Raw genomic sequence first — 130,966 nt, 5'->3', positions numbered from 1 at the left:
CCCATTGTGGCTCAGTGGTTAAGGAACCCGACTAGTACCCATTAGGACACAGGTTCAATCCTTGGCCTGACTAGCACTCATTAGGACACGGGTTCAATCCTTGGCCTTGCTCAGTGGGTTAAGGATCCAGCGTTGCTGTGAGCTGTGGTGTAGGCCAGTAGCTGTAGCTCCGATTGGACCCCTAGCCTAGGAACCTCCATATGCCACAGGTGTGGCCCTAAAAGACAAAGCAAACAAACAAAAACACTGTGAAAAATCGCCTGCAGTTTCTTAAAAAAACTAAACATTCACCCACCCCACAACCCAAAAACTCCATATATGTCCAAAAAAAAGACTTGTTCATATCAGCTTCATAACCATCAAAAACAAAAGCAGCATGTATCCATCACCAACAGAATAAACTGCGATGTATACAATAGGATGCTCCGGAGTCATCAAATGAAACTAACTACAGATAAATGCAAACAACATAGGTAAATCTCAAAACCTACACTGAGCTGAGTGAAAAAGCTTTAGACGAAAGAATGTTTGGTGTATCATTTCATTCATATAGAGTTCTAGAAAAAGCAGAGTTACTGGAGTTCCCCCGCCCCCCGTCGTGGCGCAGTGGTTAACGAATCCAACTAGGAACCATGAGGTTGCGGGTTCGATCCCTGCCCTTGCTCAGTGGGTTAAAGATCCAGTGTTGCCGTGATCTGTGATGTAGGTTGCAGACATGGCTCGGATCCTGCGTTGCTGTGGCTGTGGTGTAGGCTGGCAGCTACAGCTCCAATTAGACCCCTAACCTGGGAGCCTCCATATGCCAAGGGAGCAGCCCAAGAAACGGCAAAAAGACAGGAAAAAAAAAAAAAGGCAGAGTTACTATGTAAAAAGGAAATCAGAACAGTGTCTCTCAAGGTGGATACAGGGTGTCCCCTGGGAAGGGGCATAATGAAACTTTCTGGAATGATAGCAACATTCTCTATCTTGATGAAAGTGTGGGTTATGCAAGTATATTATTTGTCACAACTTATGAAATGATACATTTGAATTTTATGCACAGTACATTTTTTAATTTCAAAAAATAAGCTCTAAACACATATTAAACCAAGCTAATTATATTCAGGTAAGTGTTTAGGAGTAAAATCTATGGATGTTTATAACTTATTTTGAAATGCATCAAAAAATAAGATGGATAGGAGTTCCCATTGTGCTTCAGCAGTTAACGAACCCGACTAGTATCCATAAGGATGCGGTTCGATCCCTGGCCCCACTCAGTGGGTTAAGGATCCAGCGTTGCCGTGAGCTGTGGTGTAGGTTGCAGATGTGGCTCGGATCTCGAGTTGCTGTGGCTGTGGCATAGGCCAGCAGCTACAGCTCTGATTAGACCCCTAGCCTGGGAACCTCCATATGCCACCAGTGCAGCCCTTAAAAAAGGAGGGGGGGAGATAAATAGACATATGATGAAACAAAACTACCACAATGTTAATGATTGTGGAATCTGGGTGGTTGCTGTGTAAGTTGATATATAAGTGCTCACTGTACAATTCTTCCAAATTTTCTGTTCATTTGAATTTTTTCATATCCATCTGAACTACTATTTAAAAGAAAAATGAAATAAAGGCATTTTCAGAGACAGGCTAAAACTAAAGACATTTGCTAAAAGAACTAATTCCTACAGTAGGAAAAAGTGAATTCAGAAAAGTGGGTTACACAGTGCAACCATGAAGAGGGAAACTGCTAGAAACATAGTTGTAAACATAAATAAATATTGACTCTGTGAACTGGAGTTTGGCACTTGCCATCTGCCTCTACATCGATTAAATCATGAGCCACTGCACCTGCCAACCCGCAACACCCCCGAGCCAAGCTCAGGTCAGGAGGGAGGCACTCTGTGCCCTGAGAAAACTGGCAGAACACGTCTTCAGATAGTGAAATATTTTTAGGAGAAGATTTTATGAACCCAATTCTTGCATCTCCTGGTATCTAGAAAAACACTAAAATCCTTCATGGTGACATCTGCTCCTCGTGATTAGCAATCTTCACGAGACCGGAAGCAAACTTCTGTAAAATGTGTGCATGGCTGGAGTTCCCCTCATGGCTGAGTGGAAACGAATCTGACTACTAACCATGAGGACGCAGGTTCGATCCCTGGCCTGCTCAGCTAGTTAAAGATCTGGCATTGCCGTGGGCTGTGGCATAGGCCAGTGGCTATAGCCCAGATTTGACCTCTAGCCTGGGAACTTCCATATGCTGCAGGTGCAGCCCTAAAAAGACAAAAAAAAAAAAAAAAAAAAAGTGTGCATGGCTGCACGCACCTCCCCTTTCACCTTTATCACCTACACAGATATTATATCCCCCTGCCTCTTTGGTGCTACTCCAAATACTGCTGTCCAGGCCAATTTTTTTAAAAAACAAAGGATGTCACAGTCATCAGTGAGTGCAGCCACTTCCAAGAGTGAGCCAGTGAGCTCCAAGGGAGCTCAGGAAGGAAACAAAGAATGCCTGCCATCTAGCAGCCATCAGACGGCAGCCAATCCTAACAGCAAGCCCTGAGGAACCTCGGGCAGTGAGAACAGTGAGAATACGGGCCCCAGAGAGCTCAGGGGCACATTTAAGGCATGATCTCAGCAAGCCCAGCCCTTTGCATCTGCCCATAGAGAAGCACTAAATTCCTCGACTTGAGATCTCTGGTTTTCTGTTATTCGCAGTCATCTTTTGTTCCTGCTACCTGCCTTCTGTTGCAAAACTCCTACGGTGCTAACTCCCTCCTCGCTCCTCAGAGCAATTTTCTCAGGGTTACTTGAGATGTCACCTCCCAGGCTTAAGGCCTAATTTTTCCCTAAACAAAACTTAACTCTCAACTCCTAGGTTGTGCATTTTTTTTAAGTCCACACTCCTAGAAATAATGAGGATAATAACAGATAAATTGGAGGAATGTGGAGTTCCCGTTGTGACTCAGTGGGTTAAGGACCGGACATGAGCTCCACGAGGATATGGGTCAATCCTTGGCCTTGCTCAGGGGTTCATGGTCTGAATGGCCCACACCCACCATTTCCATTACCTCCTATTCTTTCCTCCAGCCAGTCTATTCCCTGGCCCTCCCCTCACTCTGCTGAAATGATGCTTATTAAGGCCACCACTGACTTCCTTATCACCACACTCAGTGAACAATTCTCAGTCTTCATAGTCCTGGGCCTCTTGGGGGCATTTGAAACCCATTTTTCCCTTGGCTTCTGTGATGCCCTATAACTGAATTTCCTTGGAGTCTCTGTAGGGGCATTATTCAGATTCGTGGTTTCCTGGCATCTTTGAAACACATTCTATATCGTGTTCACTTCCTTTTTTATGAGCACCAACTCCCAAGGCAAAGACCTGCGCTTGCCCCGCCAGCCTCCCCTGCAACCCCGTGTAAGCATGTGACATAAACCCCACTACTTACTGCATTCACAGGAGACTTGGAATTAGAAGAAAATGAAAGAAAACAAGTCAAACTCCCTCTGCTTACATAGGCTGTTGGGAGGATTAAGTTCGGTAATGGACATACGGCAATTAGAACAGTGCCTGGCACAGCGCAAGTGCTATGAAAGTGTCAGCTACTATTATTCTTAAGGGAACAGTTTTTGGAGGTACAGTAAACATCCTTAGTTATCTTTAAAAAAAAAAAAAAAAAAAAAAAAAAAACAGAGCTAGAGCCCAGTACCCTATTGTATGCAATTTCAAATAACCCAACAAGTAAAGGAGTCCTGGAGTTCCCATCGTGGCGCAGCAGAAACGAATCTGACTAGGAACTATGAGGCTGAGGGTCCGATCCCTGGCCTTGCTCAGCGGGTTCAGGATCCAGCATTGCCATGAGCTGTGGTATCGGTCGTAGATGAGGCTCGGATCCCAAGTTGCTGTGGCTGTGGTGTAGGCCAGTAGCTATAGTTCTGATTCAACCCCTAGCCTGGGAACCTCCACATGCCGTGGGTACCACCCTGAAAAGACAAAAAAACAAAAAACAAAAAACAAAAAAACAGTCCTAATATCAACCTAATCAGTCAAAACTCTTCATCAAATTTAAGACATACAAAAGCCGTCTGAGGGTCTGTAGGTGCCTCAGTAGCGCCAGAGATCTCAGCTGAGGATCCGCTACTGTGGGTCTATTGCTGGTGAAGATAACGGATAGGTCAGCGAATAAACAGATCAGGATGTTGACGTGATCTCTGGGAAGCTGGAAGATTCAACATGATTTCAAACTTGGTATCAAATGCTAAATCAACATTTTGGGTACGGCCAGCTGCAGAGAAACAGGGCCAACCTTCACACATGGCCCATTTCCCTCAGGAATTAAAAAAGGGGAGTAGGGAGGGATGTTTCAGACTAGAGGGTGGACATTAACCTAGTTACCCAGAAACGAGGACTCCCCTCCTCCACACCCCCATAAACTCACCAATGTTTGGGGTTCGCCCTGCCTGTCAATTATAAATTCTTTTTCTGGCCACGCTCATGGTATGCAGAAGTTCCTGGGCCAGGAACTGAACCCACACCACAGCAGTGACAACACTGGATCCTTAACCCCTAGGCCACCAGGGAAGTCCTATAAATTCCTATGTTAGCCATGACTATAAATTAAAATTGTGATTTTAATGCATTACTACTTTGCAATGCTAAACAACTGAGTAATAGCGGATAACGCGTAATCGTATACGCCCTTCGCTTCTCCAAAATGGACATAAGTGTCACCTCCTTCACTTGGTTATGATGAGGACTAAATGAATTAACAAATGCAAAGCACTGAGAACAAGGCCTGGCACACCACTGCTCACTTGTTTGTTGATCTGGATTTGGTCACATGCTTTATGCCCTGCCGTTCCCTTTTACCTTTCTAAACATAGTTTATGCATCTAAACTGCTGTCATTCGGGGACTTGTGGAGAGGGGCACTGCAGAAGAAGAGAAAGAGGAAAAAGCATGAATTCTAGGAGTTTATCTTTGAAGCTAGTCTTCCGCTCCTCCATCTTCTGGGAAGCTGCAGAAGAGGTCTCCAAAGAAGCCGTGGGCAGAGGCCTTGAGGGTGCTTATGGATGACAACATGCGTAAGGCAAGATCTGCCCACTCAGCCTGGCTTTCCACCCGCCCTAGTGTCTGCTCAGGCAGTGCCTTCCTCTCCCAGCCCAGACCAGGGATCCTCAATCTCTCCAGCCTTGTGAGCTGCAGTTTTTACAGCCTGAACCCCAAAATGATTGTCTAGGTGCACCCAGAACATCCCGGAGGGAAAAATAAGACCTTCCTCTCTGTGCTTAGCACAGCGCTCGATTCAGAACTGAAAACCCAACTGAGTGGTAACTTCTACTTATGCTTTGAAGTCGCTGGAGCATCACAGTGAACCTCTTTAGATAGCTTTGGTTTGTTTACATAAAACATGTTCTCGTCATCACAAGATTTCCCTCTCACCAGCGTGGGGTCTACTCACGTCTGCTCTTCAAATGCCACTTTGTTTACGCACCGTGCCATCCTTTTCCAAAAATACCATCTCAGTATTAACAGGCCCCCTCTGTGGCTACTTAATCATTCTCTTCGTAAATTACCTTCCGGTAAGAACTACATAGAATAAATTATTGGTAGCCTTAATTCAATGGACCCTCTGTAAAATAACTATTGACTATTGCAACACAGTTCTAAAAGTACTATCACAAATCACCCCAATAAGGGAGAAAGTTAAGAGGAAACATGAGGAAACCAGAGCATCTACAGCTGGCACATAATTCATATTTTGGACATAAATACAGAAATGATAAAAGATAAATGCCAGAGAATTGTACCAACCTGTGAACCAATTGCCAGGGAGTGACTTTTTAATCTTCTGAGGATTGTGGAAAATGCTGTAGGCAAGCAAAATCGTATTCTTAGAGCAAGTAAATGAATCCCTAAGGCGGAAGAACATCATTCTGGAGACTATGCATATGCATTAAATATAATAAAAGACAGAGCAAATGGGATTCCTCATGATCCCGTTCGCCCTTGCCTTCTTTGTTAAAGAGAATAATATTTAAACTGTACTCAACTTTCCAAAGTCATGAAAAAGAAACTGAATTCTAAGATATGGAAAAAACTATATTAAGAAACTGGACAAAGTAGTTAAAGTTAGCTCAAGTCTCCAAGCCCAGTTAAATGAAACATTAGAGGCACCAGAATCCTAAGCACAAGAAAATATCTTTCCGATTTTGTTCCAAAGGAGGAAGAAATGAATTACTGGTGAGCTTGACCATGATTCTGAACAAACTGCAGATAGGTTATTACAAAGGTGCATCGGAAGGATCTAAAAAGAGAAGCATTAATTTCTGGGAACCAGCTGGGCAAACCGAATGGGGGAAAAGAGCAGCAGAAATTGGCAGAAAGAGAGAAAAAGAATATAAAGAAAAATTGTGAAAGTCTTGGAAATGGACCAAAAAGATTGCACCGAATGTCTTCCGTGAAAACCAGGCAGTGTCTAACAAATCCTTCCAAGGTGTCTGGTTTATGAGGTCTTTGTGCCTTTCACGATCTTTGAGCACCTGTAACTTGTGGCCAACTTATAGCAGTGCAAATGATTCTTGCCCAGAGATGTAAAAAAAGAATTTTTTCTGATGTAAGTTTGATTCTTCTCCCCCAATGTGGAATAAGCCAGTTGAGCATTTTTGAAGCAAATTCATGTAAATATTCCTGATGGTCTAGATGTTTCTACTCTTTGGATGTCCTTTCGAACTAGTTGCAGCATCTTCCTAGCTCCCTCATTAATTGTGTTAAGTAAAATCTTTAATGTGGTTTTATTTACGCTTGTACAAGAGGCATGCTTTTCACATACACAATGGGAGGATAAAGGGGGCTCCAGAAGTAGTGGCATGTTTTTTAGAATATATGGAAATGAGGAAGAACGTGATGTACTGATAACAGAAAAAGCACACGGAGTAGCGGGGAGATAAGGCTGGAAGGATAAGCAAAATTAGGTCAGAAGGGCTCTGTGATGTAATGGAAGTGAAAAAAAAATGTATTGTCTTAACAGGTGGCACCAGCATTCTTCTTAGGGGGGTTATTATCATTTTTTGAGTCAATCCTTGGTCTGCTGCTTGGTGATAGACCATAGGGCATGGATGTCAACAGGAACCAAGGTAAACATTTTAGGATGGCTAGCCTGATTTTCCTAAAGCAAAGAAAGAAATGAGTTTTAGCTACTGAAAAGGGGGGGGTGGTTAAGCAGAGAATCAGAAATATGAAATGCACTTGGAGCCCATGTAGCATGAAAGGACAGTAATAATTCTTTGTGTTGGAGTAGCTAAAAGGCATGTCCAAAAAAGGGGGGAGGGGTTTACTGTTTGATTTGAAGTAATTTGCATTAATGCAATATAAACCTTTCCAAAATAAGCTTTGTGTCTGCTAATTTTACGGACAAATTTCTTAAGTGTTTATAGAACTTAAAAAGAAGCAGAGTTACATAGCTGAGTTGCTGCAGAAAGACTACCCACTAAACTGCAAGCCCTGAAGTAGGAGTATTCAGGCAAAAGATGCAGAGACACATAAATCATGAATAGGAACTTGGACTTCCTGGGACTCGACGCGAACTTATTTAGGTGTCAATGGGTGATAGACAGACAACTGACTTGGGAGCGACGTAAACCAAGAGTAAAGTTTCTGCTGGATCTTGGAGATGACAGAGAGCCACTGAGGTTTCTGGCGTGGCAAGATGGACATGCCTACAGGTTAGGAAATGATGTGAAAATAGGCAATCAAGTGCTCTTTGAGGGCTGGGATGCAACAGGAGAAGCGGTACAAATTACAGCGTGTCTTAGTTTGTGAGTGCGGAAAATTATTTCACAGGTGAACTTTAAAAATAAACGCATAAAACCCAGGACAGAGAGCAATGCAGCGATGACTAAGCAATGGGGAGAAGGTAAGACAGCTGTTCAAATCAGCAATTCGTTGTTATATACTTCTGGTTCCTAACAGAGAGGGAAAGTCTACAACTAGCTTCTCACGTATTGTCAGAACTTAAGAAATCTTATTGGCGTTAGTGCAAGGGAAAATGGGAAGTGATGTATGAATAGTTTGCCAGGGAGTATCATTTTCCAGAAGTGGTTCATGGAAAGACTACCCTTCTTATTAACCACATTTTTTGAGGATCAGCTTATACTAAGACACTCTGACAGATCCAGTTGATTTAGAGCTAGCTTAGTACTGAACAGCAAAGGAGTAAAAATAATCTCCTGTTAGAGTCAAGTCAGCATTGTGGTTGAAAATACAAGCTTTAGAGTCAAGCAGAACAAATCTGAGACCTGACTCTACCTCTTACTGGCCGAGGGATCCTGGGCAAGTTATGCAAACTCTGTGCCTCCTTTTCATCTATAAACTAAGGTTAATAATGGTAACTGTCTTATGGGTACAAAGATTCAACAACAACAACAGCTAAGCACCTAATATTTTTCACCCTGGACAAATCACTTCATACGTACTTTTTGATCCCCATTAAACTCTATGAGGCAGGCACTATTAACGTCCCCATCTGACCGATGAAATAATATATTTATGTACTTATATGATGACAGGTACATAGTGCAGGATAAATAAATGTTAGCCCTCTTTACTCTTTACTCGTGTGTGTGTGTGTGTGTGTGCGCATGTCTTTTTAGGGGCTGCAGGTAGGGGGTGAATTGGAGCTACAGCTACAGGGCTACACCACAGCCACAGCAACACCAGATCCAAGCCGCATTTGCAACCTACAACCTACACCGTAGCTTGTGGCACCTTGTGATCCTTAACCCACTGAGCAAGGCCAGGGATCAACCTGTATCCACATGGATACTGGTCGGGTTCATAACCCACTCAGCCACAACAGGAACTCCCAGGCCTCCTTATTTTCATGTTATTACAGGAGAGCTTGATGGCAGAGTGTAGGGGTTGGATAGTCAGGGTCAGAGGTCACTTCATGACATGTTCTATGTCAGAGAAAAGCACGGCAATGGCTTATCATCCTTGAACCCTGCGTAGTGGTCTAGTAAGAGAGAATTTTCCTCAATATAATATTCCCCGCAGTAGCTGTATCTATTTAGTATGCGGTAGGGAGCTACTGGAGATGTTTCCAGCAAGCAATGGCATGATCAAAACATGTTCAAGGAAAATTCATCTAAAGGTATACAGAATGAATAAGAATGAGAAGAGGAAGGCAGGAAACTCTAATATGACTACAGACAAGACCTATCACAACAGAATAGGATTAAGAGCCCCATGAGAGATGTTCGAGATTTTGCTATATACAAGGGATAATGGTGTACAGTTTTCTTGTAACGTGTTTGTCTGATTCTGGTATCAGACTAATGCTGTCCTCATAAAATGATTTGGGAGGAGTTCCCATGTGGCTTGGGGGTTGAGGATCCAGCATTGTCACTGCAGTGGCTTGGGTCACTGCTATGGCTCAGGTTGGATCCCAGGTCCAGGAATTTCTGCACATCCAAAAAAAAAAAAAAAAAGGGTTGAGAAATATTCCCTCCTCTGCAGTTTTCTAGAATAGTTCATGTAGAATCAGTATGAATTCCTCCTATGTCATACATTTTACTTACACGTTGCAAATCTCACATTGTTATTTTTGACAAAAGAGGCAATGATCACTTAACGTATTTAATTTTAAATCTCATATATTTACCAATTTATAGTGCTCTGAATTCCTTTGTGTAAAACTGTCTGTATTTCCATCTGGTCTCATTTTCTTTCCACAAGAAAAAAAATGTTCTTTGACACTTCTTGTAGTACAGGTCTGCTGGTGATGAATTTTTTGAAGTTTCTGTTTATCTGATGAGGTATTTATTTTGCCATCATTTTGAACGATATTTTCACTGGAATAAAATTCTCCATAACAATTTTTTTCTTTCGGTGCCTTACAGATATTACTTCAGACTTCTTATTTCCATTGTTTCCAATGAGAAATCTTTGTAATATAATATTTATCTTGGTTTCTCTGTATGGAATGTGTCTTTTTCCTCTGCTTTTATTTATTTATTTATTTATTTTGCTTTTTTTTTTTTTTTAGGGCCACACCTACGGCATATGGAAGTTCCCAGGCTAGGGGTCTAATCAGAGCTACAGCTGCTGGCCTACACCACAGCCACAGCAAAGCCAGATCCGAGCTGCGTCTGCAACCTACACCACAGTTCACGGCAACGCCAGATCCTGAACCCACCGAGCGAGGCCAAGGATTGAACCCGCCACCTCGTGGTTCCTAGTCGGATTCATTTCCACTGTGCCATGACAGGAACTCCCCTCTGCTGCTTTTGAAGATTTTCTATCACTAGTGTTGAGAAAGTTTTGATGTATTTTCCTTCATGTTTCTTGAGCTTGGGGTTCACGGAGCTTCTCAGAGCTGTAGATTTATAAGTGTCATCAAATTTGGGAAATATTTAGCCATTACTTCTTCAAATATGCTTTCTGTCCCACATCCCTAATTCAGGGAATCCAATTACATGTACATTAGAGCAAGTGAAATTGCCACACAGCCCACTACTCTTTTAATTTAAAAAAGTTCTTTTTCTCTTTGTTTCACTTTGAATACCTTCTGTTGCTCTGTCTTCATCTTCTCTGACATAATGCATAATCTTATTATGCCTATTTGGGCTTTTTTTCATCTCAGACATTGTAGGTTTCATCTCTAGAAGTTTTGGTCTCATCTTCCACATCGCTACTTAAATTCTGAATCTATGGGAATAGATTTATAATAACTTTCAATATCCTTGTCTGCTAATTCCAAAATCTGTGTGATTTTGTGTCTAACATCTGGGTTATTTTGACTTATTGATTTTTTTCTTTCACTGTGGGGGTACCTCTCCTGTTTCTTTGCCAGCAATCTGTAACTGGATGGTATGTGTTGTTAATTTTACCTCCTTGGGTGTTGGATATTTTTTATGTTACTATAAATATTCTTGAAATTTGTTTTAGGCTGCATGAATTTGAAAATGATTTGATCTGCCTAGGGACCCTTTGGGGTCTCCTTTTAAGATTTGTTAGGCAGGATAAAAGCAGTGTTTAGTCTAAGAATAATCATTCCATGGAGTTCCCATCGTGGCGCAGTGGTTAACGAATCCGACTAGGAACCATGAGGTTGCGGGTTCAGTCCCTGCCCTTGCTCAGTGGGTTCACGATCCGGCGTTGCCGTGAGCTGTGGTGTAGGTTGCAGACGCGGCTCAGATCCTGCGTTGCTGTGGCTCTGGCGTAGGCCGGTGGCTATAGCTCAGATTCAACCCCTAGCCTGGGAACCTCCATATGCCGCGGGAGCGGCCCAAGAAATAGCAACAACAACAGCAGCAACAAAAGACCAAAAGACAAAAAAAAAAAAAAAAAAAAAAAAAAGAATAATCATTCCCTGCTACTGAGGCAAGACTTTTCTGAGCGTGCTACCATGAATTAGGTGATTTTCTGGATTGTCAGAATAGGCACTGTTCTTGGCCCTGGTAGTGATGGGCACTACTCTCTTTAATCAATCTGGATGACTTCCTCATACACGTGTGCCACTCAGTACTTTGCTGAATAGTCAAGGGGACCTTTCTCAGGCACTAGCCACAAAATCAAGTGCTCAATAGCCACAGGCAGTTAATGGGTAGTGTTTTAAAGAGCACAGACATGGAATATTTCTATCATCACAGAAAGTTCTACTGGAAAGTATTATTCTAGAGACAAACTTGTCTAAATTCAAGTATAACCTTAGTCTGTCAGTGCTTCTCAAAAAAAATTTTTTTTTGCTTTTTTAGGGCCACACACACGACATACGTAAGTTCCCAGGCTAGGGGTTGAATCAGAGCCACATCTGCGACCTACACCAAAGCTCACAACAACACCAGATCCTTAACCCACTGAGCAAGGCCAGGGATCGAACCCATATCCTCATGGATACTAGTCGGATTTGTTTCCACTGCACCACAACGGAACTCCCAGCTCCTCAAAATTTATTGTGTGTGTTTAGATTAGCTGGGAATCTTGTCAAAATGCAAATTCGGATTCAGGAGTTCTGGATATACCTAAGATTCTTCATTTCCAACAAGATCTCCGGTGATAATAATGCCATGGTTTAGCAGACAACAGTTGAGTAATATTGTAAACCATTAGATAAAAGCTTCCATATGTTATTAAGTTGGTGTCTGTTTCTTGTTCATGGAAAAACATATTGAAACAAAGAAAAAATAGCCAGCCATGAGGAAAGAATGTACATCACTTAACCTTTCTTACTTGCGATGGCCTTCGGGCCTGACTGACCTCGACTTTACACACAAATTCATCCCCTAAAGGGAATTAGGAGGGTGTGTTTCATGACTGCCGAATCTCAATGTGAGCAGAACTTTCATGGTAAAGGGGAGAAAATGGTGTCCAGCGCTATGCTTGAACTGGCTCCCACCAGCCTATGAGAACTGACTGGCAGATTTTCAGGAATTCTGCAAGCCAGATGCTAAATACAGCCATTTTTCAACAGTAAATTAAATTAGAACACAATTAAATTATAATTAAATAAATTATATTAAAAATTAAGATAATAGGAGTTCCCGTTGTGGCTCCGTGGGTTAAGGACCTAACGTTGTTCCTATGAAGATGCGGGTTCAATCCCTGACCTTACTCAGTGGGTTAAGGATGCAGCATTGCCACAAGCTGTGGCATAGGCTGCATATGCGACTCCAGTCTGGTGTTGCTGTGGCTAGGGGGTAGGCTGCAGTTGCAGCTCCAATGCAATCCCTAGTCTGGTAACTTCCATATGCCACAGGCGAGGCCATAAAGGAAAAAAAAACAATACAGAGAGCAAACACTCAAACTCATCAGTTCTTTATTTTATTACTTTACTATTCACTGTTTTATGACTTTATCCGCCTCTTTCAAGTTATTCGCACTTATTTTATCTGTCCAGTGGAAAAGCTACCTAGTGTGTGCTATAGCATGCTGGGACCTTGAAAGTGGTCATGGTGGGAATAGATCACCAGAGAAAGAAGCAAATACTGCAAGTATGGGCTTCCCTCTAGTCCCTAGAAGGCTGATTGTTACGCATTTACCAGTACATGTCTGACAGTGCTGACTTAAGAATGATAATAAATTCCCAGAGGGCAGTAATTCAGCTGCCTCTTCAACCACATTGATATTTCTCATTATTTTTTCTAAGACCAACCCGGCAGCATATAGAAGTTCCCGGACCTGGGACTGAATCCAAGCCACAGCTGTCCCCTGTACCACAGCTGCAGCAACGCCAGATCCTTAGCCCACCACACCATGCTGGATATCTAACCTGAGCCCCCACAGGGACCCGAAGGCTGCAGTCAAATTCTTAACCCACGGTGCCACAGCAGGAACTCCAATTCTTATAGTTACCTTGGATCAGACAGAAAGATAGCTTATCCAGAAGAAAGGCTAGATTCTTAGACCCTGAGAGTCTCGCATGCCACACGGTCCAGCTTTTTACCCACTGCAGGAACCACGAAGCTACACAAGATCTCGAGGAAGAGAAGCAAACGGCTTTGTTTTTAACCGGAACAGAGATCTCAGTCATTTAGGTGATGGAGACAAAACTTACCAATGCAGGTCCGTTCCTTCCACATTGCTTCCAGTCTCTCCACGTTCTCGCATCCCCAGAAAGATCCAAAGAGTGGACGTGCTTCACCACCACAGTTCCCAGATATTCTGTGATGCAGAACTGAGAAAATGGGTAAGGGGATAATAAGAGGCATGTAGAGCACGGGGGGAGAAAATGAGATCTAAATTGAGTCCTGAATTCAAAACAGATGTGGAGTAAAAACCTGGCAGAAAATAATGGCGCCACAGTGAGGGCAGCTGGAGGAAGGGAACGGGCTGGTGGTCACGAAGACCTTCAGCAGGGAGTGGCTCAGGGTCCAGGCAGCCAGTGAGCCCTGGTTCATTCTCTGTAGGGCCCTCCTGATGTTGGTCCCTCACCCTCCTTGCCCTGGGAACAGAGGTCCGCTTGCCCCCTGCCGCCCAGCTCTGCTCTACCTACTCCCATTACCTGTGCACCCAACTCAGTCCCAGAAGTTGCCTGAATGCCAGCCCTGCAGCATTTAGGGCTGATAAGTGCTGAGCCTCCCACACTGTAAGATGCCAGCTTGGGAGACCATCAGAAGTACAAAGGCGGACCAGTGACCCACCTTCATGGGCCACAGCAGCTACCCTAGGTCACCTTGGAGAACATTCCAAAGAGTGAGTGGACACAACACAGAAATCTCTCCCATGAATATAATTTTGTATGGAGCATTCATGACAATGAAAACCTAATTGAAATAACGTGAAAACAGAATAAACATTTGGACCCACAGGGGTGTGGGCATGGCTGGTGAGCAAGTTGGCCTTTCTTTAGAATGTCATGTGGCTGAAATCACACAATGTGTAGGTAGCCTTTTCATAGTGGCTTCTTTCACCCAGGAGTATTCATTTAAAGTTCTTCCCTGGCTTCATGGCTTGAGAGCTCATTTTCATACTGATGAATAATATTCCATTGTATGGATGTCCCAGTTTGTTTACCCATTTATCCACTGAAGGACATCCTGGTTGCTTCCAAGCTTTGTCAATTATAAATAAAGCTGCCATAAACATTCATGGGCAGGTTTTTGTGTATGTGTAAGTTTTCACCTCATTGGAGTAAGTGTCAAAGAGTATGACTGCTGGATCAGAGGATAACAGTATGTGTAGCTTTGTAAGAAACTGCCAAACTGTCTCCCAAAGTGGCTGTACCGATTTGCATGTCCCCAGCAATGAATGAGCGTCCTTGTTGCTCTGCTTCCTGTCAGCATTTGGAATTGTCAGTGTTCTAGATTTTGGCCATTCTAATAGGTGTGTAGCGGCATCTCATTGTTGTTTTGATTTGCAATTCCCTAATGACTCGTGATCTTGAGCATCTTTTTATATACTTATTTGGCATCTGTCCAGATACTTTACCCATTTATTACCTGGCTTAAGAACCCTGTTTTCAGATAGGGAACTGAGGCACAGAAGAAGTCCACAAACTGCCCGAGGTTACACAGCCAGGGCTGAGCGCACCCAGGCAAGTGGGCTCAAACCCCACAATCCCAAACCCCAAGTCTGTGAGTCCTTCATGATACAGGTCTTAGAGCTAAAAAAAAACCCCCCTGGGTCTCAATACTAGTGATGCAATTTATGTGGTAGCTAAACTTTGGTAAGTGATTTCCTCTCTCCGAGCCTCAGTTTCTTTTTATGTAATAAAAGGATAAGAGGTCCCAGCGTTGTCATGAGAATTAAATGAGACAAAGCAGAGAAACTGCCTAACTTGTTCTCAGAATATAGCAGCTGCCAATAAATGCTATTACTGTCTAAGGCCACAGGAGAGAGTGAGAAAGGCCTGCAGTAGCCACAAGAATTAGCACCTGCCTGGAAACTAAAATAGTTCAGTCTGGGGCTTTACATTCTGTAGAAACCCAGACACTTCTCGGTGAGGTTTTCATAATCATTTGTCAGCTGACACCTCAGCTCCTTACATCTCATGCACATGAATGAATAAAGGGGGTTACAGTTCTTAAAAGAACAGAGTTTTACCGTATTCAATTTCCTTTTCCTCTTCACCATCCCCTCCTGCTGTCCCTGCGAAAAAGAAGTCACTCACCGTTGTATTATCCTTGCAGCTAACGAAGCATATGCCTGTAACCAGATGAGCCCTGCTTGCTGCCACTGAAGGCGGATGCCGGTGGCAGAGAAAACACATCCAAGCAATTGTACCTGATGTGTGTGACTGACTCTCAGAGGACGCTGGGCTCCTCTGAAACCACAGGAGTCCTGGGTTGCGAGTGCCCTCAACACCTTAATCTGCAAAGGGTGGTTCCCAAACCTGCTTGATCACCAGTATCTCCCGAGGCGCTTTTCAAAACAACAGATTCCTAAATGTTTGGTTTAGATATAACTGAATCACAATCTCCTAGGGATTGGTGAGGAGAAATGGCATTCCGATATGTGTACCTTTAAAAGTTCTAAAAAAAAAAAAAAAAAAAAGAACAAAAACAAAACCAAAAAGGTGTTCCCGTCATGGCTCAGTGCTTAAGGAGCCCATCTAGTATCCATGAGGGATGTGTGTTCGATCCCTGGCCTTGCTCAGTGGGTTAAGGATCTGGCGTTGCCGTGAGCTGTGGTGTAGGTCACAGACCTGGCTCGGATCCAGTGTTGCGGTGGCTGTGGTGTAGGTCAGCAGCTACAGCTCCAGATTGGACCTTTAGCCTGGGAACCTCCATATGCCACAGGTAAGAACCTAAAAAGACAATTTAAAAAATGCATTATGGGAAGTAAGAGCCTTTATCAATAAAAGCAGATGCAAACTGAATGAGCAGTTACTGAAATTGTTTTGTAATGAGAGTGATCGAAAAATAAGACCATGAGTCCAAAGAGGGGAAAAAAACTCTAAAGAAAGAACCTGATCTTCAGACCTCCTACTTTATTCTGATGCTGTAGCATGTTTAGAATATCTTTAAATAATGACTCAAATAATTTGGATGATTTTTTTCTCCCTAAGTGTTAACGAAGTAAAATAATTTACCTAGACATTTGGGATCGAAATCTAAGTGTTTTCCCTTAGGTTTCCAGACGTTTAATAAGTTAATGAGAAAACTGCATTTGCTTAGGAAAAAATCAAGTTTCATGGGCTTAAGCTGGTATCGAAACTCGGCAAAGTACTTTGTTTTTGATTTTTTTAATTTTATCTTTTGATTTTCATTTTCTCATTCAACCAACTGTTTTGAGTACTAATAATACTATGGTATACCACTGATTTAAATGTTATTCATATGAAGATGAGATCCCCAAATAAGTGGAGGTGGAAAGGTTGGGGAGCAGCTGGGAGTGGAAGAGGAAAAAAACCTAACATTTTAATGAGTACTTAATGCCAACCTCATTTACATACAATACTCTATTTAACTCTTTTTTTCCTTTTAGGGCCACACCTGAGGCATATCGAAGTTCCCAAGCCAGGGGCCAAATCAGAGCTGCAGCTGCCAGCCTATGCCATAGCCATGACAACAACAGATCTGAACCACATCTGCAACCTACCGGGTCCCCCACCCACTGCACCAAAATGGGAACTCCCAATATCTCTTTAATACTCACAACAATCCTATGATATAATTTGATCACTGAGAACAGAAAATAGCATATTCCCTAACCTATGTTAAACAGCCCTGGATACCTTCCTTTCCCCGAGTTGGTCAGTGTTGAAAAGAAGCGAACATGACCTAACCACTTGCTTTAGGAAAATAGGACTATAAATCGACAACTAGGGAGTTCCCGTCGTGGCGCAGTGGTTAACGAATCCGACTAGGAACCACGAGGTTGCGGGTTCGGTCCCTGCCCTTGCTCAGTGGGTTAAGGATCCGGCGTTGCCGTGAGCTGTGGTGTAGGTCACAGACGAGGCTCGGATCTCTCGTTGCTGTGGCTCTGGCGTAGGCCGGTGGCTACAGCTCCAATTCGACCCCTAGCCTGGGAACCTCCATATGCCGTGGGAGCGGCCCAAGAAATAGCAAAAAGACAAAAAAAAAAAAAAAATCGACAACTAAAATGGGCTAGTTCCAAGATTAACAACATGCTTGCCCCACTGGACCCCATAATCCAAAGATATTATATCATAATTTCTGCCCAATCTCAACCAACTCTCCATCTTAAAAATTATCCAGCCTACGAGTTCCCGTCGTGGCTCAGTGGTTAACGAATTCGACTAGGAACCATGAGGTTGCGGGTTCAATCTCTGGCTTTGCTCAGTGGGTTAAGGATTCAGCATTGCCATGAGCTGTGGTGTAGGTCGCAGACGCAGCTCAGATCTGGCGTTGCTGTGGCTCTGGCGTAGGCCGGTGGCTACAGCTCTGATTAGACCCCTAGCCTGGAAACCTCCATATGCCGTGGGTGTGGCCCCAGAAAATACAAAAATACAAAAAAAAAAAAAATTATCCAGCCTAATCCTAACCTACAAATATTCTCCCTTGACCTCTAACTTCTGAGATACTCCTAAGCCTCTGCCAAGGTGATGTTCCATCCTTACTATGGTAAATCCAACACATATAGTTTTTGTTTGATCAATAGCTAGTTTTTAGTTTTTTGGGGGTTTTTGTTTGTTTGTTTTCTGGTAGTCTTTTGGAGAGTCAACAGTCAATGTCACTGTTCTTTGAGGAAGACATTTGCCCAAACTTATGCAGCTATTATAAAGTACTTTCTTGAACAGCCAGGTGGTAAACACAGCTGTGACTGACTGAAGTTCATATTCTAACCACGGGTATACACATTTAGGCATAACTACTAGAGGAGATAAAGGACACACAGATTTTCTCTGTATATTCTCAGATGTTTACAAGCAAGCAACTTTAAAAGAGAAAGCAGCAGTAAAAATGGCAATCTGTGAATTCGAGGGACTTCAAGTCCTTAAATCAAGACCAAATGTATTTACTGCCATCTGCTCTTGACAGTGACACAGCAATAAATGCATACATAAGTGACTCACGCAGCAGAAAAAAGTTGCCTAAATGAGTCCCATAAACAGAGGCAAACAAGAACTGAAATCTATTGATTGATGACAATAATTAAAGCTCCAAATTTTGCACATTTTCCTAAGAAAATGATAAAAGCTCTCCTCTGTCAGTGGTCCATGTTCTCATCATCCCAGACTTTTGAGGCCTACATCTTTGGTTACTGGAAATACAAAACATCAAATAAAAATGCAAAAGTATCTGAGTTACAAATGCATTGAAGATACTGTGTTGACTTCAAAACAGAACAAGTGAGCTGCTGAGCTTTTGGTCAGTGGTCCCAGAGAGTTTGATTAGCTCTAAAAGCAGGTAAAGAAAAGACCGGCATCCTAAAGGCAGAGTCAAAGGAAGGAAAACAATGAACTATTTGCCAGAAAATATACTATACATCCTAGATATGCTGGCGAAGGGCTCGCAGCTCAGCCAGTAGGGTCCTAGGATCCGGATGAAAAGGTGGGGTCAGGCCACCCTGGGTACTGACAGTCTGCCATTAAGGAGGGTCTAGGGGGACCCAGGCTGGGGGAAGGTATAAGCAGTTTCCACAACAGGAAAGTGTCTGTCACCTCCTAATAGAGAGGTGCACCATGGAGTTACTGTTGTTAATATTGAAGAAGGCCTATTTCACTGTCGAATGAGCTCCTAACAACAACAACAACAGCTAATACTTTTATGCAGCACTTGTTTTGCACCAGGCAGCGTCCTAAGCATTGCACACATACTAACTCATTTAAGGTTCATTCTGTGAATACCTCCGAGGCAGGTACTGTTATTATCCTTTTTTAAACATGAGGAAATTGAGACACAGAGAAATCAAGTGACGTGTCCAGGCCTTACAGCTGGTAATAAGCGGTGCCAGGATGAATCAATCAAGTGATTAATTAATTAATTGACAGTGCAGGCACTTGTGATGCTCAGTCTTAGTAGACAGATACACATGCTATTTTTTGCTCCAATAATGTAGACCCCAGTACTGAGTGTTCAGTATTTTTACAGGATGTAGGTGTCTCTCCTTGCTATGTGGCATTCTGTGATTATTTAAAAAAAATTTTTTTTGGCTGCACTCCCAGCATGTGGAAGTTCCTAGGCCACGGATGGAACCTGTGCCACAGCAGTGACAACACAGAATCCTTAACCTGCTGAGCCAGGTTTTTTGATCAGTCCTCTGTTTGTAACCCGTCTCCCATTACTGCTGCCACATCCCCCTCGCCTAAAGCCCTCTTTATTCTGCTCAGGCTCTGGAACCTCTAGGCTCCCACACCCCCCACCAGGGCGCCCCTCCGCGTGAACGCCCTCCTTACCCACATCGCTGTGACGCCCACACTGCCCCAAAACATAAAGGGCGTCCTCCTCCCAGTGGGATTCTTCCGTCCCGCCGCATCGGAGGAGACAGGGAGAGCCCAGCCGAAGGCTCCTCGCTGTTGGGTGGGCTCTGGTCCCACCCCACCCCCGGCCCCTCCCCCCACCCCACCCCCACTTGGGTCTGATCTTTTCAGAGAGAGGAAGGGAAACCAATTGAACCAACTGATGCATTTTCAAATGCTGTTTAACTACATGGAAATTGTTCACAAGAAAAGGAAATCTCCAGAGACATTCCTTTCAATACGCTGGAGAAAGATATTCAGCAATTCAAAGCAATTTGTTTTTTAAGATGAAAACAATGATAACCATAAAGAGAATGCTTATAGTCCATGAAGATCTTATATCAACCAATAAGCAAAATTGTATTTATCATATACAACTTTGTGGAAATTCCCCTAATTTTTGCATGGGCTCTAGCAGGCGTTCAAAGGGAGATTCACATGCCAGGAGAGGTAATACTTGAAAGTTATAAATCACATTAATAGGGACTTCCCTTTGTGGCTTGAGCCGGACTAGTATCCAGAAGAATGTGTCTTGGATCCCTGGCCTCGCCCAGTGGGTTAAGGATGGAGCATTGCTATGGCTGTGCCATAGGCCAGCAGTTGTAGCTCCCATTTGATCCCTAGCCAAGGCAACTTACATATGCAGCAGCTGCAGCCCTAAAAAGCAAATTAAAGAAAAAAAAAATCAAAGCTTTTAAGTAAAATATGTTCTATCTTCTTACCTTCACAAATTACCTTTCATAACAACAAAAACTTTCTGATGTCTAAAAGTATGTTTTCATTTGGTCAAAAATCAGCTAAATATCAAAGGCACCTGGAATTTACTACTGCACATGTCTGAGTGTTGATTTGTTGATGAGCCAGTGATTATCGATGAAACAAAACAAAGGCATACACAATTCATTAATTAAATTTATTCTATGAAATTTACTTTTCTAGTTTTCATTCTAGCAAAATCACTAATTATGTGGTCGTAATCAAGATTTTCACATAATTTACTTCTACTCTAAGTTATCTCAAATAATCTTTCTTGAATAACACAAGTTCTTACATATGTTTGGTTTTTTGTTTGTTTTAATAATTTCAATTTGGAGAAACATTGCTGAGATAACAAACAGCACCCGAGGTAAAATCTCTAAGTATTAATTAGATTCACAAAAAACCATGAACTTCATGTATCATATTCAGACATGATAAATTTGTTAATATAAATATAAATAAACTTGTAGTAGTATAATAACAAAGTATTGTACTTGCTAAATATTGCAAAGCACTTTAACTTCATTATATGACAATATTTTACCATCCCTTAAATCAATATTTATATCCAAGCTTATAGTACATATTCAATATCTTCCTATGATAAACTATAATGGAAAGGAATATTTTTTAAAAAGTGTGTGTGTATGTGTGTGTGTGTGTGTGTATGAATCACTTTGCTGTACAGCAGAAATTAACACATTGTAAATCAACTACACCTCAATTTAAAAAAAAGAATCAAAAAATAAAAAAATACATAATTTTGCACTCTTCAGAACTAAACAAACAAATAAACAAAAGAATCAGTGTCACAGTGCTGTCCAAAGTAAAAGATGAAATTCTAAGACATGGTATGTTTCTTCATTGGAGTGTGAAATCTGAGGAGGGCAGAACACTAGATCCATAACTGCGCAAACTCAGTAAGACAGAAGTTGCAGAGTGTCCAGAAAGATGAGGCACTTTGTACATACACACCGGCAGCATCCCCACAAATCCCAGGCTGCTCCAAGGGCAGGGGCTGTCTCAACAGTCGTGGAGCCTTGCAGAGCACCTGGTTACAAATCAATGTGCAAGAAATACTGAGAATGAAAGAAAGGAGCATATGGCCCCTGAAAAAAAGGAGTTCCAGCTTCTGAGGCCTTAAAAATAAGTCCTTCTCACCCCAGTTTTTCCTCCACTTCTTTCTCCTTCTCCCATCTGCCCTCTTAATTCATTCTGTCCCCCCAAAGTCATTCTCTTAGAGGTTAACCTTATCCACACTATTAGATTTGACTGCTGATTCTGCGATCTACACCACAGCTCACGGCAATGCCAGATCCTTAACCCACTGAGCAAGGCCAGGGATCAAACACACAACATTATGGTTCCTTGTCGCATTCGTTTCCACTGCGCCACGACAGGAACTCCCATCTTTTGTTCATTTAATTAATGTTTACCAAGAAAGTGTTGTATATACTTGTATACATATTGAACTATTTAACTGACATTAGGGAATTTTTTCCTATGGATTCTGTGTGATTTCTTTTTGTGATTTTATTTCTGTTCATGAAGCTTCTGACAAGGAAGTAGGTCATAGCAATATTTAACTTTGTTAAAGATTTGTTATAATATAACAAAGTAACATTTCTGAGGTGACTCTGCAGACCTGTGAAAAGATGGGAAGTTTCAATCATACCCCTAAGAAAGAGAAAAGAAATAGCTAATGTGAAATGAAACCAAATTCTTGTTCATCTGTTTTGGAACAGAGAGCTCTATGTGCACAAACACTCACATAAACACTTGTAGCCATGCTCTAATTCGCCTTCTTAAATGCCTGATATTTGACTCTGTCTTGGTTTATCTCTGCTTAGCTCTCAATAGCTGAGAGTCAAGAAGTAACCCAGGTATCTGTCAAGCACCCACAGAGTTCATGGTACCACATGAGATCCTCGGAACACGGTGTACAGAGGAGGCAGTCTTTTCTTAAAGAGCTTATAATCTAGGAAGAAAGGAAATAAGAACATATAATTACAGTAACTACAAAATGAATAGGTCAAAGACTGCATTTGCAAGTTAGAGAATGTTGAATAAATTCCAGTCTTACTAAACCTGGTTTTGCACAAAAAGTGTACACAAAAAAGGAAGAAAGAAGCCAACTGAGAGTATGATACATTCTGTTTAGTGTTTGCGGGGTTTTTTTGTTTTGTTTTTTGTTTGTTTGTTTTTTTCAGGTCCGATGGTGTGGCATATGGAAGTTCCCAGGCTAGGGGTCAAATTGGAGCTGCTATGCCACAGCCACAGCAATGCCAAGTCATTGAAATGCTGGATCCTAAACCCACTGAGCAGGGCCAGAGATCGAACCCACATCCTCCTGGATACTAGTCGGGTTTGTTTCCACTGAGCCACAATGGGAACTCCCTAGTTTTTTTTTAATTAAGGCAAAACACTTTCAGTGAAATGCATAGATCTGTAGTGTACAATTCCATGAATTTTAACAAATGTACACACTGTGTAACAAAATAACAATTATGATATAGATTATTTCTATTACCCACATATTTCATTAACATTTGTAGAATCTATTTAGTGATATGCCCTCTTTTGTTCCTGCTTTTAAAAATTTGTGTTTTCTTTTTTGTCAATTTCATTACTTCTTTCAAAAAGGGAAACTTCAACTGTTACTTATTTTCTATTGCTTATACTTTTTTCTATTTTATTGATTTCTACTCATAATTTTTTCTTGCACTTTTTTGGCTTTAATTTGTCCCTGATTTTCCAGCTTCTTACAGTAGAAATTGAGATCACTGATTTGAGAATTTTGACATTTTCTAGCAAAAACATTAAAAAATAAGCATTTTCCATAACTTTAATGTGTTATTCTTTATTATCGTTCAGTTTAAAGTGTTTTTATTCCCCTATGATTGCCTTTTTTTTTGATGTATGGATTATAGAAAAATTTATTAATTTCCACATATCTGAAGTTTATTTAGACATCTTATTTGTAATTAATTTCTAATTTAATTCCATCATATTCTGAGAATATATTCTGTAAGGTTTCAACCTTTTGAAATACATTGATAATTATTTTTTTTGTGATCCAGAATATGGGAATACTTGGCAACCATTCTATATTCACTTTAAAATAATTCATATCCTGCAGTTATTGGGTGAAACAATCTATAAATTTTATTTATTTTTTATTTATTCATTTATTTTTGTCTTTTTGCCTTTTCTGGGGCTGCTCCCATGGCATATGGAGGTTCCCAGGCTAGGAGTCCAATCAGAGCTGTAGCTGCTGGCCTACACCACAGCCACAGCAACTCGGGATCCAAGCCGCGTTTGCAACCTACACCACAGCTCACAGCAATGCCGGATCCTTTAACCCACTGAACAAGGCCAGGGTCCGAACCCGCAAGCTCATGGTTCCTAGTTGGATTCGTTAACCACTGCGCCATGAAGGGAACTCCTTTATAAATTTTAATCAAATCAAGTTGGTTGACCTGTCTTCATCATCTTATTGATTTTTGTCTGTTTGTTTTATCCACTTAAGTACTGAGACAAGGATGTTAAAAATTATGGATTCACTTATTTCTCCCTTCTGCTCTGCCAGTTTTGCTTCTCACATTTTGAAGTTCTGTTATTAGGTTTATAGATACTTAGGACTTTTCTGTCTTACTAATTAATTGATATTTTATCATTATAAAATGTTCCAGCTGGATCATATGGTAAAAGAGGAACATTTTACCATTAAAAACTCTAATAGATGAAAATTCTAATTCAAACAGATACATGCACCCCAATGCTCATAGCGGCACTATTTTCAGTAGCTAAGACATGGAAGAAACCTGAGTGTCCACTGGCAGAAGAATGGATAAAGATGACATGGTATATAGCCACACACACAGTGGAATATTACTCAGCCATAAAAAAGAATGGAACAATGCTATCTGTACCAACATGGATGGACCTAGAGTTTATCATATGACGTGAAGTAAGTCAGGCAGAGAAAGACAAATATCATATGATATCGCTTATATGTGGCATCTTAAAAAACAATACAAATGAAATTATTTACAAAACAGAAAGAGAGTCACAGGCATAGGAAACAAACTTATGGTTACCAAAGCATAAAGTGGGTAGAGGAGGGATAAATTAAGATCTTGGTATTAGCATATACACACTACTATATATAAAATAGATAAACAGTAAGGTCCTACTGTATAGCACAGGGAGCTATATTAAATATCTTGTAATAACCTATAATGGAAAAGAATCTGAATAGATATATATATCTGAATTACTATCTGAATTACTTTGCTGTGCACTAGAAACTAACACAATATTGTAAATCAACTATACTTCAGTTAAAGAAAAATGTTCTCTTTATCTCTGGTAACATTTCTTATCTTTAAGTCTACTTTGATATCAATATAATAACAACTATTTTCTTATATTTACTGTTTCCATGGTGTATCTTTTCTCATCCTTTTACTTTGAATTTTTCTGTGTGTTTATATTTAAATTACATCCTCTTGTACACAATAGGGTCTTTTTTTAATCCATTGTGGCAATATTTTCCTTTTAATTGAAGTGTTTAATCCATTTACAGTGAATATAATTATTAATATGATAGTTGGGATTGAATTTATCATCTTGCTTTTAGTTTTCTATATGCCCCATCTGTTATTCCACATCTTCATCCTTTTTCTTTTGGATTACTCAAATATTTTTACTACATTTCAATTCTATTGTTTCTGTTTGTTTTTAGCTGCAAATCTTTGAATTATTTTCAGTGGTCGTTCTAGGAATTACACTGTGTACCTTTAACTCACTACAACCTAATTAGGTTAATAATATACAACGTAAGAGAACATACAGTATGATTCCATTCCTATCCCTCCAGATTTTGTGCCATTTTTGTAATATATTTTATTGTCGAATATGTTATAAATCCCACTTTGCAATGTTACTATTTTTTGCTTTAAATAATATGCTTTTTAAAAGAAAGTAGCAGTCTAATGTGTATAATTGGAATCCCAGAAGGAAAACAGTGAATGAAGCAGAAAATATGTTTGAAAAAATAATGGCTAAAAATTCCCTAAATTTTGTGAAAAACATATATTTAGAAACATAAATCCCAAAGACATGGGGAAATGATTTTTAAAGAACAAATAGAGGAGTTCCTGTTGTTGTGCAATGGAAACAAATCTGACTGGGAACCATGAGGTTGTGGGTTCGACCCCTGGCCTCCCTCAGTGGGTTAAGGATCCAATGTTGCTGTGAGCTGTGGTGTAGGTCGCAGACATGGCTCGGATCCCATGTTGCTGTGGCTCTGGTGTAGGCCGGCAGCAACAGCTCTGATTAGACCCCTAGCCTAGGAACCTCCATATGCTGTGGGTGTGGCCCTAGAAAAGACAAAAAAAAAGAGAGAGAGAGAGAACAAATAGAAATAAAGAGTGAAGAGCAGAATGATAAAAATGGACAGTTCACATCTGAGATGGCAGAAGAAAGACTCAAGGAACTCTAAAAAGATCAAAAGAAATGATCCAATATGAAGAGCAAAGAAAAAAATATTGACCCATTTCAAAAACCTATAGAGCCAATGTAATTGGAGTCCCAGAATAAAAGAAGAGAGAGGATGGGTTAGGAAAACTATTTTATGAATAATAGCTGAAATTTCCTCATATTTGGTGGAAAATATTAATTTGCAGATCCAGTCAGCTCAACAAACCCCAAGCAGCATAAATACAATGAAAACCACAGCTAGTTAGCATGTTAGAGTCAAACTGTTGAAAACCAAAAATAAAGAAAAATCTTAAAAACATGTTTTGTCTGATTTTCTTATTGTAGGTAGGAGAGGAAATTCAATTATTCCAGTAATGACCGGAAGTAGAAGTCTCATACATTCCTTTTACTTTTGGATCTCACACGACCAGCTGATTCACTTGTACTCATTTTACTTTTATTTCTGACTACATGCTCCATCACATCTTTCTAGGATTACGTCCCATGACTACTTCTCTCTTGAACCTATCTGTATGAATCAGCTCAGACTCATAACAAAATACCACAGACTTAAGACTTTTATTTCTCAGCGTTCAGTAGGCCAGGAAGTCCAAGGTCAAGGTGCTAGTAGATTCAGCTTCTGGTGAGGACCCTCTTGCTGCTTGTCAATGGCTATCTTCTTGCTCTTATGCTGGAGAGAAAAGAACTCTATTATATCTTTCTCTTCTTATGAAGACACCAATCTCGGGAGTTCCCGTCGTGGCGCAGTGGTTAACGAATCTGACTAGGAACCATGAAGTTGTGGGTTTGGTCCCTGCCCTTGCTCAGTGGGTTAACGATCCGGCGTTGCCGTGAGCTGTGGTGTAGGTCGCAGACGTGGCTCGGATCCCAAGTTGCTGTGGCTCTGGCGTAGGCTGGTGGCTACAGCTCCGATTAGACCCCTAGCCTCGGAACCTCCCATATGCCGCGGGAGCGGCCCAAGAAATGGCAAAAAGACAAAAAAAAATAAAAATAAATAAATAAAGACACCAATCTCACCATGCAGGTCCCATTTCCATGATTTCATCTGTATCCAGTTATTTCTACCATCACATGAGGTATTTTGGAGGGAGAATCATTCAGTCCCCAATACTCTCATTGGTCCCCTTAAAACAATGAAAATAATCTGAGTTGCTCTGCTTCTTTTCCTGGAATTTTGGTTAAGTCTGCAGCATTTAAAAGATAAACTCCTTGGACTTCCTTAAGGCAAAATAAAATTTTGTCTGTATGTTTGTTTGTTTGTTTGAGAAACAAGATGCATTCAAGGGCTTGAATTAGGAAGAGCAATGGGAGGGATGCTGCCATGGAACCCAGCTGTCAAACATTTCAAAATGGTTCTTTGGCTGAATCTTTCTTTTCCTTCTTTTATCCCTTTCTGGGTCACTGTCTTGGAAACTGGAACAAGAGTATGGCTTAACATATTGTTAAAATAATCACCTAAAGCATTCTGCTTTCCCTCCCCAGATGATAGGCTGTGTTAACATCTTTTTAACCCATAAGCATCACTGATGTGGTTCTTCCCAAACTGCCCTTCCTTTATCAGAAGAAAAAGCTCTTTTTTCAGTGAGACTGAATATAACACAAAAATACTTATGTAAATGGACTCATCTTTTTATTTCTAGGACTGTGTTAATTGTGGTAGTCTCACCTGACACTGGAACAAAACTGAAACCATCAAAATCTGAAGACATATTGCACACATTCACTGAATTAGCAGACTACATTTAGCCGCACTTCACATAAATTTACTAGCACCACGTGCTAACCAACTCAGCTAACTGGCCACCTGGTTCACATAAATGTAAAGGATTTTATTTTTTTTATCTAAGGAATTTTTATTTTTTCCATTATAGGTGGTTTACAGTGTTCTGTCAGTTTTCTACTGCACAGCAAAGGGACCTAGTCACACATACTACATACATACCTTCATCTTCTGACATGATCCTCCGTCATGTTCCGTCATAGTGACTAGATATAGTTCCCAAGGCTAGACAGCAGGATCTCATTGTTTATCAGATTTAAAGGATTTTAAAGCACTTCACTAGTTCAAGTTGGAAGTGAATGTGTAGCTGTTTTCATAAAACTTCTGAGTAAATTTGGTCCACAAAAATAGTCTCCAAAACAACCTAAAGAGAAGTGAAATTCATGTGGTTAGGTTTCTGCTGCTCGAGAGGGAAAGCAGCTTTGAGCTTGAGTATTTCATGGACTCTCTCCGGGAGAACTGGAAGTTTTGTTTTGTTTTCAAAGACATCACCACTTTAATATAGTGGTGAGTGGCAAGCCGTGAGGAAAGAATAATGGATGGAAAAGTTGAGGGAGGGAAAGGGACATGCTCGAAGTCCCCGGGTCCAGCCGCAGTGCAGTGGCACTCCCCCAGACCAGAGTCAGCACATTTCAATAGAACCAGACACTAGTCTGAGTTTGGTGACTTCTGTTTTCATTTGCAATTCTAATCACATTTTTATTTGTTCTGTACTTTCTTCTTGGCACTCCTAAATATTGACACAAGGGACAAATTGGTCAAATCTGTGGCTAAAAATTGGGATGTACCTGACAGGATTTTGTTTATCTTTTATAGCTTGGAGTGTAAGACTCCATCCAAAATTGAGCAAGTGAGATCTTTAAGAGGCAATGGATGGAGATGGAATTTTCCAGCCCATGACAAGAGCAAGAGGATAAGAAATATGTACTCTTGTACTTTCGATTTAGGTTTACTTTTCTCAGCCCATTTTACCCATGTGAAACACGAGGAGGAAATTACTTTACCTTGGATTGGTGTAAATTTCAACTTCCTTTGGCTGTAAGAGAGAGATCTTGAAAATTGGTCCAGATTGTTAAGAATCTGTCAGTTTGGTTTTGCTTCTCCACATTGAGACAAACTTGACAAGCTTGTTGGAGGGCCTGTGTCTGCTTTGGTTTACCTCCACTTATTGCTTTGAAATCTACACAATTTGAAAAGCTCCCTGAGGGATTAGAGATCAGTTAGGTTCTGGGGATCCACTGCTTTGTTTTCTTATGGATTATAAGATAATTATTAAATTAGGATGATCAAATTAAGTGAGGATGATAACATGGCAAGTTATAGCTCAGTACCGACATGACTCAACTTAATGCGGTTTTGCACGACAACAGAAAATATTTTGCTTAAGTTATTTTTAGATTCATGGCTCTGGGTAAAGCTGACCTGACTCTGGAGGGCTTCCTCTGCTTAGACAGCTCTTTCTTCTCCCCAGAAGCCCCTCTTCTGAAAGAATTACTTTAATTCCGCAATAAAATGTCTTTATTGTTGTTATAAGATTACACCAAGCAGGGTACGTATGGCAAAAATTTAAAGAAAAAATAAAAATGATTTTAAAATCTACCATGTTCACAAAACTCCCATTAATTTGTGGTCTATCCTTTTTTAAAACTCTTTATATACACATAGAAATGAATATCTCTAAATATATAGACAGATAAATAGATGTAGATAGACAGATATATGTAGATGGATAGATAGATAAGTGTAAATATATGCCTGTATGTAGATGTAGAGACAGACAGATGTATATAGATGTAGATGGATAGATAGATAGATGTAGAGATAAATAGGTAATGTATATACATGTAGCTGTGGAGATAGATGTATATAGATGGATAAATGTAGATACATACATGTACACAGATGTAGAGAGAGAGAGATTAGATCAGAGCTATGAATCCCCTCTCCTATCACCATGTCCATGTATAGAGTGCACGTCCCCATTTCTTGTCTTTGTCACTCTCTTAGGCCAACAAGGGACAATGTGCCAGTGTCAAGCATAGGCCCGAAGATGCTTCTCACGCCTCCACTTGACCTCTTGACCCTTCTGTGAGAAGAGCTGCTCCAGCCTTTCTGCTGACCCCAGGAGGAGGGTAAGAGCCACGAGGAGTGATGCCTTCCCTGCTGGCCCAGCCAAACCACAGATATAGAAGAGAAAGAAATGTTTATGGCCCACTGTCACTCAGAGTTGGTCATTCTTTGTCCATACAGCAATAGGCAGGAAATGAAAAAAACTTTTTTTTTTTGTCTTTTTAAGGCCACACCCACAGCATATGGAGATTCTCAGGCTAGGAGTTGAATCAGAGCTGTAGCCACCAGCCTATGCCACAGCCACAGCCACACCAGATCCGAGCTGTGTCTGAGACCTATACCACAGCTCACAGCAACGCCGGATCCTTAACCCACTGAGCAAGGCCAGGGATCGAACCTGCAACCTCATGGTTCCTAGTCAGATTCGTTAACCACTGTGCCACGACGGGAACTCATTGGGGTATTTTTTTCTGTTCGCTTGTTTACTGTCTCTCTCCCACTCTTCTTACTATATCCTCCCCTCCAAACCCCATGTAACCAATGTGATCAGTTGAGATTGTATCTTTTTATGCCCTTCTCCATTTTTTTATTATACACAAATATACAAACATTTACATGAAGGAGGATCATCACAGTTTGTTTTACAAAAATGAGATAATATTACAACTATGTCATGAAGAAGTGCAGGAATATATGTATAACAGGGTCAGGAACTGCTTCCCTGAGAAAGTGATATTAAAGCTGAAACATAGAGGGTGGTATTATGGGCTGAACTGTGTCCCATCCCTAAAATTCATATGTTGAAGTCCTAACCCTCAGTACCTCAGAACATGACTGTATTTGGAGATAAGGTCTTTATTCAAGAGGTCATTTAGTTAAAATGAGGTCATTGGTTGTGGGCCTTTATCCAGGATGGCTGGTATTGTTATATAAAGAGGAAATTCGGACATAAAACACACAGAGTAAAGACCCTATGAAGACACAGGGGGAGGACAGCCACCCATGAGCCAAGGAGAGAGGCCTCAGAAGAGATCAAGCCTATCAAAAAATTTGGTCTCGGACTTCCAGCCTCCAGAAATGTGAGAAAATAAATTTCAGTTGTTTAAGCCATCCAGTCTCTGGTACCTTGTTACGGCAGCCCCAGCAAACTAAAACAGATGGATAAGAGTAATCCATTACAGGGACATTGGAAACAATGGCACGCATACATTCTCGGTGGAAATGTGACATAATAGCCTTTTTGAAGAATAATCTGTCAATAGCTATTAAAAATTTCTATAGACAAATTCCCAAGAGTGGAATTTCTGGCACCAGATCATTAAAAAAATGCTTTTCTTATGGGTTCCCTAGAGTCCTATTGTTCCTGCAATTATTCTACAAAATTGCTGCTCTCAAAATATTTCATTTTCAAAACTCAAGCAGATATTAAATATGAACATCAGTTACGAAACTCCACATCAACAAAATAAAAGGTAGTAAAATTCGGCAAGAATGCAGATGATATTCCTTTTCTATTGCTGCATAAGGATCACCACAAATTTAGTGGTTTAAGAAAACACACATTATTATTTCAGAGTTCTGTGGGGCATGAGTCTAGGAATGGCTCAGCTTTGTCCTCTGCAAGGCTGCAATCAAGGTGTTAGCTGGGCTATGTTCTCATCTGGAAGCTCAACCGAAGGAAAATCATTCAAACAGTTGGAAGAATTTAGTGCTTTGTGGTCATAAGACTGAGAGCCCAGTGAGAGGCTGGAGGCCACCTGTAGTTTCTTGCCATGTAGGTTTCCCCAGTGTGGTCATTTACTTCACCAAGCCGGTAAAGAGAACCTGTAAAGTGAGCCTGCTGGCGAGATGGAGCCTTACTTAACACAACTTAGTCAGGGGAGCAACACCCCATGACTTTTGTCATTCTTCATTGGTTACCAGCAAGTCTTCAGTCCTGTCTACACTCAAGAGGAGGGGACTGCACAAAGGTGTGAACACCAGGAGACAGAGGTCATGGAGCAACTTTATAGTCTGCCTACCACATAGATTTAAAAGCTTCCTGGTCTGCGAGTTCAGGCAGACACTCCTGGAGTTCCTGGCGTGGCACAGTGGAAACAAATCCGACTAGGAACCATGCGGTTCCAGGTTCAATCCATGGCCCTGCTCAGTGGGTTAAGGATCCGGTGTTGCCATGAGCTGTGGTGTAGGTCGCAGACGTGGCCCGGATCTGGCGTTGCTGTGGCTGTGGTGTAGGCCGGCAGCAACAGCTCTGATTCGATCCCTAGCCTGGGAACCTCCATATGCCTTGGGTGTGGCCCTAAAAAGAAAGAAAAAAAAAGACATACACGCCTACTTCGTACTCCAGCAATCAAACTTATCAGTGTTCCTGACTTCCCAACACAAGTCAGTGATGACACCTTGTGTTTCCTGCTTCCTTCCTGGGCTTCCTACAGTTGGGTATTGCTTTCACTTGCTTTGTTACAATTAAATTCAAATCAGCAAACATTTGTTGAATATCTTCTAAGCAGCTGCCTTTCCAGAGGTTATGGGAGGTCTGACCACTTCCATTTTTTCAGCCTATGACTGTATTAAAAAAATTTAAGAGGAATGCCTAAGAAAGGCTGCAGTATCACTGCATACTTTCAAAAGGAGCTGAAAAATACAGTATCTGAAATAAAAAATTCACTGGGTGGACCTAATAGCACAACAAAGATGAAAATAGAAAGAGTCAGTTAATTTCAAGTTAAATGAATATAAATTACCCCATCAGAAAACAGAAGAAAAAACATCATAAAAAAATTAACAGACCTTTAGGAATCTGAGGGATAATTCCAAAAGTTCTGGCAACTGGAATTTCAAAAAGAGAGAAGCGTGAGAATGGGGTAGTGAAAAAAATGTGAGGGAATGATGACAAACTTCCAAACTTGGTAAAAGACATACATTTACAGATTCAAGAAGCTTATCAAACCCCAATCAGGATAATACAAAGAAAATCATGTCTAGATATATTATAGCTCAATTGGTTGTGACAGACAGTTTCTGACGTGTTTCCAAATGACTGCAACCTCCAGAGATTTAGTCCCTTGTGTAATCCCTCCCCTTGAGTGTGACCTGAATCTTGTGACTTATGTTTGAGGAATGAAATACAGATATCACTTCTATGATTAGGTAACAAAAATTCTGACTTTTCATAGTGCTCTCTGCTCTGTCTCTCTCTCAACCCTTGCGCCTTGCTTGCTTTCATGAGACAACCTGCTGTGCTGTGAGATGCTCTGTGGAGAGGACCGTGTGGCAAGGAACCGAGGGAAGCCTCTGGCTAACAGGTCATGAGAAACCCAGACGTCTTGCCAACAGCCCACAAGGAACTGAATGTTGGCATCAATCATAGGACAGAATTCCGTGCAGACTCCTCACAGTCAAACCTGAGAAGACTGGAAGGTGTGAGAAAGTCAGAAAGCTGTGCCCCAATTCTGGATTCCTGACCCATAAAAACTGTGAGATAATAAATGCATTTTGTTTTTTGGGGGTTTTTTTTGTCTTTTTTTTGCTATTTCTTTGGGCCACTCCCACGGCATATGGAGGTTCCCGGGCTAGGGGTCGAATCGGAGCTGTAGTCACCAGCCTACACCAGAGACACAGCAACGGTGGATCCGAGCCGCGTCTGCAACCTACACCAAAGCTCACGGCAACGCCGGATCGTTAACCCACTGAGCAAGGGCAGGGACCGAACCCACAACCTCATGGTCCCTAGTCGGATTCGTTAACCACTGCGCCACAACGGGAACTCCAATAAATGCATTTTGTTTTAGCTGGTAAGTTTTGAAATAATGTATTAAACAGCAAAAGATAACCGATACACTGCTGAAACCAAAAATAAAGGGGAAATTGTGAAAGCAGCCAGAAAAACAAAAACAAAAAAACCCGAATACATCACATACCAGAGGAAAGAGTATGTAATGACTTCCAACTTTTCCAGAAAGGATGAGGGTCATAAAATAGTGAGCAATATTTTTCAAGCGCTTAAAGAATGACACTATCAACGTGACATGCTGGACGTAGCCAAAATCTCCTACGAGAATTAAAGAAAACTGAAAATGTTCTCAAATAAAGTTAAATTAGGATATTTCGCCACCACCGGACACACATTATTAACAAATGGTAAAGGGAGCGCATCAAACTGCAGAGAAACGACATCAAAGGGAAGCTTAGATCCTCAGGAATGGATTAGAGCCATCAGGAATGGTAAATATCTGATAAATATATATTTCACTTTATTTTTTTGTCTTTTGTCCTTTTAGGCCACACCCGTGGCATATGGAGGTTCCCAGGCTAGGGGTCTAATTGGAGTTGTAGCTGCTGGCCTATGCCAGAGCCACAGCAACTCAGGATCCAAACTGCATCTGCGACCTACACCACAACCCACAGCAACACCGGATCCTTAACCCACTGAGCAAGGCCAGGAATGGAACCCACAACCTCATGGTTCCTAGCCGGATTTGTTTCTGCTGTGCCACAACAGAAACTCCTATTTGGCTATTTTTAAATGTAATCTATTTAAAATAAAAAGCAAGGAGTTCCCATCGTAGTGCAGTGGAAACGAATTTGACTAAGAACCACGCGGTTGCAGGTTCAATCCCTGGCTTTGCTCAGTGGGTTAGGGATCTGGTGAGCTGTGGTGTAGGTTGCAGACGCAGCTCGGATCCTGCCTGGCTGTGGCTGTGGTGGAGGCCAGCAGCTGTAGCTCCAATTGGACCCTTAGCCTAGGAACCTCCATATGCCACGGGTTTGGCCCTAAAAAAAAAAGCAAAAACAAAAAAAAGGGCAAAAATTATAACATCATCTTCCAGAGTTTATAATGTGTACTACACAAATGGAGATTTATACATTTTTTGTGACATGGCATATTAAATCCAAACAGACTGTGAAAAGCTAATGATATGTATTATAATATTTGGAGTGAACAGCTAGTAATTAATGCAAAAAAAAAGTATACTTAAAAAGCCAGGAGATTCCAGAGTTCCCATCGTGGCGCAGTGGTTAACGAATCTGACTAGGAACCATGAGATTGCGGGTTCAATCCCTGCCCTTGCTCAGTGGGTTAGGGATCCGGCGTTGCCGTGAGCTGTGGTGTAGGTCGCAGACATGGCTCGGATCCTGTGTTGCCATGGCTCTGGCATAGGCTGGCGGCTACAGCTCCGATTAGACCCCTAGCCTGGGAATCTCCATATGCCGCAGGAGCGGCCCAAGAAATGGCAAAAAGATAGGATATTCCATCATGGCTCAGCACTAACGAACCTGGCTAATATCCATGAGGATATGCGTTCAATCCCTGGCCTTGCTCAGCAGGTTAAGGATCCGGAGTTGCTGTGAGCTGTGGGATAGGTCACAGACATGGCTTGAATTCTGCGTTGCTGTGCCTGTGGTATAGGCTGGCAGCTACAGTTTTGATTCAACCCCTAGCCTGGGAACCTCCATGAGGGTGGCCCTAAAAAGACAAAAAAAAAAAAAGAAAAAAGAAAAAAGAAAAAGAAATGAAAAGAAAGAAAGAAAAGAAAGAAAAAAGACGGGAGATAAATAAAAATAAAACTAAAAAAAAAATTCAAATAATCCAGGGAGTTTCCACTGTGGCACAGCAGGTTAAGGACCTGGAGTGCAGGTTTGAGCCCCAGCCAGGCACAGTGGGTTAGGGATCCAGCATTGCTGCAGCTGTTGCATAGGTCTCAGCTGCATCTTGGATTAGATCCCTGGCCTGGGAACTTCTGTATTCCATGCATGCAGCCCCCCAAATTTTTTTTTCAAATAGTCCAAAGAGGGTTGAAAGTGAAGAAATAGCAAAAAAAACAAACAAAACAGAGGAGACAAACAGAAAAATAAATACTAAAATACCAGACTTAAATCAAACACTATCCATCACTGCATTTAATGTTAATGGGCTAAACACTCCAAAAAGGGAGAAGGTGTAAGAATTATCAAAATAGATTAAAAAAATCAAGGCCCAACTCAGAAATGTATTTACAACAATGCTTATTAATTTTTACCCAGCATTTCTAGGTGTTTTTGGCAGAAAGCTTTTCGGGCCTACTATGTCCTATTTTATATAAGGTTACTAGGAAGTTGATACAGACCAACTTGCCCCCTAACTTCTATCCCTGGGTGGTGGAGAGCCTTAAATAGAAGAGGGTGTGTAGAGAAAAATGATGTCCTGGGCATCCAGACCAGCTGATGACTCTCAAGGAGGGACATATTATACAATACGTTCCTTGTGCTCTTTAGGCTGTAAATTACCTTTTTTCCTCCTGTTTCTCACTTGACAAATATTTTTTGACTACCTTTCTGCCAGCCACTGTGCTATGAATTTGAAATAGGGAAAGGAACAAAACAGACGTAGTCTCTTCCCTTAAGAAGCACTGCGGTTGGGTAACCAAACACTTTAAAATTACTCAAATAATTATTTAATAATACATTATGACAAGTGCTAAGCATTAGTTATAATGAAAGCCTGAGCTGCATGTGACTTCAACTGAGTTCCAAGCCTTGTCCAATTGGAGCATTCTATTATCTTCAAGAATCAGGAGCTCCTGCCATGGCTCAGTGGGTTATGAATCCAAGTAGTATCCATGAGGATGCAGGTTTGATCCCTGGTCTCACTCAGTGGGCTAAGTATTTAGCATTGCCATGAGCTGTGGTGTAGGTCACAGATCTGGCTCAGATCCTGAGTCGCTGCGGCTGTGGTGTAGGCCTGCAGTTGCAGCTCCCATTCAACCCCTGGTCTGGGAACCTCCATTTGTAGCCGTTAAAAAAAAAACAAAAGAAAGCTCAGTGTGTTTAACAAATCTCCTTCCCCATGCTATCATTAGTTTCCTGCACTGGGGCTTTATTTATGACTAGAAATTTCCATGCCTTAGAAATCAGTGATTACATACGACCTTGTACAAAGACTTACGCGAGAGCGCATGCTCCTCACCTGGAATCCAGGAGCTACGGGCCCATTGATACGAGTGTTGACAATCCTCTGGACACTTGGACTGTGCCAGAAACCTACGGTCCTTCTCATGGAAGACGTAAGGTGGCATGTCTGCTTCAGTCAGAGTCCAGCTCGAAAGAGAGAAACCACACAAATTATCCAACAGAGAGAATTTAACGTAAAGAGTTAGCTGTTTGCAGGGAAGTGAAAAGGCAAACATGGAAGCTAAGGTATCACAAAGATGGTAACTAAGGGAAGTAAGTGCTGCTCTTCGGGATGAGGGAGAAAATGGAAAACACTGAAATCCAGAGGCTTGGAGGAAGAGCTCCACAGAGCTGGGACTTAGTCCCTTGACGAAGGACACTGTCAGTTGGTGTTAGTACCTCTGACTTGGCAGTAAGGCTAGTACTGGTAATACGGAAAAACTGCAAACAGAAACCAAATGGTGCTACAGCAAATAAACTGTTGATCATGCCTTGATGATCAACGAGGTCAAATGGGAAGGAGCAAGTTCCCTTTTCCTCCGGACTTCTAGCTTCCCTCTACCATCCCCTATTTTCAAAGCAAAAACTGGTTTACGGGGTCCAGCAACGCAAAGCAGAGAAGAGAATGGGGAGTCTGGAGAAGAAATTAGTTAATAATTATCACAATGTGAAAGAGTCAACCAAACTCATCTCCTAGAGTAATGGAAACAAAAGCAAAAATAAACAAATAAGATCCAATTAAATGTAAAAGATTTTGTGCAGCAAGGGAAACCATAAACAAGATGAAAAGACAACCTAAGGAAGGGGAGAAAACATTTGCAAGTGAAGGGACTGATAAGGAATTAATTTCCAAAGTATACAAACAGCTCATACAGCTCGAATATTTTAAAAAACCATACAACTCAATAAAGAAAAATGGGCAGAAGATCCAAATAGACACTTCTGAAAGAAGATAGACAGATGGCCAATAGGCACATGAAAAGATGCTAAACATTTGCTATTTATTAGAGAAATGCAAATCAGAACTACAGCAAGGTACCACCGGACACTGGTAAGAATGGCCATCATCCCAAAAAACATGACCTGAGAGGAATTCCTGTTGTGGCGCAGTGGTTAACGAAACTGACTAGGAACCATGAGGTTGCAGGTTCGGTCCCTGCCCTTGTTCATCGGGTTAATGATCTAGCATTGCTGTGAGCTGTGGTGTAGGTTGCAGACACGGCTCGGATCCTGCGTTGCTGTGGCTCTGGCATAGGCCGGAGGCTACAGCTCTGAATCAGCCCCTAGCTTGGGAACTACATATGCCGTGGGAGTGGCCCAAGAAATGGCAAAAAGACCAAAAAAAAAAAAAAAAAAAAAAAAAAAAGATCTATGAGGTGCAGACATATGACTTGAAAAAGGTGGTCAAAAAATTGATTCCAGGTAGCATTGGAAAAGACAAAGAAAAGGCTTGTCAATCTATTTATCTATTCCATGATGCCTTTGTTAAAAAAATAAAAATGTTTAAGAAACCCAAATTTGAACTGGACTTCCTGGTGAAGGAAGCAGTTTTGCAAAGCTACTGGGGATGAGACAGGTGCTAAAGTTGAATGAACTGATGGATATGAGCTGCCAGGCCAAGAATCTGTTTGAAATTCAGACTTTTAATGGTGACAAATAAAAGATCTTATTTGTGATGTTTATGAAAAAAGATAAAGAACTAGATACACTCTAGAATCTAAAACTGCACTGTCTAATACAGTAGTCACTGCTACATGTGGCTATTTAACAACTGAAATGTGCCTAGTTTGAATTGAGATGTAAGTGTAAAATGCACACCGTATTTTGAAGAGAATAAAAATCAAAGAGAATCTACACTATCTCATTAATAATTTTTATATAGATTACATGTTGAAATAGTATTTTTACATATTTGGTTAAATATATTAGTAATTAAAAAAAAAAGAATGGCTGCCACCAAAAAGTCTAAAAATACATGCTGGAGAGGGGAGAAAAGGGAACTCTCCTACACTGTTGGTGGTGAGAGAAATTGGTGTAGCCACTATGGAGAGCAGCATGTAGGTTCCTTTAAAAAATAAAAGAGAGTTACCCCATGATCCTGTAATTCCACTCCTTGACATATATCCTGAGAAAACTATAATTCAAAAAAGATACATGAACCCCTGTGTTCATAGCAGCACTATTTACAAGAGCCAAGACAAGGGATAAACTTAAATGTCTATTGACAGATGTGGATAAAGAAGACACACATAATGGAATATTACTCAGCCATTAGAAAGAATGAAATAATGCCATTGGCAGCAGCATGGATGGACCTAGAGATTACCACAATAAGTAAATTAAGTCAGATTGAGAAAGACAAATATCATATGATATCATTTATATGCATAATCTAAAAAAATGATACAAATGAACTTATTTACAAAGCAGAAAGACTCACAGACGTAGAAAACAAACTTATGGTTATCAAAGGGGAAAGAAGGGGAGAGATAAATTAGGAATTTGGGATTAACAGATACACACTACTATATATACAATAGACAAACAATAAGGACTTATGGGATAGCACAGGGAACTATATCAATATCATGTAATAACATATAACAGCAAAGAATCTGAAAAAAGAATATATGTATAACTGAATTGCTTTGCATATACCTAAAACACTATAAATCAACAATACTTAATTTTTTAAGGGTCAAAAGAAAGAAAAAAAGAAAGAGCCAATCAAAACCAAAGAACTAAAGTCAGTGAAGATTTAGGAAGCTGAGAATAGACCGACTGGCTCATTGAAGGGGAAAGCTGAGCAGGATGGAATTAGCGGACTTTATCCAGTGAGTGACCTTTCTTTACAAACACTAGTTCTTTACCACCTGGGAACCAAGAGCAAAAGCCACTAAGAATGAGGTAAAGGTCTGTCCTTACTCATTTTACAGTACATTTTTCAATTAGAACCATCTGAAATATGCCATAGTGCTTGTCCTCCCCCAAACCTCGCCAACAACATTGCCTGGACTTTCTCCTCTTGGATGTCATCCTATCTGGTGATATTCTGGACGTGTAGACTTCCAGGAACCCCCACTCTGGAAAACCTGGGATCCCAATAAAAGGCCTAAAGTGAGTGTAGCAAGAGCCTGAAGATAGTTTGAAATACCTGTCAAAAAGTCATGGACTTTATCTCTATTCAAACACAGAATATTTAAATTAATATTACACTTAATACTTACTTATCTGGTTTCCATTGGCAACCGTGCAGAAGTAGCTGAGCAAAAAAGAAGAGAAAAAAAAAGTCACATCATTCTGGCAGCTTCAAGAAGTTACCATGGAGAAGAGAGATGTAACGCGACAGGAAAAACATTATCAACACTTAAAACAGAATAACAGCATGCAATGTGGAAACTGCCGTACAAAGCACACAATTTCAGAAGCAGTGAGGGAGAAGACCATAAATCAGGACAGGGCAGCCTGGCAGTATTTAGGAAAAAGAATGGTTAAGTTCTACCTGCCTCCTCCCCCTGAGGCATGTCATTTTTTATTACAGACTAGAACAGCCATATGTCTGTCTGTTTACCATTGCATGCTCAGTGCCTGAAACAAGACAGGCATTTAATCAGTGAATCATGGACAACCACACTGATGCCAAAACACAGAAAAGTTAGAAATCATGATGACCCTATTCTCGCGGCCAATGCAAAAATGTATCAATTGCATTTTGAAAAGTCACTATTACAATAAGCCACTATCTAAGAACTATAGAAAGTAGGGCCAGAGAAAGTTAAGAACAAAAACGCACTACTATAGGCCACTCCCCTGATTCTAAATGGGCAAAAGGCAAGGATTTGACTCAGCATTATTTACTTAAGAAGAAACTGTATTTCTCCCTCTCAACTAACTGATTGGGCAGCTTTTATTTTGCTGCTACTCGAAGACTCTTGTGTTAAGATAGATGTCATAGAAGAAACAGATACACAGTGAACACTCACATGATTATCTCACAAGTGGAGAACAATTTTGAAAGCCATCCACTACTTAATATAACAAGATACTGAAAATCTAAGAGACTCTAATAAATAGCAATTGGAAATGGCATGGTTCTTTTAACATGAAAAGGCTGCATAGGCTTTATTTAGACTTTTAGGTTTTAAGACTAAAATTAAGCTTTTTAGAGAATCTCATAAAATTAACACTCCAATCAAGAACAATTATAAACATAGGTAAAATACAAAAATAAGTCAGTAATTTGAAGATACTGAAGAGTATTGAAAATGGCTAGGCCAAGGAAGGCAAGATACTACAGGAAAGGGAAAGAAATTGAAATAAATAGAAAATTCTCCACCAATTTTTCTTCTGAGGGCATTTTCCATCTTATAGCTAGGAGATAGAGGTACAGCAAAGAGCAGTGGCCAAGAGCTATGGAGGGATAAAAAGACAAAAGTTGGAATTTAGGAGGAGCAGCCAACACTTGAGTGGCCAGGATCCCAGAGGGAAGGTAATCACAGAGAGAAACAAATATGACATTCCGCAAGGATTTTGCCTCAAGGAATATTCTGAATCCTAAGTCTCTAGAGAATGGGGGATGAAAAAGGAACAATTGCAGTAAAAACAAAGAACAGTTGTTAAGATGTTGGAAGAATAAACAGAGATTTGTGCAGTCTCTTGAAGCTCAACAGACAAAAATCAGGAGTCCAGACTCTGAAATGGAGAAGGAGTTCTCGACAATACGCCAGTTTTCAAGCCAAGACCTCTGAATGACTATTTCCTAGGTTAAAGTTTACCATGGTAAGTTTACAAAAGCTTTAAACCCAGCCTTCAATCATTTCAAAGCCTGATGGGAATCAACATAAAGTATCTACGTAAATGAGCTCAAAAAGAAAATATGATCCTCATTGGAGGAAGATAACATCATCCAGTGTCTCTAAATAGTTTCATATACAATGTCCAGCATTCAACCAAAAACGTACTGGGTAGAATGACTGGAAAAAACAAAATAAAAACAGACAGTAGAAATAGATAACTCAGAAGATCCACATCCTGGAGTTATCAGATATATAATTTAAAATAGCTCAGTATGTTCAAGAATATCAAGGGAATAATATAGAAACTAGATGAAAATGTGGAGAATTTTATTAGAGAACTGGGATGTATAAAAATAAATCAAACAGCAATCCTAGAAATTAAAGATTTAAGAAATTTAGATTTTTCCAAAATAAAGTCTTGACTATATAGGATTAACAAAAAATTAGACACAATAGAAGAGATAAATTAGTGAACGGGAAAACAGATAAGAAGAAATCATGTAGATTAAAACAGGGATAAGTGATGGAAACAAAGAAAATCATAAAACAGACTTTAAAGCCATAAAAATATCAATATATGTAGTTAATAACAAAAGGAGAGAAGAAAGAGAATGAGGAGTTCCCGTCGTGGCGCAGTGGTTAACGAATCCGACTGGGAACCATGAGGTTGCGGGTTCGGTCCCTGCCCTTGCTCAGTGGGTTAACGATCCGGCGTTGCCGTGAGCTGTGGTGTAGGTTGCAGACGTGGCTCGGATCCCGCGTTGCTGTGGCTCTGGCGTAGGCCGGTGGCTACAGCTCCGATTCAACCCCTAGCCTGGGAACCTCCATATGCCGCGGGAGCGGCCCAAGAAATAGCAACAACAAAAACAACAAAAGACAAAAGACAAAAAAAAAAAAAAAAAAAAAAAAAAAAAAAAGAAAGAGAATGAGCAAAAATTGTTCTTGAAGAGATACTGTTGGCGTATGTTCCAAAATTGGTCAAAAACATTGTGCTGCAGACTTGAAAAGCTCTAAAAACCTCAAGCAAAACAAATATAAAGAAAGCTATAATTTAGACACATCACAGTAAAACTATTAAAAGTTAAAAAGAAAAAAGTCTTAAAAGAAGAAGAAGAGGAGGAGATGAATGATTTGAAAGGAGTAACAACAAAATTGATGGCTGACTCTTCAGAAGAAAATGTGGAAGTCAGAAAACAATGGAATATAATCTGAAGGACAGTAACAGCAACCTAGGAAGTTATATCTAGTTAAAATATCCTTTAAAAATGAAGGTAAAATAAAGCCATTTTCAGATAACACAAAGACTTGTGGGAATTTAATGTCAGTTGACCAACACCAAAAGAAATACCATGAGAGTTCCCCAGGCAAAGGAAAATCATCCCTGACTGAAGCTCAATAACACAAGATATAAAAACCAATGAGAAGTTCTTATTGTGGCTCAGTGGGTTAAGAACCTGACATAGTGTTCATAAGGATGTGGGTTTGATCCCTGGCCTTGCTCAGTGGGTTAAGGATCCTGCGTTGCCACAAGGTATGTAGTTTGCTGATGCAGATCAGATCCAGCATTGCTGTGGCTGTGGTACAGGCTGGGAGCTGCAGCTGATTTGAGACCCCTAGCCTGGGAACTTCCATATGCCACAGGTACAGCCCTAAAACTACACAAATAAATAAATTGAAAAAACAAAAACCAATGAAATGGCAGATATATGGTTAAAACTAAATGAAGATTGATAATTTAAACAATGGTAATATCTTGTGGAGGTTAAAATATATGTAGAATTAAAATACATGGTATTGATGACAAAAACAGATGTGAGGGAGAAATGGTGTTTATGACACTATCTTTTGACAAGTGTAAAATGAAAGCATTTTCAGCCATAAAAGGATTATGAAAGTTTAGTAGTCATAAGTTCTTGATGAAGAGTTCCCTAGTGATGCAGTGGTTAATGATCAGGCATTGTCACTGCTGGGGTTTGGTTATTGCTCTGGCTTGGGTTCATTCCCTGCTCCAGGAACTTCTGCAGGCCATGGACACAGCCAAAAAGTTAAAATTAAAATAAGTTTTTGATGAAAAAAAAAACAAAACTAAAGGATCTTTTTTGCAAACTGAAAATGAGCCCAGAAAGAAGTAGTGGAAGCAAGTATATTAATAAACATTTTGGTGACTCTAATACTTTCTGTTAAGAAAAAAGGAAGGATGGATGGAGAGAGGGTAGGAAGGAGGGAGGGAAGGAAGGGAAAAATACAAACTCTGCATTAGAAAACACTGGAATAAAATACCCTAAGTACAAAGATTGTCTTGGAAACAGCCAGAGGTGGCTGAGCTTAAGCTTTCTGTCCAGCCCCTTTTTCCATCTCTAGACTAGGGAAATCCAGAGATGGAGTCTGTGGGGCGGCTTTGTAGGGATGTGGGAGGGAAAAGGAGAGGCCAAACTGAGCCAGGTCTCCCTGCCAGGGAAGATGCAGTAGGGTGGGGTGTGGAGCTCTTCCTCTGAGCCCCGTGAATAAATCACTTGTGCTCCATGAAACAGGCAGCTTTGGACACCCGCGCAAAGAAAGGGCATGAAACACGGCCAGTTCACATCACAAGGGAAGCAGCAACAACAAAGGGAGGGCTGCAGGCTCACTCAGTGGAGAACCCTCTTCCTTACCCAAGGAAGGGGCGGTTATATAATGCAGTTGGGGGATTTCTAGGAAAAATTATATTGTCATCTTTAGAATAAGAACTATTGGAGTTCCCGTCATGGCACAGTGGTTAACAAATCTGACGAGGAACCATGAGGTTGCGGGTTTGATCCCTGGCCTCGCTCAGTGGGTTAAGGATCCGGTGTTGCCGTGAGCTGTGGTGTATGTCGCAGACGCAGCTCTGATCCCGCGTTGCTGTGGTTCTGGCGTAGGCCGGCAGCAACAGCTCCGATTAGACCCCTAGCCTGGGAACCTCCATATGACGCAGGAGCCGCCCTAGAAAAGGCAAAAAACCAAAAGAATAAGAATTATTTTGGTTATCTATTATTGCATAACAAACCACCCCAACTTAGTAGCTTAAAATAATAATGATTAATGATTAATTATTTCTCATGTTTCTATAGGTCACTTGAGCTGGTGACTCCACAGAGTGTCAACTGAAGTCCCATATTGTTGCATTCAGCACGGCCTCTGCTTGGTGCCTCAGTTTTCCTCCATGTGGGGTTTCATCCTACAGCATCTGTTCAGGCGGCCTCTCTCTCCAGCAAGACCTTCCTTACAGAATAGCAGCTGTGGGAAACCCAAGAAGTCAAGGATGCAAGTTGGCAACATGCTTGCAAGTTTCTCATTGGCACAAGCAAGTCACATGGCCAAGCAGGTTCAGTGTGGGAGGAGGTTATAGAAGGACTCACATAACCAGAGGTATGATTAATGAGGGGCTACTGCTGTAAATGTCTGCCACAAAAACTAACATTTGTCCAGCACGTTCCAAATGATAGGCACTGTACTAAGCATTTTACATATATTAACTCATTTAAATGTCACAATAGCCCGCATGAGGCAATAGTCCCTTTTTAAGAAAAAGAAGTTGAGGCCCAGGGAATTTAAGCAATTTGACTTAGTCACTCAGCTAGTAAATAGTGAAACCATTAAATCTGATCTCAGAGCCCACAAGCTTAACCACCTCATTCGACTGTCCCGAGTTCAGAGTCCTTAATAAACTCATTATGTTTATCATGTTTTCTGATTGTTTTCCTCCCTGCCCCTTTCCTTTATTTTGCTGAATTGCCTGTTTTCATTGTTCTCATTACTCTTGGTAATATGGATCTTCACAAAGAATTCTCTAATAGTTTTGTTTACATTTTAATAAGCGTTTTTATTTCCATTTCTCTGTTAACCAAAATTCAAGCCATTCATCTGTTTGCTGAAATCATACCTTCAGTACATCTTTATGGTTTAATTTTACTGTACAGCAGAAATTGGCACAATGTTGTAAATCAACTATAACTTAAAAAGCAAAAACATAAAAATAAACATATTTTATATTAATAATTGATGAACCTAGGTAAAAGATAATCAAGAATAGTTTTTTTCCCTATTTAAAGACTTCTTTCTTACCCGTTGTGTTATACTTTGAACTAGCATATTTTGGCTTATACATGTTTTATTGAATTAAATACTAGACTTTATTTCTTGTGTTTTATGTCTTCCCCAACTTGAGGTTTTACTCTGATTGAAATTCCATTTGGCTAGAATACTTTCTTAAATACTTTTGTTTCCACAAAGGATACTTGTGGTAGAAAAAAACCCCACAGCTCCACAGCTTTCTCCCCTTTTTTTCTGTAATAATAAGACCTCAAAATTTTAACCAGAAGTTAAAATGGCTTCTTGGAAGGAGTCACTTATCCCATCCGTTTTTAGAGCTAGGTACGGCCGCGTGACATCCTGACCAAAGGGATGGAAATGGAAAGAACGTGCCGGACATGAAAAGGGGCAGCCCTCCACTTCCTCGCCGTCCTTTCTGCTGGTCCAAATGCACACGTGATCAAAGGAGCTGGAGGAGTCAGCTTGGACCACAGCATGGAAGTTTAGTGATAATGCTCAAGGGCCCTGTGACCAGGTATGGCAGGTATGATCCTAGAGGCAGCTACCTGGCGATGCCTTGTTCCAGTCTTTTTAGCCTAGAGGTGTCGTGAACCACGTGACATACTTTCAATATATTCCTTCTCTTCTGAGAACTGCCAGTTTCTGAAACTTGCAATTGAGAATGATGATACGGACGTTGGTTAAGACATGGTTGTAGGCAATAGAACCTCAGGGAAATGGAGAGGGGATTCATAGGTTAGTTACATGATGTAACTGGAGCTGAAGGTACAGAAAATCCAGTGAGTATTGAGTGATGTGACCTGGTAATCCACGGGACTTAGTCGCCAAAGAGTTAACTAAATTGCCACCTGTGGTGACTGACCTGAAATAAAGTGCCATTATAGGCAGTGGCAACTAAGTGGCTATAGCCATAGAGCACTCTGAAGGTTCTGAGGAACTCAAGGACAGTGGCGTGGGGTAGCTTTTCTAATTGTCCTGGAAAGCTTAAAGTAGAAGAATGACTGCTTAGATTCCTAAATTTATGGCTTCTGTCACTGTGAAATCCATGCTAACATATCTGCTTTTCTGAAACCACAGGATTAAGAAAGCTGGAAAATAAATGCAAAATCAGACCCCTAAACTTACTGAATTCTGACACTAGTAAGCCTAAGGCCTTGCTCTCTTTCGGGTATGCAAAATAGGGCACTGATCAAGAAAAACTGAAGCTGGAGTTTCCTGGTGGCTCAGCAGGTTAAGGATCCAGTGTTGTCGCTGCTGTGGCTTGGATTACTGCTGTGGTGCGGGTTCACTCCCTGGCATGGGAACCTCCACATATCATGTGGGTGGCCAAAAAAAAAAAAGAAAAAAAAAAAAAAAGAGAGAGAGAGAGAAAAGAAAAACTGAAACCCTGTAATTGAAATTGGAGAACTATATTAGATCTGGAACACTTTCAATCCCCACTCCCACTGCATCTCTTTTATCAGCTGAAATGTGTTTAGTTTTGTTTTTCTCAACACCAAGCAAGTCTCCAATTCTCGGCAGACACTAACCAGGTGTCCCACAAATTTAACTCAATTCTTAACATTATCTACCTGGAGATGGTATCGGATCCCACAGGTTGAGCTCAGTTGCACAAGACTGCCCCCACTTCAAATGCCAATAGAAAGTCTAAATTGTACCTGTGCTTTTGACCAACCAGCTCTAGATCAGCACTTCCCACAACCCCCTCTTTGGGCTTGACTGATTTATTAGAACAGCTCATAGAACTCAGAGAACCATTTCACTTACCAGATTACAAGTTTGTTATAAAAGGATCTAATTCAGTAACAGCCAGATGAAAGAGATGCCAAAGGCAGGGTCTGTGGCTGCCATGCTCTCCCCATCTCCAAATGTTTATAAGCCATCAGCTGGAACTATCAGTGAAGCTGGACTGGTTGCTCATACCTGGAATCTATATTGATTAGCTTAGCATCTGCTCTGATTGGTGACTATACCTCAACAGTTGTCAGTAGCTAGAGTCAGATCATATTCTATCAGTCTGTAGTCAGGAATCAGAAACCACTCTAGGCATTTAAGGAAAGTATTAACAAAAGGAATTAAGTGTTTACAAAACTTTTTTTGGAAGGGTGGGGGCACACCTGTAGCACATGGAAGTTCCCAGGCCAGGGACTGAATTCCAGCTGCAGCTGTGACCTATGCTGCAGCTGCGGCAACGCCAGATCCTTTAACCCACTGCACCAGACTGGGGATTGAACCCGCACCTCTGCAGTGATCTGAGCCACTGTGGTCAGATTCTTAACCCACTGTGCCACAGTGGGAACTCCTACAAAACTTTTGAAAGCACTGAAGAGGGCAGTGGACAGGGAAGGCCATCAGTTGCCTCTGGACATCAGAAAACTGCAGGAATCACAGGAAACTGCTACCAGTGATCTCAACAGCCTAGTGCACAAAGCAGATGGAGCTCAGCAGAGAGCCTAGAAGCCACTGCAAAATCTCACATCTGAGGCCTGCTGAAGACCACATGCCTGCTTGCTGAAGTTGAACAATAATGATTTCTGCTGTCTTCCACCTTTCCAAAATCTATCATAAATCACTCTTATTAGAAGAATCAAAACCATCACTCTGCTGGCAAGGAAACGTAGTTTGTAGATTCTGGGAAACGTAGTTTGTAGATTCTGGGTATTGTAACACAAGGGAGCTCTTAGAAGGGCAGGGATGATGCTGAGTTAGAATCAGACAATATCTGGCAATGCCAGAAATTCCCTGAGAGATAATTACAAATTTAAGCAAGAAGAAAAGGAATTTAGCTCCTAATAATTGCAAGACGTTGCGAATTTATGCTGGCAAAAATCTGGAGTAAATGTGAAAATGAATTCTGAAGACGTTAGAAAAAGACAGGAAGAGAATAATCTTAGATGCTCATTGAATTTACTTGTCAACCTAAATAGAGAGGTAAACGCACAGAGACGAGATTATTTGGGAATAGCAGAGGAACTGCAATCCGGGACACATGAGCAAGCTACAGATGAGTCTGAGAGGGTCTGGGGCAGGCCCTATTTCCAGGAAGGGAATGTAGAGAAGAGAGAGTTCTGGAGTTCCTGTCGTGGCGCAGTGGTTAACAAATCCGACTAGGAACCATGAGGTTGTGGGTTTGATCCCTGGCCTTGCTCAGGGGGTTAAGGATCCAGCGTTGCCGTGAGCTGTGGTGTAGGTCACAGACACAGCTCTGATCCTGTGTTGCTGTGGCTCTGGCGTAGGCCAGCAGCAACAGCTCCAATTAGACCCCTAGCCTGGGAACCTCCATATGCCGTGGGAGCGGCCCAAGAAATGGCCAAAAAAGACAAAAAAAAAAAAAAAAAGAATATTAGAAATAATATTACATGTCTTTGCTGCATAAGGAAAGAGAATACTTTTACCAGATTTCAGAGAAAGCATCGATCAGAATCCCTCCAAGGACTCGGGAATGCTCTGGAACTGTCACATTAGCATGGTAGTGTGGCAACTCAAGGGGTTCAAGATTGATTTAGGGAGCAAAATTTAGTAAAGATAGATAGTCCAAATCTACCAAAAAATACATTTGGATAGAAAGTAGTCAAGTACCTCCAAGTGAATAATATAGACCCCCCCCCCAAATCCATAGGATGGTTGATTAACATACCAAAAGGCAAATGTTTTAATTGGTCACTTTCTCCTATATACTCAAAAACTTGAATATACATTAGAAATTTATATTATCAAAAATGAAAGGTGATGTAGAGATCAAAACATGACCTTTCACAATTAAACTCACTATAAACTTTACCTATTAAACATGCCCACCAAGAACTGCATGCCTCTTGATAGCCAGAAAAAAAGAGAACACCCCCTCTGGCAGGGTGGCTGAGCCCGAAGGATGGTGCCGAGCAGAGTCGGGCTCTGCATGCTAAGAGAATCCGAAAAGCAAGAGGCGGTCTGTGCGCCCTGCAAGAAGGTGCAGAGCCCACCTATGGGCCGATAAAATGTCCTCCTTCCTCCGCAGCTGAGTGTAAGAATAGCCACTAGTGGAAATGTCCACAGAAGAGGGGAGAGCCAGGCTTTGGTTACACAAGACCTGGAGATAAGTTCCCAGTCTAAGACAATGCTAGTGCAATTTGCGGACTAGGAGCTCCTAAGGATGCAGTGAAATGATGTGGAGAGAGAAAGAAGGTAACGTCTTCACATCGAGGATAATAAAGTTAGGTGTGGATTAGTGAAACAGGGATGAGCGGCAAGGTGAACTGAATCCCGACAGCCTCTTTGAGGACGGCAGGCACCGGGCTTACCTGGCACCATCTAGCACCCTGGGCTTTGAGCCCCTCTCACACAGCTTGAGCTCCCAACACTCCCTGAAGCAGCTCCCATCTGCTTACTCAGTTTTGTTCATCCCGACGACCACAGCCTCTGCTCTTCAGAAAAAGATATTTTAGACATAATAATCTACAGTTCGTGTATTCTAGACTGCTCATCTCTAAAAGTTAATCATGCATTCCTCCTCGTGCTTCAAATGTCCACAGAGAAGAATTTATCTGACGATCCAGGATAACTGGCAGAGACGTCACTGAAGATGATAGACTGGATAAGCCGGGTCTGGATGTGGCAGAAGAGTCCTTTGCAGAATTTCCTTTGCTTTTTGAAATATAAATGTATTCTATCTGTAAAGGCAAATCCTATTTTCAGTGCAAAAATAGAATTATTTTCTAGGTGCACACAACCATCTCTTTGATGCCTGCTACTGAGGTATACTGTTAACCACAGAAATAGATCAAAACCCGGAAGCAGTCATCAAAGCTTTAGGTTTCTGGAAGAATACTTTTCAAAGACCAGCTCATCATTCAAAATAAAACAAACACAAACTACCACTGTAAATCAACTATAGTAAAAATTTTTTAATAAAAATTTAAAAAGTCTCCATACAAAAACAATTAAAAAATACAGAAATTAACAAAAAAAATGGTAAATCAACTATAATGGAAAAAATAAAAACCTTAAAAACAAATAAATAAATAAATAAATAAAAACAATAAAACAAAAACAAAAACGGTCTTACTTAACTCCCTGGGTTACAGAATGTTTTTATGAAAAACCCTACAAAAGAGTTTTAATCAAAAGTCAGAAGCTTGTTAAAACTTTTTAGTCTTAGCATACAATGTATTAAATGCATAAGAACCTGTAACAGGTAAAGCTTTGTTCTTGAATAGCTCCCTGGATGCCTGCAGATTTGATACATAAAGTTATCTTAAGTCCAAGGTTGGGAAGACTTTTCTTCTTGTTTCAAAGCCCTTCCATAAACAGCCTCTTACCAATATTTTTTGAGATAATATGATGACAAATGCAACAGAAACTAAGAAAGGGGGATAATTAGTATTTAAAATTTCTTTTTTTAATATTTGATTGACTTTTAAAATTTTTGTTACAGTACAGTTGATTTCTGTTACAATGTTCCTTCAGTTTCTGTTGTACAGCAGAGTGACCCAGCCACCTACGCCTGTTTTTTTTTTTTTTCCCCATAAGGTTCTTACCTGAGACAGGGTCCAGTTCCCTGTGCTCTACCAGCACCCCATCACCCACCCATTCCAAAGGTAACAGTCTGCATCCACCAACCCCAAACTCCCTGTCAGTTCCCCTGTCTCCCCCTCCCCCTGGCAAACACAAGTCTGTCCTCCATGTCCATGATCTGAGGAATTCAAAAATTTTAATAAAATGTTGTTTTCAGATAAGGTTTTCGGGGGACCTTATAAATACCTGATATTGGCCAAGAAACTTACTCTCCCCCTAAAACTGGGAAAGCTTCAGGAAATCCTCTTCTGACCTCATTTAAAACATATTATTACTTTATATGCCCAAAATCTACCAAAATAATTTACTCACATAATGGTGACTTACTGGAATGGGCTCTATTTCAGGGGAGGTTTTATAAATGTAGAATATAGGCCATGTCTATTGCCACGTAGTATCAAAAAATTATTTTCAATAATTACATTGTGTGGTTCCTAATACTCTCAGTAGTTTTGCCCAGCTTCTTATTAAAATATTCCAATGTATTGTTGCTGAAAGTTTAGCCATTGCTAGAGCCAGTGGGTGGTTCCCTGTCCTCACGTTAACAGCCCAGCAGCATTCGATGAAGCTGGTGGTCCTCCCCGCCTCCACCTTCTCTCTTGGCTTCCAGGACAGGGCATGTCCTGGTTTTCCTCCCACCTTTCATTTTATTGGGCGGGCTTCTCCTCTTCTCCTCCATCTCTTCATCCCAGGGCGCCCCAGAGGTCAGTACCTGGTCCTCTTCTCCATCCTTTGATGATCTCATTCCTTTGATGATCTCATCCAATCTCATGGCTTTAAATATCATGCATATGTCCATGACTCCCAAACAAGGTCAGTTTCATGGGTGCACAACCACGTCTCCCTAAGGAGAACCCCATACTTTGTTAATGCTCTGCTGTCGCAATCTTGAAAATTCTTAATAGTTTAACAAGGGGCTCTCCTTTTCATGTTGCACTGGGCCCTGCAAATTACATGTCTCAAATTTATAGACCAAGACTAGGCATCTCTCCAGACTTGTATACCTGTCTGCTCCACATCTCAACTTGAATATCTCACAGGTATTTAATAGGAATCTCAAACTCAACAAGACCATAACTTCCCCAAACCTACTCCACCTCTAGCCTCCCCCACCTCAGTTGATAACATTTTCATGTTTTCACTTGCTCAGATAAACACTTTGGAATTATTTTTGATTCACTGACTCCATCATATCTCATAACAATCACAATGGCTGTATCTTCAAAACTTATTCAGGAGTTCCCACTGTGGCTTGGCAGTAAGGAACCCAACCAGTATCCATGAGGATGCAGGTTCGATGCCTGGCCTCGTTCAGTGGGTTAAAGATCTGGTGTTGCCATCTATAGGTCACAGATGCAGCTCAGATCCCATGTTGCTGTGGTTATGGCCAGCTGCAGCTCTGATTCAAGCCCTAGCATGAGAACCTCCATATGTCAAAGGTGCAGCCCTAAAAAAACAAACAAAAAAACCCCAACCAAACCAAACGCAAAACAAAACAAAACAAAAGCTTATTCAGCATCCAACTGCTAACTCCACTGCTGTCATCCTGGTCGGAGGCACCATCAGCTCTGCCCTGATCTCTGCAGGAGCTTCCTACAGCCTTGCGATGTTTATCCTTGCTCTGTACAGGGTTCTCAACATGGACGCCACTGTGGCCCCTTTAAAATATAAAACCAGAGTTCTGTCGTGGTTCAGCAGAAACGAACCTGACTAGTATCCATGAGGACACAGGTTGGATCCCTGGACTCGTCCAGTGGGTTGGGGATCTGGTGTGGCCATGAGCTGTGGCGTAGGTCGCAGACATGGCTTGGATGTGGCATAGGCCAGCGGCTACAGCTCTGATTCCACCCCTAGCCTGGGACGTCCATATGCCGTGGGTACGGCCCTAAAATGAAAAAAATAAAACATAAAACTGATCACATCACTCCTCCAATCAAAACCCTCCAATGTTTCCCCATTTTACTAGGAGTAAAAAAGACAAAGTCCTTATGAAAAAAACCCCATGATTCTCCAGGATCTTGTTCCACTACCACCCTCCACCCTATTCTCTGAGCTCCTCTCCTGCTCTCTTCCTCTCATCCTCCACTCAAGCCGTCCTGGCTCTTCCCTGAAAATGCCAGGCTTGCCATCCTCTTGAGGCCTTTGCACAGCCGTTTCCTCTGCCAGGAATGTTCTTTCCCTGGTATCTTCATGACTCACTTCTTTGAATCTTCTCAAATTCAACTAGCTTGCTAGACTCACATTGAACATCCTACATAAAATTGAAAACTATACACTTTTAGAATTCTCAAAGACCCTTATCATGCCCTACTTAAAATTTGTTTTCTGGAGTTCCAGTTGTGGAGCAGTGGAAACAAATCCCACTAGGAACCATGAAGTTGCCGGTTCGATCCCTGGCCTCACTCAGTGGGTTAAGGATCTGGCGTTGCCATGAGCTGTGCAGTAGGTCACAGACGAGGCTCAGATCCTGCATTGCTGTGGTGTGGTGTAGGCCGACAGCTGTATCTCTGATTAGACCCCTAGCCTCAGGGCAACTTCTAAAGGCCATGGGTGTGACCCTAAAAAAGCAAAAAAAGAAAAATTAAAAATAAAAAAATAAATTTTTTTCTACAGCATAAATCACATTCTAATAATCATGTATATTATGCATCCTAATATGTATACATATAAATATACATACACTATATATAATATTTTGTGTATATATATTTTACATTTGTTTATTATTCATTGTCCTCCCGTTTCTAAAATGTAACCTCGACAAGAACAGGGATATCTACTAAGAGTGGTACTTGGCACACAGTATGCATTCAACAAATGTTTGCTATTCAGTGAACAATGTATAGTACAATTCATATTTATTATGGGATAACTTTAAGCAGGGATTTAATCAATATGTACTTGAATTTTCCAGTCATTTATGCAGAGCTCAAGTGATTGGCTTAAACTCCCCAATTCTTAGTATGATGCAAGGTGAAAAAGTTTCCTTCAACTGTTCTTTCTTCAATTATTAGTCACATAAATGCTATTCCCCTCAACTGTTCATTATCCAGCTAAACGGCCTTATGCTCAAAGATGGTGTAGTGAGAGTGAGTGGATCAAGAACAAGTCACTGTTAAGTGGGATGCTCCAAGATTCGATGCTGTAATAATGCTAATTTAGTAGCCTCTGCTATAGAAAAGGAGTTTTGAAGTAACTAAGTATAACATAACCTCTTAAAGTTCTTACTACAAATAAGCTACTTAGAAGTCTGCAGATAGTGGGTTTCTGACAAGTGTAAATAATTTCTGTCCATGAGTACTAAGGAAATGAAGCTTCTCCCAACATTAAAACTTGGCATATTTTCCTCGGTGGTGAAAGGGAAGAGGGCTAAGTAGTCCCTATTATTTAAAATAATTGTGAAGCTAACTCTGTTGGTGCTTTCAAAGAAAAGTTACAGAGAAAGATCGCATGCCTGACCTAATGCTACAATGAGAAAAAAGGAAATGAGCCAAGAATACACCCGCTCTCTAAAAACTAGACTCGTAAGGCAGGCCTAGGAGGTGTGTCCAGCCTGGAATGAGGACATGTTTGATCTAAAGGGTCAGTGTAGGGCTATATTTCTGCCTGCAATTTAATGGTGTTTCAAAAAACAGCATCCAGGAGCTCCCGCTGCAGCTCAGCAGGTTAATAACCCAACTAGTATCCATGAGGATGCCATTTCGATCCCTGGCCCTACTCGGTGGGTTAAGGATCCACTGTGGCCATGAGCTGTGGTGTAGGTCATGGACCAGGCTCAGATCTGGTGTTGCTGTTTGCTGTGGCTGTGGCATAGGCCAGCAGCTGCAGCTCTGATTCAATCACTAGCCTGGGAACTTTCATATGCTGCAGCTATGGCCTCCAAAACAAACAAAACAACAACAAAAAAAGTTTATGTGGTTAGAAATGAAAACCTACTAAGTCAGGTTAGCAGATTTAGGGTGCTTCCCTCTGGGGAAGAGAAGAAGAGGATATTTCATGTCTTTAACCGTAGCTCTTGGATTCTTTTGTGTAGCATTTTAAGTTTACATGTTGCTTCCATATACATGACCTTATTTTGATCATGAGTAAGCTGCTTGAGTTAGATGCTAAGAAAATAATCAAATGGAGTTTTTCCATTTTAAATGAGATTTAAACAATTTTAAAGTGATTTTTATAAGTAGAGACTTTATATTAAATTTCAAAATTATTATTATAGCAGAAGGACTATACTTTTTTTCTTACGTAGCACAGATGGTTCTCAATTTTAGACACGGTGGAAGTTAATGGAAAATGAGGCAGCGCTAGCTGACTGGCTGGACCTTTGGGAAAAACAGTCTGTCCCTGGGAATGTCCACAACTCAATTTTGTTGTAATATCCAGAGTTGGTGCAGCTTTAAGGTCCTTCCTCATACTAAACAAACACTCAACAAACCTGAAAGGAATATTTCTTACATCGACATGGACAACACAACTAGAGATTCTCACACTGAGTTATTGAGATACTTCCTGAGTTCCTGTTGTGGCTCAGCAGGTTAAGGAACTGACATTGTCTCTGTGAGGATGCAAGGTTCAATCCCTGGCCTCGCTTGGTGGGTTAAGGATCCAGCATTGCCACAAGCTGCTTTGGTCAGAGCTGCAGCTCAGACCCTGTGTTGCCATGGCTGTGGTGTAGGCCTGCAGCTGCAGCTCTGATTCAACCCCCAACATGGGAAGTCCCATATGCCATAGGAGCAGCCATTAAAAAAAAAAAAAAAAAGAAAGAAAATTACTTGCTGTTTTATAAATATTCAAGGCGTTGTGACACAATAGAGGGAGTCAAATACATAATTTTAATTGTGGTTATTATCACCAGGTCTGCCCAATCTACTTGAATAAACCCATAGTTTCTCAGGTGTAATCAGAGATGATATTATGAGAGAACTGCATCTTTAAAAAAAATTATTGCAGGAGTTCCCGTTGTGGTGCAGTGGCTAATGAATCCGACTAGCAACCATGAGGTTGCGGGTTCAATCCCTGGCCTTGCTCAGTGGGTTGACGATCTGGCATTGCCGTGAGCTGTGGTGTAGGTCGCAGACTCAGCTCAGATCCTGCGTCGCTGTGGCTGTGGTGTAGGCCGGCAGCTACAGGTCCAACTGGACCCCTAGCCTGGGAACCTCCATATGCTGCGGAGCGGCTGTAGAAAAGGCAAAATAAAGATAAAAAAAAAAAAATCATTTCAATACCAAAGGATATGACTAATAGTAGAACTGAGATATTGAATTCAAATAACTAAAATACTAGTATTTTTTGAAGTTTTTAACTCATAAAAGTAAAATGTAAGACTAAGTAATGCATTAAATTTTTAAATAATCTATTAAATAAAATGAAAAATTATGAAAATTTAAACATTAAATATAAATCATTAGTCTAATATGAGTCGTTTGCAGGTAAAACAAAGTGTTACAAACAAACATAAACACTACATGAAATAAAGAAATATTATATATATACATTTTTTAAAAAAGATGTTTCTCAACCTAAATGTCCATCGACAGTGACAGAAGAATGGATTAATAAGATGTGAAACATACACACAATGGAATACTACTCAGCCATGGAAAAGAATGAAATAATGCCATTTACATCAACATGGATGCAACTAGAGATTCTCATACTAAGTGAAGTAAGCCAGAAAGAAAAGATAAATGCAAACATCTATATGCACAGGCACTGTACCCAATGCTGAGAATATAAATCAAGACACTATTTCTGCCCTTAAAGAGAAATTTCATTTATCACAGGTATGAATGCCCACAGCCAAGTCACATGGATATATTAGGTAAGAAAGTTAGAATTCGAAAAGTTCTGAAACACTTCAGAGAAGCTAAAACAAGCCAGGTGAAATTAAATGGCAATCCTTTATATTAGTTTACTGAGGAGGAAGTGTGGGGGAAGAAAATTAAAAAAAATCTAAGGGAGTCTAAATGGGGAGAGACCAGGATACAGCATAACGAATGTAAAAGCCCAGAGGATGCAGCTGATTCCAGATTCAGGAACCATGTGACACTGTTGTCATGAAAGCTAATTTTAGGATGGATTAATAAAAAAAAAATACGGTGTAAAGAAAAAGGGTCAAAAGATTTCCAATAGATTTTGCCCCAATCAGATCTCAGAGTTGGGTGTGGGGGGGTGTCTCATTTTAGGTACAAACTAGAGCATGTTAATAGGACAGTCGAAAAGGTGAAGGATCTGAAAACAGTATCACTGGATTTGCCAGAGAATGATGTTTATCTTAAGAGAGAAGCTGTTTCCCTAACTGCTGTCAGCAGTGTGACGGAGCTTGCGAGCTGCCTCAGACCTCATTCTTCCCTTCATCCTTAGCTACAAGGCCTGATTTTTAGCAGAGCACTTGGACATTTCCCAGCCTCCTTTGAGGGTACTGGGCCATATGACTAAGGTCTGAACATTGATATGCCAGCATAAATAGTGTGCAGTACTCCTAGAAAAGCTCCTTAAAAAGAATGGGTGTGCCCTTCTTCCTCTGTCCTGCTGTGAGCAGTGTGGTTGTGATGACTGGCCCTCCAACAGCCATTCTGGATCATGAGGGCCAAAGTGACACTCTAGGAATGGCAGAGGGGTGGGACAAAAGACAGACCTTCATGGCAGTTGTCATTTCAGCCCAGGATTGCCTACTTCTGGATATCTTTAACATGAAAAGAAATACATTTTCACTTTAAGAGAGTGGTATTAGAGGTTTTCTTATGTGGTTGAATTTGGGGGTACAAAAAAGATATTTTCTAAACCTTAGACATTTATAAAGTAGTCTACTTTGTGTTGCAGTTACCTATCTCTGTACATGTTTAAATGGAGGCTCTAAGACTAGCTTCAGAAATGGTATATATTCCAGGGGGTAAAGGAAAAGTGGGTTATCAGCCCTTGAAAGTTCCTTTCAGCTCTTAAGAGTACATGATTCCTTCCACTCCTCACTGGGGATCAGTGGCTCTAAAAAAAAAATGAAAAAACAAAAACAGGAGTTCTCATTGTGGCTCAGTGGAAATGAACCCAGCTAGGATCCACGAGGATGAAGTTTCCATCCCTGGCCTTGCTGAGTGGGTTAAGGATCCAGTGTTGCCGTGAGCTGTGATGTGGGTCGCAGACGTGGCTTGGATTCCACGTTGCTACGGCCGTGGTGTAGGCCGGCAGCTGTAGCTCTGATTAGACCCCTAGCCTGGGAACATCCATGTGCTGCAGGTGCGGCGTAAGAAAAAAACCACCACGCACGGCTCCTTCTCCCTATTGAAAAAGTTTGGACTGCTCCCCCCCCACCACCAGATTTAGCCCAACAGGAGTGTCTCAGTAGTGGACAGTCTCCTGGCCATGCTGTCCGACTCTGTCTCAGAGTGACACTTATTTCAAGACAGGCACTTCTAAAATAAAAATAAAGGAGGAAAAAGAGCAAATCAACAAACTCTTCAGCAAACTGGTGTCCTAAAGACAATCATTACGAGCCTGGAATGAATAAACAGGTCCCTCCTGTGTGCCGGCTGTAGTGGTGGATTAACATGTAGTCTACAATCACCCCCTTGCTTATATTTCTTTTCTTTTGTAAAATGAGGATAATACCATATCCTCTTCCATCTTTCCTCTTCCATTAACTGTAACTTTACTTCTACATTGTCTTAATATTATTATTTCAAACTATAATTATCTGTGTTTTGTCTATTAAGTGATTCTTTCAACGTTTCCTCAAAACAATAATATGCATATGGCAAAAGAATCCGACCATGAACAGAATACTCAAGAGATAAGGTCCCCCTTTCATCCCAAAGTCTGACACCTCATCTCCTGAGGTAGACAGTTTTTATGTACTGAGAAATGCACGGAGCACGTATAGACAGCTGCGTGCGTGCGTGCGTGTGTGTGTGTGTTAGGAAATACACACATACTGCTATGGTCTGAATGTTTATGTCCCCTGCCCCAAATTCAGGTTGAAATCCTAACCCCCAGAGGTGATGGTAAATTCACTGCCCTAGTTCTCTTCTTATTGCTCTGCTTTTTCCCAGTCTCTTTTATGGGTTTCTTTTCCTCTTTGCGGCCCTTCGAGGTTTTTTTGTGTTCTTTAATCCTGCACCTGTGGCATATAGAAGTTTCCAGGCCAGGCTCTGAATCAGTTACGGCTGGCAGCCTACGCCAGAGCCACAGCAACACAGGACGTGAGCCCATGTCCGCGACTTCACCACAGCTCACGGCAGTGCTAGATCCTTTAACCCCACTGAAGCTAGGGATTGAACCCATATCCTCATGGATCTTAGTCGGGTTCATTACCCTGAGCCACATCTTTCATTAGGATTTATTTCTAAGTGCAGTGGGCTGGGTGGTACCCCCAAAGGAGAGGCCAGGGATCGAACCCGAAACCTCATGGTTCCTAGTCAGATTCATTTACGTTGTGTCACAAAGCGAACTCCAGCATGAGATCTTTACATGATAGAGAAAGAAGAAATTCAAGACTCACCCAGAGAAGGCAATTGAAGATGAACTGATTGTGCCTTCAAGCCCAGGAATGCCAGCAGACACCAGAAATTGGAAAAGCCAAGGAACAGATTCTCTCCTAAAGCTTCTGGGAGCATAGCCCTGTTGACACTTTGATTTCAGATTCTGGCCTCCAGAACTGTGAGAGAATGAATTTATTTCAAGCTACAAAGTTTGTGGTAATTTGTTACAGCTGCCATAGGAAACTAATACAGTAGGTATTTCAAATTTTTGGTGCATTTGTATCTGGTATTACTTTAAAAATTCATTTTTGGAGTTCCCGTCATGGTACAGCGGAAACGAATCCGACTGGGAACCATGAGGTTGTGGGTTCCATCCCTGGCCTTGGTCAGTAGGTAGCAGGCAAGGCTTAGATCTGATGTTGCTGAGGCTGTGGCATGGGCCGGCAGCTGTAGCTCCAACTAGACCCCCGGACTGGGAACCTCCATATGCCGAGGGTGTGGCCCTCAAAACAAAACAAAACAAAAAATCCTTTTCTAATTGTTAAGTGCTGGTGTGAAAAAATAACTGATCTTTATATACTGACAGTATCCAGCCACTTTTTAAATTCATTATAACACTAATAGTTCATAAACTACAATTTTATTTAGAAACTATCATGCTTTCTCCAAATAACAGATTTATATTTTTTTTCCTAATCTTTATACATTTTTCTCTTCACTTTTTGTTCACTGGGATATTCAGTACAATAGTGAACTATATCTTCTTGTATCGTTTGATTTTGGAACTATGAAAATACATTAGCCACTCCAAATTTAAAATACAATGAAAATAATATTAAAACATTTTAATACAGGAAAAAAAGCAACCATACAAAATAATCCACATTTTCTAGTTAAAAAATCCAAAGGCCTTTTCTTAAACCCTTCTCATGACTCTGCATCACTAGACATTTATTAACCCTTTAAAACTTTTTTCTTCCTTGTCCAGATTCATCTTTTCTTCCTCTAACCCCTTATAGACCTTCCCCTTAGGCTTTTCCTTTTCAATACTGTCCTTGCTAACTGTGGGATACCATTTTAAGGCCTATTATTCTTCATGTTTCTCCTCAGGGGCAAAACAGAAACTTGCTTTCTTCTTTTAAAATGCCATACCCCAAACCTCTTCTTCTCCCAAGTGAAATGCAGTCTTTCCTGCTCTGCCTTCTATGCTGTACTCAAGCAAAGTGTGGAGTAGTCTCACTTTAAGTTTTACTGATAAACAGAAGTTACAGACGTCCCCAGATCTTCACAGTGTTTTGGTCCTTGGTCTATTATGCAGAAATTCCTTTCTGTAAATAAGTGGCTGGAAGGTGTTGCAAAGTTGGGATGTGAAAAAGCTGGCTGATGTAGATCAATTATACTTCAATAAAACTTTAAAAAATGGGAAAAAAAAAAAGCTGGCTGATCAACTGGCCTCAGACGAATATTTTTCTTTGTGAATTCACTCAGTTCAGGTCTGGTCTTTGTGTTACAAAACCATGAATCATGATCCTTAGAACTTCTGTACAGGAGTTCCCTTCCTGGTGCAGCAGAAACGAATCTAACTAGGGACCATGAGGTTGCGGGTTCGATCGCTGGCCTGGCTCAGTGGGTTAAGGCTCTGGCATTGCCCAGAGCTGTTGTGTAGGTTGCAGACCGCTCTGATTCGACCCCTAGCCTGGGAACCTCCATATGCCGCGGGTGCCTGCACCGCCCCCCGCCAAAAAAGAACTTATGTAAAAAAACCAAAACACTGATGTATTCACTCACAAAGAAAATATAACTATCAAGGGAAATGACTATTCATTTCATTTGGCTAAGATGTTCTCTCCTTGTTAAAAAAAAAAAACCGAAAACCTATATGGAAATTAATGTTCAGAACTGTATTTGTTAAGAAAAGGGATCATTAAAAAGTTTAATTGTATGATTCAGCATTTAATGGAATCATATCAGGCTTTGATAGAGATGAAACTACCTCCACTACCAGATCCAGATAGGTTTTGTACCTGCTCGGGAGACTTTCCCCTTCAGACTGGGACCCTGCCAAATATTTACTTCGCAGGCTTTTCTTGGCTCAATTCCTGACTTATACGTTCCTTCCTTAAGCACGTTATTTCTTTCAGTGAAGGCTTTTTCTGGACAGAGAGCCTTATTTCTGGTTTGATCCAATCTGCATGGCCCTGTAAAAGAAACAATCTCTAAGTGTTTGAAGACTACCTTACTGTGGACCCCAAATACCGCTCTGCAGACATCTGCACATTAGATGTTCACACCACGTCCTCCCTTCTACTTACTGGTGAGCAAAAACAAAACCCTCCAAAAACAGAAAACGAAAAAAACTCTAAGAAGCCCCCAGGGCCAGGCAGCCTGGCACAGAGCGGACGTCCTCAACTCTGGTGAATGAAAGATGCGGGTCCTAGTCCTCCGCCTAATGTAATTCACAAAAGCATCGCCGAGCACAGCTCCTGCCAGGCTGGAAACCCTGCCAGCCTGCAGCTCCGGCCTCACCTCCACTTGCGGCCTCCGCCCTCCGCCGAGCTCTGCCCCAAGCCTCGCCCGCAGGTCAGCGCGCAGAGAAGGCGCCAGCCGGGCAAGGGCCCCTTCCTAATTTTACTTCGCCACTGACAGCATTCACTCCCCCAACGAATAAAAGGGCAAAGACCAAAAAAAATCTTTTTTAAAGAAAAAAAGTGTAAAAAGGAAAATGGGGGAGAAAGGATTTTTAAAAACCCCAAACACCACCACCATTCAGCAAAATGCAGCCGCCTTCTCGTCTCTTCGCCCCCAGGCTCTTGAAGGACTCAGGCCCCCGTTTCGAGGTCAGAACCTGCAGCGTCCAGCTCGGACCGAGCCTACTTCTCGGGCCGGCTGGGCCTCGGACGCCCGACCCCACAGCGGGCCGGCGCGCGACTCCAGCTCGACGCTGGCGGAGGAGCCCGACACCGAGCAGCCGGCCGGCCGCAGCATCGCCAAAGGGCCGCGCTCCCGCCTCGGCCGGGCCGGCCGCCGGCCGCGCGGCTCCCTCGGAGAGAGGGGGGCTGCTCCCCGGCGCTGGCGCTTCAGGCCGCGCCAGCCCTGTCTCAGGCCCGCCGCGTTCCTTCCGCCCCGAGAGGGCAAAGAGTCCCGGCTCCGTCGCCTCCGCCCGCGCGCCGCAGCGCCCCCTAGGAAGGAAGCCCGGAGGCGGCCGCGCCTCTGCGGCGCTTCTCTCAGCGCTCGGCGGGGGTGGCCCGGCCCGGCGGCGAGCGGGGCTTCCCCGCCCCTCCCCCTCCCGGCGCGCCCCCCCGCCCCCGCCCCCGCCTCGCCCCCCGCCGGGCGGCCGGAACCTCCCTGCGGGGCGGAGTGATACCGGCGGCGGCGTAGAGCGCGGCGCTGCCGAGAGGGGCGCCGGGGACTGCGCGGGACAGGCGGCGGGCGGAGGGGGAGGGGGAGGCGGGGAGGCGGGGCCGGGGCGGGTTGTTGTGAGGCGTCTGCGCTACTGCCGGACCGGAGCGGTTATGGCGGCTCCATATTAACACCCTCCTCCTCCGCCGCTGCCGCCGCGGCCGTCTCCTCCTCCTCCTTTCCCTCCCGCCCGCGCTCGTGAGCCGTCTCCCCCTTCACCCTGACGCCAACCTCTTCCCCTCACCTTTCCCCCTCCCCTCTTCTACCATGCCCGGCATGATGGAGAAAGGGCCTGAGTTACTGGGGAAGAACCGATCGGCCAACGGCAGCGCCAAGAGCCCGGCGGGCGGCGGTGGCAGTGGCGCCTCGTCCACCAACGGCGGGCTGCACTTCTCGGAGCCCGAGAGCGGCTGCAGCAGCGACGACGAGCACGGTGGTAGCCTCGAACTCCTCCCCGCCAGCCCGCCTGCCCCCCTCCTCCTCCCCTCCCCCAGCCCCTCCCCTCCCCTCCTCCCCTCCCCTCGCCGCGCTCCCGCCCTCCCTCCCCTCGGAGCCCGGGCGCTGCGGTAGCCTCGAACTCCCGGTGCAGTGCAGCAGCACCCCCCGCGACCCCCGTCCCTCCGCCCTCAACCAATCCTCCGCCCTCGTCCCCCCCCCCCGCTCCCCGCCCCCATCCGCTGCCATCTCCCGGAGTGCCCGGAGTTAATATCTTCCCATCCACCCGCCGCTTCTTTGCTCCCTCCAGCAATTTTCATATTTTATTAAGTGTCTCTTCCTTTTTCTTTTTCTTCTTTCTTTTCTCTTTCTCCCCCCCCCCTTTTTCTTTTTTGGCATTGCTTTGCAGATGTTGGGATGAGAGTCGGAGCCGAATACCAAGCTCGGATCCCTGAATTTGATCCAGGTAGATCTGTTTGCTTAAGCAAAATCCTGTCTCCCCTTTTCTGGGATTGGTTTAGGGTGGAAGGGGTGGCGGGCGGGCGGGGTTGGGGGTCCGGGTGTGCGGTTGGGAGGAGATGCGGGGCTGGGATGGGCAGGCATCTCTGGCGGGGAGGCTGTCACGCTTGGCAGGGCTGTGACACAGGGCGTGTGGGCAGATGTGTGCATTGCAAGGTTAACATGGTTCCTTTGGAGGCCACTTGCCCGCTGATGGCATCACCTTTCCGCCCCTGAGCCCGAGGTGAACAGAGGAAGACAGTCCTGGGCGGATTCGGGGGTCGGAGGCCGGGGGTGGAGCGGCTTCGGGGCCGAGAGCGGGAGGCGAGGGTGTGCGGGCTGTGCAGGGAAGAACCATGCAAATGTCAATTGCCACACCGCCGGCCCCCAGGGGCGGAGGGCCGCGCTCCGCAGGGGCGACGATCCCTGGGCTGCTGTCACCGGCCAAAAGCCGTGGGCGAGCCCGGCCCGCCCGGCGCGCACCGGGATTTTCTTTTTTCTTTCTTTTTGGCTAGGTGGTGTAGCTTTGGTGGCGACAGCTCTGCGGAGTGTAGGAGCCGCGGAGCGAAAGGGATTGGGGGAAGGGGGTGGGGGGAAGCCAGAGGCACACCTCGCTGCGGAGCCAGCCCTGGGAAGTCAGACCACAGGACAGTGACTGCAGCTGCCAAGGAGACATTTTCTCCCCGAGCAGCCAGGTTCCAGCGTCCTCTGCCAGCCCAGCTTGCGGGCTCCCTGTCTACTTTTCTCCAAACAGGCTCCCTGGCGGTCACGGGATTTCAGCCTGGACGGGGATTGGGCGAGAGTTCCGCATATGGAGGCGCCCTTGTTGGAGCCTCTCGGAGTGGAGCGTGGTTCCTTCTCCCCACCCCAGCCCAGCCCCTCTTCAGTTCAGCCTTTGGGCAGACTTTGTAGGGGCTTTCTCTCTCTGTGTCTCTCTGTCTCTGTCTGTCTCTGTCTCTCTCTCTTCTTGCACTTGGCAGGTTTTTTTTTTTATTGCCCACTCATAATAATGTTATGTCTTTATCGACTCTTAAATTCCCTATTAGATACTAATAGGGTTTACTTGTATTTTATTGAGGGGAAGAGCATGTTTATTTGGCCGTGGAGTATCAAGATGGGTATTTTCCTGTCCTGCCCACACGGCAATGCAACATGCTATTTACTAAGCATTTAAAGATATTAGGGTTCAGACAGCTTCTGTTGTCCCAAGGGAGAGGTCACACGGCAATGCAACATGCTATTTACTAAGCATTTAAAGATATTAGGGTTCAGACAGCTTCTGTTGTCCCAAGGGAGAGGGTAAAATAACGAGTGTTAAAAGGATTGTCAGTGCAGACGACTTCTCAGTGGATACATACAATTGATACAAGATGGCTCACTAAAACTCTGTTGCCTCCTAAATGACTTGGCTGTTAATACATTTTATTCAAAAACTAACCGTGTGTACTGGAGGGCTTCACGTAATTTTAAACGTTGTGAAACTAGTTTTCTTTATTAACGTAGCTAGTAGGTGAATGGCACTTTTACATTACTGAGCTGCCTCAGGTTTTAGCTTGACATTTGGAAAGAGCTTGCTTTAGCCAAAGATAGACTCAGTTAATTTCTTGGCTGGTATTGTGCTCTGAGCAAGTCACTGGCCCTCCCTGAGCCTCAGTTTCCCTAGCTGTAAAAATAGAAATAAAAATACTTTGTGAAAGTCTTGCCAAGATTGTTTGAGTGGGCAAATGGCAGTCAGTAGGATTAAATTTCATAATTTTGTGAAGAATGATTGTGTGTACGTTTATACCTTTCTAATTTGGGGCTTTCTTTGATGTACTGCTTTTTGGGAATTATTTCCAGATTAGAACTCAGCAGCATAATAAACATACCTATCTTTTTGCCCTGTTAGGCACATTTATATTTTATAGACAACTGTTCACAAGTTGATTAGGGGTTTTGTGTTTAAGAGCCAGACTTCATGCTAATGCCTGATCACTGTAGCAGTTTTTGGAATAAACTTTAAACAAAAAAGCTTTAAAGTTTGAAAAATAATTCATTAAACGTGCAGAATACTTTTTAGATGGTTTCTCATGGCCATTATTTGGATTATCCAACTTATTGGATATACTTTGCTTATTTTGCCTAAGTAGAATGTTTGAGGGGGAAAAAATCACTGAAATGTTACAATTTTTAAAGTCATATTTTCAATTCATTTACTTATGCTTTTTATTAGAATAAGGACAAGGTCAATTTCTTTAAATTCATCCTCAGGCATACCTCAGATAATTGTGGGTTTGGTTCTAGACTACTGCAATAAAGCAAATATCACAAAGCAAGTTACATGAATTTTTTGTTTTTCCAGTGCATATAAAATTGTGCAATAGCATTAGGTCTAAAAAAACAATGTACTTACCTTACTTTAAAAATACTTTAGGAGTTCCTGTTGTGGCTCAGCAGTAATAAACCCGACTAGTATCCATGAGGACGTGGGTTCATCCCCTTGCCCTGCTTGGTGGGTTAAGGATCCGGCATTGACGTGGCTCAGATCTGGCATTGCTGTGGTTGTTGCTTGGCTGTGGTGGCAGCTGCAGCTCTGATTCGACCCCTAGTCTGAGAACTTCCATATCCCGAGGGTGTGCCCCCACCCCCCCCAAAAAAAAGACCAAAAAAAAAAAAAAACTATTGATAAAAAAATACTAACCATCATCTGAGCCTCTCAAGAGTTGGTGTCTTTTTGCAATAGTGACATCAAAGATCACAGAGCATTGTAAAAAGTAAAATAATGAAAAATTTTGAGCTATTGCGAGAATTACCAAAATGTTCACACAGACAGGAAATGAGCAAAAGCTACTGGAAAAATGGTGCTGATAGACTTGATTAACACAGGCTTGCCATAAACCTTCAATATATAAAACATGCAACATCTGTGAAGCACAGTAAGAGAAGCTCTGCATATATTCATTTTCTGCCTAATAATCTGCAGAATATTGAACCCAAGGACACAACCAAAACCAGTTACTTAGGTGGGCTTTTTCTATAGCTGTTATAGGCAAATGTAAGCAAATGCAGATTATCAATTATTAGACACTTTTTAACAAGGAAATTTTGAGCCTCATGCAATTCAACATAGTACCACAGCTCTATCTAATTCTAAGTATTGTGCTGTTTGAAGTTTTTACTTCACATCAATTCAGTATGATTGGGTGAGAACTTATACTTCTTTGGAAGAGATGAAAGAAGACAAGATGCTTATTAACTAATGATAGAAATTGGGAAATGGTTAGCTCTTCTTTTTTTCATATTATCATCTTTAGTCTCATAAACACTATCTTGTGGAGATTGTTCACCCATTGCCATTTAACTCATTTGGAAGAATTTTTTTTTTTTTTTGTCTTTTTTGTCCTTTTGGGGCCATACCCGCAGCATATGGAGGTTCCCAGGCTAGGGGTCTAATCAGAGCTGTAGCCACTAGCCCATGCCGGAGCCACAACAACGCCAGATCTGAGCAGAGTCTGCTACCTACACCACAGCTCAGGGCAACACTGGATCCTTGGAAGAAAAATTCTTTAGGTGTCAATATTGTTATGAGGAGAATGTAGGAAGATTAAAAGATTTTTCTTGTGAAGGATATTTTTATTGGAAGAGATGCTAGTGATGATGATAGCAATAAGAATAGAAAGAATGAATTATTAAAATGAGTGTTTTAGAAAGTATGAGAAGAACTGAGATTAAATTGGAAATACTGAAGTTAGGAGATTGGGAACTGTTTATGTTAACGGACCATCGCTAAGAATGCTTGTATAAACATTTATTAAGTGGATTTCTTATTCTTTTTTAGGTGCCTCTTTTTCTTTTGATTCTTCACTAGGCCTTCCCAGCTTTTATTTAGTGCCTATTCACTGTGCTTACATCATGAGCAGATTTGTGTGGTGATTAAGAGTCTTACCTCTTATCATATGCTTTTTAGCTCATATGGCACAGTGACCTTGAATGAACTGGACACCTGACGGGTGTATCCCAGCCTTGGTTTTCTCTTCGTAAAAGGAAGATAGTATTAACTATATGATAAGTGAAAATTAATGTATCTAAAACAGTGCTCTTCAAAATATTTTGCTTGCATACTCAAAAGAATTTTGGAAAAAATTTTTAAGTTGACATCTGTTATTTATCACTGGGTTTATTAGTTTAAAAATAGGAGTTCCCGTCGACGCGCAGCAGAAATGAATCTGACTAGGAGCCATGAAGGTGTGGGTTCGATCCCTGGCCTCTCTCAGTGGGTTGAGGATCCAGCATTGCCATGAGCTGTGGTGTAGATCACAGACTCAGCTTGGACCTGGCATTGCTGTGGCTCTGGCGCAGGCCTGCAGCAACAGCTCCGGTTGGACCCTTAGCCTGGGAACCTCCATATGCCTCAGGTTCGGCCCTAAAAAGACAAAATAGAAAAAAATAAACATAAATAACAATATAATCTTCAGTGTATCTCCAGTGTATTGAAAATATCTATACTTTGAAATAAAGTTGTTATATCCTTATTTAAATATATCCAGTTAAATGTAAATACTATGGTAATATGGTAGTATCTATTTTATAAAATATAAATAGGCTTCTAACATTGCTCCCTTTTTTTTTTTTAAATCATTTCCATGCATTTTTCCTAAAGAATTTTATAATACATTTTTTGCTTGAAAGTTGCTTTATTGATCATCTGTCCAGTTTCTCTACCATCGTAGTATGTAGTCTTGTGAACGTAAGGCTCTAAGTGTTAAATCTTTTCTGGCTTGAGTTATTGCAATTAATGCATAATTGATTAAAATTGTAATAGTCATGGTGCCTTGAGTAAAGGAGAGCTTTGCTGACACCCTGTGTTTGGCATCATAGAGGTTTTTCAAATTCAGGATGGGTGAGAGACTTGCCTTTTTTCTTTTTTTTAAGGGAGAGAAGGACATTTGTGAAGAAGAAGGTCAAAAGTAGCATAAGCATATATCCTAGAAGTGAGTTCTCAGGCAGATTGTCTTGGGGAAAAAAAACATAGGGGAGATGAAGTTGAAAAATTGCTTACCTCAGTTGTAAGCACATTGGCACATTAACTATATAACTCAGAGCCTAGTTTATAAATAGCAAAATTTTAAAAAATATTTGGAATGTCTTCCTATTCTCAGTATTTATATAGAATGTTTTTTCCATGATGTCCATCAAAGGCCTTTCTTATTTTGGATGTCAGAAGGGAAATCTTAAAAGAAGTAGAAGGTTTGTATTTTTGTTCTTACTTTGCGATTTGCTGTTGGTGTAGAAGTCCTAATTAAAATTATACTTTTGTTTTTTTGTTGTTGGTTTTCCCCAGTTGGTCTCATAAGTGTACCAGTTACCGTCGAGGAGACCTACAAGATTTCAGAAGGATTCACTGAGGGCTTCATTAATACTTTAAAAAACTGATTGTTCAATCATTTTATTTTCATAACTATTACTTACTGTAGTCTTTTAAAATTGTAGTAGCTTGCTGTTCAGGTTTTGGTTTGCTTGGTTTTTTGTTTGTTTGCTTTTGCTTTTTAGGGCCACACCTGTGGCATATGGAGATTCCCAGGCTAGGGGTCCAGTCAGAGCTACAGCCGCTGGCCTAAGCCACAGCCACAGCAACTCAGGATCCGAGTCGACCTGCACCACAGCTCATGGCAATGTCAGATCCTTAACCCACTGAGCGAGGCCAGGGTTCGAACCCAAAACATGGTTCCTAGTTGGATTCGTTTCCGCTGCGCCATGACAGGAAATCTGGTTTGCTTGTTTTTTAATCTGTTCAGAAGACAGGCTACTTCAAAGCCCTTGGTTATTTTGTTTCTGAGTAAAGTTGGATTCTTAGTATTATTTTTGAGGTATAATCTTAAATATTGTTAGATAAAAGCAAAATAAAAACATTGTGTTTATTTCCTTTAAATATCTTAGTTTACTTCAACCATTATGATAGAAAGGGTAAAGCTTTACTGAGTGCAAGTCATCCTGAGGGATAAATTGTTTTTAATGCAAGTTACTTTCTCCTGTTTTGTAGGAGAGGAATCAGGTCTGAGTTGGCAGTAAAACAGAAAGGTCATTTCAGCTATTCTGTCTCATTTTCAAGGGGTTGATAAAAGAGATCATCAGTCATTTGAATTAGAGCCCCATGAGATTTTATTCATTTCTATTTTCATATGATTGATAAGGTGAGAAGAAGCCTTTCCGCACAGAGAAAGAAGGGAACTGTCTTCAGTAAGCGCATAGTAGTAATAGTAGTAGGTCTTACATAGTACTTGCCTTATGCCGGGTACTGTATGTGTATGAATTCACTTAGTTTTTTTACAGTTCTGTGCAGGAGGTTATTGTTAGCCCTGTTTTTAAAGATGGATTAAACCGAGGCACCGACAGATGAAGTAGACTTGTCCAAGGTGACAAAGCTAGGAAGTGGCAGAGCTAGGATTCAGACCTGGAATCTGGCTCTATAGTGGTTATCCTCCTACCTATTGGATTAAAATCCCTTTCATCCTGTGAACATCAGTCGTCTCTTGGACCTAGCTGGAGATGGAGTTGGTGGAAATGTGGAGCCCAGTTCAAGGTTGGGAAAGAACCTTGTGAAATACCTCATTAGGCGTTCCATTAGCCCCCACACTTGGATGCCAGTTTCTGTCAGAAGATAGGGCCCTTAATTACAGTGCTAGGAGTTTGGGGGAGAAACTTGACTGTTATTCTTCCTGGAAAAGAATACAAAAAATAGTTTATATCTGTTCAAGAAGAGACGTTCAATGAAAATATTTTAATTGAGACTTTCTGTAATACAAGAATTGGATGCAAGGAAATATGTTTAAATATTAAGCATGATGTGCTCTTAAGACTTGAAACTTAATGGAAACCTTTCTTTGCTGCCTTCCATGTTCTGTTAGGTAGGATTTAAATTATTGTCACGATCTGTTGTAAAAAAGAATCAGTCCCATGTTAAAGGGTTGATGTTTAGGATACCCACTAGAAATAGCAGTAGATTATATTAATCAAATAAAGGCTTCTGACAAACTTAGATAGGATGTCTGTCTTATTTCCTCTAAGTGCTTCAGCTGTTTTGCTCTTGTGTTTTATTTTCTGTGGTTAAAAATTAAATATATACCTTAATATTGAAGTTTTAAAAGACAAATTTTATTTTCATTGAATATACATTTTAGATAATATACTTCTAACTTGCATTTTCATAAATTCCCAGCTCCTGTTTTTATCCTCTCTTATTGAAGATATTTATGGCAAAATGCAATAGGTTTTGGAGCTCCTGCTGTGGTGCAATGGGAATGGCAGTCTCTTGGCAACGCTGGGACATGGGTTCGATCCCCGGCCAGGCACAGTGGATTAAGGATCCAGCTTAGTTCGCTGCTGCAGCTCAGATCTGATCCCTGGCCCGGGAGCTCTATGTGCCACAGGACAGCCAAAAAAAAAAAAAAAAAAAAAAGCCATAGGTTTTGCTTTTAGACTTATTTTGTAATTATGCTTTGAAAACCTTGATGATTCTGTCTCATTTCTTTTTTCTCTGCCTCTAATTTTTCCTTGTAATAAAACATACATAATTTAACAATTGTATCTTCATATTTCACAAACAGTGTATCATTCTCTAACTAAAATGTGTTGGTTTAATATACAGTAGTGATGTGTGAGATTCTCCAAAAATTAAAAGCTATTGGATGGTATTAAATTATTGCTCAATAGATAACATTTCTAGATTGAGAAAAGAAGTAGTAGTTTTCTTTACCCCTGAAAGTGAATGGTCTTCATTCTGAATATCTTAAAACTTTATGAATGATTACAGTTTAACCTCAGAATTCTATTAATGTTTTCTGCACATAATTTTGGAATTATAGCTATTAGTTGGTGCTGGCTATCAACAGCTCATAGTTTTAATTAACTTAAATGTGCCTAAGAATTAGGAAGAAACGAGAAAAAAGACCACCAAGTAAAGACAGAAAACAGCAGCACATACTTGGCTCTGAAATAGTGATGTTAGGCCTTTCATTCATTCTGTCTATTCTTTTTTATTTTTATTTTTTATTTTTTTTGTCTTTTTGCCTTTTCTAGGGCCGCTTCCTGTGGCCTATGGAGGTTCCCAGGTTAGGAGTCTGATCGGAGCTGTAGATGCTGGCCTACGCCAGAGCCGCAGCAACGTGGGATCTGAGCCTCGTCTTCGACCTACACCACAGCTCACGGTAATGCCCGATCCTTAACCCACTGAGCAAGGCCAGGGATCAAACCTGAAGCCTCATGGTTCCTAGTTGGAGTCATTAACCACTGTGCCACAACGGGAACTCTCGTTCTGTCTATTCTTAATTTATATGCAGTTTCAACGGAACTTGATTTTTCTGACTTTTTAGATTATAACAGATTAGAAATAAATGAGAAACAGCAATAGTATGCTTCTAGATTAGAAGTAGACTCTCAGATTATGTTAAGAAGTAGCATTATTTTATATTTTTGACTTTGTTTTACATAGCACAAACTTTTATAAATATAAAATTGATAAATGACATTAGCTCTTAAAAAGGAATAGCTGGCAGACTCCTAGCAAGGAATAAGATTAAATAAAAACTATAAAAAGCTGAGGCAAGTATTTAAAAATTATAGAATCTTGGCCCATTTAGATATGGGGAGGAACAGAATTAACTTACCACCTGAGGTATTGGCACTAGTTTTAAAGTCAGAGTTTTTTGTTTTTTGTCTTTTATGGCGGCACCCATGGCATCTGGAGGTTCCCAGGCTAAGGGTCGAATTGGAGCTGTAGTTGCTGGCCTCCGCCACGGCCACAGCAACACCCAGATCCGAGCTGCATCTGTGACCTACACCACAGCTGACAGCAACACGGGATCCTAAACCCACTGAGCAAGGCCAGGGATCAAACCTGCATCCCAGTGGATGCTAGTCAGATTTGTTACCACTGAGCCACACGGGGAACTCCATAAGGTCAGAGTTTTTAATGACTCCTAAGTAATATATTGAAGGTTAGGTCAGGTTTATTACCTGTCAAGAGGTAGAGATATAAAATGTACTTAATAAAGGCATTTTAATTTAAAGAGGATAAGCTTTAGTGTTTGTAAAATTTCCTTCACTTCCATAAATGGTAAATTTACTGTATTTAATGTAAATCTCTTGTTTTCCTGTACTTTGTTTCTTTGTCCTCTTTTGCAGGTACTGTACTAAAATAGAAATAAAGCTTAATTTGTTTATACTTATTTTGATGTAAATAAAGTTCATCATATTCAAAATATAATTTTTTTCTCTAGGTGCTACGAAGTACACAGATAAAGACAATGGAGGAATGCTTGTATGGTCTCCGTATCACAGTATCCCAGATGCCAAATGTAAGTTTTTTTGGAAGTTGAATGTTTATGTCAATAGGGATCTCAACCAATTCAAAAAAATGCACCTTATGTTTGTTTTTGAATCTCTTAGATTCTCATAAGAAATCAGTTTGTCTATGTTTCGTTTTGTTTTTTGATGGAGATTGTCATGTTAGAATGTTTTTCCTTTTGAAAGATAGTGGGTTGATCATTCCAATTTGTGTCAGGCCCAGGAAGACTGAGAAAACCTAGGATCTGATGGCATTGCTGCTTAAATCCTCAAGCAGGGGAGGGAGTTACTATGTAGACATCTGCACAGGCTTTTCCTCAGTATATGAAGCTCTAAAGAAATGCCTTCAAACTTCCAAGAGCCCACTATCATTACCATTTTAAAGAGGAAAGGGGAAAGAACTGACTTCAGCAGCCATCCATCAGGTCATCTTTGTGCTCTCCATTTCTGGACGGAGACCTTCTGGATCATTGACCATGCACTTCTTGAATCATGGTGTGGCTTTAGACTTCAATGTGATGTAGCGGACCTGATCCTTTGCGGCACATCAGATATAGGAAACGTGCAGGTAACAAAACTAAGATCCCCACCCTCCATTCAGTTATCATTTGATTTATTGAAACAAACAAAAACCGCTGAGCAGCTCTTCTAGCAGCTGTAACATAAACTTGTCTCTTAAAAATATTTACTAAATCTTAAAAGATGTCCCGTGGTGGTTTATTTAGTCCCATGAAAATTAATGATGCTATATATCATGTGCATAGTAAGTCTAGTCATACTTAATTGATGCAATAAGAGAACTGAAAATTGAAAACAGTGTCATTCTGCATACCTGATATTTTTTCCTATTTAAGAGCTTTCTATTTATTATTATTATTAATTTTTTTTTTTTTGTCTTTTTGCTGTTTCTAGGGCCAATCCCTCTGCATATGGAGGTTCCCAGGCTAGGGGTCGAATCAGAGCTACAGCTCACGGCAACACCAGATCCTTAACCCACTGAGCAAGGCCAGGGATCGAACCCTCAAGCTCATGGTTCCTAGTTGGATTCGTTAACCACTGAGCCACGACGGGAACTCCTAAGAGCTTTTAGAATATCAGCAAAAAGTCTAGTAAGCAGTCTAGAGATTATAATGCCCTTGAGGAATTCTTAACAGAAAACATGAAATTGTATGTTTTACATACTGAGAAACCTGAAACAGACTCCTGGGTTTTTTGGTTCATTCTCCATTACAAGCAAAGGTTTTCATTCACAAACTGAGCGTCAGGGTGCATTGGCTTTTGCTATTTTAGCACCATTTTATATAATGGTACATTTCTTAGCAGAGTGAAAAACAAAATTCAGAAAGCCAACATGTGCTGCATGTGGAGTATCCAACTAAAGAGCCGGGGCAGTGGTTTTCAGCCCTGGCTGTGCTTTGGAATCACTTCGGGGAACTTTAAAAACTCTACTGATGTCTGGCCTCTGCTCAAACCAGTTAAATCAGAATCTTCAGAGGTAGAGCCAGGACTTACTTTTCTACAGCTCCCCTGCTGATTCTAATGCATAGCCGGGGTTGAGAACCACAGGTTGACTGGTATTGTTTAGACTTCTGTTTATAGGACTATAAGACATTTTTGTTAATGAGCATGTATTTAGACCTGTCGTATGTTTAAGTACTATAGGTTCTAAACAAAATATAATATTTGAATTTTCTTCATCAAAAGTTTACAGTCTTAGGGAGATATGATAATATCCATAAATATTTGTTGTTATTCTAACAGCATTATTGTTAGTAATAATAATGCATAATAGTAATATAATAGCATACTTATATATTAAACTGTACTGTACTATTAATAAGAGCAGGCTCTCATAAAAAAAAAAAGAGCTTAAAATGTGCCATTTGCTATTTCAAACACTTTATGTATATTAGCTCATTTAATCCTAGGAGGAAGCTACTGTTTTTATTCCCATTTAGAGTAATGAGAATAAGGTACAAAAAGGTCAAGTTAATTGCTTAAAGTTCAAAAATAAGTGACAAGCCTGATAACCAAGTCCAGGTAGACTAGCTGTTCTAAGATCAGAATTCTTAACCCCTTAACCACTCCTTCTCAAAAATGTGCTTAAAGAATTTACATATATATATGTCTCATAGGATCATAATGGACTTCGCATAAAATTGTCTTGCTGAATGTGAAATGGCAGACTACTAAGCAGTGGAGCCTTGAAAAAGGCAGTGTGTTTATATATATATATTACTCTATTGGCTTGATTACAATAATTGAGGATGGATGAAAATAGAATATTAAAACATTTTAATATTATTAAATATTTTAAATAATAAAATAGAATATTATACTTTTTGTATAGCTCTCAGGAGGAGCTTAAGAAAGTTTTAGGGATACTGCAGCATATTTAAACTGTTGTTATTAGCTATATCCACCCAAACTCTAGATAAAGCATCCTTCAGAGCTCAGTCAGAAATGGAAAGGTTAAAGCTTTGGGAAAACTCTAAACATGAAATGGAGTCTTAAATAGTGATGTCTCTTCAAATAAAGACTGCAGCAGAAAAACCAAGAAATTATCTAATATTTTACATTGTAATTAGGCACTATTGGTTATTCACAGATTGGTCTGTGTACAAAAGCAATTGTGGTTATGAATTTAATAAGTATATGCTATCTGGTCATAGAGATAAATACTGCTAGGTAAAATTTTAAACCAAATAAGCTTCTGATCCTGTTCATAGAAGTGAAAGTCTTCTTTTTTATAACATTTAATGAAAATGCCTTTGGCTTTTTTTTTTTTTTTAAACCCCTAGAGTACAATTTTAAAAAAAAATTTTGCTTTTGTTTTAAAAAAAAGTACACTGGGGATGATGGAATAAATGAGAATAATTAATTGTATAACTGTTTCATTACAGTGGATGAATATATTGCAATTGCAAAGGAGAAACATGGCTACAATGTGGAACAGGTATGTAGAGAAGCATTTTAATATTAAGGTTCGCATCAGCATTTATCAAACCCAGAGACCATTTCATGATAGTTTTTGTCCTAAGAAAGTGCATAAGAGTTCAGCCAACTTCTAGATATCACAAAAGTACTAGCAAAGTCTGACCTTTCAACATTAAGGATTTTGCTTTTATAAACATCATTTATCTTAAGGGCTTGAACATTTTTCTCTCAATACCTCTGTTTTGCGTTCTTAAAGTGTCTGAAATCCTTCAGGATTGCTCTAGCGAATATTTACTAAAAAGGAAAAATTTTTTTGAATACAGGTAATTCTCTTTGACTTCTTAATCTAAGAGACCTAAAAGTTAAACTTCTTATTTAAAGAAATACTTAAGATTTTTAAATTTTGAAGGAAATAACTCACAAAGGGCTTTCAAAAAATTAGGTAACTTTAAGAGGAGATATATATGGCATTTGGTTCATTAGCCCCAGTAATAAGGGAATGGAGAACATGGAAAAATGAGAATGAAATAGAATTCTTTTTTCTTTTTTTTTTTTAATGGCCACACCCATGGCACATGGAAGTTTCTGGACCAGAGATTGAATCCAATCTATGCCATGCCAGATCCTTTAACCCACTGTGCCGGGCCAGGGATTGAACGCACACTTCTGCAGTGTCCCAAGATGTTCCTAACCCACTGTGCCACAGCAGGAACTCCAAAATAGAGATTCTTAAACTTCATTTCAACTGAGTATAAGATCAGTCTTTTATCAGGATTAATAGTAAAATAAGTGATTTTTTTTCTGTAACCTGGATTATTAAGAGCTAAACATGGTTAAATAATAGAAAATTATTACTGTGAAATTGGGATGGTTGTCTCACTGTAGTTAACTTTTCTGTGGATTTTGAAGACTTGGACTATGTATTTGTTTTTAAGCCTTAATTTTCTTTTAAAATTTGTTTGAGAAGGTTAATCCTTTAAAATGTGACTGTACCTATGTTAATTTTCATGTTCATTTTCAAGGGATATTACCAAAGTACAGAAATTAAAACTCACTGTTTAAAAATATGCTATATCTCTTCTTAAAAAATAATCTTTATTCCCTAAATGACACTCAGTACCTTGTAGTATAATAGAAAAGAAAGTTGTTGAATTTTGTCCATTTCAGGCTTTCCTATGATTTGATAATAAAGTCATTGAAGTTATTAATATGTCCCATAATAATTCTCTGTGTATATTATGTTAAGAAAGAACATTAAAAAGTCTATGTGGTGAAATACTGTTAATATTGCAGTTGAGGTATTCTCACTTCTTGGAAGTGTTTAGCCCATGATACACTTCAAATAGGTTAAAACATAAATATTTCTCTACTAGGTCTTTTTTTTTTTTTTTTTTTTTTTTTTTTTTTGTCTTTTTGCTATTTCTTTGGGCCGCTCCCACGGCATATGGAGGTTCCCAGGCTAGGGGTCGAATCGGAGCTGTAGCCACTGGCCTACGCCAGAGCCATAGCAACGCGGGATCCGGGATCCGAGCCACGTCTGCAACCTACACCACAGCTCACGGCAACGCTGTATCCTTAACCCACTGAGCAAGGGCAGGGACCGAAACCGCAACCTCATGGTTCCTAGTCGGATTTGTTAACCACTGCGCCATGATGGGAACTCCTCTCTACTAAGTCTTAGCTGAGCACTTGTAGCTTTGTGTTATAATTAATAGTTTCATTCAAGTATTGACTTAGAAGTTATTTCTCCTTTTAGCATGTTTGTCTCTCCACACTGACAAACAAGTAAATGTGAGGGAAGGTCTCGCAATGACCCTACAGACCTGCTTTAGTAATTACAGTCACTCTCCTCAGCTCACTTTTGCCTGTAGCTTCTACGGCAGATATGGTATGTAGAACTTGACTGTTCTGAGGCCCTGATTTAAAAGAAATAAATGAGTGAGGTCTGCTCCCTGGGCACCCCTGATTAAAAGCCCAAACTGTGAGTGTGTCTTCAGTTGAAGTCATAGGCTGAAGGTTTTAACCTAATTTGTGTTTAACTCTTTTAAGTGTGATGGAACATAAGTGCATTAAAACCAAAGGGGAATGATTTCTCTTCAAAGGCACTTGGCATGTTGTTCTGGCATAAACATAACATTGAGAAGTCCCTTGCTGATCTCCCTAATTTCACTCCCTTTCCGGATGAGTGGACAGTGGAAGATAAAGTCCTCTTTGAACAAGCCTTTAGTTTTCATGGGAAGAGCTTTCACAGGATTCAGCAAATGGTATGGTAATTTCGCTCTTACTGTGATTTGTACCTGAAGGACACCCTATTCTCTTCATTGTTAAATACTTCCTAGTTATTAAACACAAAAAAGTTTTCCAGTCTAATTTTGATTTTTAAAAGTGTTTTGAAATAGATATATTTGCATACAGCCTTATTTTCTGCAACTACTCTAGTGCTCGGTGGTTATGTGCCATTTTGTTATAATACAGTAACTTTTACTATGACTTAAGTGTGTGTGTAATACAGTTATTAACTATGTTTCTCATTTCAGGAAAAATTGCAATTTCAATTTTATGTTAAATGTTTTCTTTTTTAACATAAGGATTTTATTTTCATATTTATATTCCTTTGGATATGAAAAGCAGTTTTTAGAAATTCTGTATTATTTCAACATTGTTCAAGTACTGTTGCTTTTTTTTAAAAAAAAGGAAAACTGCTCTTTAGTTCTTAAATCTCTAGTATTGTGTCAAAATAATATAAATCTGAGAAGTTGCTGCATTGAAGTCTTTTAACCTGAATAGATGAAAATTAAGATAATGTTTGCAAATATATCTAAGTGTCTTCTGTAATCAACGAGAGCATTTTTATTCGGGAGTGTGTGTCCTTGTTTGCCAGTATGACACAGCAGTGCATGATCATTAGTCATTTTCATACCCAAGACTGTTTGGTAGCTAAAGTCTGTTTATCATTTATCATTTTAAAACCTGGATTTAAAACAAAATGATTCAAAAAATCCATTGTTAAGAATTGAATAGATTTTCTTTACACATTATGCTAAGCAACAGAAGCCAGACATAAAAGGCCACATATTGTATGATTCTATTTGTATGAAATGCCCAGAATAGGTAAATCCATAGAGACAGAAAGTAGATTAGTAGTTGCCAAGGACTGGGTTAAGGGGAGAATAGGGAGTGAATGTTAATGGGCTTAAGGTTTCTTTCCAAGGTTATAAAAACGTCGGGAATAAGTAGTTTGGGTTGCACAACTTAGTAAATACACTAAAAACCACGGAATTGTGCACTTTAAACTGGTGACTTTTATAGTATGTGAATTATAAACCAATTTTTAAAAATCCAATTTACAGAGGAAAAAAATTAAGTAACTCTTTAAGGAAGACACATGTGGACTATTAACACTGACTGCTGGGGACCTCTGGGGCTCTTCTCACCACATGCGTTTGTCACATCCTTTTTTTCTTTCCCTGCTCAGAATAAATAGGAATAGTTATTCAGAATGTCAGTGCCTAGGTGTGGTGGGGTGCTGTGACGATAGCTGTACTTTTTAGCTCTTATAAGTCGTAAAGATACCTGGGAAAATATTTTTCATCTATGCCTTTGTTTGCTAAGTATCAAAGAATAATATCAGAAATAGTATTCATGCTGTTAATCAGAGCTTATGAAATAAACTTGCTGATATTAACATGATTTTTTTTCAAGCTTCCAGATAAGACAATTGCTAGCCTTGTAAAATATTACTATTCCTGGAAAAAAACTCGATCTAGAACAAGCTTGATGGATCGTCAGGCTCGTAAACTAGCCAATAGACATAATCAGGGTGACAGGTAGGTTGGAGTCCTTTATATAGTTACAGGCACACTGTATTGTATTGTTTACATTTTCTAAGGCAAAACAGTTATCACAGCACATTGTAAATGCTTCTTATTCTTACATTCATGTTTCTGCTCTGACAAGAAGAACTGAGTGATCAGAATTCTTAATAGTAAGAACTCTCTTCAGTTCTTTGACTGTTAATCATAGCCAGCAGATCTTGCAACTGAGTTATATTTGGGTTGTGTTTAACTAACCACAGTTGTTTCCTTTCAGTATTGATGTGTTCAACACTTGTATTTTTGAGTATGTTAAGTATAGTCTCTGGAAGGTGATTTTTCCACAATTATCTGAATAACTAAGATCTACATTATTGTAGCTGTCTTTCTAGTAGTATCAGATCATTTAGCTTCCTGGTTTTTGTCTGTCTTTATTTTCCCAACTGGAGAATGAAATAATAAGTATTATATATCATATTAATATATGTGTCCTTTTTCCCAAATGTTACTTCTTTCTAAATATCTTTCCTATTGGGTCTCTGTTTTTTAGCTAGAAATGTTTGCTAAAATGATTCTGTATGCCTAGAAGAATATTATAGTAATTTAAACGATAAAAGCTTGTCTTCTCAAGGACAACTCTTGGGGAATATTTAGCAAAAGTATTTGCAAGGTTTATTACAGTTTGTGATAAGAGTACTGGAATAGAATAGAAAGAAGTGGATTGAGTTTATTAATCTTCGTTTCTTTTCAGTGATGATGATGTGGAAGAAACACACCCAATGGATGGAAACGATAGTGATTATGATCCCAAAAAAGAAGCCAAGAAGGAGGTAATGATGATCATTAGAGTGCTTGTAATTGTTCTACAATCCACTTGAAAAAAAATGAATAGTACATATGAAAAAAAAATTTTTGTACAATAGGTTAGGAGGTAGTAAATTTCAACAGTAATTGGAGGTTTTTGGAAAAACGGTAACATCAAGAACACCAATTAACCAGTGATTAAAGTAATTTGGGGGTTATCTCATCTACTCAGAAGTATAAAAGCCCTGCCACAAGGCCTATTCTCTTTGTTTTTGGCTGTACCCATAGCACGTGGAAGTTCCCAGGCCAGGGATCAAACCCATGCCACAGTTGCAACCCTATTCTTTAAACCATAGAAAACAACTCAAACCACCCTCAGATGACACAATATTAGGTATATAAATTTTTGGAGAACATCTTGTTTATTCCATGTTAGAGCAAATTAGAAATTAGTACCAGGTATATTGACAGCAGTGAAAATTTAAAGCTGTCTCAGAGGAAGAAATGGAAGAATCCCCAACCAGCAAAGCACTCAGATTCTTCAATATGATGATAGTAACGATGACTTAAAGTCATTAAAAAGAGACATTTCAGGGAGTTCCCGTCGTGGCGCTGTGGTTAATGAATCCGACTAAGAACCATGAGGATGCGGGTTCGGTCCCTGGCCTTGCTCAGTGGTTAAGGATCCGATGTTGCCGTGAGCTGTGGTGTAGGTCACAGACATGGCTCGGATCGGTGTTGCTGTGACTCTGGCGTAGGCCGGTGGCTACAGCTCCGATTCGACCCCTAGCCTGGGAACCTCCATATGCCGCGGGAGGGGCCCTAGAAAAGGCAAAAAGACAAAAAAAAAAAAAAGAGAGATTTCAAATTGATAAACATGCTCGTTTATTAAGGCAGGGAATGATAATACATTTACGTTACAATTACATAATTGTAGAAAATGGACCCAAGGTTGATTGGTAAGGGCTTGTGATGTATAAGCAACTACAGAATAGTGAAAATAACATTGAAAAATTGAAGATAAATTGTGACTTCAGCCAATTTAATGATTCCCATTCCTTCTCTTAAGGAACTCGATGCCATGGCCCATTCTGGTCTTTGTCATCTTTCATCAATGAAAATTTTAAAATCCTACTCTTACCTCAACCTGATATTTTACTGATTTTCTTACAATTGCTAAGTGTTCTCAAGTCCCTTGATTCCTTCATTTTTTTCCCCCAGGTTTCCTTGTCGCCCTGAACCATAGACCCAAGTTGCTTAAATTGCTCTCTTCCTAGTATCTTTAACTCCCCATTTCTCTTACTCTTCTGCTACACCTTCCCTAAACCTATAAATCCACAATGTGGATCAGTTGCTAGTAGCAGGAGAAAATTGCATAATCATGTACATTGTTGCTACTTACAAAATGCAGTTTGCAATCTCAGGGTAGTCCTTGGGATCTCTGTTTTTAATTTATAAACTTCCGGTTTTTTGTTTTTTATTTTTCTATTGGTAACGTTTGTTTTTCTTTTCTTTTTTCTTTTTTGCTTTTTAGGCCCGCACCCGCAGCATGTGGAAGTTCCCAGGCTAGATGTCGAATCAGAGCTGCAGCTGCCAGGCTCTGCCACAGTCACAGCAACGCAGACTCCGAGCTGCACCCTACACCACAGTTCACGGCAATGCTGGATCCTTAACCCACCGAGTGCGGGCAGGGATCAAACCCACATCCTCATGGATACTAGTCGGATTCATTTCCATTGCACCACAACGGGAACTCCAGTAATATTTAAATAACAGGATTTTTCCGATGATCAAAGAGGTAATATTTATCATTAAAACACTTATTACAGTACTCAGGACATAGTAAATCTTGAATAAAAGTTATTGTATAAGCAGCTATTTGCACATTCATCCCATTCTACACATCACCCACCACCTCTCCACTCCTCTAAAAAATTTAACAGGTAACTTCACTTTCTGCTTCACTGAGAAAATATCAAGCAGGAACTCCCTTAAACTTCCGGCCTTTCGCTTGACTACCCTTTTTATCTGAATATATTCACACTTAGAACATTCTAATAAAGTTATACTAAAATCATTGTAAGTCTCTGAGGCCGGAGCTCAGTAACATGTCATGTCTGATGTCCCCTAGGCCTTCACGCGGTGCTCCTTGTCCGCGTCCTTGCTGGTGCTTGATAGGATCAGGCTTGATGTTGCAGATCCCGTAATACGGAAGTACTGTGCTGATTGCTCCTCTCACAGCAAGAAAGGCCACTGCTTGTTTGAGCCTCTCTGACCCTTCATTTTGCCTCTAGGACTTTTTCCACCAGTTAGCCTTTCTCTTCGCCATACTTGCAACTTTTTCATTGCAGCCCAGAAGTATGCTCCAGTCTTTCACTGGAAAGCACGACTGTCTCTCAGCCAGTCTAGAAAGAACTATCCTCCTTAGTGCTTCACTCTCAAGTTTGCTTCCGTCAGACTTCTGGCCCTTCGCTTCACTGAAACCGCTGGTAGAGGTCAGCAGTGACCTAACGGGCTGTTCACTGTACTCTCCTTGTGCCTCCTCTGTTAATTCAAGCTGTTTTTCTTCTGAAAATCTCTCTTTGACTTTTGTAACACCATTCTTTGATCCCTGCCTACCGTTTTAACCATTGTGTCTCAATTTTAGTGACTTCTTTTTCTCAAATACTGTATTCATTTTGTCATTACTGTTTTTAATTCTGTCTCAAGTAAGTGTAAATTTTGTTCTTTTCTCTTTGTTCTTCTATGTGACTGCTTTATTTTTAGGTTCTCAGTTCTCTGAGTTGCTGAAATTTTCCATTTTAATTTACCTTAATCTACCTTATCTCCATGCTTCCAGACTGTGCACCACACCTTCTAGTCCGTCCTTTACCCTATTGCCAAAGAAATCCTTTAAAAACCAGATTCACTGTTTGCAGCCCTCCCATGGCTTTGTCCAAAGGATGAAACACTCTCTCTAGTTAGGCATTCCCTACCCCACCCCACTTATGTTCACTTTACTAAGAGGGTTTCAGGTGTTTGGTTTTTTTTGTTTGTCTTTGTTTTTGTTTTTGCTGTACTTGCAGCATATGGACGTTCCTGAGCCAGGGATCAAACCCGGGCCACAGCTGCAACCCAAGCTGCAGTAGTGACAGTGCTGGATCCTTGACTCACTGTGCCACAAGAGCACTCCAGTCCATTTTTTTCGAGAATTCCCTTTCTTCCCAAATCTGCCTGGCATAGTCCTCATAACTCTACCTGTCCGTGATCTCTCCTGTGCCCTATCTTGAATTGACCACCTCCCTGTTTTTCTTTAAACCTATCGCAATATTCATTGAGCTGGGTGGTACTTCTTTACATCTGGTCTTCCCTCACCCACCCGCCTGTCCCTGGGTGGTAGGCGCTTAAAGAGCAAGAATTGTGTCTTACCTACAGGGCCTTGTATGCAGTAGGCATTCGGTCAAACTTATTGGTAACAAATGAGAAAGCATGTTATAAACTCTTGATTATTACTGTACAAATATGAGAGGTTAGGGATTTGGGTTTAGTTATCTAGAAAAAGTGTGTATGTGGAATACTGTTTTGCTCAAGTATGGAAGATGATATTTACACATTTGGTCTTTTGTTTGCCTGTCATCTCCTCCTATTAGCAAATACAGTGTGAGGAGTATAAATTAAAAAGTGTTAAAAACAGGAGTTCCTGCTGTGGTGCAGTGGGTTAAGGATCCAGCGTAGGTCTTATCTGTGGCTTCGATTTGATCCCTGGCTTGGGATCTTCCATATGCTGATGGTGCAGCCAAAAAAGTAAAAAACAGCAACAAAGTGTTAAAAACACACTGCAAGGTTGTGGTCCTGGACTGGCACCTTATGTCAGTGGGATCATTCCATCTTTCACACGTGGTAGGGACACTAGGCAGGGAATGATACTCTATTATTGCCTTTAACACACGTCTTTATAGCTGTTTCTGCATGTTGTTGACACATTATATGGAAAAGGTTTTTTTCTCTTTTTTAACTTTTAAATATTATGAACTATTAATACCATAGACTATATAGAGTTTAAAGAATAATAATAAAAAAAAAAAACCAAACACCAATGTGTCCATCACTGAGCTTAAGAAACAGAAGTCCGGAGTTCCCGTCGTGGCGCAGTAGTTAACGAATCCGACTAGGAACCATGAGGTTGCGGGTTCGGTCCCTGCCCTTGCTCAGTGGGTTAATGATCCGGCGTTGCCGTGAGCTGTGGTGTAGGTTGCAGACGCGGCTCGGATCCCGTGTTGCTGTGGCTCTGGCGTAGGCCGGTGGCTACAGCTCCGATTCAACCCCTAGCCTGGGAACCTCCATATGCCGCGGGAGCGGCCCAAGAAATAGCAACAACAACAACAAAAAGAAACAGAAGTCCTGTGTATTTTCTTTATTGCATCCCCCTTCTCTCCAGTAGGAACCTCTGTCTTGAGAAAGAGACTCTATTTGAAAATTAATCGATTATTCACTCCCTTTTTATAGTTTTGTCACAAAGTTATGTATCTTAGCAACTCACATTCAGTTTTGTCCATTTCAGACTTTATTTAAATAGGATTATATTGTACGTATTCTCCAGCTACCTCCATTTTTTTTGTTGTTTTCCAACCTGTTTTCACAAGTCATTTCCAGTGCTGTTATACTGTTCCGTTGTATGCATGTGCCGTCACTTAGCCGTTCTCTAATCAGTGGACATCATTTCTAGCTTTTTATTATTATGATTAATACCGATAAGAACATATCCTGGATACATATATATGTATGGGTTCCTTTGGGACCGTGGTTCTCAGCTAGGTTTAGTCACCTACAGAAGGGGCATTTAAAAATGATGGACGTGTTTTTGGTTAAAGGGCACCACTGCCATATAGTGGGAGAGTGATGCCAGTTGTTCTGAAGTACACAGCATAGATCGTTCCACCAAAATGCCAACAGTGACTTAGTGCGTGGTAACACCCTAGGATTGTTTGGAGTAGAGTCACTCTATTTTAGGGTATAACCATGTTTAACTTTACTAAGTAATGGCAAATTATTTTCTACATTTGATGTACTTCCATTGGGCTCTAAAGTACTCATTATCTACTTCCTTGCCAGTACTTTATATGATCAGGCTTTCTAGATGTTAGAAATCTGATAAATCTGGAGTTCCTGTTGTGGCTCAGCAGTAGCGAATCTGACCAGTATCCATGTGGATGAGGGTTTGATCCCTGGCCTTTCTCAGTGGGTTAAGGATCCAGTGTTGCCATGAGCTCTGGTATAGGTCGCAGACACAGCTCGGATCCCGAATTACTGTGTCTGTGGTGTAGGCCAGCAGCTGCAGCTCCAATTAGACCCCTAGCCTGGGTACCTCCATATGCCATGGGTACAGCCCTAAAAAGAAAAAAAAAAATCTAATAAATCTGTTAAATACCTTATTGTATTCTCAGTTCATTCATCGAATTACTAATGATGCTGATTATTTTCCATCTGTTTATTGTCTACTGTATCTTTTTTAATGCTTATTTTTTTATCAATTGTTTGTTTTTGTCTTTAAGAAGAAGACATAACATATTAAAAATTTTTTTTCTTACTGAATTTCTTATATATTTTGGATATTAATTCTTTAGTTAAATGTAGAGTTCCCGTGTGGCACAGCAGAAATGAATCTGATTAGTATCCATGAGGATTCAGGTTTGATCCCTGGCCTCGCTCAGTTGGTCAGGGATCTGGCATTGCTGGGAGCTGTGGTGTAGCACAGATGCAGCTCAGATCCTGCATTGCTGTGGCTGTGGTGTAGGCCGGCAGCTGTAGTTCTAATTCAACCCTAGCCTGAGAACTTCCATATGCCGTGGGTGAGGGCCTTTAAAAAAAAAAAAAAAAAAAAAGCAGATGGAAATGAACAGAAAGTAATGCTTCTATCCTGCCCTAAGAAGCAAAAAAAAAAAAAAAAAATGTGTTGCATAGATCTTTTAGCAGTTCCTGATTTATCTTTTTTAATCTCTTTACATGCTTTTGACAAATAGCTATTTTATCAAAAGCATGTAAATATTCAAAGTTCAGTATTCTTTTATACTTTTTCTTTAAGTTTTAAAGTTTTGCATTTTACACTTACGTCCTTGATCTTTTTGTAATTAGGTTTCGTTCGTATTGTAAGAGACTCATTTTTATTTATTTGTTTTCTAGTTTGCAAATGAGTTCATCTCTTTCAACTGGTCTGCCATGTCAGCTTTATCATATATAGGGCTTCTATGTATATGCATGGCTTTCTTGTCTGCTCCTCTTGTCAGTTAAATATCTCTTGCCAGCACCACAATGTCTGGTTTTTTTGTTTGTTTGTTTTTTCCCTTTTCAGGGCCCCCACCCCCGAGGAATATGGAAGTTCCTGAGCTAGGGTTCGAATCAGAGTTGTAGCTGCCTGCCTACACCACAGCCACAGCAATGCAGGATCCAAGCTGCATCTGTGACCTGTACCACAGCTCATAGCAATGCTGGATCCTTAACCCACTGATCAAGGCCAGGGATCAAACCCATGTCCTCATGGATACTAGTTGGGTTTGTTACCACTTAGCTACAATGGGAACTCCCACAGTGTCTTAATTACTCTAATTTCATCCTAAGTCTTGGTAGTCTCTAGAATAAGTCCCATTATTTGATAGTACTACTTTTTTTTTTTTTTTTTTTTTTTTTGTCCTTTTGCCATTTCTTGGGTTGCTCCTGCAGCATATGGAGGTTCCCAGGCTAGGGGTCAAATCAGAGCTGTAGCCACCGGTCTACGCCAGAGCCACAGCAACGCAGGGTCCGAGCCGCGTCTGCAACCTATACCACAGCTCATGGCAATGCCAGATCCTTAACCCACTGAGCAATGCCAGGGATTGAACCCGCAACCTCATAGTTCCTAGTCAGATTTGTTAACCACTGAGCCACGATGGGAACTCCTATTTGGTAGTACTTCTTAAGGATAAGGTCCTTGGCTGTTCTTAGACCTTTGCTCTTCAAACTTTAGATTCCTAGGAAAGCCTTACTTGATGTTCGATTGACTCTGCATATAAACTGGAGAAAAATGAAATCTTTATTTAACTGTGTGTAGATTAGTTTGCATTTCCTGTGTAGAGATTTATATTATTTGAAAATTATAGCAGTTTTATTTCTTTTCAATCCTTATAATACCTTTTATTTCTTCCCTTACTGGACTGGTTAGAATCACCAGTGTAATGTTGAAGAGAGGTGATGATAGCAAATATTTTTATTGTATTCCTGATTTTAGAGTGAATTTTATGTTTCACCATCAAGAATGTCGTTAAAGGTTGTTGACTTGCTCACATGACTGGTAGATGGTATGCTAGCTATCACCTAGCATTCCTCTGTAGCCTGGTGGTCCCTGAGTAATCTTCTTATCCCACAGTAATCATCCCCAAAGTACCACATAGAAGCTTCCCAGCCATTTCTGGCCTAGCCCTAAAAGTTAGTCAGTGTTGGAGTTCCTGTCCATGGCTCAGTGTTTAACTAATCCAACTAGGAACCATGAGGTTGCAGGTTCGATCCCTGCCCTTGCTCAGTGGGTTAGGGATCCAGCGTTGCCGTGAGCTGTGGTGTAGATCAAAGAGGCGGCTCGGATCCCAAGTTGCTGTGGCTGTGGTGTAGGCCAGTGGCTACAGCTGCAATTCAACACCTAGCCTGGGAACCTTCATATGCCATGGGTGCGGCCCTAGAAAAGGCAAAAAAAAAAAAAAGAGAAGTTACTCGGTGTCACAAGTACTGCATTCTGTTGATTATAAGTGAATTACTAAAGTTGGTCCAAAATGAAGGAGAACAGGATAAGGAGCCCCACTTTTCAATGACTGGAATGTTGAGGAATCTGAAGACATGTTTTCAAACCTCCAAGTCTAGAATGTTGAATTTTCATAAATGTTTTTACATGTGTACCTAATACATAGTCTAATTATTGGTTACAGGATTTTTATGTGTCTTAATTGAAGCCTGTCAGTTCTGTGACAATATTCTATTACTGCTTCCCTATTTGCTAGTTGTTTTATGTTGGTTTTCATGTGCTTATCTGATGGATTATTGAGAGGTAATACTTTTTATATTTTGAAACTATTGTTATTAGGTGCATAGAAGTCTGAAATTCTTTTAGCTTGTAGAATTGAGCTTCCTATCAATATGTAATGACCCTTTCATCTCTTGTAATGTCTTCTGTTTACAAATTATCTTGTCTGATTTTCTCTACCATCTTTCTTTTGTTAAGTGTTTGTCTGGTGTATCTTTATTATTTCAACATTCCTGTGTCCTCCCATTTTAAGTGTGTGACTTACAGGCGCATGTAAGTGGGATTTTATGTTTTATCTAGAGAGTTTAGCTCTTTAATACTGGTCGTGATCATTGATATTTGTATTATCTTTCTTATTTTTACTTTCTCTTTGACCTGCTTTTTCTTTATGGCTTTCTTTTTGGATTAAGAATCCATCTCTTGCTTAACTTTTTTTTTTTTACTATCTATTAGTTTGGAATGTTTTTGAATCTCTTTTCTTATTGTGTACCCTAGAAATTTTATCCTGCATATTTAACTTAAGTCTAATATTGGTGCTTTTAATGAGTTTCTGATTAATGTAAAGCCTTTAGAATGCTTTGACTTCAACCACTACCCTCCTAACTTATATGCTGTATTTGTCCAGTTTTAGTTACGTCTTGTTTTTCTAATATCTCAAATTAAACATATAGTTAATGTCAATTTAGATTTACCCACATGCTTAGTTTATTTTGCTCACCATTCTTTCTTTCTTTGAAAATAATTTTCCACGGCATGTGGAGGTTCCCAGGCAAGGGGTCAAATCAGAGCTACAGCTGCTGGCCTACGCCACAGCCACAGCAAGGCCAGATCTGAGCTGTGTCTGTGACCTACACCACAGCTCACAGCAATGCCGGATCCTTAACCCACTGAGCAAGGCCAGGGATTGAACCCGCAACTTCATGGTTCCCAGTCAGAGTTGTTTCCACTGCACCATGATGGGAACTCCTGAAGTATATCTTTTACAGATTAATTTGGTGAGAGTCTGTTGGTTATACGCACAGTCCGTTTGGGAATGTCTGAGATGTCTCTTTCTTCCTTGTTCTTAAAGCCTTAGTTTTGCTTGGGTTAGACTCCTAGGTTAACAAATATTATTTGAGGATATTATTTTGTTGCTTCTCATGTCTGTCATTGCTTCAGAGAATTTTGCTTGTCCTTCCTTTGGAGATAATGCAGCTCTTGGCTTTACTTTTATGATCTCTTCTTTGTCTTTAATGTTTTGTAGTTTCATTTCGATGTATCTGAGTATGGATTTCTTTTTTTAAACTTGCTTTGGATTCATTTGTACTTTCTGAATTGGTCTTAAGTTCTGTAAAACTCTCATTTGTTGCTTCTTTGAATAGCTTCTCCCTCATTCTCTTTGTTCTTCCTCTGAGGGATACTTTTAGAGATGCGATGGACTTTTCACGTGTCTCTTAGCCACTCGTATTTTCTATCCTCTTGTCTTTACATATTTCTCTACTATGTTGTGGGTATTTTTCTCATACATACATTCAAAGTCACTCATTTTATTTTTTTGCAGTTGATGATAAAGGTATTTTTTCTTAATTTTTAAAATTAAAGTATAGTTGATTTACAAAGTTCTGTCAATTGCTGTACAAAAATACATATATATACGCATACATATGTATGTATCCATGCATTCTTTTTCTCATATTTCCTTCCATTATGCTCTATCACTAGAGATTGGATATAGTTCCCTGTTCTATACAGAACAGCCTCATTACTTATCCATTCTAAAGGTAATAGTTTGCATCTACTAACCCCAAACTCCCAGTCCCTCCCACTCCCTCCCCCTCCGTGAAGTCACTCATTTTCTTTTGTGCCCTGTCTAAAATGCTAAGTAATCCATCCATTGAGTTTCTAATCTTAATTGTATATATATGTATTTTTTTTATTTCTAGATGTTCTATTTCGTTCTTCTGCATTCTGCTTGGTCAGTTTTGATGGTCTTATTCCTTATGGGTATATTCCATATTTTCAATTCTGGCTTTCACGTCTTTATACACATGTAACACACTTATTGTATTCTCTTTATCCAGTAATTCTAATAATCTGCAACCCTTGCAGATATAAAGGTTATTTGCTTTCTGCTGTGTTTCGCTCATAGGGTTTGTTTGGCAGTTTGTGGTTGTGAGCTCATTTTCCTTGGAACATATTTGTGGAAAGTGTTTGAGACTTAGGTTTATAGTGCATTCTTCTAGCGACAGTTTTCATTTACTTCTGCTAAGTGTCTGAAGGCCCTACTGTAAACCTGAGACACTTTAAAGTAAATTTTTGATGTGGGGTTTTTCAGGCCAGACAGATCATGCAGATTTAGTCCCCAAATCTATGCCTATGGTTAGGGATTTTTAGAAGAGTTTGTTCTTTGTTTGTTTTGTTGATTATTTGTTTGTTTCCTTTTCATTCAGCCAAAGATGAAGTAGGCATGACTTTCTTTAATTATCCTCTCCCTCTGCAGGGCAGGGGCATTTTTCCTACTTGGCACGATGATGAAGTCCCCTTCCAGAGTTCCGGCTTTAACACCTGTGCCCTGTACCTATTGGTCATTGAAGCCTATGCTTTAGGCACATGTCAGCTCCTGCGTACTCACTTATCCCTCTGGATTCCTGCTCTCTCATCCTTTTTGGTCTCTGAAGGATTTCCTTACTTCTCTGCCAGCTCAGAAATGATTTAAAAAGATTTTTAAAAAAATACTTGATCCAGCAATTTTAGGAGTGCTATACTTGGAAGAGTTTCCCTGAATCTCAAATCTACCATGTGTTGCTTTGAGTTGATTTTCAAGAAACAAAGTGGATTATATTTCAGTATACAATCATTTTATGACTTTTACTTGGAGTTCCTTTTCCAAAGAATTGGATTATTAAATCTTTTCAGTAAAATAGCCTTCAACCTAAAGGACACAATTTCCAATGGATCCTCTCTCAGAATCACAGAATAACGTTGTATTTTCACATCACGCTGTGAAGAATGTTGCAACTTACAGTGAAATCCTACTTAAGAGCGCAACAGTGATCATCACTGGAACTTTTCTAACCTCTCCCCAAATGCAAATTTGAATTTTATGTTATTCACAGATAGACTTGGAATAACGCTGTGCCTTTTTTTAATTTTTAAAGGCATAGGTTCTCTTTCAGCAACTCTAAAGTGATGTAATGAAATGTTATTTCTTTTTTACCAGTTGTCTAATCTGCTACTTGTCATAATTCCTTATTTGCCCCTTTTTTTACTTTCTTTAAAAACTTTGCTCTTAATAAATTATAGGTTTTTCTCCCCCCGCCCTTTATTGCTGAGGGATATTATACCCCATCTTGATATCTTGAAAGCAAACAAATCGTTTAGAGTCCACTTTAGCTTTTCTTCTGTTCATAGTCGTCTGGGTATAGAAACCAAACATTGTGTTGAGTGGCTTAATCAAAGATACGGTTATGTCATATGTTTATTTTCCCTAACTGATGGGCTTCTGTGTGTGTGAGTGAGTTTGGACTCATGTGTGATAAAATTGATTAGAAGTATTTCGTAGGTGTCCTTAGTGTAACAGATACTTCTACTGGTAATAGACTGTTTTCAATTTATACATGGGTGAAAAACCAAATGAGCTTTTACTCTATCTTTATTCTTCCAGGGTAATGCTGATCAACCTGTCCAAACTAGCAAGATCGGACTGGGGAGGAGAGAGTATCAGAGTTTACAGCACCGCCATCATTCTCAGCGGTCTAAGTGCCGTCCCCCCAAGGGCATGTATTTAACCCAGGAAGACGTGGTAGCTGTTTCCTGTAGTCCCAGTGCGGCCAACACCATCCTGAGGCAACTGGACATGGAGTTGATCTCTTTAAAACGTCAGGTATTTTTATAAAAATTTTATTTTTAATGATTCTATCCATTTTGCTTATCTGCTTTTACCTCAGTAAATTCAGGCTTTTTGGAGGTTTTCTCAGCCACCCATTTACATAAGCTGTGTTTTTTATTTGCCTTGTTTCCAAATTACATGGTGCCTCTGTTCATTCTAGATTTGAATCCCAGTATCTCTTCCCATTAGCTCTGTGATCTTGGGGTATAACAGAATCTCTCTTAAGCGTCCATTTTTTGCCTATAAAATGTGAGGTAGTAATCATATTTCTCTTGTAGGTTGTTGGGAATTGTTTGAGATGATTCACACAGGTTGTTCGGCAGTGCTTGACACATTTTGAATGCTCGGCGAATAGCGGCTGCCCTCTTCATTGTCACCATTATCTCCAGTAGTGGCAGCAGCAGCCTCGTGGAAGTGCCCTTAGGGCAGGCAGGTTAAGAGTTAGGTTCTAGAGTCAGTGATCCTAAAGTCTGACCCTAGGTGTACGTCTACTTCCTGTGTAGCCCTAGGGGAGCTGTTTAACTTCTCTCAACTTCAGTTTCCTCGTCTTGAGATGAGGATGACCACATGATGGTTGGAAGGAATTAAACAAGATGATGTATGCAAGTGCTGAAACATTAGTGCCCATGGCACATGTATGTGCTCAGTTAAATGGGTGTCTCTGGCCTTTCTCGGTCTTCTTTTCCTTTATTTATTTATTTGTTTGTTTCTGTTGTTGTTTTAGGTACTCTTCTAAGTCTGTACTCCTTGGGTCTATATTAACCAACCTTACACCATTTGCCAGTGACTTCTGAGTCTACTTCTCAAGCCGTGGCTTTTCTCAGGCTCTGTAGCCACATTTCCAGCTACCTGCTAGACATCTCATCTAACCCCCAAAAGACTTTTTTCTCTGTTCCCAGTCTGTTGAAACATCAGAATCATCTCTGACTCACCCCTTGCCTTTATCACTCCCCCAACACATACACACCCAAGTGGTAAGTTATGTGAGTTTTATCTCTGAAGTTTCGTTTAAATCAGTCCCTGTATTTTTACTCTCATCCCTGCTGCCCTTGTCCAGGCCTTTATCACCTCTTACCTGACGTAACTGTCTTACTGATTCCCCTTGCTGTCCACCTCTCTTCAGCTCCGTGTTACACATTGTCGTCATTATTATCTTTTTATGATTCTGGTATCATCAAGATCACTCATCTTAAAGCTCTTAGTTTCTACCTGCCTTTAGTAGGTTACAGCAAAGGTAGACAGGAATTTATAGAAAGGTCATGTTAAGAAATTCAAAATTCATCATGAGTTAGGAAACCACTGAAGGATTTCAAAAAGATACAATATGGGCATATTTGTGGTTTTTAGCCGTATCTCTTCATTTTTCTTTTTTTTTTAAAGTAGTGGCTCTAGAGATTACAATATGTATCCTGCGCTTACAGTATCCTCCTTGCTTAGATATCCCAATACGCACCCTTAGAGTTCGTATTATAGCCCTTCAGATATGATGTAAGAACCTCGCAGCAGTACAGTGTGGAACCAAGATAGTTTTTCTCTATCCCAAGTATCCCTTGACCCTGGTTACTCATCCAAACTGCCTTTCTATTTCTCTTTTCTTCTCCAGCAAACTTGCTGAATTAAGATCTACCACATTAGCTTCCTCTGCTTTCTTACCACCACTTATTCTCAGAGGCTTCCAATCTAGTTTTTGCCCCATGTCCTATCCCAGTTCTGCCACTGAAAAAGCAACGTAAGATTTCCTGGTGGCCTAACAGGTTAAGGGTCTGGCATTGTCACTGCTGTGGCTTGGGTTCAATTCTGGGCCTGGGAACTTCTGCATGCAGGGGTGTGGCCAAAAAAAAAAAAAAAAAAAAAAAGGATTGTTTATGAACAAGTTGCCAGGTCTTGCTTCTTATCTCTTTAACAGCCACTTCTCCCTTCTTAGAATTCCTTTCTTTTAACTTTTTTTTTTTCTTTAGTGCTAAACCCTCGGCATATGGAAATTCCCAGACGAGTGGTCTAATCGGAGCTGCAGCTGCAGACCTACACCACAGCTCACGGTAATGCCAGATCCCCGACGCAGTGAGCGAGGCCAGGGATCAAACCCACATCCCCATGGATACTAGTCGGATTGTTTCCGCTGCTCCATAACAAGAACTCCTCCTTTCTTTTAACTGTTAGGACCCTATATATAGAATCCATTCGATTGAATGCTTTGCCTTTAGTTGAACCATGAATGTGTGCAAGGCTCCCACCTTCAAACCCACAGCTCTCCTTCTCTTTAGAGAACTTCTGAAACGCTTTGCCTGCAATATTGTAAAAGTGCTCAGGATTTTTTTAAATAATGAAGGAATAAAATGTACTGTCACCTATAATCTCACTTAATCCTCAATGCTGTTCCTTTACTACTGCTTCACTCGTAGACTATTTTCATTGATTTTTATAAAGGAACTTTTTGAAAGCTTTAAGCTCCTTTCTTGGATGTTCATTTGCTGTGTAACATAGTAAAGGTTTGCACTCTTGGGTTTATAAATTCTACCACCTTTATGTCCCACACACATCTCCTGAACGGTATCCAGACTGAATCCTTCCCTGTCCACCTAGTTATCGCTTCCTCGTTTTGCCTTCCCTGTCTGGGCGCCTGGCACCACATACACTCGGTTATTCCAGCCGGGGACTAAAGAGTTCTTCCTGGTTCCTTCTTCTCTCTAATTCTGACAGTCGGTTGTTTTCCGGGATGTGTCCATTTTGATTCCAGGTTCTTTCTTTGGCCCATCTCTGCATGCAGCCACCACCACCACCACTCCTTCAGTCCTACCCTCTCAACCAAAGGCCTCAGTATTTCTCCTTTGAATTGTTAAATTAATTTCCTTCCTCTTCACTCCATTCTGTTCTCCAGGTTACTACTGGAAGTATCTCTATAAAAGGCAAATATGGTTATGTTGCTCCCTTGCTTAAAAATCCTTTAGGTAAAAATCCATTCACCCTTTAGGCAGAATTCAGATTCTTTGATCTGGCGCCATCCTAGCTGCTTGCCTGTGCTTTAGGGCTTTCCTGTCTTCCTAAATGCTATTCTGCCTGGAAAGCATTTCTTCCCTACAGTCTTGTCTCCCTGCTTCATTGTTATTCATCCCTTCAAACTCTTAAGTGTCATCTCTTCTGGAAAACTTTCCCTAATCTTCCGAACTCCCCACACCTACTAACACACATACAAACACACTTACTCACTTTCTCTCTCCAAGACTAGCTTAGGTGTTCTAGCACTTAGCATACTTGTATATTTATTTATCTCCCACATAATTTATGAAATGTTTAAAAACTGAGACTTCACACTTTATCTCTGAATATCTATCCAACCTGACTGATCAGCTAATGACATTTGAACCAACCTAGATTCATACATTCTAGCTATGTTTTTAAGATCTCGGGTGGGGAAAAAAAATTGCAAATCACTTTGTAAATATCTGATTGGCCATGCTGGAAAAACAAAAACAGGAAAAAAAGTAAACAAAGGAACAACCAAAAAAGTCCATAACCCTTAATATTCTAGTTGCTAGTTGAATAGTAGTTTAAAACTTGAGGAGTTCCAGCCGTGGCTCAGAGGAAACAATCTGACTAGCATCCATGAGGATGCAGGTTCGATCCCTGGCCTCACTCAGTGGGTTAAGGATCTGTCATTTCTGTGAGCTGTGATGTAGGTCACAGATGCTGCTCGGATCCCACGTTACTGTGGCTGTGGCATAGGTCGGCAGCTACAGCTCCAATTTGACCCCTAGCCTGGGAACCTCCATATGCTGTGGAATGGCCCTAAAAAGCAAAAAGCAACAACAACAATAACAACAAAAACTTGGCATGGTTCAAAATCAGGTTCTGCCTCCTATTTATTTATTTTTTTTTAGATTTTTTTTTTTTTAATTAAGGGTTTTTTTTTTTTTTTTTTTTTTTGTCTTTTCTAGGGCCACTCCCACGGCATATGGAGGTTCCCAGGCTAGGGGTCTAATAGGGGCTGTAGCTGCCGGCCTACACCAGAGCCACAGCAACGTCTGCAACCTACACCACAGCTCACGGCAATGCCGGATCCTTAACCCACTGAGCAAGGCCAGGGATGGAACCTGCAACCTCATGGTTCCTAGTCAGATTCGTTAATTCGTTAACCACTGCGCATGACGGGAACTCCATGCCTCCTATTTTTATAGCCTGGGGAGTTTCTTAACTTCTTTGTGCCTTACCTTCCTCATCTGTAAAATGATTACAATAGGAATAAAGTTAGTTCTGCTATAATGCTTGTTTTGAAAACATGAATTGGTTTCAACACAATTGATATTCTAAGGAACAGTTTGAGCATAATGTGCATTTTGCATTTGCTTACATGTAATTTTTGTTAGTGGAAACACTGCCTGTAGCTGAGTACATACCCACACAGTTCACATGTACACCACCTACCTCGATTACTGTGTGTTATGTGCCATCTACATCCACATCCAGTGTTAAAACTTTTCATTTGATTTCAAATAACCCTTCGACCCTTTCCCAATAACTCACAAGCTGTAGTTATTTTGATACTCACTTAGGTAAGCCACCCTTAAAGGTAAGGTACCATCTTTATGGTGGCAGCTGTGAATTTCTTGACCATTTAGAGTGTGTAGAAACGGTGCTATCATTTTTATTTGGTTTCTATCTTTTCTTCTCTGTCATTGATGAAGTTTTTGAGTGTTTTATCCCAAGCTCCTTTTCCCTATAAGCCCTGTCATTTTTATTGTGCAATTTTGTGTAGAGTTCAGTGGCTTTGAGAATGCATGTCAGGTGGTAACAGAACGGATTGTACTACTTCACAGAATGTCGTGTGATTAATTACATACAAAGCACCAACAATGATGTTTAGCATTGTAAACACCTAATAAATATGATCCACCCTCATCATTGTGATTCTTATTGGAATAATTGTTTTTTGATCAAAGCATTATGGTAATGAGAAATATTGGTGAAATTTAATTCTTGCATATACCTGTTGTCTTGAAGTACAAGAGACATTGTTACAGATGTTCAAATGCTATATACTTTGTGAACTGTGTCAGTCTGTTAGGTGGGTATATACTTGATGTGTAAGTTAGTCGAATGAACGTTGTTTCACCCCCTAAGTGTGGTAAGTGTTCCATCCTCCTGAACTAAAATTTGACGGGGTTTTGATACATATCCTTTTCATTTATTGAGTACTCAAAACTTCACCTAAGCACATGATCTGATTCATATTTTGGGTTGTTTTGTTGAAGGTTCAGAATGCTAAGCAAGTGAACAGTGCGCTTAAACAGAAAATGGAAGGTGGAATTGAGGAGTTCAAACCTCCCGAGGTATGTTATTGCAAGAGTGTATGTGACAGAGTATGGTGACACCTCGTTCTCCGAGTTATCCAGTGTTCAGCTACTGTTTTGATTATCTGTATTGTTAATACGTTGAAGGTTTCGTAATATGGGTAATTTATTATGTCTCTCTTTTGTCATTTGGATAGTTAGTCTTTTGAGACTTGGCTGATGATGTAAGTTAAATCATGTCCTTCCTGTCCTTGGCACTTCCTATCAAGCAGAGTAATTAGGGAAAGTAGCTATACTGATAGGCCCAGTTCATGTGAGATGAGAAGGTGTACTTTGAGGTCTATAGCAGTGTTTATTCAGAGCCATTTCCCACCTGTGTAAATTGGTAACAGGAAAAAAAAAAGTCACAAGAAAAGGAGCTCGTTTTAACACAATTTTATTTTTATTTTGGATATTTGACTTTGGCTCAGGTTTCCAATTAGAATTTTAATATATGGGACTTACATTCTTGCACTCATATATCAGAAAACGTGAAATCGAGAAACAAGATCTAGATTGACCGTTTTCTCAAGTCTTACTTGTACTTCAGCGAAAACTTACTATGTGTTTGAATTTGTGACAATTAAGGGAGCTCTTCAATGCTCGAAGTCCAATCAAGTCTTTTTATAGAAGCTTCTATTATAAGACCTTTTTTTCTTTATTAAGACTCCTGTGTTATGCTTCATATCCTGCTTTTCTATAAATGTAATAATCAAATAATTCTATTTGGTCCTAATGAGATTCCCTCCACCCCCGTCACAGGTTGACTGAAATATCTGCAAATGAAATATGTCTGGGGCTGGGGGGAGGCAGAGGAGTAGTGCTTCAGACCAACACACCATATGCCATCTTACTCATTAGAATCTTTCAGAAAAAGGAAGAATCATCATGAAGGAAGTTGGTTTTGTTTTGAATAGTCTCTTTCAAGAAGGTTAGGTAATGCCAAGGAATGAAATGTGCCTAGACCACTGTCTCATTCCAAACCCACAGGTAAACTGAAACATTCTAGTGACATTTAAGTAAAGACAGTATAATACAAAGAATGCTGCTTTATTTTATGTTAAATTATTGCAACAAAAATCATTTTAAATTTTGTGTCGAAATTAATTTAATATTTAATTATACATTAAAATGCATAAAAGCAAAAAACTTAAAATGCCTGCATTTGTAATTTAAAATTAAAAATATAGCAGATATTGAAAACATTATGAGAATATCTTGAAGAACTTTATGGCTATAAGTTTGAAAATTTAAACAAAGCTGAGAAATTCCTAGGGAAAAAATGGCTTACCAGTTGTCTTAAAAAGAAAGAAAATGAATAATTTATAACCATTAAGTAAATGAGGGAACAGTTAACATTTTTCTAAGAAAATAGTTGGCTGAGGCAGTTTTACAGAAAAAGTCTACCAAATTTTCAAGGAAATGAAATTCTAATCTCAAATGTTCCAGGAAATTGCAGAATAGTCTCATTTATTATACGTGGGGAAGCTGGGCCTCAGAGAGGTTAACTGACTTGATCAAGATCACACATCTAGGGAGTTCCCGTCGTGGCTCAACGAAAGCCAATCTGACTAGTATCCATGAGGATTCGGGTTCGATCCCTGGCCTCACTCAGTGGGTTAAGGATCCAGCATTGCTGTGAGCTGTGGTGTAGGTCACGATGCGGCTCAGATCCTAAGTTGCTGTGGCTGTGGTGTAGACCAGAAGCTGCAGCTCCAATTCAGTCCCTAGCTTGGGAACCTCCGTATGCCAAGGGTTTGGCCCTAAAAAGCAAAAACCAAAACCAAAACCAAAAAACAAAAACAAAAGATCACACATCTAGTAAGTAGTGAAACTATGTTTTAGATTCTTAGAGTCTAAATGGCGTCCTGGATTAATACCATGCTGCCTCTTACATTTTTCGTATAACAGTAAAAAATGTATTAGATTCTCACATTTAAATGCAGTTACTGGGTTAGAAATTATCAAGCATCTCTTACAGCTCTTGCTTTATAAATAATGATCAAAACGAAAGGACCAAAGTCGTAACGTCACCATCCATACACTGAAATTTGTGTATTACTTTGAGCTTGGTTTATTGAACTCACATGACTTGAAAACTATATATATATGTTTTATCATCTGGAAAATGCCCAGTGTATATTTATATTTATCTTATTATTGCTATTGTTTTACAGGAGAGAGCAACCTGAATAGATGAATTTCAATATCTTAGATTAAAAGTCATACCAAAGACCTTGAAAAATCATCTACTCTATCCCCTTAACCTTAGGCTAGCTAGTAACCTAATACCTAATAAAAGAATTTTATTAACCTTTTAATCAATAGGCTACTAAATGGTATAACTCAACTGGAAGTAAACGAAAGGGAATTCCCGTTGTGGCACAGCGGAAATGAATCCGACTAGTATTCATGAGGACGCGGGTTTGATCCCTGGCCCTGCTCAGTGGGTTAAGAATCTGGCATTGACGTGAGCTGTGGTGTAGGTCGCAGATGTGGCTCAGATCTTGCGTTGCTGTGACTGTGGTGTAGGCTGGCAGCCACAGCGCCGATTCGATCCCTAGACTGGGAAATTGCATATGCCACAGGTGCAGCCCTAAAAAGACAAAATGCACACACACACAGAAAAAACAAAATGAAACAAAACCAGTTACGAAGATGCTTTACTTATTCAGGTAGTTGTATTTGTTATTTTCATTTAAGGGGAAAAAAAAATTGGTGAAGAAAGTCTATTCACTTCCGTAAGTATTTATTGACCACCAATTTCATATAAGGACTTAGATAGGCACTGTGGGATCAGGGGGGAGAGGGTAGATTTTTCCATCAGCTTTTTAAAAGAACAGCTTACAGTCTATATGTTAGAAGACACACTGATTACAGTTACATAATAGATTTATAAGTAAAGAGCTTAGGAAGAGAAGTGGCGAATATTCATCCTGACTAGGCCAATCGGGAAAGCCTTCCTAGAGGGGGGCGTTTTAACTGAAGTTTGAAGAGTAAGTAGGATTTTTGCACATACGAGAAGGGCAGGTGAGGGACTAATGTGAACAATGATTTGGTGTTGAGCTGTACTCAAAATACACATCCAGTGGGGAAAAATAAAAGCACTGAACGCTGGTTACGTGCTCATTATCGAGCTAATTATTATTGAGAGTTCAGTGAAAATATAAAAAAATATTTTCTCAAGAAGCATCTTGTCTACTTGGGAAGGCAAACTTGGTTGCAGAGGATGAACGAAGGGGTGTATGAAGGATGTTAATAGGACTCTTTATGATAGAGACCAGTGGGCAAGGCCTCTGGGAACAGAAGGCCTTTGTGAAAGCTCAGAAGGAAGTTTGCTTTTTAAATTTAGTCACATGGAAAGACTCTAACTTCTTCACTTTAGCAAGGAGGTAATGAAAAATTTTGAGTAAGCTGTCCTGGCAATTTATACAAGATAAATTAGACACTTTAGAGCTGCTAAAATAACGAGCATATGAGTGAGAAAGGGTAGTGTCAGGTTTTCATTGTATAAATGGACAGCAAGTGATAAGTCCAGAGAAGATTGCAAAGTAGAGGTTAATGTATTTGCTTGAAAGCATGTGAGAGTGTTGTGGGGAATGGTGGTATATTTGGTTATGCTTTGATTTGTCTTAGGTGGAGGTAGGTGGGGGAAAAGAGGTTAATGAATCCAGGAAGGAAGAAACTGAACAAGGAGTGCTTTTTGAAGCAAAAGATCACCCCATCTGTGGATGTTTTCATGCATACCTATGTGTGACATCCTTTCATTATGGATGTTGGGTGGAATTTTCAGCATCGTGTCGGTTTCACCTGGCGGCCTTTTCTCAGCTCTTCCAAGTCAGAGGTAGAATGAATCTACCACTGACAAAAGTGGGAACAATATGAAGACAGTTTAGCAGGAAGAAGATGCAATAAAGATGCTGAGTTCCCTAAGGATGTCATAGATTGTTCTAGAAGGCTCTCTGAGGCCATTTACATTATTATCACTTCTGTTGTATATTGTTTATATTACACACACATATGTATTACTTTATTTTATATTACCGCTTTATTTTTAAAACAACAGTATTTCAGGCTGGGGTTTGCTGAAAAAGAGTTCTCAGTGGTGCCTCGTAACCATAATTACCCCAGAGTTTTAGCTTCCTAGATGTAGTCCAGTTGGCCTTAAGTTAAACAGATCTCTACCAGTGTATCTTGGGTCTGCAAGAGAATAGAATAGGCAGTAGCTTAAAAGAATCCTCTGCCTTTTTAAATGTTCACCCTGCTCCTCCTGCAGTCTCCCTCTCTTCCCCTGTGTCCATTTTGTCGCACACGGACTAGGGAATTCCAGACAGCTTCAGCTCCCCTGCTGTAGGTTTCCACTGAAGCTTCTAGAAGGTTACCGTTGGTGCTAATGACCACACTCCACAGCTCGAGCTCCTTTCCCTTTGCCTTTCTCCGAGTCCTTCACACAGATGATGACGGCTTTCTTCCTTTAACGTTTGACTTCCCAGCTATAATTTTTCTTGGTATATGCAAATAAAGGCATTCCCCAAGTTTTTATCCTCAGAATTCAGTTGTCTTTTATTTGGAAATATCATACAGTCTCATCACTTTGCTATTTATTAAAGTCACATGATATGTACATTTAAATGACATAAATTAACCACAGATATTCAGCCAAATGAAATAGTGTATTTTTAGTAAGAACAAGTACAGTAGTGCTAGCAGCTCTGCCTAAACTCTATCTAATGGGTGTATGCCCCAGAGTGAGCAGTTGTGAGCAGGGAACTCACCGTTCCTTTACTCAAGTTTAGCTCCCACATGCCTCCTAAGCATTTCCTTGAACTGAACAAGATTCTAGTATTTAAATAAATATTTATAGGCATTCCTGTTGTGGCTCAGCTGGTTAAGAATCCACCTAGTGTCCATGAGGATGTGGGTTCAGTCCCTGGCCCCCCTCAGTGGGTTAAGGATCTGGCGTTGTCGTGAACTGTGGTTTAGGTCACAGATCCAGCTTGGATCCCAAGTTGCTGTGGCTCTGGTGTAGGCTGTCAGCTACAGCTCCCATGGACCCCGAGCCTGGGAACTTCCATATGCTGCAGGTGCGGCCCTTAAAAAAAGAAAAGAGAGGAAAAAAATAATACATATTCATATTTTTCATTCAGGACCATCCTAAATTCGAAGGAAAGGTTTCATCTGGGATTTAACTGAGAAACTAGCTGCCCATTGCAAAGCTGGACTTCCTGAGAGACTTTGCTTCTCCTTGGCTACCTTTTTAAGAACACTGAAGACTATTTATTTATTTATTTATTTTGCTTTTTAGAACTGCACCTGAAACAAATCCTGCCTGAAACACCAGTCTGTCCCACGTTAATAAATTCATCATCTCGGTCTGGCCTTAAATCCTTAACAGCAACACCCTTTCCTGGCTTTCTAGGCTTAAAGTCTTATTCTGCTTATAATCCTGCCTGTCTCTCCTTGCTCCCTCCCTCCTAAAAAGTTGCCTATTAAGTCTAGCGTGAACTCATCAATTTCGGTCTTTACCGCCCTTCCGAAAGTTGTCTTTACCGTGTTTTGGTTTAGTTGAACATCACGAACCTTCCGGGTTTATCATTCCTTCCTGACACAAATCCTCTTGTTCCCTATACATGATATGCCTTCTCCTCATTTTTGCCTTTCAAAAACTTCTGTTCTTGGAGTTCCCGTTGTGGCGGAGCAGAAAAGAATCCGACTAGGAACCGTGAGGTTGTGGGTTCGATCCCTGGCCTTGCTCAGGGGGTTAAGGATCCGGCGTCGCTGTGGCTGGCTGTAGGCCAGCAGCTGTATCTCCTGTTCAGTCCCTAGCCTGGGAACCTCCATTTGCTTCAGGTGCAGCCCTAAAAAGCAAAAAAAAAAAAAAAAAGAAAAAAGAAAAATGATTAAACCTCAGACTCCTGCCCCTCCAGCCCTCCTCCTTCCCCATTCTGATCATTGTGACTGCCCCTCTCATCTGTGAATCCCCACTATACTCTGTACTTTTTAGTCTTAACAATAGTTATTTGTGTTCATTCCATCTCCGGATTTTCTCGTAAGCTGAAAATCAGCCCTTCATAGTGCTCATTATTTCTCTTTCATTTTTTGTTCCCTTTTTATTAATACTTTTTCCTCCAGTTTCTGCCTTTCAGGTTTAACAAACATTAATTGATCTACTTTAATTTCTGTTTGCTCAGGCACTGTGCTAGATATTTTTTACATTTAGTCCAAATAGATCCTTACATATATTTTAACTTTATCTTCACAACCATTTGCAGTGTGGTAGGTATTATAAGAGATCCTCAGTATCCAAATGCTCATCAATCTCTGGAATACACGGAGAAGCAAATGTTGCCAAACAAGAAAATATTCTCTAACAACTTGAGCACCTGTAAAATTAGGCTCCACTCTCCAGTTCTTCCTTATCAACTTGCTTTTCTCTTTCTCATTCATCACAGTAACATCCTTCTCTGTCACCCTCTTGCTAATACAGTGCAAACCAGCATAAACCAAAATGAAATTGTAAGCCTTGAAAAAGATGTGGAACTTTATGAAGTCTATGAAGGTACAGGAGAATGACTTTAATCAGCTGCAAAATTGCTGACAGATGGGTCTTGAGCAGAATTAACAATGGAATTGACAATGAAGTGATGACTCAGACAGGCACTTCAAAACAGGATCATTTGAGTAACAAAGAATTAAGAGGAGTCCTTGAGAAAATTATTGAAGTCCTCAAAACAAAAATGACCTATATTCTATGCTCAGGTTGTAAATTTTGAAGCTAGAGAATGTTATATCATTGTATAGTCAGAAAAGATATGCCAAAAAATAAAATATATAAGTGGGGAGTTCCCGTCATGGCTCAGCGGTTAACAAACCTGACTAGTATCCTTGAGGATGCAGGTTTGATGCCTGGCCTCACTCAGCGAGTGAAGGATCCGGCGTTGCCGTGAACTGTGGTGTAGGTCACAGACTTGGTTCACATCCCAAGTTGCTGTGGCTGTGGTGTAGGCCCGTGGCTACAGCTCCGATTCGACCCCTAGCCTGGGAATGTCCATACTCTGTGGGCATGGCCCTCAAAACAAAACAAACACACATAAGTGAAATCAGTAACTTTTTTTTCTTTCTCTTTTTGTCTTTTTTAGGGCTGCAGCCTCAGCATACGGAGGTTCCCAGGCTAGGAGTTGTAGCTGCCGCCTACACCAGATCCGAGCTGCATCTGTGACCTATACCACAGCTCACAGCGGCGCCGGATCCTTAATCCACTGAGCGAGGCCAGGAATCGAACGGCTCGTCCTCATGGATACTAGTTTGGGTTCTTTATCTCTGAGCCACAAATGGGAATTCCAGTAACTATTTTTTAATGAGCTCATTTTCCTAAGTTTTAGTTTCGTATTTCAGATTAAGTTATAATCAACCCTTTATTTTTTTGTTGTTGTTGTTGTTGTCTTTTTTGCCATTTCTAGGGCCGCTTCTGCGCATATGGAGGTTCCCAGGCTAGGGGTCCAGTCGACCTGTAGCCGCTGGCCTACACCAGAGCCACAGCAACGCGGGATCCGAGCCACATCTGCAACCTACACCACAGGTCAGGGCAACGCCGGATCCTTAATCCACTGAGCAAGGCCAGGGATCAAACCCGAAACCTCATGGTTCCCAGTCGGATTCGTTAACCGCTGCGCCACAGTGGGAACTCCCAACCCTTTATTTTTTAACTGTTTCCTCTGAAATGGTGTAGGTTCTAGTACAAACTATTTTGGGTACCAAGGACCTGTTCTACCTTTCACAACCAAGGGAGCATCAGATTCCTTGGGTATTAACTCGGATATTTGCTCCTACTCCATTCCTGTTACTCCTGGAATAGCATGTTTAACATTTCCAGTTTTGTCTCTATCATCTCCTTTTCTTTCACATTTTAGCCCTTGTTCGTCCTTATCACTGTGTCTGTCTGTCCATTTCCCCTCTTTCTTGTTACCTGTTTACTCTTATTCCTTTGCCTCATCCCCAGTACCCTAACCTTGAGGCTTATCCACTTTGCTTGGCCTGCCTGCTGTCCATTTCTGACCTACATCATCTGGAAACTGGTGCTTTCTGTTTCAGGTTTTCCCCTCCCTTACTGTAGGTCTTTCTACTTTTTTCTTTCTTCTCTAATAATTTTCTTTTTAATTCTTGTTTCGTTCTTTCTTCCAAGTGCTTAGTTATACCTGTTCACTCATGGTGAGAAAGTTGGTATTACCCAGAACCTCTATGTACTGTGATAATTATTGCCAAGACTTTGAGTGAGATAAGACCTCGATATCCCTTCTCAGGGAAAGTCTTTCTTTGTGTTTCGCCCAGCGTGTGTGCGAATTACACTGGCCCCTTTATCCGGGCAGGTTCTTCTGCACACCTTCTTAGGCTGGTGTGCTTACTTCTGTCTCTGTCTGCTGCCAAAGGACCTTGATTAATTACTAAGCAGTGGGTATACGCGAACGGAATTTGGTCAGGTGTTTCATGTTGTAATACTGCCATAGTAAAGATCTTGAACTTAGAAAAATTTTAAACAAAAATCTTCGGAAGACTATAAGAGGTCTTTTGGGAAAATATATTCTTATCGTGGACCACTCACTGCGTCAGAAATTTAAAGAAATATTTTAGGGCATTAACCTGATCTACAGTTTTATGTTAATTTATACAGGACTATTTTTGATGGAGTATGGGTAGGTTTAATCTAAATATGAAGAGAAGAAATTTTAGAGAAAGTCACAGATCCACTTTGAAGAAAACAGAGTCACTTCAATGTTTAAAACGAGGCTAAAATGAACATCTGCAATGTCTAATAGGAACATTTAGTTGGAAAATGGGTGATTAACAGATTTTCTCAGTTTTACTGTCTCTGACCAGAGCGTCAGTGTGAATGTTGTTCATTCTCCCAAATTGGTACATTTCCCTTTCATTACCTTTTTGTGTTGGTAAAAGATAACTCAGAATATATTGTTTAAGTCTTACAAAAAAATGGAATCTTCATAAATCAGAGTTTTAGTAATCTCATGTCTGTGATGTGGTGAAAAGTTTTTTTAAAAAAATAAGCACTTTGGAAAATGTCTGTCTTCATATCCTCATTAGGAAACTTCTCTTTAATTTTGTAGTCAAATCAGAAAATTAATGCCCGTTGGACCACAGAGGAGCAGCTTCTAGCAGTGCAAGGTATATTAAAGATAAGCAGTTATTGTTGTTCATAATAATTTAACTTGTCGTGAAAGGGGACCACCATAGTTCCTCCCTTCCTTTAGAAATGGATGAGAAAGGGGCCTTGTGCTCACCACACAGTCCTGGTGGCCAGGACTTCGGTTTGGTACTTGTGGATGTGACGTACTGAGCCTGTGTGCGTTTTGGGTCCTGAATCGCACGTACTGCTTTCTCAGCACTAAGTAAATGATGGTGATGATGAGCTTGACCAAGTTTCCTGGTCTCTGGGTGCCTCTGCTTCAGGATTCCTGCAGTTGGGTTCATTCCTACCGTATCTTTTGATGACTTACCATTCAAAGTATAAACTCTTATGTGTTTCTGGTTTCTCTGATTATGTTAAATAAATGTCAGGTTCTGAAAATATTAATGATATGCTTAACTTTCAGTGTACCATACCTTAAAAGAATATGCCACTGAATATTTTGAAACCTGACTTTAAATATATTTATACAAAAAAGAGACTTAAGAGGTACATCAATATATGCATATATAGATACAAATATATATGTGTATATATATATGATAATTTTAAATGCAGTATTTATAAGAATGCTTTGTTGAATTGTATAGCAGGACACTTTTTATAATGTGACTATTCATGGGCAAGCTGGAAGCATTTAAACCTGGATTTTCTTATGTTTAACTACTTAAAGAAGAACAAGCTGTATATTTTAATTCAGTGTTGTAGGGTTTTTTTCCTTTTAAGATGGACTTTCTGCAAGACTGATTGTCGACTTTAAGTTTGGTGTGCAGTTTGTTTCTTCCTGACCGAGCCCTCCGTGTTGAGTGCTAATAGCTTTTCTATCTAGGTTAACTGCTATAAGAGGGTTCAGCTCCAGTGAAACGTATAAGCATTCCTTTCAAAGTGTTTCCCAGTATCCACACAGAGAGAACAGGTTTAACTCAGAAATGCTGTGCAAGTGTCATTCAGCTGTGAGAATAATGTAGTTAACGATTGATTAAGGGATGACTCTGCGGTTTGAATTAGAGTGAGAATTACTCGTCTGGTGTGATTTGAAAAGTCACAGGAGAGCACCAACAGGGTAAGGTCTGCCTTCCCTCTGGCCTGTGCAGCACAACACAGTCCTTTCGGAAATAGAAATACCAGAGTCATCAGAGGCAGAATGCTGGATGTGCATTGAGTACCTCTGTAATTATAGAACTCAGTCTCTGAATGAATGAGTCAGAAAGAGGTTTAATTAGCTCATAATAATGTTCAATAATAGCTGTTTTAAGACTAGAAACTGACAATTTAAATTTTTGATTAAAAATTAGTATTTCCGATGAACTATGACTTACAGCTATAACATAGTTATATGAGGAGGTATTGCCTTAACTGATAGAAAGCCTGTTTTTCACCGTGGAAGTTGCCTATAGAGTTTAAGGCTGTTTTCCAGTATTTAGTTGCTTAAAGGTTAGTATACTAATCGTGTACTCTTGTATAAGACATTGTCCTAGAGAAAGGATTTTCTCAGGAGAATCGCCTAGGTAATCTGGGTTAATCTTTCTCTATAGGTACAGCACTCAGGATTTGATACTGTTCTGCAGTACTGCTTTAAGTGGTAGGATCCACTGACTCTTATGGCTGGGTTGGATGTTATGAAAAGCTGCATTCAAGGGGAGGTTAATGGCAAGTTTTACCTGTAGAGTTGAGCTGTGATATGCGGACATTATTTCAGCTTATATGTATTTTTAAAATAGAATATTTATAGAAATAGTAAAAAACTTTGCTCTCTGCTGAAGGATTTTCAGTGTTATATTTTTGCATTTAAAAAGTAATCCGTAAATCACACTAATGCAGCAATTTGTATGGAAAGATTCATGTTCTTAGGATTCTGAAAGCACTCTCTTATTAATATGTCTTTGTTTTTATTTATTTTGACTCTGAAATTTTTCATTTTCAGTTTGGTTTTTTAAGGTTTTTTGTTTTTATCTTGGGTTTATTTGATTTTTTTTGTCATATAAAATAAAATAATATACAGCTATTTGTGTCTAAACTAGTCATTTTAGGGAGAATTAAAAAGTGCCGTTTTGCCTCATGTGCCCACATTTTTACATACTACTCAGAAGTCTGTCTTATAAACAGTATAATCATGTAGCAGTGTCACCACTGCCTGAGTCTTATTGTGGTTAAGGTACATACTTGCAGTTTTTATTTTAACATGTATCATTTGCTATCAGAAGTGCCTATCTTAGCAGGCAATTGTTTCTATTTTTTTCTTCTTTTTCATCTTTATGATAAGCCTTTATGTGATATTCTTATGGCCACTTCAGTTGTACGAAGTAATAATACATCATTTATGTTTTTGATATTAACATGTTTTAATTTATGGAGTGCTTTATAGTCAAGACATTGTACATACATGTTCTGATTGGATGTTCCTTTGTTAAATGCTTTACTTTATCTTGCTTATAGTTGACTGTTACAGTGACCTGGAGAGAGAAAAGTTGACTCTAGTATCACTAGTGAGATTTATCACTACCATTAAATAAACTTTTTGTCGTAACTCTTAAAAGCCCATATATATTAAGATCATTTCCCACTTTACTTACCATCTCCTCATATTGTTGTTAGCTAATTAGGAACCATTTAAATAGTAAGTAAATATTTAAATAAAGAAGCCATTTTCCCTGCTTTCTCCCTTATTTGGAAGGGGAAAAATCATGCTCAGACCAGAAAAGACTGTCTGTTTTTACCTGTGTAATCTATGACTTAATTAGTTTTAGTTCTAGCTGCGTTCTAACTACAGTCACACTCTTTTAAGGGTCCCCAGGCTCATTTACTTGCCAAGAATGATAGTTCTACAATTTCTATAATCTGTTCCAGCCTTGAATATCAGATTTTCTATTATAACAAACTAGTTAACAGCAAGACAAATTATATTCATCACATACTTGTGTTAATGATGAAATATCTGTTTGTAGCTTGTGTCATATATGTGTAAATTTTTTTTTCTAATTTATGGTGCTTTTAGATATTATCTCAAAGTCAGTCTTGATATTCATAGGATGAACATTCCTTATTAAGCAAGAATTAAGAAAGGAATTAGATCCTAGGGGTGTGTGTGTGTGTGTGTGTGTATTATGTAAAGTGGGACAATTATTAGCTATTTTCCAAAAATAACAATACATTTTGGAGTTCCTGTCATGGCGCAGTGGAAACAAATCTGACTAGGAACCATGAGGTTGTGGGTTCGATCCTTGGCCTTGCTCAGTGGGTTAAGGATCCATAGCGTTACTATGGCTGCGGTGTAGGGCGGCAGCTGTAGCTCTGATTAGACCCCTTGCCTGGGAACCTCCATATGCCACAGGTGCAGCCCCAAAAAGAAAAAAAAAAATTTTTAATTATAATATACAACATCTACTCCTTAAAGTGTATAGGAGCAGAAGCATGATGTACAATATTTGACATTTTAATTTTAGATCTCCTCTTAAATGTATATATATCTCCCAACTAGAATATTTGTGTTACATTAAGATAAACAATAAAAAGTTTTTCTAGTTTTATCAAGATGTCAACTTTAATTTTTAGTTTATTTTTTTCATATTGCCTGGCTTCTCATATAAAACAGGAAATGACAGAACTATGTTCAAATGAGTTATATTTTACAGTGAAATGTTACCTTCTTCTCCCTGTAGTTTATACATTTATTCCTTTTTAGGAGAAATGAAGTTGAAGTCTAGAAATTGTCTTCTTTTTGATTTTATCTCCGACTTTTAAAAAAACTAGACTGATCTTAAAGTAGGGGGAAAAAGAGATTTAGTAGTTGATTAAGACATAAGAATTTATAACCCAGTACATGAATGATCAAAAGGAGGTTGAGATAGATTCATACTTTATCATCTAAAAGACACCTGTTTGGGAGTTCCTGTTGTGGTGCAGTGGAAACGAATCCAGCTAGAAACCACTCGGTTGCAGGTTCTATCCCTGGCCTCGTTCAGTGGGTTGGGGATCCAGTGTTGCCGTGAGCCGTGGTGTAGGTTGCAGACGCGGCTCGGATCTGGTGTTGTTGTGGCTCTGGCAGTAGGCCAGCAGCTACGGCTCTGATTGGACCCTTGGACCCCTAGCCTGGGAATCTCCGTATGCCACGAGTGCGGCCCTAAAAAAAAAAAAAAAAGGGACAAAAGACAAGAATAAATAAATAAATAAATAATAAAAGACACCTGTTTGCATTAGAGAGTTTCTTCTATTATAACAGATATCTTAAGAATGGAGGACCAAAAGTATAATTTCAGCCCTCTAATGCACTTGCCTCAAATAATTAATAATTCAAAATTCCCAACATTTCGGGGATGGAATTTAACTTGTAGCAAAGAAGACAGAAGGTTCAGAAGAGAAAGGCTAGACATTGGAAAGAGACTGTGATTACGATTTTTATCCCTCACCCAAATGCACTAATCATTGTCCCACTGCTGTTGATACCTTCTTTACCTTCTTTAATGGGGATTCCTAAAGAGATTTACAGGAGGTGGAAAGACATGGATGTTCCGAAATGGTTTGAGTTTAAAATTAATCTCATGTTGATAGGAAAGAACCTCATCCCTGGAGTTTCAAGATGTCACTATGTTCTTATTTCAAAAATAGGGTTTTGAAGAAATAATATTTCCAATTATACTAATAAGAACATGCCCACTTTAAGACATTTTGCTGTAAGAGGCAAAAAAAAAAAAAAAAAAAAAAAAATCCCCCAATTTTCATTGCCTAGACCAAGAAGTAGCTTGCCAGTGTAAGGTTTGGGTTTAGTTTTTTTCGTGGTCCAAAATCAGATTTTAAAAATAACTTTTTAAACATACCAAATACAGATTTATGATATCCCTTCTATCTAAAAAAAAAAAAAAAAGTCTAAGCTCCACATCCAGGAAACATGGTATTAGAAATGCTCCTGTCGGCAAAGCCTTGCCTGCCCGCTTGCATCTCTCTGTCCTGTCTTAATAAATCTATTTCTTGCCCCCCACCAAAAAGCTCCTGTCTTTCTAGCCAAAGCTCTAAATATTTGATTTTGTTGTTGTTGGGTAGTACAGAATACTGGTTGCAAAATGTGGGCTTTCATAAAATGTAATGATAACGTGATACCATATCCTAATGAGTTATATTTTTATGTAAATTCCCAAATAAAACTTTTAAAAGTGTATATTATAAAGATTATAGGGTGTCATCTGCCAGTGTAGAAGCCATGTTGTTTCATTATAACTTTCAATTGATATTCAGAAATTTGAAAATAATTTTTGCCTCTCCCTGGGAAATATCTCATTTCCCTCTTCCAGAGTTCTCTCAAACTTCTTTTCTACTAAACTTTGAAAATTGACCTCTTGTCCTAAAGGTCGGAAGTGTAATTGAAAACCATGATTCAGATGGGCCTAAGCCTTTTATAAATCTTCACGAAAACAGAGAGAGATTTAATCACTGTATTTAACTCCCTTGTTGATAAGTCAGTCAGATGACTTTGGGGTTTTGTTTGTTTGTTAAGAGATTTTAGAAATGTCCTCCATGGAGTTCCCACTGTAGCTCAGAGGGTTATGGACCCAGCTAGTATCTGTGAGGATGCAGGCTCAGTCCCTGGGCTTGCTCAGTGAGTTCAGGATCCAGCCTGCCACAAGCAGAGGAATAGGTCACAGATGTGGCTTGATCCCACTTTTCTGTGGATGTGGTGTAGGCCAGCAGCTGTAGCTCCAATTCGATCCCTAACCTGGACACTACCATATTCCATGGGTGCAGCCCTAAAAAGACCAAAAAAAAAAAAAAAGTATCGTACATTTATCTCATAATGAAATAATGAGTGATTAGATGATTTTGACTTGTTTACTCTTCAATAACTTTTGTGAAACGTCACTTCATCAAAAGCAAGAGTATATTCCACGTAAGGAAATAGGATGACTAATAAGAAATAGCTGTGCTATCTTATTGTCTCGTAATATTACTCTGTGATATGAGATATAATGCAGATCATAAAGTTATATTTATGAAGAAATCCATGGGAAGTTGACCCATCATTAGAATACAAATTAGGGTTTTCAGGTTCATTAATATTAGCATTCCCATTTTTGTGTTTCTTATGCCTAGAATTTTTATCATGGCAAACATTTTTTTAAAGCATAGCAAAATTCTGATATCTGCAGTACTCTATGATGAAAATGAAGGAGGAAAAATGTCAAGTTTTATAGTAAGAACTTCCTAAGTCATTCCAGCACCAGTTCTTGGAAATAATGAGGGACTTTGTTTTTTATAAACTGTGAAAAAAGTATGGACCACCCTTCCACCTGGTGCAAGTTGGAACTAAAGTAGCTCTGATACCATAGGTTGTTAGAATTAGCTGCTCAGGGAGTTCCCGTCGTGGCGCAGTGGTTAACGAATCCGACTAGGAACCATGAGGTTGCGGGTTCGGTCCCTGCCCTTGCTCAGTGGGTTAACGATCCGGCGTTGCCGTGAGCTGTGGTGTAGGTTGCAGACGCAGCTCGGATCCCGCGTTGCTGTGGCTCTGGCGTAGGCCGGTGGCTACAGCTCCGATTCAGCCCCTAGCCTGGGAACCTCCATATGCCGCGGGAGCGGCCCAAGAAATAGCAACAACAACAACAAGACAAAAGACAAAAAAAAAAAAAAAAAAAAAAGAAAAAGAATTAGCTGCTCAACACTGCTTCCGCTAGGGTGTCCTCCAGAAGCCTAGCTGGGGACTCTTCTGAAGAAGGAGTCAGTCTTGTTAAGTCTTCAGTTGGTGTTTCACTTAGTTCTCAACCATAGTACAGAGCTTAGGAATTCTACCTTCTAGCCAAAATAATGCTGCTGAGTGTCATCACTGGAGTGTGAAAGTGGTAAAGAAGTCAGCCATATGTGACTCTTGTGGCTTGGGCAAGAAAAATAGAAGGCCTATAGAGGAGAAAAATCCATCGTACTTCTTATGTACTCAGCATTGCAGCAATGCTGGTAGTAATTCATATTTTATAGGATAGTACTTTCTAACCTTCTTCACAGAGAAAATTAGGAAATCTTTCATAGCACATTGAGGCAGACAGATGAGGCTACTGTTGATCTAGAGGAGACTGCCGGAGAGCTCTAGCTGCTCCAGTCCTGGCTCAGCCATCCTGCACCTCCTGCAGGATAAGGGCATAAATACTTGGGCCCATGGCGTCTCAGGGCATGATGGAGATCCTCAGCTAGACAGCAGAAGTCTACGCTGTGGTCTGTGCCTTAAGATTTTACAGAGTAGTTGCTACAAGACTGCCACACCCGAGTTAATAATAAACTTACCTAGGTGACTCCGATCCTTGGTGAGCTGAAGAAAATCCTTGACATCCGAAGTACCTGTATAAACTAAAGTTCTATAGAAAGTAGTTTTGGTTTGGGAGGGTGCAATTCTGGAAGTGCAGCAGTGTTAGTGACAGGACCATCAGTCTACTGAGCAAGAGACAATAAAGCGGAAGACCAAAAGAAAAAGAAAAAAAAGAGTCAAAGAGGAGGAAACAGTTATAAAATGGAGTTAGATGTGGGGACAACTTAGTGGTAAGTTTTGGAATATATTTAGCTCAACGAATAGGTGTTTGGAAGATTATATACTGTCAGACTTGGAGTCAGACTTACTCTTGCTAAGAATGTAAAAGATCTAATCCCAGATTCACTTAAGGTTTTCATTTCTAAACTCATGTTTTCAGTAGGTTTGGCCATTTCCAGAATGTAAATTAAATCTCTCTTATGAAAATCAGCACATGGACAGGACGACTGTGTGATTTCCAGTTAGCGCTTGCTTTTCAGTGCAGCCATCTCCAACTGAGTTGCTGTTTTCCAAGTATAATAGAGAAGGACTTGAGTATATAGCAGTGATTCTTAATATGAAATGACCTTGGATTTTTATTGCCAAACAAACCCTCAATAGAACCTCAATAGTTGGAAGAAAAAAAAAACTAATCTAGTGACCATTAAAATTTATATTCAGTTATGAAGTTCAAACTGGAAATCAGCTCATGGATTTAAGAGAATATAAGTTCATTTATATTGGTAAAATATTGTAATAATGTTTATGTATCATTATTACTTTGTTGTTGCGCATGTCTTTCCCTTTGAGAAAAGAGCAAATGAGCATAGTTTACAAACCCAAAACTTTGTATTAACAATAGGATGTGGTTATAGCTTAGTAATGCCAGACCTCGTACCCAAAATGCTCTGAGATAAAGGAACTCCCCATAGCATTAAGCCTAGCAAGTTGAATGTAGCAAGAGATACTTATTCCCAATTTGAAATACTTATTCTTTCAATTTCAATTTGAAAGAAACGCAGAATTAAAAAAGAAGAATTATGTCATTACGCTGGTGCTTTAAGGTAATAGGTATATCATCCAAGCGGGTATCAGTAAGAATATATCTGGCATTTCTGCTGGGATATTAATATATCCTTATCTCTTGTCTGTGACAATATGCATGCTGAGTTTACTTAAATCCCCGTATTTCTGGCAGCTTGGATTAAACTATAGACTTTAATATCATAAACATCAGCATTTTTCCCACTTTACTCATCTCTAATTAATGAGTTACTTGGAGGTTTTTTGGTATTTTAAAAAGCAGTTATCAATTGTAAAACCAAAATTTCGACGGCTTTTGTGTTTTGAGCGAAGTGCATCGCTTTCTAGCATACGTCAGGGAACTTCTTTTTCCCTCAGAGCAAATTATTACCCATCTAGTTATATAAAGTCATGTTAAATTCTGTGGCATAGTTGACACAAGCTCATAAATCAGATATTATCCTTCATTATAAAATTCCCATAATGAAGAGTTAGTTTTTTTACCAACTGAATGTACAGTCCTTCTTATAGTTAAGGTAGTGATGATAGCACAGCACGTGCCTGCAAGTGGTCACTACCACAACCAGATTCTTTAGGCTCCAGAGCATAGCTAGGAATCCTTCGTATATACAGTCTTTAGAACTATTAGGTGAGTTAAAACCCAGCAAACGCTGAAAAAGAGCTTCCCTTTTTTTGGTCCCCTCGGATTGTGATAATTCTCCTGCTTTTAATGTTTAAATTCTTATTTCTTTGTATTCGTTGGTACTTGATAAGATAGGCAGGTAATTATGTCAAAGTTGGTGTTAAGACCAAAATTTCAATGCTTTTCTTAACTGGGGCACCCTGTGGCTACTCACTCAATCCATTGAGGGGATAAAAGGAATGGTTCGTTCCCATCCAGTTTTGTTTACAAACGGTGTTGCTCAAATTTAGGTGACTGGCTACTAGGGAAATAAATGAATGTGGAATTGAGGATGGAACAAAGAATTGAATGCTTTACAATAAATGGACTGTATTTGAGAGTTCAAGAGAGGATTGGAGAGAATAACTGAGTATGTAAAAAATGGTAAGTTTCTGATCGTTCAGTTGAAGGCAAATGGCTGGTTCAATGAAATGACGTAATTGATAGTTTCCATCTATGACCCTACTATCTGAGCCTCTATCTCAGCATTGAGAAATGAGCAGAGTTTATCAGAAAGGATTTTCATTGCTGGTATCTTGTGTGTGTGCATGATGTGTAGTACACACAGCTCTCCTTATTGATCCTTCACAGGTGTATTATTTACTTTGCCTTCCAGGTGTCCGCAAATATGGTAAAGATTTTCAAGCTATTGCAGATGTAATTGGCAACAAGACTGTTGGCCAAGTGAAGAACTTCTTTGTAAACTACAGGCGTCGGTTTAACTTAGAGGAGGTATTGCAGGAGTGGGAAGCAGAACAAGGAACCCAGGCTTCTAATGGTGATGCTTCTACTTTAGGGGAGGAGACAAAAAGTGCTTCTAATGTGCCATCAGGGAAGAGCACTGATGAAGAAGAGGAGGTGTGTTTGTGTATGGAATTTGAGCTAATATGAGTTGAGGAATCACCATTTTGTGTGTCCTGTAAGAATTTTTCAGAGGACTAGCTAAATGAGCATGAAAGGTTGACAATACACTTACTCAGTGGTGCATCTCTCGTGACTCTTAAGTCATAATGACATGCTAAGTTCTGATCCTAGAAGAATGGAGAGTGTATTGTTCTTTCATAGTCTTATTTTTATTTCCAGTGTTAAGCTGTTTACTAATAAAGATGCCTGTTTGGTAGCTTCGTTGCTTTTTTGGTTTTTGGTTTTTTTGTTTTGTTTAAAATAAAAGAAGCTTGTGCTTCCCAAAAAAAACACTGGTGTTATGTTTTTGTTTTGTTTTGATTTGTTTTGTTTTTCCTGTGACAGCCCAAACTATATTGTATCAAGTTCATTAGGAACTATCATCTCATACATGTATTTTTGTTTCTTCACCTCTAGGCACAGACCCCACAGGCTCCTCGGACTCTGGGTCCATCACCTCCTGCCCCATCATCCACTCCAACACCAACAGCCCCCATTGCCACTCTGAACCAGCCTCCACCACTTCTTCGTCCAACACTGCCTGCTGCCCCTGCTCTTCACCGGCAGCCTCCTCCACTCCAGCAGCAGGCCCGGTTCATCCAGCCCCGGCCAACTTTAAATCAGCCTCCACCACCTCTCATTCGCCCTGCTAATTCAATGCCACCCCGTCTAAACCCAAGACCAGTGTTGTCCACGGTTGGTGGTCAACAGCCGCCGTCACTGATCGGAATTCAGACAGATTCACAGTCCTCCTCACTGCACTAAAATTAAAGTGGACAGAGCTGCAGTGACTTTGTACCCCATCATTATACCAGTGCTCATCTGACTGATGCAAAAGAGGAAAGCATAATCCTTCCTAGATACTGAGGCTGCAAACTAGTTCTGTGGCAGGGGGCTAGCGTAAGGGGATGTCTAGGAAATGTTTTAGCTCACGCACTGAAATGTTATACAACAGAAAGCCTAGGGTTAGCCTCCTTTCTAGAGTATACAGTCAGTGACATGATTTCATTAAAGGAGAAAAAGGATTAAGTATTCTCTCTACCAAGGGTTTTTGGTTTTGTCTTTACTGTATTTATTTTATTGAGGATCTTTATATTCCTGCCTCTCCATAGTCAAGGCTCTTAGTACAGGAATATTGACTTAGGAATTGTGAAACTCCTTAAGTTTTGTAAGTTAAGGATGTTGAACTTTTTCTCTTTTTTCTTTAATTTAATTTTTAACATTTTCCTATGTTAGGAGAGCAAGAATAAATAGCCTGCATTTCAGATTTTGACATATGTTCATTTAATGCATATTTAAGAAATTATAGTTGCATATCCCTTTTTCCAAAAAATCTTGCTTTTTTTTCTAAAGGAATTAAAATATATTCCTTTAAAAGAAAGCAATTTAATCAATTGCAAAGCAATTATATGAAACCACAAAGAATGTACTGAACCTTCTAACCCTTTAACATACAGTTTAGGGTCCTAGTGCAGAGTCCTTGCTTAAAGGTCATTGACTTGCCATCTGTCAGGAATAAGAGGATCAGAAAAATAATTTTACATATAAATGAGGACTTAACTTGTTGAAGTACAATGTCTTTAAGTTCCTTAAAAACAGTAATTTTGGTTTTTTTAATGTTTCTAAAGCTATCTGCTTTTAACTAGTAGTTGCTACATTTGGGGGCTTAGAAGAGAATTATATTTTGTTGGTTATGTGGAGATAGTGATTATGGAAGCATTTATTTACAATACCCTTTTTGTGTTTAGGTTCTGAACTTTCAATTGCCCTCATCCTTATTAATAATGGTCTGCATTTAATATAAAGGATGTTTTCTGGATAAATCTCTATTGTATTATTTGGATACGTTTGTGTATTCCTTGCAGCCGACCTGTACTCATGGGTTTGGTTTAGGGTTAAATCATCAACATTATTTCAAAAAATAAATGGAAGAATTTGTTCTGTACTATCTAAAGATGTATCAGTATATTGTCAGAGTTGTGCTGTTAAAATGCCAAGACCCCCTTTTTATAAAGAAACAAAAAATATTTCAAGTCTTTTAGTTTAACACATAATCATTAAGCACCTAAAAGAATATTTTACAAGCAATAGTATTTCAACAGTGTATTGCTAATATTTTTGATACAATGATTTCATATTGGAATCATGACCTGTGCAAAGACAGATCACTTTGATTGCTATACTAGTGGAACTTAAGCTAAATGTTTGCACATTCACATTCTCCTCACATTTAGAACTCCTTCACGAAATGGTCAGCATCTCAGGCCCTAATTTATATTTTGAGATGTCCTATATTCCCCAGATATTGGGAAAAATAGTCCCTCCTTTTGGTTCTAAAGCATTAAAGAGCTGCTATAGACCTAAATCCCTTGATTGGTTTTAACTTAGAAGTTTAGCTCATGTCTTTCTATTTCGGACCTTAATTAAGTTCTGGCGTAATCTAAAGCTTTTTCCAAGATGTGTTTTGTCTCACTGGATCATCTTAACGACTTAAAAGTCTTGATATTCTAGAATTTGTACTCATTTTTACTTTAAAAGCCACGGGGGACAGTTCTATATCTTAAAGGAAAATATCTAAAGCGTTTTAAAGTATTGAGATTGTCTTGCCTATGTGCTTACTCTACAGCTTTGATTGTCTTGTCTCTTGTCAGTAGACCTTCAGTATACAGTAGGTGGGATATGTGAGGCAAGTTGGTCAGAACCAGCATCTGTCCAGCTGCTGTAAGTATGTTGTGATTCATTTACAATCTGTTCTATCCCAGCCGTGGGCAGAGGTGCTGTATCTGAGGGATGTGCTATAATTTGATTTACGTACACTAGAGCACACAGTAGAAAAATCTTAGCTTCATTAGTAATATGACACATGTATATAGTGAGATGTCCTTATTGTGTGCTTTGCATATTTTGTAAATATTTTGCACGTCATTATTTTTCTTTTTTGTTTAAGCAGTGTTTGGCCTGGAAGAGTGATATGCTTGCTGCTTAATCAAAGGATTAAAGAGTTAAAGATGTCTATGTCTTCTATTTTCACATAATTTCATGTTGTATGAAAAATTTAGGACCTCTTCACTGTGAAATTCTAAATACTGATTTTTATAAAAAAAAGAAAAGCAAAACCTAAAAACCTTTTAATGGCCATTTCATTAATTTCAAGTTTTATCATTTTTAAAAATCTACACCCAAGTATTTTTTTCATTATATAAGCTAAAAGTAAATCACACTTTTGATACACCTGGTAGTATTAATGGAAAAAAAATTTTCTATATGATTTAATTCCAGTGTGATATGGATGTAGATAAGGATAGGTTATGATAAAAGCTTTTTCTTAATAGTCTTACGGTTGAGTAAAATATAATGTAAAATAAACTTGAAAGAATGTCAAATTCTGTCTTAATATAGGCCTACATTCTTTTCAGGAATAGATGTAGAGAACAAGTAGAAACACTGGCAGTCTTGCTTTTCACCTACATTAAGAATGTTGCGGAGTTCCCGTCGTGGCGCAGTGGAAATGAATCCGACTAGGAACCATGAGGTTGGGGGCTCAATCCCTGGCCTCGCTCTGTGGGTTAACGATCTGTCGTTGCTGTGAGCTGTGGTGTAGGTCGCAGATGCAGCTTGGATCCTGCCTTGCTGTGGCTGTGACACAGGCCAGCAACTGCAGCTCCAGTTCGACCCCTAGCCTGGAACCTCCATATGCCACGGGTGCAGCCCTAAAAAGCAAAAAAAAAAGAATGTTGTTGAGTAGTTTGTAAGTACCAAGTTTAGTTATTAAATATGTTATATTCTTAATGTTTCTTCCTGCTGTGAAAAGAATATTAATAACTGCCGATTACTTAATACTGGAGTGTCAGGGTCTCCTCAAAAAAGAATAATCTGACTTAGAACTCAAAACAAATGAATACATTTTGATTATAGGAAATACAAGAATGTGTATTAGTTTTTCAAGCTGCAGTCATTTTAGGGGCATCATTCATAAGATTACCATGTAAATAAATACACAGAAAGAATCCAGGAATCAAGTTTACGGAACAGTGCTAAATTATAAAATATCTACAAGAAACTCCCTCATTTTTTGATGTGTTTGTGGGGGTGCATAAACTGTTTTCTCTTAGGAAAAATTAGATCACATCTGACTCCACCCAACTTAAATCTTTATCAACTGCCTTAGTGAAGTTTGGGAGTAAAACATCAGACGAATGCTCCTAGATGCGTGACTTTGTGTCTAAAAGGCCAAGGCTTTATCTTCCCTTTTTCTGCTCTCAGAACATTTGAGAAACAGTGAAGAGCAGAAATTACGGTGGGATTGAGATGTTTGCAAATTGTCGTTACCACGTTTAAAGTAGACCTGATAAGGAGTAGCTCTCTGCAGTGTGGTGACGTGAACGCTATAGAGTCCTAAGGCTGGAATTGGGGGGAGCAGTCTCAGGGAGAGGGGCTGGGAAGCGGACTGGAGCCATCCAAGAACAGCCCTCACCCTGCAAATGGCGTAGAGGGTAGTCTTCCTGTGCGCTTCATAGAACATCTTTTTCTCTGGATTATTTTAAGAAAGGTTAATTTTTTTGTTCTATATGACTGAATCTTAGGTAAATGTATGAGGTACAGTTACTGATAACTAAGAAGAGCCCGAAAAAGACCACAGCACAAGGTGTCTCGAGGTATCTAGCTTACTGCCCAAAGCAGCTTTCATAATTTTCGGGATTTGGGAGCCTTTATCCCCAAGACCATTTTTGTTCGCATGCTATGCCTTTTCCAAAAGAGAATTTTAAAACAAAAGCATTGAGGGGCTTGTCACTTGGCAGAAGAGTTCTCTCTCTACCATTGTGACTCTTCCAGCTCCACTGGACAAGTTACTTCACCTCTCTGTACCTCTGTTTATTTATTTTTCTTCCCTCTCCAAATCTTAGCGAAATGACAAGAAGTACAAAAATGAAAATAATGCTTAGCAGTGCTGTAAAGCCAGAGAAGGTGCCGCCAGCAGATAGAGACAGATTCATGACAAAAAGCTCACAGAATTAAAGAACCTCCCCACTCCGCAAAGGTGGAAGAGCAGGAAGACATTGACATTTCAAAAGGATCCCAAAATAATGCTGAATTCAAGGCAGAGATCTTCCTGGTATTCATGCCACTGTGTATGGGCTGGACTTAGTGTGGACTGGACTTGGTGCCTTGCTTCTGACCAATCAAATACAGCAAAAGTGATGGAATGTCACTTCTGTGGTTAGGCTAAAAGACTGGGATTTCTGTCCTGATAGTGGAATGCTCTGCATGCTTTGGTGAAGCAAGCTGCCATACTGGAGAGGCCCAGGGAACAAGTATCTGAGGCAGGTCCCCTGCCAACAAAACACTCAGGCCCTCAGAATAACTACCTGCCAGGAACTGAATCATGCTAACAACTGTATATGCTTGGAAGTAGATCCAGCCCCTGTTTGGGCCTTGAGATGACTAGAGTTCAGCTAACACTTTGATTGCAGACTGTGAGAGACTTTGAATCAGAGAACTCAGCTGTCTGTTCCCAGATTTCTTAAAACCACAGAAACTGCGAATTAAGGAGTGTAGTTTTGAGCTAAGTTTTGGGGTAATTTGTTATGCCGCAATAGAAACTAATACAATGGATAAATATATACCAATTTAAAGATTAATAGGAAGTTGGGGTGACTATATTAATATTGGACGAAGATTTCAAAGCAAAGATTATTGTCAAAGATAGAGATGGTCGTTGAATAATGATAAAGGCGCCACTTCATCAAGAGGTTCCTTAACGGAACTGCAAGAAGAAAGAGGCAAATCTGCTATTAAAGTCAGTAATTTCAATACCCATTTCTTAGTAGTTGATTGAACGTGAAAACCAAAAATGAGTAAAAATATAGAAGACTTGTACATTATTTACATTTACCTAATTGAAATTTATAGATTGTTCCACCCAACAATAGCAGAATAAACATTTTTTTCCATGTGCACATAAAATATTTACAAGAATAGACCGTATTCTGTGCCACAAACAAATTTGTGGAAAAGGGTTCAGATTATCCAAAATATGTTCTCCAAATAGAATGAAACTAGAAATCAGCAAAAGTAATTGGAAGATTCTCAAATATTTGGAAATTAAGCAACAGATTTCTAAATAAGCTGTGGGTCAAAAAATAAGTTATAAGAAATTAGAAAATATCTTGAACTGAATGTAAATAAAAACAGTATGTAAAAATCATTGGCTACAGCAAAGTTGTGACAAGAAGGAAGTTTGTAGCTTTAAATATTTACATGACATAGGAAGATAAAATCAGTCATCTAGGCTTTCTTCTTCAAAAGCTAGAAAGAAAAGGGTAACTCCAACATAAACACAAGAGAGGAAATAAAGATCATCGTTAAATGAAACAGATACCAGAAAAACAATAGAGAAAAATCCCTGAAACCAGCAGTGGCTTCTTGAAAAGATCTACAAAATAGAAGATTTGTTAGATAGAAGATTTGTTAGATCAGGAAAAAAATTGTGTAAATTATTAAATCTAGACTGGAAGATGGATCTTCACTACATAAAGAAATTAAAAGTATTTGTAAAGGAATATTATGAACACTTTATGCCAAAAAAAGTATAAATGTTTATAAAATGGACAAATTATTACTAAAACTATCTCAAAAAGAAAGAAACCTGCATCGAAATTCCTGTTGTGAATCAGCCGTTAATGAACCCAGCTAGTATCCATGAGAATGTGTGTTCGATCCCTGACTTCGCTCACTGGGTTAAGGATCTGGTGTTGCCATAATGTGGTGTAGGTCGCAGACATGGCTTGGATCCTGCATTGCTGTGGCTGTGGTGTAGGCCAATGGCTACAGCTCCAATTAGACCCCCTAGTCTGGGGACCTCCATGTGCCCTGAGTGCAGTCCTAAAAAGAAAAAAAAGACCAAAAAAAAATCTTAATCAAGTAAAGAAATTGAGTTTGTAATTAAGTCTGCACACATAAAAATGTCTTGACCCAGAAAGCTTTACTAGTGAATTCTAGCAAAATAGTCTTAAAGAAATAATACAAAGTCTACGTCAGAAAATATAGGAGGAAAAATGCTCCCTTACTCATTCTATAAGGACATTAATACTCTGATTGAAAGCCACATGAAGAGGTAAAAAAAGGAAACTTCAGACTAATGAGCAGAGATACAAAATCCCTAGCAAAATATTAGCAAATAAAATTCAACAATATCCAAAAAGGATTTCAGAACATAACCCAGTGGTGTTTATCCCAGGAATGCAAGTTTGGTTTAACAAAATAATTAACGTTAACATACTAGTTTTTCAGCCTCAGCACTGTTGACATCCTGGGCTAGATAATTCTTTGTTGTGCATTGCAGGATATATATATAACAGAATTCTCAGCTTCTATTTACCAGATACCAGTAGCATCCTCTCCACCACCTCCAGTTTGACAATCAAAAATGTCTCCAGCTGTTATAAAATGTCACTCAGGGAGCAAACCCCTCCACCCCAACTGAGACTCATTGTAAAACATCATATTAATAAAATAAAGGGAGGAGTTCCCGTCGTGGCACAGTGGTTAACGAATCCAACTAGGAACGGTGAGGTTGCGGGTTCATTCCCTGGCCTCGCTCAGTGGGTTAACGATCCAGCGTTGCCATGAGCTGTGTGTAGGTTGCAGATGCGGCTCGGATCCTGTGCTGCTGTGGCTCTGGCGTAGGCCAGCAGCTACAGCTCTGATTAGACCCCTAGCCTGGGAACCTCCATATGCCGCAGGAGTGGCCCAAGAAATGGCAAAAAGACAACAAAACAAAACAAAAAAAACCAAACCTGTTAAGAATTTAACTCATATTAAAAAAAATAAATAAATAAATGGAAAAAGCAAATGATTATGACAATAGACACAGAAAAGACATTGACAAAATCCAACACCCGTTCATGATAAAAGCTCTCAGAAAACTAGGAATATAAGAGAATTTGCTCAACCTGACAAAAGGTGACCATAAGAAGTCTAAATAGTGTCACACCTAGCTGAATGATTTCCCCTAGGATTAGAACCAAGGTAAGGATGCCTGCTGTCATCACTTTTATTCAACATTTTCCTGGTGGTTCTAGCCAATGCAATAAGGCAAGAAAAATAAAGGTTTACAGATTGGAAAGGCAGAACAAAAATTGTCTTTGTTTGTAGATGACATGATCTTGCATGTAAAAAGTACTAATAAACCTCCAAAAAATGAAAAGAATACTGAGTTTAAGAAGGTCACAGAATACAAGATCAATATAAACCAGTTGTATTTTTATATACTAGCAATGAATGGTCTGAAAATAGAATTAAGAAAATTTTATTCACAGTGGTATGAAAAAGAATAAAACATTTAAGAATAAATTTTAATAAATGAAAGACCTGTTCACTGAAATATATAAAATAATGCCGAGACAAACTAACGATCTAAATAAATTGGGGAGGACATAAACATGAATTGGAAGACTTAATGTTGTTAAGACGACACTTCTCTTGAAGTTGCTTTATAGATTCAACCCCGTTCCCATCAAAATCTTAGTAGGCTTGTTTTGTACACATTGTACACAAACTAATTCCAAAATCTATACTGTAATGCAAAGGACTTAGGCCAGGGGTCAGTAAAATTTTTCTCCAAATGGGCAGATGGTATTTTCAGCTTTGCAGTCTCTGCAGTCCCTGTTGCATCTATTAATCTCTACCAATGTAGTTCAAAAACAGTCATAGGAAATACATAACAGACTTGGGAATATATCAATAAAACTTTATTTATAAAAACAAGCACCAACCCAGATCTTAGAGTAACCAACAATTTTGAAAGAGAAGAACAAAACTGAGTGGCTTATACCAATTGATCTCCATACTTGTTATAAAGCTGCAGTAATGAAGACAGTGTGAAATTGGTGTCAGGATGGACAAATAGATGAATGGAACAGAACAGAGTCCAGAAATACACTCACAAATGTATGTTCAATTAATTTTCAGTGAAAGTGCCAGGATAATTCAATGGCAGAGAGTGTAGAATACCTGTATGAGAGAAAAAAAAGAAAAACTGTGATCCTTACTTCACACTGTGCACAGAATTTAACTTGAAATGGCCAAGATGTATGACCTAAAACTGTAAACTTCTAGAAGAAAGTGTAGGCGAAAATATGTAACCAAAAACATGATCCATAATGGAAAAAACCCCGATAAATTGAATTTCCTCAAGATTTTACAAGACCTCTTCAAAGGATGTAACTAAGAAAATAAAAAGGCAGGTCATTGACCAGGAAAAGAATATTTACAAATCATAAATCTGATAAAAGATTTGTTTATAGAATATATATGAACTCTTAAGAGCTAAATAATAATAACTCTTACAAGTCAATAATCAGAGAACAAAAAAAAAAATAGGCAGAAGATTTGGATAGATATTTGCCAACGTTATGCTATGGCAAATGACAAAATCTGGAAAGGTGTCACATCATTAGCGATAAGGGAAACACAAAATTAAGCCACAACTAGGTGTGTGTAACACCCAAGAGAATGGCTAATATGAAAAAGACCGACAGTGGATTTCCCATTGTGGCTCAGTGGGTTAAGAATACAACATGGTGTATGTGAGAATGCGGGTTCTATCCCTGGCTCTGCTCAATGGGTTAAGGATCTGGCGTTGCCACAAGCTTTGGCATAGGTCTCAGATGCAGCTCAGATCCAGCGTTGCTATCTATGGCTGTGGCACAGGCTGCCAGTTACAGCTCTGTTGTAACCCCTGACGCGGAAGTTCTATATGCCGCAGATGAAGCCCTAAAAAGGAAAAAATAAAAAAAGGACTGATGATATCAACTATGGTCAGCGATGTTAAGAAATTGGAACCCTCTCATGTTGCCAGTAGAAATGTAACATGTTACAATGTTTAGCCACTTTGCAAAACTGTTTGGCAATCTCCAGTGAAGTAAATGTACACATACAATATACTCCAGGAATTTTATTTCTAAATCTACCTAAAGAGAAAGAAAATGTATGTCCACACAAAAATTTTTATTCAGATATTCACAGCAGCATTTATAATAGTAGCTATTTATCTAGCTCAAAGTTAGAAATATTCCAAACACCTATCGGCTGGTGAATAGCTAGACAAAATGTAGTATATCTACACAATGGTGTGTGAGGCAGCAGTTCAAAGGAAGAAACTGCTGATGTGTGCAACAAAATGGATGAACCTCAAGAAATTTATGCCAATTGACACAAAGTGCTACATATTTATTTATAAAGCTTTCAGAATATGCAAAACTATAGACACGGGAAGCACCTCTGCTCTTGCCTGAGTCCAGGACTGGGATTGGGGGTGGGTTTGCACAAGGACATGGGGGGTGTGTGTGTGACAAATTGGCTCTAAATCGTATGTTACAGTTAAGGGTTGCATAACTGTATACATTCACTAAAATTCATTGATTGGGTGAATGGCATTGAAAGCATAACCATAAATTTTTTAAAAAAGGAAAAATTATGAAAGAAAAGTATGTGCAATGAGTGTAATGGCCCCAGTGGCCCCATAATAAGAGGCCCTCATTGTGCCCATAGAAGATCCCATGCGGTTTCTCAGGACAGAGGGGCAAGGTCATGGAGTCAAAGGTGTTTAAACTTTGTCAGTTTTTCCCAGGATAACACCTCTGCTTTTTCTTCTGAATTACTCTGTCCTGTTTTCTGTGAAACAGAGGATGTGGTTAAACCAAGGTTCCAGGAGCACTGTTTAAAATCCCTTCACATTATGATCATTATACAACTACAGATGTGATAAATTCATTTGAGTAATTTTAAAAAAGAGCAAAAAAATAAATAAATAAATAAAATAAAATCCCTTCACACAGAGTAGGCACCACTTGCAAAAAGGAGAAATACCCAAAAAGGTCTTCCGTGTTATCCATTTACTACAAAGTCTAACAAAACCAAACAGTGCCAGTCAAACCCCGGATCTTACTTCATGGCTCCTAAGGCTAAATAATAACCTTAAAATCTGTAGTTTAATGTCTTACAGTACAGTCATACTGTACAGTACAGTAGATTGTCTTACAATCTATAGTTTAATGTCTTAAGTAATTCTTAACATATCCAGAATTAATATGTTAAAATGTCTTTCCATGCATTGATGGGAATTTGCGTGTGTACAGATCTGTTACTAAAGGAATTGTCAAAATGGGTAGAAACCACATTTAGCCAAATATACAATGAAGACAGCAGGCCTAACTTAAAAATAATAAAAATCTCATTTTTCCTCAAAAAGGCTGACTATCAGACAATCGGACCATGATGGGGATTGGTGAGTTTGTGTATTGAGTGGGGGACCCGCTGGAACAAGTACAGATGTGTGACCACAGGTGCAGCATAAGGCTTTAAAAAATTGTCACTGAACCTGACGCAGTAGCTGAGAACAGAGTGAAGCAGGTAGAACAAAATAAATATGGGTCTTTCTTGAGCTACTAAAGCAAAAAGTGCAGCTGCTGGATGCCTGTACTTAGGAGATGTGCGTTCATGCCAAAACCTGCACACGAATTTTTATAGCTGTTTTTATTCATAATTGCCAAAACTTGAAAGCAACCAAAATGTCCTTCAGGAAGTGAATGAATAAGTAAACCGTGATTCATCCAGACAATGGATGTATCTTTGGAAAAAGAGTGTCTGGAAAAGGATTTTTTTTTTTTTTTTCAATTACATCCATCCTGGGAGAAGCCCCCTTAACCTGGCTTCCTGTGGTGGTCAGCACAATGGCAGGCGGAGCTGGGCAAATGTTACTTGAAAGAGCAAATGCACAGGCATTCGCACAGGCATTCATTCATCTATCGCCTCAGTGCAGGACCCACTTAGTGAGCAAGTGAGCAATCTCCATGCTCAGGACCCTGCGGTTTTGCTTTTTGCCTGGGAGTGGTTTGCTGCTGTATCACTTTTTCCGTGTGTGGCTCCATTACCGGCAAAGACTTTCCATTGAAATTAGCAGTTGAAGTTAGAGGTGAAATCTAAGGCCCAAGGAGATGATTTTTGCTCCATATCTGATCTCACTAATATCTCGTGATAGACGATATGACCTTTAACCCTGCTCTAACTAACCCACAATATTGATCAGTTTTTTCACATTAAGGTCCTCCTGGAACACAGGCGATGCATTCATCGACTGTTCCAGTAGGTGGCGCTCTCTGCACTCCATCAGCACCACAGTTCCACTGACAGCCGGGACTACCATCTCTACCTTTATCAAAGCATCCAGCAAATTAAACAGCTGAAGTCTTATCTGAAGTCTGAGGGTAAAAGTTTACCCTTTTTTTCTATGCAAAAATGTAGGGAATAGTCCAAATCTGCCCTTGTTTTTGTAGATGAATGTAGCTTGAAAACTGAATTGTGCTTATAACATGGCAAATATTTTGAGAACACTAAAATTGCTAAAATTTGTCTACTTCTCAAAGTTGTTTTGTTCGAATTCACACCAATCATCTCTTTGAGGGGCAAGGTGGTGAGGTGGCTAAGAGCACAAGAACTAGAGTCTCCGGGTTTCAAATCTCACCTCTCCCAAACTGAAGGAGTTTGCAATTTGGGGCAAATTGCTGAGAGATGAATTTTCCAATTGCTAAGAGATGATTAAATGAGTAAATAGAGATAAATCACTGAGCACGGTTCCTGGTGTATAATAAAACAATGTTAGCTATCATCTGCAAATAATGTTTGTTTTATATGTACATTTATGTCCTGTCCTTCCCACCCATCTTCAAGGTCCTTGAGGAAAGTGATAATGTTTCTTCCCTGAGACTGGGCTTCGTCCTACGGTTGGTTTTCCCTGTTCTCTCAGACATACTGCCCAGGATTTTGTGACCAACAAGGGGAATTTGGAACATGTCCTTGAGTTCCAGCCATCACTCATCTAAAATTCCTCTCCCTTCCCACTTAGAGTCCTAGCCCTGGAATAACTTGGCCTTCATTTCCCACCACTGAAAGATTTGCTGTCTATCTATCTCAGCGAATCTGATTCTATCCTATTTAAAGCTTGAGGATCATTCGTGGGACAAATTGGCTGCTTGATTCTATTGATGAGGAGAGGGATGGGGAGAGACATTTGAAGCATAGTCAAAGACAGTACCAGGCATATCTGCATATAGGCATGAAAAACGTGTCTAGCCAGTGTTTCTACCTTTACAAAACATATGATTTATAACATGTTGGGTGGTGGGGGGTGGAGATAGAGACTGAGAAAGGTGAGTGTGGGCGACCACAAGAGAAGGCACCCACAGGCCCCCATTTCCCCATGGAGTGGTTAATCTGGCTGCCCAACCAGAGAAGGTTTGAAGCTGGACTTCTGGCTCTTATTGAAAATCAGAGACCAGACAAGGACAGGCTGGCCTGGAGCCCGGCTGCTCCTCTAGACCCCGCACAGGGTCTTTGGTGCTCCAGTGTCCCTCTGCTTCTCCAGGACTACAGCCTTCACCTCCCTGCGTGTGCTTGCTGCCTGGCTTCTGGGCACACCTGAGTGGTGTATACTATTATTCTCCGCTTTTACTGATGAGTAATTGAAGCCTGGGCCGTTAAGTAGCTTTCCCTTGGTTGCCTAACCGAAAGCGAAGGAGTTAGAATGCTCTTTATGATCCATCAAACTTCGCAGAGATTTATGCAGACTACAACTGTCATTCGGAACGTAGACTTCTGGAGCAGTGTAAGAAAGAGCCCTCTCTTGGGGAGTCTGGAGGCCT

The 130,966-nt window shown here is 40.0% G+C and overlaps 1 protein-coding gene and 1 long non-coding RNA gene across 10 annotated transcripts; one reads left to right on the top strand and one right to left on the bottom strand.

Moving 5' to 3' along the window:
* LOC102167824 lies at nt 25,962–48,926 on the bottom strand. The gene is made up of 7 exons (XR_002336051.1): nt 46,293–48,926; nt 40,108–40,142; nt 36,897–37,027; nt 28,885–30,040; nt 28,043–28,244; nt 27,118–27,224; nt 25,962–26,770 (listed from the first exon to the last, which is right to left on the bottom strand). It is a non-coding gene; the product is annotated as an uncharacterized LOC102167824 (long non-coding RNA).
* On the top strand, nt 63,222–120,649 carry RCOR3 (REST corepressor 3). 9 transcript variants are annotated; one of them, XR_002336049.1, is made up of 13 exons: nt 63,222–63,603; nt 64,015–64,071; nt 73,358–73,992; nt 76,328–76,380; nt 78,464–78,625; nt 80,064–80,188; nt 80,925–81,003; nt 92,644–92,862; nt 98,118–98,195; nt 107,315–107,372; nt 116,615–116,747; nt 116,980–117,221; nt 117,684–120,646. XR_002336049.1 is itself a non-coding variant. In XM_021063875.1 (13 exons), the coding sequence occupies exons 6-13, from the start codon at nt 78,473–78,475 to the stop codon at nt 118,029–118,031; spliced, it is 1,302 nt and encodes a 433-aa protein (XP_020919534.1). In that variant the 5' UTR covers nt 63,233–63,603; nt 64,015–64,071; nt 73,358–73,435; nt 73,810–73,992; nt 76,328–76,380; nt 78,464–78,472; the 3' UTR covers nt 118,032–120,277. The 9 variants fall into 9 exon arrangements, 8 of the variants coding, with proteins under 8 accessions (XP_020919527.1, XP_020919528.1, XP_020919531.1 ...); XM_021063875.1 differs by lacking the exon at nt 116,615–116,747 and having other exon boundaries at nt 63,233–63,603; nt 73,358–73,435; nt 73,810–73,992; nt 117,684–120,277; XM_021063873.1 differs by lacking the exon at nt 116,615–116,747 and having other exon boundaries at nt 63,233–63,603; nt 73,358–73,435; nt 73,642–73,992; nt 117,684–120,277.

Source organism: Sus scrofa, chromosome 9 (genome assembly GCF_000003025.6).
Source record: "Sus scrofa isolate TJ Tabasco breed Duroc chromosome 9, Sscrofa11.1, whole genome shotgun sequence".
NCBI classification, from domain to species: Eukaryota; Metazoa; Chordata; class Mammalia; order Artiodactyla; family Suidae; genus Sus; species Sus scrofa.
The sequence above is the reverse complement of the archived record's forward strand: the minus strand, read 5'-3'. Positions and strand labels throughout refer to the sequence as shown.

Bases quoted from the DNA above. Each gene is read 5' to 3' on its own strand.
- RCOR3 (XM_021063868.1), top strand. From the start codon at position 63,438: ATGCCCGGCATGATGGAGAAAGGGCCTGAGTTACTGGGGAAGAACCGA. The intron at 92,863-98,117 runs GTATTTTTATAA...GTTTTGTTGAAG, and splicing joins TGATCTCTTTAAAACGTCAG to GTTCAGAATGCTAAGCAAGT. The intron at 117,222-117,683 runs GTGTGTTTGTGT...CTTCACCTCTAG, and splicing joins GCACTGATGAAGAAGAGGAG to GCACAGACCCCACAGGCTCC.